The sequence below is a fragment of the Musca domestica genome, unplaced genomic scaffold (assembly GCF_030504385.1).
Source record: "Musca domestica strain aabys unplaced genomic scaffold, Musca_domestica.polishedcontigs.V.1.1 33, whole genome shotgun sequence".
NCBI classification, from domain to species: Eukaryota; Metazoa; Arthropoda; class Insecta; order Diptera; family Muscidae; genus Musca; species Musca domestica.
Window position 1 is genome coordinate 1 of NW_026712312.1, and position 144,179 is coordinate 144,179.

The 144,179-nt window shown below is 35.3% G+C and overlaps 1 protein-coding gene across 1 annotated transcript; it reads right to left on the reverse strand.

Moving 5' to 3' along the window:
- Window positions 1-88: 88 nt before the first annotated feature.
- Window positions 89-79,383, reverse strand: LOC101898336 (protein serrate; the record flags this gene model as incomplete). The annotated part of the gene is made up of 11 exons (XM_059125516.1): window positions 79,016-79,383; window positions 62,102-62,219; window positions 61,583-61,773; window positions 40,850-40,904; window positions 35,874-36,189; window positions 20,888-21,021; window positions 20,363-20,538; window positions 20,012-20,225; window positions 3,722-4,159; window positions 1,799-1,926; window positions 89-236 (listed from the first exon to the last, which is right to left on the reverse strand). Coding segments are annotated over exons 1-11 (2,140 nt in total), but the record flags the coding sequence as incomplete, so codon positions are not given.
- Window positions 79,384-144,179: the final 64,796 nt, after the last annotated feature.

Below are 144,179 nucleotides of genomic sequence, written 5' to 3' on the forward strand. Positions count from 1 at the left end.
ATATTGTAATTAATTATAATTTTTTATTTTTTTTACATTAATTTTATTTTAATAAATTTTATTAATGAAAGCAAACAGTGAGACTTACCATTACAAAGCGACTGATTGTAGTGAGGCAACATTTGCTCACAATGTTTTCCCGTTCGGCCTGGGGGACAGTGACAATAATAGCTGCCAGCAGTATTTATGCAGTGACCCACAAGGCAGGGTGAAGGCGAACAATAATCATTGGCCGTCTGGAAGTAAAAAAAGAAACAAACAATTAATTATTTGATTAAAATTAATAAAAACCAGTAAAGAAAGTCTTAAAGTCGGGTGGGGTCGACTTTATGATACCCTACACCACTTTGCTAATTTAGTAGAGCTCCACATAACAAATAAAAGTTTTTATGGAAGAATTCAATCATACACGCCATGATTATAATTATAATTTAAAGTTCAAAATACTAAATATGCCGAAGAATTTGTATCTTTTAAATTCGGACCATTTGATATACATGGGAGATATATCCAAATCTGAACCGATATTGAAAAAAATTTGGCACAGATATTTCTGAGTTGTATTTCATATATTTCCCTGAATATCGTTGTTACGGAGTGCATATTACGGCTGTGGGTAACAAAAATATAACAAATCGGACGAAGATATATGTGGGAGCTATAGCTATATCTGAACCGATTTCGATCAAATTTGGCATACTTCTTTTTAGGCCTAATTTGATTGTATGTGCAAAATTCCATATATTACACGTTTGGTGCACAATAATAGGCAAATCGGACGAAGATATATATGAGAGCTATATCTTAATTTTGACCGATTATCTCCAATTTCAATAGGTTTCGTCCTTGGGCCATACAAATGATTTGTGCAAAATTTCATGTGGTTCGGGTAATAAATGCGAACTGTACTTGGTTCACAAAAATACATGGACAGACGGACGGACGGAATAGAATTAGAGATTTGAATCGGAATAGGGAGAAAATAGGTGGGGGCAAATTCTCACACTTTTGGACATTTTCGGATAAAGATTCCTTGGAACATGTTGATTTTAGGAATATAGTATATTAGGCAATATTGCAGATTCAAATGCGAGGAATATTTTTGTCGAATATGTTAGTTCTCTGACTAAAATTGGATATTTGAATAGGAATAAAGAGAAAATTAAAAAAACGCCGAATTTTATATATTTCAATTCAATCCTACCTAAAATTACAATATAAAAGAGACCTACTATTATGAAACACTTTGAAATCTCTGCTAAATGACCACTGTTCATATGAGTACAATGTTTCGAGACCTTATGTCACTGGTAGACATTCTTGAGTTACTCCAGTTGGTTTTTATACGAACTCCACTAAATTGCTCAAATCCCAGCAGATTTCATAAGAAAAACCAAAATATATTATTGCGTTAATTATATTTTATTGTCAATGCATGGTCCTGAGAATACTAATGAGCTAAATACTGCAATTAAAATCATGAAATGATGTAATTAAAGTAATTAACAAGTGTTTTACGCTTGTCTGTCAATGAGAGAAACGCGTTCGTTTCTTAAGTCTTTTGTTTTTTTTGTAAACCAAGTCAAATGAAACATTTCAAATAAATCGCAAAGGAATTTCTATTACTAAATGCACATTTGACAATAAATTAAAGCGAACTAGTCGCGATCGAATTTCGCGATACAAGTCTATTTATACAAAACAAAATCAATGAAACAGCTAGAAAAACAAATTGTCGCAATGCTTAAATGTAGTCTTATGTTAAAAAAATAAATGAAACACACACACACACACTTACCTCACACAATGGCCCGGAATATCCCAGCGGACAAATGCAATTAAATTTACCAATCATATCGACACACTCGCCACCGTTGCGACACGGCGAATTGGCACACTCGTCGATATCGATTTCACAATGACGACCTGTTGAAGAGAGAGGGGGAGGGGAAGAGAGAGAAGGAAAAATATAAAAAATTAGTTGAAAATCTCAAAATATTTTTAAATTGTCATCATTGGTGGCTTTCTACAGAAGAAGGCCTCTCTCTATGGAAGAGGACAATTTGCTCTTCTATGGAAGAAGACAATTTGGTTTTCTATTGAAGAAGAAGATCATTTGGTCTTCTATTGTAGAAGACCAGTTGTTGGTCTTCTATATAGAAGAATAATTTTTGGTCTTCCATAGAAAAAGACCAACAATTGCTCTTCTATAAGAAGAAGACCAATTGTTTATCTTCTATAGAAGAAGACCAATTGTTGGTGTTCTATGAAAGTAGACCAATTGTTGGTCTTCTGTAGTAGAAGACATAATGTTGGTCTTCCGTCAGAGAAGACCATTAGGTCTTCCTATAGAGAAGACCATTTAGTCTTCTTTTAGAGAAAACCATTCGGTCTTCTATAGAACAAAGTAAAAAAGCTGTAAGTTCGGCCGGCCGAACTTTGAATACCTTCTCCATTTGATACAAATTTGGCAATTTTCAAAAAAAAAAAAAAAAAAATAAAATAAAAAATAAAATAAAATAAAAAAAAGACTAAAAATTCTGTTAAAATCTTAAAAACACCGAATGCAGCCGTATATCAGGGTCCATACGACGACGTGGCCTTGCCCATGCAACTTTGTCACAAGCTAATACAATATTCAAATGCGAAACTTGAATAAAATCTGTTTATAAGGTAGCTAAAATCATCAAAAAATAGGAGGTAGCATGTGAATTATAAAAAGTGGACCTGCACAGACAATTTGCTGGCATAGGTTGTAGTATCCATTAAGAATACCAAATTTGAAACAATTCCGGTTAATAATGTCGCTAAAATCATCAAAATACCGAATATCGGAAGGTACCGTTATATGGGAGCTATACGAAGACGTGGACCTACATGGCCCATTTTCTGTCTTTAGCCGAAGTATCTATTACGAACTTCAAATGCCAAAATTGAAACAATTCCGGTAAATAATGTCGCTAAAATCATGAAAATACCGAATATCGTGGGGTACCGTTATATGGGGGCTATACGAAGACGTGGACCTGTACAGACAATTTTTCGTCATAGGCTGTAGTATCCGTTACGAACTTATAATAACAAATTTGAAACAATTCCAGTAAATAATATCGCCAAAATCATCAAAATACCGAATATCGGGAGGTACCGTTATATGGGAGCTATACGAAGACGTGGACTTGCAAAGACAATTTTCTGTCTTAGGCTGTGAATTCCGGTGAATAATGTCGCCAAAATCATCAAAATACCGAATATCAGGAGGTACCGTTATATGGGGGATATACCAAAACGTGGACCTACATGACCCATTTTCAATGCCAAAAGTCCTGCAGACATAATACACATTCGAGCGAAATTTTGTCGATCTACTTCAATTCGTTCGGAAGCTAGAGTGTTTTCCACAGACGGATATCGGGAGGTACCGTTATATGGGGGCTATACCAAAACGTGGACCTACATGACCCATTTTCAATGCCAAAAGTCCTGCAGACATAGTATACATTTGAGCAAAATTTTGTCAATCTACTTCAATTTGTTCGGAAGCTAGAGTGAGTTCCACAGACGGACAGACATCCCTAAATCGTTATAGAATTTTATGCTGATCCAGAATATATATATACTTTGTGGTGTCTAAAATGTTTTACAAACAGAATGACAAATTTAATATATCCTCCATACTATGGTGGAGGGTATAAAAATATATTCCTTTATTCCAACTCACCTGTAAAACCCGTTGCGCATGCGCAATGGTAATCATTTACCAAATCCATGCATGTAGCACCGTTTTGACACTGACCCACGCAATCATCGAAATTTTGTGCACACGTTGGACCACCCCAGCCATCGAGGCAAATGCATTTGAATGAACCGGGCAGATTAATGCATTGGCGGGCATTTACACAGGCACCAATGGTGGTGGTGGTGGTGGCGGCCGTAACATTTGCCACACCGCTTGACGTTGAAGATGCTGCGGCAGCAATCAATGCTAACGAAGCTGATGTTGAAGTGGGCTGTGGTGGATATGGTATTTCGCATTCATTTACATCCGTTTGACATACATCGCCTGTCCACTGGGGTGGACATTCGCAACGGAAACCACCGATTAGATCTATACAAGTGCCGCCATGTTCACAAGGGCCACCGGCACATTCATCAATATCTGCAAAGAAAATAACAGAAAAAACACGAATGAGAACAATGAAGATAAGAAAGAGAACCCTCCTCCCCTTTTTCCACTCTCCCCCCTATCACCAAATGATAAACAGAGATTTAAAGTGCCTCTCAACGAAGAGGCTGAAGAAGAACAAAATCAACAAATAACATTGTATGAAATATGCAAAAGGATCCATTGGTCATCCAACCAGGCAACCCACCATCCATGCCATTCATGCCATCGCCCGCTTCCATTTGTATTCGGCTGTTTATCTTCTCAACATAATCAAGTGTCCATTATGGCCAAGAGATTTCTGTTTTTTTCTTCTTCTCCGGTTTCAAGTAGTGTGAGCTCGAATGGAATGGAGGGGGGGGGGGGGGCAAAGTTTAAACTTTTGATGACTTGAATGATGTGTTTCTTCTAAAGTGTAGACAGTTTTATCTAGTTTTTAGTAATCTAATGATTGTTGGCTTTCTTTCAGATGTCTTTTTGTTGTTCTTATTGTTGTTCTTCTCAAGTGACAGGCCATTTTCTCTAGTATTTGTTGCGTGATGTCTAAGACAAATAGCATTAGTTGTATGCCTGTTTGGTGCAAGGTGCATTTGAAAGATTTTTTTTTTTTCAGGAAAAAAAAACTCATTTTAATTTGTTTATGCCAGAATTGCAGACCACCTGCTGTTCTCTTTTATTTATTTGCCTTTCAACGATTTCTATATTTGCTGGCCATTTTTCGCAAGTCATGGCAAGACATAAATTTGCATGGGAGATTTAGGAGGTAGGACTAGGATGGTTGGAGGTTTTTAGTTTCTATCTTGTGAAAAAGTTGTAAAGGGAAGTGTGGGAGGGTGTTTAGAGGGGGAGGAAAAAATATAATTAGATTTTCTGTAATTGCTAATAAATTAAATTGCTTTATGTGTTCGATTTAATACGCCTACCTAAGAATAATGGAATTTGTGTGGTAAACCTACAAATCCGAAATTGACACTTATATTTTAACAAATGATCCGAAATTGACACTTATATTTTAACAAATGATACTGTGAGACAAAAATTTTTAATAATTACTGGAAAAATCCAGCAGTTTATGAAACCAGAGCTAAAAATAGAAGACACATATTTCGAAAGTTTATATCGTAAAATAACCTAAATAGAGGACAAGATCCCCCTTCTTCTACATTTTTTTTTTTTTTTGTTAAATTTTCGGAATTAGATTCCAAAGAAACCTTGCATTTGAGTTATGTGGCGTCTTTGGCAATTTTACTGAAAACAATACGAAGACGGTTTTGGTAAAAGATTTCAATTCCTAACTGGCCACCAAATGAGTCTTAAAGGTCCTTTTTCAAAATATGGTCCTTTTTCAAAATTGGGTAACAAATATAACAAATCGGATGAACAATATATATGGGAGCTATAGCTATATCTGGACCGATCTTCACCAAATTTTACATACTAGCTTCTAGACTCAATTCGGTCGTAAGTGCCAAATTTCATCCCATTTGGAAAAATATTAGACGTTTGGTGCACAAAACAAAGTAAATCGGATGAAGTTATATATGGGAGCTATATCTAAATCTGAACCGATCTCGATAAAATTTAGCAAATGTATTTCTGAGCTGTATTTGATATATTTCCCCAAATATTGTTGTTACAGAGTGCATATTACGGTTGCGGAGGACAAAAATAACAAATCGGATGAAAAATATATATAGGAGCTAAAGCTATATCTGAACCGATTTCGATCAAATTTGGCGTACTTATTTTCAGACCTAATTTGGTTGTATGTGCACAATTCCATACTATTCGGGCTGATATTACACGTTTGGTGCACAATAAAAGGCAAACCTGGTCGCCAAATGAGTTTTAAAGGTCCTTTTTCAAAATATGGTTACAAACTCCCTTTAAACGGCACAGAAAAAGAAAATTTTGTAAAATCTTACAAAAAATATGTAAAATCGGATATGACCCTTTTTCAAATCAATGATTCTTGAAATAATCCAAAACTGCCTACAAACACTCGATATGAAATGTAACGAAATATATCTCAAAATCTTAGAGCCCCTTTGTATATCAAGCTATTGGCTATATAAAAACCTTAAAAAAAAATGACCTAAGTACATTTTTGGTGTTTTGATCTGTACAACAAATACTATAAAATCCTCTTGGATTTTTCACAAGCCAGACTGGGTGTTTATTGAGAGATTATAAGAAAATTTCTAGCTAATTTTACCAACAATAATAAAAAAAATTAAAAAAGCTCATTTGATGATATTATTTTAATGGTAACTATTGAGTATTCAAATCTCTCTTGTTCAGAGACTTCCAATGAAATTTGATCTAGAATATTTCTTTCTTTGACACTATGCCCGAAAAGTGAAGTATTAATGGAGATTTTGAGACAGAACGGAAACATGTAAAATTAGCAGTAGAAAAGTAAATACATAATTTTCGCTTTTAGTACATACATTTTGGATGCAATTTTCACCAAAGACTATTGTGCCTAGATATATGGTTTATTCTGAGATATATAGTGAAATTTCATGTAGAATATATCCTCCTTTGATACTTGTTGCCTAAAGTGAAGTTTTATGTCACATTCTTGCATCAACTCAAAAAATGACAAAAAAATTGATCAAAAAAAAAAAAAAAAAAAAAAAAAAATCGGATTTTTTTTTGACAACATTGAGGCAATCTTTTTCCTGATATATACTGGATACAGAGATTTCTTTCCTTTGGTGGCTCATACTGAAATTCGATCAAGAATATTTCTTCCTTTGAGACTTTCCGCAAAAAGTGAAGTATTAATGGAGATTTTGACTCCGAATGGAAACGTGTTAAATTACCAGCAAAAAATGTAAAGACATAATTTTCACTTTTATACACGAATAGTTGAATTCAATTTTCTTAAAATCTATTAAGCCTAGATGTATGATTTTTTCTGAGCTATATAGCGAAATTTTGTGCTGATTATTTCTTCCTTTAGCACTTTTTGCCTAAAGTAAAGTTCCAAGCTACTTTCTTGCGTCAACTCGGAAATAGGGTGAGAATCAATGAGTAAATATTTTCTCGTGTTTTTTTTTTGGGCAACATTGATGCTAATATTTTATAGATATATAATGGATGCAGAGATTTCTTTTCTTTTGTGACTCATACTGAAATTCGATCAAGAATATTTCTTCCTTTGAGACTTTCCGCAAAAAGTGAAGTATTAATGGAGATTTTGACTCAGAACGGAAACATATTTAATTAGCAGTAAAAAACGTAAACAAATAATTTTCGCTTTTAATATTCGAATTAATGAATTCAATTTTCTTAAAATCTAGTAAGCTTAGAAATATGATTTATTCTGAGATATATAGTGAAATTTTGTTCTGAATATTTCTTCCTTTAACACTTTTTGCCTAAAATGAAGTTCCAAGTTACTGTCTTGCGTCAACTCGAAATTAGGCTAAGAAGCAATAAATAAATATCTTCTTTTTTTTTTGGCAACATTTTTGCTAATATTTTCTAGATATATAATGGATACAGAGATTTATTTTCTTTGGTGACTCATACTGAAATTTGATGAAGAATATTTTCCCCCTTGAAACTTTGCCCGGAAAGTGAAGTATAAATGGAGATTTTGATTCAGAACAGAAACATGTTTAATTAGCAGTATAAACCGTAAATACATTATTTTCACTTGTAGTACAATAATTTTGCATGTAAGTATTTTAAAAAAACTATTATACCTAGCTATATATTTTATTCTGATATTTATAGTGAAATGTTGCGCTGAATATTTCTTCCATTGTCACTTTTTGTCTAAATTGAAGTTTAATGTTACTTTCGGGCGTCAACTCGAAAAAAGTCCAAAAAAAAAATGAATCAAAAAATAAGTAAATGGTTTCTTCGTTGTTTTTTTTGGTAACGTTGATGCTAATAATTTCTTGATATATAAGCGATCTAGAGACTTCTTTTCTTTAGCGTCTTATAGTGAAATTTGATGATGAATAATTTTTGTTTTGACGACATCTTTCAAAAATGATGCCTTGTTGGAGATTTTTGAGCAAACTTACACAGAGTATGGCTTTAACCTTTAAATGTGTTTTTAATATAAAGGAATTCCTGCCGTTACAGAAGATTTAGACTCTTCACTCTTTCACCCATTACCGAATAATTTTTTTAAGGCCACAACTGTTCAGTTCATATACCACCTATTCTGTATGGTCATATTTGGCCTTATACTATCCTCTCAAATCTCTGTGAGACTTTTTTGCCATTTCTAACACACAATCGGAACTTTTAAATATTTATTTGTGTTTTTTCTTCTTTCTTTTTTTTAAACTTAAGACTTTCCACTTCTATGGCCATTTATTTGAGGATTATAGAAGAGAGAGAGAAAAAAAAACAACTGTCATTTGTTGGTAAATATTTTTACAATTCTGTAGTAACGTCTAAGTACGTGATTATTATTGAACAACAAACAAGTCGCCATTGTCTGTTGATGATAAATGGGCCCGTGTGACATGGGGACAAATTTGTTAAGAGGGATTTGCATATGAAAGTTGGTGTTTTTCTTAACAAAAATAGTATGGAGGTCTGGTCATACATGATGGAGACTCATGTGCGTGAGGATTTTAAAAATGTTGTTAACAAGAATTAAAGTTACAAGTAAAGGATGGAAAAAATACATAAACAGTTCTTAAAATTAAAATCGAAATCTAAAAATCTGATATCAACCATTAAAACTCTTATAATTATTTTTTTTTTAATAAACCAGTGAAGGAAGTCTTAAAGTCGGGCGGGGCAGACTTTAAGATAAAATACACCACTTTGCCAATTTAGTAGAGCTCCACATAACAATTAGAGTTTTTATGGGAGAATTCAATCATACACGCTATGATTATAATTATAATTTAAAGTTCAAAAGACAAAATATCCCCAAGCATTTGTATCTTTTAAATTCGGACTAGTATTGCCCATTTGAAATATATATGGGAGCTATATCCAAATCTGAACCAATCTCAAAGAAATTTGGCAAATGTATTTCTGAGCTGTATTTCATATATTTCCCTGAATATCGTTGTTACGGAGTGCATATTACGGCTGTGGGTAATAAATATAACAAATCGGATGAACAGTATATATGGGAGATATAGCTATATCTGAACCAATCTTCACCAAATTTGACATACTAGCTTCTAGACTCAATTCGGTCGTAAATGCCAAATTCCATCCCATTTGGACAAATATTGGACGTTTGGTTCACAATATATGGTAAATCGGACGAAGTTATACATGAGAGATATAGCCAAATCTAAACCGATCTCAAAGAAATTTGGCAAATGTATTTCTGAGCTGTAGTTGATATATTTTCCCAAATATTGTTGTTACAGAGTGCATATTACTGCTGCGGAGGACTAAAATAACAAATCGGATAAACAATATATATTGGAGCTATAGCTATATCTGAACCGATCTTCACCAAATTTGACATACTAGCTTCTAGACTCAATTCCGTCGTAAGTGCCAAATTTCATGCCAGTTGGGCAAATATTAGACGTTTGGTGCACAATAAAACGTAAATCGGACGAAGTTATATTTGGGAGATATATCCAAATCCGAACCGATCTCGATAATATTTAGCAAAGGTATTTCTGAGCTGTATTTGATATGTTTCCCCAAATATTGTTTTACAGAGTGCATATTACGGCTGCGGAGGACAAAAATAACAAATCGGATGAACAATATATATGGGATCTATAGCTATATCTGAACCGATCTTCACCAAATTTGGCGTACTTATTTTCAGGCCTAATTTGGTCGTATGTGCAAAATTCCATACTATTCGGGAGGATATTACACATTTGGTGCACAATAAAAGGCAAATCGGACGAAGATATATATGGTAGGTATATCGAAATTTTGACCGAATTTCTCCAGTTTCAATAGGGTTCGTTCTTGGGCCACACAAATGATTTGTGCAAAATTTCATCTGGATCGGGTAATAAATGCGAACTGTACTTTGTTTACAAAAATACATGGACAGAGGGACAGACGGACGAACGGACGCATAAATCGACTCAGAATGTGATTCTATGCAGATCATCAAAAGAAAATATGGGTCTATCTCGTTTCCTTTTACCTGTTACAAACAAATGCACAAAGACATAATACCCTGGCCATCTTGTGGTGTAGGGTATAAAAACCACTTAAATTGTATATGTACCTGATGGCTGCACATGCTCCATAACCAACATCCAACTCCTCTCATTTAAAAATTTCACTCTTCTAATTTCCAATAAAAAAAACAAACAATTATTTCTGTAGTTTTTTCGGGAAAAACTTTTATTGTTGTTTTGAAATCCCGCTGCGTTAGCGATAAAACCTTTCACTTGAAATTAAACAACTTTATGCCAAGGCATTCCTAAATGTGCACACCGCGCATGCGTTTAATCTGGTTTTAAAAACTGAAGTCTAAAGTCAACACAATGCAAGCTGCAACGATATTTTCCGTTTGATTTTTTTCCTCCAACTTTTCTTTTGACGGGTCTATTTCTCATAAAAAAAGAAAACAAAAACAAATCACTTCAAACCAAACTCATTTCGTGAAAACCGTTTAAACGTTTTGCTGGCATTTTATTAGCCGATGCTCTGCCATTGTTTATGGCTTTGCAATTGAAATTGGGGAAAATAAATACGAGATCTTGAACCGTTCATTGTTGTGCCGTTGTTTTGAGATAATTATTCAAAGATTCAATTTTGTTTTTACAATTTGTTACCAATTTTACAAAACATACACATACACACAATACAAGACATGTTTTGAACGACTGTCTGTGGATGGCTTATCTGGTGTTGCTTGTATGATGCATGTAAGAGCAAATCATACACTCCTTGGGACAAGTTGGATAGTTGGATTGGTTTGGGGAATAAAATTTGTAGTTTGCAACTTGCATTGGCTCCACTCTATTATCCTACGTTGTTATCTCCTAAAGAGAGGTGGTTTTGAAAAAGAGCGAAATATCGGTATATTTAAAAAAAAATGGAAAATATCTCCTTGAATGTAAGACCTTCGAAGTATTTTTTTTTTCTAAAGAAGAATCGATGAGAACTTCTTTAAAGAAAACCTCCTAATTTTTTAGAAAAAACTCTATTTTTCACTTAACCTAGAAGAGTTTTCTCTTTTTAGGAGACCAACGCGAAATATCCGTATATTTTAAAAAAGACAAAATATCTCCTGGAAGATAAGACCTTCGAAGTATTTTTTTTTTTTTTTGTTTTTTCGAAAGAAGAATTTCTGAGAACTTCTTTAAATGAAACTTCCTAATTTTTTAGAAAAAAAAACGCTATCTTTCACTTAACCCAGAAGACTTTTCTCTTTTTAAGAGATCAACTTATCCTCCTCTTCCTCTTGAGATAGAAGACTTTCGAATGATTAGTAAGAGAGAAGATCTTTATCTATGAAATGTTCTTCAAAGAGAATACATTCTAGCTCTATTTGTGAGAGAAGTCTTTTAGGAGCTCCTTTGAATAGTAAAAAATTTAATTATTCTTCAGAGGGTAGGTAAGGCCTTTCTTACCTTATTTTTCTTATTCTCTTGAGAGATGAAATTCTAAGGCCATTTATAAATGGAAGACCTTTCACAAGTCTTCTATAGATGGAGGACTGTGCACAATACGTCTATGGACACAATAGGTTTAACAGGCCGTGTACAGGATGAGATAAAAAAAACTGCAACAAAGTCAAAAGCCATAATTTTTACATTTTGTTGTAAATTTTATTGGATGAAAGCAAAAAATGTCGGAAGTGACATCAAATTTTAGAATACGTTTAGATTTGTTCGAATTGGGCACTTTTGGCACGAATTATGACCTTCAAACGGCCAATAAAACCGTAACACGCTGCCCGAATATTGCTCTGTGGTATTCTGAAGACAGAACACAATTTTCCAAATTTTTGTAGACAGAAGACATTTTTAGGTCTTTCATTTTCAGAACCTTCCTGATGCTTAGACAGATGACCTTTTTTATGACCCTCCACCATATATTAAGCTTGTCATTCCGTTTGTAACACCCCGAAATATACATTTTAGACCCCACAAAGAATATATATTCTTGATCAGCATAAAATTCTATGTCGATTATCAATGTCCGTCCGTTTGTTCGTCTGTGGAAATCACTCTAGCTTCCGAACGAAATGAAGTAGGTTGATAAGATTTTACTCAAATGTGTACTATATCTGCAGGATTCTGGTATTGAAAATGGGCCATGTAGGTCCACGTCTTCGTATAGCCCCCATATAACGGTACCTCCCGATATGCGGTATTTTGATGCGACATTTTTTACCGGAATTGTTTCAGAATTAATATTTAAAGTTCCTAATACATGCTACGGCTTAAGAAAGAAAATGGGCCACGTAGGTTCACGTCTTCGTATAACGATACACATAACGGTACGTCCCGATATTCGGTATTTTGATGATTTTAGCGACATTATTTACCGGAATGTTTCAAATTTGGTACTTAAAGTTTGTTATAGATATTACAGCATAATATCGCCCCATGTAACGGTACCCCCCGATATTCGGTATTTTGATGATTTTAGCGACATTATTTTCCGGAACTATTTTAAATTTGGTATTTGAAGTTCGTAATGAATACTATAGCCTAAGAGAGAAAACTTTCTGTGCAGGTGCACGTCTTCGTATAGCCCCTATATAACGGTACTCCCCGACATTCAGTATTTTGATGATTTTAGCGACATTATTTACAGGAAGTGTTTCAAATTATGTATTTGAAGTTCGTAATGAATGCTACAGCCTATGACAGAAAATTGTCTGTGTAGGTCCACGCCTTCGTATAGCCCGCATATAACGGTACCCCCCGATATTCGGTATTTTAATAATTTTAGCGACATTATTTACCGGAATTGTCTCAAATTTCGCATTTGAAGTTCATAATGGATATTACAGCCTATGACAGAAAATTGTCTGTGCAGATTCACGTTTTATAACCACCACGGTACCTCCCTATATTCGGTATTTTGATGATTTTAGCTACATTATAAACAGATTTTTTTCTTTCAAGTTTTGCATTTGAATATTGTAATAGCTTGTGACAAAAGTTGCCTATGCAGGTCCACGTCGTCGTATAGATTCTGATATCGGCTACATTAGGTATTTTCAAGATATTAACAGAATTTTTAACGGATTTTATTTTTTTGAAAATTGTTAAATTTGTACCAAATGATAGAGGGTATTCAAAGTCCGGCCCGAACGAACTTACAGCATTTTTACTTGTTTGGTTTTCTGTCTCCCCATATCTTTTCACATCTTCCATAGAAGAAACTAATTTTAAGGTCTTCTACAAGCAGGGTATAATTTAAGGCGCTCCAATAACAGAGACCCTCTTAAGGCCTACTATAAGCAGTAAGTCTGTTAGGTCTTCAATAGAGTGAATCCTCTTTGGAGATATGTTATATTAAGAAGATTGTTTGTATGATTTTAGATAATCTTTGGACTCATGACTTTACAGTTCTTCTAGAGACAGAATATTTCAGGAAGGTCTTCCATAGGCAGAAGTATTTTTTTAACTTCTACAGTGACATACTTCCTAATAATGTAGGGTATTCCCAATACCATTATGAACATGCTTTTGTCATACTACTTTTCCAGGACATTGTCTACTATGTTGTTTTTAATTTTGCATGACTCTAAAGATTGAGCTTTTCCGATTATGGCCCCAAAAAATATTGAAAATATACCTGTTCAAAAAATTGCACAAACATTGTTTGTTTACATTTTGATTTTTCGGTTTATGAAAATGTAATGTAAACGTTCGGCTATAATAAACCATATTTGTTAACATAAGCCATCAATTGTTGTTGTGGATAAAAAATAACATCAAAAATATAAATTTGCTTTTCCTTAATTTCATGGGACAAATATAACATTTATGGTAAATCAAATCAATATTTTTTGCTGTGGCATTACTAACATTATTGTTGTTGTTGTTTTTGTTGTCTGTAAATGTAATTTCAAAATAGCAAACATTAGTCCATAATGCAAACATCATTGCGAGTTTGCATTGCCGTCTGCTGGCCATTGCACTTTGCGTTTGTGTCTTAAGTCTTTCGTTTCGTTTTTGGCTCAATACATTTTGCATGCATAAACTGCAAATATTTAATACATTTTTTTTTTCATTTATTATTAACAATATTTGATTGCATTTTAAACAGAAATATCATTGATTGCATGTTCGCAGTTGAACGATTGAATGAATGTTGTATTGACCACTTCACATGCTCTAACATTGGCAATAACAAGGAAACCATTTTATGGCCATTCGAATGAAATACTTTTAATACCTTGCGATTTTTTGGTTTTGCTATAATTACCTAAACATGTAAATAGTTTTAAGAATATGTAGGTCAGGTGTGTGTGTGTGTGTGAGCTGGCAAAGTGATGGTGTAAGCATTAAGTATTAGAATTTAGTTTTGAAAAGAAACAATTTTAAATGACAGATGGATAAAACGTTTGTTGCTTAAGTCTTTTGTTTTGTATGGAAATATATTTTTTCTTTCTTTTTTAATTTAAAAATAAAATAAAAAACCATTAAACATTATCAGTTGTTGTTGTTGTAGCAGTAGTACATGTGTGTGTTTGTGTTCTGCTAATCTGGTTCCAGCTCCAGGTTTAGAAATTCGGCTACTTTAACAGGCTGTAGCCAGAGATCCTCTGGAGTGAGTTGGGTAGGTTTGACTGAGCAATTAAAAAGGTGTAGCGTATTGTGCGGGCCTGTATCACACGCCGGGCAGGCGTCACGCACATCTTCATCAATTCGTGCCCAATACGAATTGAGGCGACTACACCATCCTGAACGTAATTGCGCCAAAACTACCCTGGTTTGTCTAGGCAGCTGACGTTCTTCGGCTGCAATGGATGGGGGGTGGACTCCGAGGACGGCATTCACTTTGTAACTGCTAATAGCATCCGCGACTGCATCGGTGTGAATGCCACTCAGACCTGCCTGATAGGCTTCTTGATCTAGAGGCTCTCTCTTGTAGCGCTGGACCTCCCTCTCTAGATCATGTATGTCCTTCCTGACACGCCTGGGTGGGGGAGAGTTATCCACCATGTGATGGTTGGGATGGCTCTCACGGTAACACCCAAGCAGGTACTGCAACGAAAGCATATGATTATGCTGACGTAAGGGAAGGACTTTCGCCTCCTCATGTAGATGGTCCACTGGTGTCATGAGGAGGCACCCTGTCGCAGTTCTCAGGGCAGCGTTCTGGCAGGTCTGGATATTCTTCCACTGCGTAGCACTAGTATTCGCAGACCACACTGGAGCCGCATAGTTGACCACAGACCGACCTATCGCGTTATAAGAGGTTAACAAGGTTTCTTTGTCCGCACCCCAAGAGCTGCCGGCTAGCGCCTTGAGGACCTTGTTCCTACTTTTCATCTTGTCGCAGATAGCTGTGGCTTGCGCGGACGACTTGAACATGCTGTCGAACGTTACCCCAAGAATCTTGGGGTAGTTCGTGGTCGGTATTAAATTCCCCTCGACCTGAACATTCAGCTGTGTTCTCATCTCCGCAGACCATGTGGTAAAGAGTGTGGCCGTTGATTTCGTGGCGGATATTTTCATATTCCTCGCGTGGAAGTATGCGGCAAGCTCCGCGAGATAGGGGTTCAACCTTTCGCATATGTCATCGACCACTGGACCCGACGCCATGATCGTACAATCATCCGCATACGTTACGATCTCAATGCCGTCTGGAGGGCGAGGAATTCCGGAAAGGTAGAGGTTAAACAGTTCCGGAGATATCACCCCACCTTGGGGAACTCCCTGTTTCACTCTACGGGCTTTGGACTTCTTGTTCCGGAATTCCACGTACGACTGGCGTCCACACATATAGTTGATTATCCAACGTTTCAAACTTGGCCGGAGGGTAGTTCTCTGTACGTCCTCAAACAGTGTGGCATGATTGACCGTATCAAATGCCTTTGATAGGTCAAGGGCTACCAACACTGTTCTGTCACACGGCCTGTTCTGGTTTAGTCCTCTACTAATATGTGTGGAAATGGCGTGTAATGCTGTTGTGGTACTATGTTGTGGACGGAATCCATGCTGGTGGTTGGCAACTGCATAGCTTCCTCTAATGCTGGGGAGGAGTAAAGCCTCAAGAGTCTTTGCTACTGGCGACAAAAGCGAAATCGGCCTGTACGATTCGCCTTTACTGGCATCCTTGCCTGGCTTCAGTAGCGGGAACACCCGGCCCATTTTCCAGGTTTCGGGCACTATGTGGGTGGCTAGCGACAAATTGAGAACTTTTGTTAAGTACTCGACTCCCGGCGTATCCAGCTGCTTCAACATTACCATTGAGATTCCGTCCGGGCCCAACGCTTTGGATGACTTAGCGTTACGGATGACATTTGCAACATCACCCATCGTAAACTGTGGTGGTTCCTCCTCGGCGGGAAGAGATCTGATACGACGTAGTACTCTTCGCTTCGCCCTATCACTCTCGGGGTGCTCGACAAATTGTCGGTTAAAATATTCCGCGCACCTCTTCGGATCAGTCACCGTTACGTCGTTAAAAGTGACTGAGGTCCTATCATCCTTTTTTCCAGGGTTCGAGAGCGACTTAACCGTTACCCACAGCTTACTCATATCGGTTCCAATGTTGCAGCACTTCAGATGGTCTAGCCACTTTTTCCTCTTATGCTCCTGTACCAACCGGTTGACTTCCACTGTCAAATCACTGATTCTAGGATCAGTAGGGTTGGTACGACGGAGATCATCACGCTCGTTTGCTAATCCCGCTGCCTCTGCTGGGAAGTTTGGTCTTATCTCGGGTATTCGACCAGCAGGTATATAGCGAGCGGCTGCAGCTCTGATGATGTTTCAGAAAATCCTTTCTGCTACCCGAACATCAGAAGGGTTGGGCAGTTCTCTGAAGCGGCGGTTGGTGAATTCTCTGAACTCTGGCCAGTGAGCTTTCCCATGGTTAAGGAAAGTGAGGCGTTCAGAGGTTATGAAATCGGGCGACCTGCTTATGGAGACGATTATCGGGAGATGGTCTGAGCCAAGAGAAATGACGGGTTGCCAAGTCACGTCATTTATCAGACCGGGTGACACTATGGTTAAATCTGGCGAACTGTGACACTCTCCTCTTATTCGGGTGGGGGCATCCTCGTTAACCGTGCAGAATGTGGAGCAGTCAATCTGCTCTGCCAGCGCTGATCCCCTCTGGTCATTACCTAGGACGGAATGCCACAACTCATGGTGGGCATTAAAATCCCCTAGTACCAGGCGGTTATTGCCTACCAATAATGGGCTAATATCAGGCAAATAACGTGGTTCACAGCTATTAATCGGCGGGATATACACATTAAGCACCTCTACCTCGGCAGTTCCACACTTGACTGCTACCCCCATACATTCCATGTATGGGTCACTAGAGACTAGCTCAAGCGAGATAGGTCTGTACTGAACAGAATGGTGTAACAGGAACGCTAATCCCCCACCTCCACTTCTGGTGCGATCCTTCCTTAGTACGTTGTAACCATAACAACGTTGTAGGCTGCAATTTTCATTCAGCTTGGTTTCCTGCACCGCTGCGATCTTAATATTCCTCCGACTCATAAATTCCACTATCTCATCTATTTTGCCTCGAAGTCCGTTGCAATTGAATTGCAAGAATGATGCACAATCCGGAGTTGGAACAGCAACATGTGGCGTTAGGTGCTGCGGTGTTGGTTGCTGTTCTGGAGACTGCGGTGGAGTGCCATACTCCGACGACGTCTCTGACGAGAACGACGAAGAAGAGGACTCGCTGGGGACTACGTTACTGCAGCAAGTCGCAACATAGTCCCTTTCGCTGTAGTCTCGCAAACGCCTTAATCCGGAACAGTTCTTGAAGTGCACCCACTCTCTGCATCCATTACATCGCACCGAGACAGATCTGTGGTGGATGACATTCTGACAAACCGAGCAGAACCAAGGTCCGGGGTTTTCCTCAATCCCGGCACGGACCAATAAAATCCGGAGCAAGCATTCCGGGATATGCTGCTCCCAATGCAGAAAAATAAACAAACACATGTACATGTACAACATTATCAGTCGATTTTGCCGGTAGATGTATACCCTCAGTCAATGTTCGATAATTTAAATATGTTTTTACTTCTTTTATTATTATTTAAAATGTTGACCCTCAATTGAGTGGGTTCAGAAGGAATGGGCCAATATTGTCCATTTCTCAACGGACCTAAATAAATATGATGTAAATATTGCGACGTGCCAGGTTTGGACTATATTGGTTACTTTCTTCACTCATCTCAGGTTTCTGGCTGTGAACTATTTTAATGTGTGAAATTGGAAGAGAGTTGGGCGCCTATTTTGCTTTCTTTAAGCATTTTCTTTAGGGTTAAAATTTTGAACCCTATGTGGTCCGATCTCTGCCATCTTTATAAAAGGTCTTGTGTTGATGGAAATATTGTGAGGTAAAAATTCTGAATGGAATCTGATGTTAATTTTAGGTTTTGTGAGCTTCATTCATCGGATGTTATTTTTAGGTTTTGTGAGCTTCATGGATATTCAAAATTTTGACCCTTTGTGGGGGAGGTACCAGAAGGAGTGGACCGATATATCTCATCTTCGCAGCAGATCTTGTGTTAGTAGAAATAATGGAATGTGTGAAATATGAATAGAGCTGGATGCTCATTTCGGATTTTATAATCGTTTTGGCTATTCAAAACTTTGGCCCTTTGTGGGGGAGGTACCAGAAGGAATGGTCCGATCTCTATCATCTTCATAACAGATGTTGTGTTGATAGAAATATTAAGATGTACTAAGTCTGAATGGAATCAGATGTAAATTATGAGCCTCATAGACATTTAAAATGTTGGCCCTCTGTGAGGGAAGGTACCAGAAGGATAGGACCGATATATCACATATTCACACCAGACCTTGAGGTAGTGAAAAATAAGAATTCTGAGATATGAAGAGAAACGAATGCTTATTTCGGATCTTACAATCGTTTTGGTTGTTGACCTTTGTAAGGAGGTACCAAAAGAAATGGTCCGATCTCTGCCAACTTTATAACCGATCTTGTGTTGATGGAAATATTATGAGTCTCATGGATATTCAAAATTTTGACCCCTTGTGGGGGAGGTACCAGAAGCAGTGGACCGATAAGATCTATTTTTACACCACCCCTTGGGTTAATAAAAATATTGTGACGTGATTTATTTGAAGTCAATCGGACTCTTACATCACATTTTATAAGTGTTATAATAATTCAAAATTTTGACCCTTTGTGGGTGAGGTACTTGATGGAGTGCACCGATATTGTCCATTTTCGCACCTGACCTAGCACTGAAGGAAATATTAGGATTTGCAAAGTTGGAGCAAAATCGGATTGTCCTTTCTCTTTCTGTGCAGTAAAATATTTTTGTGAAAATTTCGTCCTATTGTTGGGGAGGTCCCAGAAGGAGTGGACCGATATTGCCCATCTCCGAACTCGATCTAAATTTGTTAATAATATTACGATGTACCACGTTTGGATCAAATCGGATATTCCCTTCGAGAGTTATCGTGCCCATCAGGCGGACAGACAGATATACAGACGGTCGGAAGGGGGATATCGCTAGATCGACTCCAAATATCCTGAAACGGATTTTGTCCAAAGGCACCTTTTGTCCGTATCGAATGATATTCTAGACCTCTCTGGCTGAGTGTATAATAATTTGAATCGCAGATAGATAAAAGGTTTGTTGCCTAAGTCTTTTGTTTTGTAGGAAAATATAAGAATTGAAATAGAATCTCCAATATAGCAAGTATTTGAGTTTATATCAAACAGTCTACTTACTTATCTCACATGTCGGCCCTGTCCAGCCCAAGGCACAGGCACATGTAAATTCCGATGCTGGCGTCAATTGTGGCAGGCTATTGGAAACCAATGTTGAAGAGTTGCCAGCCAACACAGGCATATTGCGCCGGTTCACCGGTTTTCCCATGGCCGAACTCATGCCGCGCATCACACGAAATGATGGCAAGGAGGAGCTGTTGCGAGCCGGAGATTCCTAAGAAGAAAGAATAATAATAAAAATTTATTAATTAAATGGATGGCATTGTCTAAGAGTTATCCAAATATCCTTAAAGGAATTTGGTCCTTACTACATATTTTAAAATTATTAAAAAAAGTCCTACATCAACTCACCTTAACTGTACACGACCCACCATTCTTGCACGGCTGGGTGGCACATGGATGTTCAATGATTTCACAACGTTCGCCCGACAAGCCCTCGGCGCATGTGCAGCGAAAACGATCAGGTGCTGTATTCTCACAAGTACCGCCATGCTTGCAGGGTTCATGGGTGCCGCAATAATTTAAATCTATGATGATGACCATGAAACGAAACGAGAAAAAAAGGAAAAGCAAAAAAAACAGGAAGAGAATATAAATTATTTAAAATGCCACAAAACATTCACAGCGATCTGGAAATCAAAGCAAAAACAGAACAGAAACCAAACGGGAGAATATTTCTTGGCCATGACAAAAAAAAACAAAAAAATAAAATATTGCCTGTGAAGAAAAACATTTTACAGTTCTCTTTCCAGTTTTTATTTCTTTTCTAGTCCATAATCTTAATGTGGATTTGATTACATGGAGGTAGATATATTTTATACCCCCTTTTGGTCTCTTTTTTTTAAGATTGTTGCCAAGGTTCATTGCCTTCCTTACCTTGATCACACAAGATACCGCCCCAATTAGTATCACATTTACATTTCCAGGCCTCACCATAACATGAGCCATGTTTGCACCCGGGATACACAACACATTCATTGCAAAGGGGTCCCTGCCAGCCAGGACGACAACTGAAAGAGAGAAATTTTTGGTAGATGATGAAATCAAGATTTTTAACAAAAAATCATAAATAAAATGAAAAAATAAATAAATATGGATTTAAATATTTCCTTGTAGAAAATTTACTAAAAACAGGTAAAAAAAAAACATTAAGTTCGGCCGGGCCAAACTTCTAATACCCTCCACCTTAGGGTAAAGGAGACATTAGAACCCATTGTGTCCCGCAAATACCAATTTTTAGACATATTCGTTGGAGAATGTCGCAATCTCATCAAAATATTGAATATCCGGAGGTACCGCTACATGGGGCTATACAAAAATGTGAACCTAGCTAGAACCCATTAGGAACAACAAATCCGAATATCGGAAGATACCGTCATATGGAGGCTATACCAAAACGTAGACCTATACATACAATATTTCGCTGCACGAACTAGGACCTATTATGACCTACAAATACCAATTTTCAGAGAAATCCGCGAAGAAATGTGGCAAAAATCATCAAAATACCGAATATCGGAAGATATCGTTATATGGAGGCTATACCAAAGCTTGGACCTATACATACAATTTTTCGCCACACGAACTAGGACCCATTATGATCTACAAATACCAATTTTTAGACAAATCCGCGAAGAAATGTGGCAAAAATCATCAAAATACCGAATATCGGGAGGTACCGTTATATGGAAGCTATACCAAAGCTTGGACCTATACATACAATTTTTCTCTACAAGAACTAGAATCCACTATGACCCACAAATACCAATTTTCAGACAAATCCGCGAAGAAATGTGGCAAAAATCATCAAAATACCGAATATCGGAAGGGAAGCGTTATATGGAGGCTATACCAAAGCTTAGACCTATACATACAATTTTTCGCCACACGAACTTGGACCCATTATGACCTACAACTAACAATTTTTAGATAAATCGGCGAAGAAATGTGGCAAAAATCATCAAAATACCGAATTTCGGGAGGTACCGTTATATGGAGGCTATACCAAATCGTAGACCTATAAATGCAATTTTTCGCCACACAAACTAGGACCCATTATGACCTACAAATACCAAATTTTAGAAAAATCCATGAAAAACTGGGCCGAAAATCATCTAAATACTGAATATCGGGAGGTACCGTTATATGGGGGCTATACTGAAGCGTGGGCCTATACATGCAATGTTTTGCCACCGAAGCTAGAACCCATTAGGACCAACAAATACCAATTTTTAGACAAATCCGAGAAGAAATGTGGCAAAAATCATCAAAATATCGAATATCGGAAGATACCGTTATATGGAGGCTATATCAAAGGTTGGACCTACATATACAATTTTTTGCCACACGAACTAGGACCCATTATAACCTACAAATACCTATTTTCAGACAAATCCATGAAAAAATGTGGCAATAATCATCAAAATACGGAATATCTGAAGGTACCGTTATATGGGAGCTATACCAAAGCTTAGACCTATACCTACAATTTTTCGCCACTAGAACTAGGACCCATTATTACCCACAATAACCAATTTTTAGGCAAATCCGTGCGAAAAATTGGCAAAAATAATCAAAATACCGAATATCGGAAGGTACCGTTATATGGGGATTATACCAAAACGTGGACCGATACATCTCATTTTCAATACCAACCATCCTAGACACAATACAAATTATTCTGCTAAATTGTGATGCTCTACGTCAAATAATGTGGGCTGTATCGTGATTTCAGCAGACAGACGGACATCGTTAAATCGACTTAGAATTTTATGCTGATTATGAATATATATACTTTATGGGGTTTACGACGAATTTTTAGAGATTTTACAAACCCTCCAAGGTGGAGGGTATAAAAATGAAAATTTTTTTATATAACTTTCTATAAATCCGTAATATTTGGTTGAGGTATATTTTCCCATGTTCACACCACAGCTTATCATTTTTTCTTGTTTCCATAAAACCACCTTCCTTCCTTCCTTCCACACCTCCTCCAGTCCCCTCTCCCACCTCGCAAAATAAAATATGCAAAAAAAACGCCCCAGACGAATCAATGTTTACAAATCATTTCGAATTTCGTGAGAATTGAACTTTAAGGCGACATGGTTGTTGTTGTATTGGATTTTAATGAAATTAAACTGTGTCACTTTATTTTCTTACAATTTACAATATTTCAACGCCATCGCTGACAATAGTAACACAAAACGTAACAAAGCTCACAGGAAAAAAAAAGCAAACTCCGAAACGAAAACCAAAAGCCATGGAACAACTCGAATTCATCATGTCATCCAAACGATGTTGCAATGGCTTTTAAATGAACCACCAACAACAGATCGTTTAAGACAGATACAATACAAATTCGAACGAAATGAAACGGAACGGAAAAAAAGACGTCACCAGTTAACCAAACAACAAACGGCCAATACTATTTTCAATTAAGCTTTTCAACACGCTCAAGTAATGTTTCTTTATTTTTTCCGTTGAGACTTTGTTCTTCATCTGCTCCTTGAAAAAAAAAACCGAGAGAGACAAGGAATCCATTCTGTGGCATGAACAAACCCATGATTTGTTTGTACTTCAAGAAGATTTTTTTTGTTTTCTCAACTTTTTGTTGAACTGAAGAATGCTATGCAAATTTCGTTAAAAACGCCCAGGTTTTCCTTTGTGCACAGAAAACGTAATGTATACTTTTGCATCCTTTTGAAGTTGTTCCAAAATCACAAAAGGACGCGCAGGCATAAAAATGAAACATGTTGCATGTTGTCTGTTGCTGGTCTCGTTCGTTCGTTCTTTTGTTCTGCAGTTTTTTTGTTCTTCTACAGTGCTGACTATAGTTCACTTTAAGTAATTTGATTAAATGTTTTTTGGGAACAAAAAACGAAAGCACTCATCACGAATGTGTAGATTTAGGTTTTGTAGGTTTTTTTTTTTTTTTTTTTTGTTAAGGGAAGTACACTTGGAAAAAGCTGAGAGGGATTTGTAGATCACTGTGACGAAGACTGCAAAATTTTCTCTTAGAAATTCTCACACCACAATATTTTCTCAACAAAACTCTTGCACCAAAATATTTTCTTAAAGGAACTCTCGCGAGGAAATAGTATTTTCACAAAACAAATATCCGCAACATGTTATCTGAGAAAATGTTGTATGGCCAAAAATGTTTCTGTAAACCTAATGTATCCGCAACATGTTCTGCGCGAAGTTTCTACATACACAATATTTTCTTGGCCAGACTTTTGTATCTGCAACATTTGCCATGCAACGTCGATATATATATATATATATACTTTATACGGAAAAATTTGCCTTCGAAAAATTCTTCGATCTTTGCAAATGTTCTTCTTGAAACAAATGTTCACTGCAAATTTTCCAGATCAGCAGCAATTTTTTGTGAACAGCAACATTTTCTCTACAAAACTTTTGTTCCTGCAACACTTTGTCAAAGAAAATTTTGAATCAGCAACATTTTCTCCATTAAAATATTACATTTACAAAATTTTCCAGCAAAACTGTCGTATACACAACAAGATGTTGTCAATTTACGTAAAATTCCCAAAAGTAATATTTTTAATTATTTCTGCAAACCTAATTTACCTGCAACCCTTTCTCTGTGAATTTTATGCATCCGCAACATTTTCTTTGCCTAATGTTTTGTATCTGCAACATTTTGCCTACAAAGCTGATGCATCTGTAATATTTGTTATCAAATATTTTGTATCCGCACATAATGTATCTGTAATTTTTTTCTAATTTTGAATTTTTTGAATCTGCAACATTTACATTTGTGTATCCGCCAAACTTTATAAAATAAACTGTTGAATCAACAATATTCTCTAAACAAAATGGTGTATCCGTAATATTGATAATTTCATCCCGGCGAAGAGAATGGTCTCCATACAACTGAATGTTGTCCATTTGGGTAAAATTTAACAAATATTATGTTAGAAGCCCCTTATGTCCATTTTGGAAGATTTCGCTTTTGAAATTATATTACGGAGCACTGCCCAGATATTAAAATTGGCATTTTGACCAGAGACATTTGCCCAATATTTACGCACTTTGTCGTGCTGTTACTTGTTGTGGTTCATTTTACAGCTAAATACAATCCAATGGTTATCCAAGATGCTAGATGTCTTCCCTGTCCTTAAGTCTCTTCTCAGGCGTGTCGATTGGCCTTAACTGTGTGAAAAGGATTTTTTTTCTGAGGAAGATTTTCCTGGAATGTTTCTAGAGAAAATAATGATTTTTGTTTGTCAAAATCTCTTAAAAGTTAGTGCTGAGTAAATAATAAAGACAAACTAATTGTTGAATCTGCAATATATTCTAACTGAAAATGTTGCTTCCGAAAAAGGGGAAAATTTTGCTTGCTCTTAAAAAAAAGCAAAATTATATACGCATGTTGTTTCCACAATATGTTCTCTATAAAAATTGTCTTGTTCCGCAACATGTTCTTCATGAAAATGTTGCCTTCGCAAAATATATTCTTTTAAAATATTGAATCCCCAACTTGCATTTTAACCGGTTATTGTTATTTTTTTTACAATTTTCTACTCTCGCACAAAAAAGGCTTTCACCCTTTCAAAACAACGTAATAAGTAATTCCTTCTAGAAAAAAGTACGAATAAAAAATTATTATTGTGTCCGCAACAAGTCCTCTATAAAATGTACCATCCTTAATATGTTTCCTGTGATAATATGTCATCCGCAACATGTTCTCCATGAAAATGTTGCATTAGAAATAAATCATTAAGATATCAACATGTGTCTTGGCAAGATATTCTTTTCTTCTTCTCTTTCAAAAAAGCAAAAATAAATTTTACTCTCTCTCTCTCTCTCTCAAAAAAAAAAAAATTATTGTGAGGTGGAAAAGTAAAAAAAAGCATACATACTGTTACATCTAAACAAGAACTCTAAAAATCTTCGTCAACATGTTTCCTATGAAATATATCATTCGTAACATCTCGTGTATGGGACATAAGGAAAATGTGGTTCTGGCAACATGTCATCTATGAATATTTCACATCCGCAACATGAGTCCTATCCCATTATTTCTTCCTCTCTCGAAAGAACTTTTATAAATAAATCTTGTTGGAAAAGTAAAAAACGTTCGTTTCTTGTCCTCTATACGAATGTTGCATCAGCATGTTCCCTTTGAAAATAATGAATCCGCAACATGTCTTCAATTGAACCTTTTATTCATAACATTTGTCTTGATCAGTTTTTCCTCTATTTCCATACGAAAGGTTAATCACTTTTACTCTCCCAAAAGAACTACTGGAGTAAATCTTACTGAAGTGGTAAAATGACACACATCTTCTCTATGTCAAAAGTTTTCAAAGAACAAAAGTTGAAAATTTCTCCGCAACATGTTTTCAAAAAAAAAAAAAAAAAAAAAAAAATGTTTCATCCACAACATATTATCAACATAAATGTTATTCCTGTTATAAAAACAAGTAAAAAAACTTTGAATACCCTCCACCATTTGACACAAATTTGGCAATTTTCAAAAAAATAAATTCCGTTAAAAATTTTGTTAAAATCTTAAATATACTGAATGTAGCCGTATATTAGGGTCTATAAGACGACGTATACCTGCATAGGCAACTTTTGTCACAAGCTATTATAATATTCAAATGCGAAACTTGAAAAAAATCTGTTTATAATGTAGCTAAAATCATCAAAATACCGAATATAGGGAGGTATAGGGAGGGGGTTATAAAACGCAGACCAGCACAGACAATTTTCTGTCATAGGCTGTAGTATCCATTAAGAACTTCAAATATAAAATTTGAAATAATTCCGGTAAATAATGTCGCTAAAATCATCAAAATACCGAATATCGGGTGGTACCGTTATATGGGGGCTATACTAAGACGTGGACCTACATGGCCCATTTTCAACACCAAAAGTCCTGCAGACATAACCTACTTCATTTCGTTCGGAAGCTAGAGTGATTTCCTCAGACGGATAGACGGACGGACATCGCTAAATCGACATAGAATTTTATGCTTATCAAGAAGATATATACTTTGTGGGGTCTAAAATGTATATTTCGAGGTGTTAGAAACGGAATGACAAACTTAATATACCCTCCATACTATGGTGGAGGGTATAAAAAGAGTTATTCTCAACATTTTCTCAAAAAAAATAAATAAATAAATAAATAAAATAAATAAATAAATAAATAAATAAATAAAATGAATGAAATAATTTTTATCAATCACTTTTAAACGATTTTTTTTCTGGCAACATTCCTCTACTAATGTTCTTTATTCGCAACATTTTTCATCCCACAATTTATTATATTATATTTTCTGTATAATTCTCTATAAAAATGTGTTATTTGCAACAATTTTGTATATGTCCCCTTTCAATGTAAAAATAACTTAATCCCTTACATTTTTATACTACAATGTTTTATATCCCATATTTCCTACAGGGTGTAAATATTTCTTCTGCGAAAATTCTTCCTTCTCCACTTTTCTCTTTCAAATTTTTTCTCTCAGTGTCCTGCCACAGAAAATATTCGCAACAACTGAATTTTATAACATTGTTGTGTAGTCCTAGTACCAAAAAACCCCCGTCTATTAAATTCAACAGACATTAGTTCATGTTTTTGTTGAAAGAAAACCATACTCCCAAGTCGTAGATGTCAACAGCATTGCATGTTTAACAACGGGTGGTACCTAATTAAACAGATGAACACAGCATTCACATATTGGCAAAGGAAGATGGAGAAGAAAAAAACCAAGTCCTTTTGGCCAGCAAAAAATAAAAGCACTCACACAGATGATAATAAAATGAACTGAAATGCCGCTATTTGCGACGACACAAAAAAACGAAATCGAAACACAAATGGTGTTGAAGTCATTGAATGATGGTGCAAATGATGACATGATCCTAGGGTTATACCAAACCAAACGAAGCAGCAACATCAAACTCAAAAACTCTTCTTCTTTAAGAAATCCCATGATTTGTTGGGTTGTTGTTTTTTTCTTGATTTCCTTCACAAAATTTCGTCATATAATTTCGTTTTGTTTCACAGCTTGTTAGCAGAAGTTATCTGCCTGTCGTTGTTGTTGTTGCTTATGCCATTTTTTTCTTTTTGCCTCAGCTTTCGTTCAAAGTGACTAATGAGCCAAACAAATGACAAATTTTTGCCCTTAAACTTTAGTTGCCGCTGCCGAGTTCCCTGGCCAAAATGTCTGTTGTGTTGATGACTTTTAGACTTTGCCATGATTTTATGGCCATGTTGAGTGAATTGAAAACACAAAACAAGCTGTTGTTTTACTTTGGGAAAATGTCGTTAGTTTATTTCTCGCTTACTTTTGGAAGCTCGAACAAATTTTTATGTTTGCCCCAAAAATTTGTTGGAAATCATGTTTAACGGTTTAACATTATGCAAATTACCAATTTTTCACTCGGTTACAAATCGAAATAACATCATTTGTTAAGCTTAAATTAAAAATAAGAAACTGAAAAAAAGTCGAATTTCAAGCAAACGTATTGCAGATTTATGATTCCTGTATGTTCCGAATTTGAATGGAAGGTTCCAAACTAGTTGGAAAATATGGACCAATTCGTATCTGACTTAAGACTGATAAAAATGCTACAACGTGCCAGATTTGGACTATATTGACTACTTCCTGCTTTATATGAGCTGTGTGCAAATTTTTGGAAAATGTGGAAAAATGCGTGAGGTTACAGATATATCCGACCGAAGTATTCTATTTCGAATTTACGCGAAATTATAAATGCCATATTCAACTCAGGTTTCTAGTTGAGAGAAGTATTTAAATATAGCAAGTTGTAAGGAATCGCTGACTTGTTACAACAGATAAAAATATTGAAAATTGTGACCCTTTGTGGATGAGGTATCAGAAGGAGTTCGCAGATATATATATCATCTTCACAAGAGATCTGGTGTTAGCAGAAATGATTGTTGTGTGAAATTTGAAGAGAGTTGAATGCTTATTTCGCTTTCTTTGAGCGTTTTGGTTTTCAAAATCTTGAACCCTATTGGGGGAGATACCAGAACAACCATCTTTATAACAGATTTTGTGTTGATGGAAATATTGAGATGTACCAAGTCTGAATAAAAAAATCGGATGTTAATTTCCCGTTTTATGAGCTTAATGGATGCTCAAAATTTTAGCCCTATGTGGAGGAGGTACTCCCAGGTGGAGGTCACAATCGGACTCTTACATCACATTTTATAAAAGTTAAAATTATTTAAAATATTGAACCTTTGTGGGGGAGGTACTGGATGGAATGGACCGATATTGACCATTTTCGCACCTGACCTAGCACTGATGCAAATATTAGGATTTGCAAAGTTTTCACTCTCTGTGCAGTAAAATAGTTTCTTTGAGAATTTCCTGCGGGAGGTACCAGAAAAAGTGGACCAATATTGCCCATCTCCGAACTCGACCTATGTTTGATAATAATATTACGTACCATGTACCATGTTTGGACCAAATCGGATACTCCTTTCGCGAGTTTTCATGCGTAACAGCCAGCCAAGCAGACAGACGGACAGACATCGCTAGATCGACTCCAGATGTCCTAAAACGGATTTGGGTCAAAGATAACAAGGGTCTAAAACCGTTATTTCGGCCACGTTTTGGCCGCATCAAATGATATATACCCTCTCTAACCATATGGCTAAGGGTATAAAAACGTCGAGTGACAAATATGACTAGAACCTTCAAGTACTTAAACCTTAGAAATATCGAATATCTGAACATACATAATGTTATATGGGGCTATACCAAATAGTGGAACTATATACATTGCATTTTTTTCGCCGGCAAAGTTTTTTTGGATTGGAAATTCGCCGGTAACTTTCAAATTACCTAAAATCGGAAGATACTTATTCAGGTGGCCAATACCAAAAATATTGGTCTTCTATTGGAGGGAGGGGGGGGGGGGGTGTTGAGTTGAAGTCTAATGGGGTTTTACATGATTCTCCTTTTGACGTCTTCAACCATGATGCACCCTTGTAACGAGATGCGTCAGCAAGTTCTCCTTTAGAATTACCCAATAGCTACCAGAAAAAATCAGCTATATGGGCTTCACTTCCCTCTTGGTTAAAGGTTAAGGGCTATCTTATAACTCTGCTGCTCTAGCCGAAGCTCTATCTGCTATTTGGGTATAAACCCACCGCGATACAAAAAAAAAAAAAAACAGGGGCCGCCCCGTAGTCTAGTTGGGGGCTCCTGACACCAAGAGGGGTCTTTAGGTAGGGGTTTCTATACATTACATTTCCAAATATAAAATTCAGCTCAAATTTGGAAACACTCATTCAAAATATACCCTTGTATGAGGTGAATGGACCAGCCACCTAGAAGTGATGTTAATACCTGAGCAAAGATTCTAAGCTATATCGTGGTCATTGAGGGCTTAACAGAAGAAAAGAGGGACATAGTGACAATTTATCCAGGTGTGAAAAACGAAAAGAAAAGCCAGTAAGGAAAAGTCAAAAGTCGGCCGGACCTGATTATATGATGCCCTACACCACTATGTATATTCAGTAGAGTTCCCGTAACAAAAGAATTTATATTTGGAACTTATTTGAAGTAGTTCATACCACCTATGAACATTTGGCTTTAGATCAGTTATAATTTTGTTTGAGATCGAATTAATCTATGGGAGGCATATCTAATTCTAAATCTATTTACGGAGACATTCTTATGTTTTATACCAAATAACTTTGCTGCAGAGTGCACGAAATCACTTCGAGAAGCATTATATTAATAAATATATATCGTAGTCGAGTTCCACCAAATGGAAACGTACGTCCCGAAATTCACTCCATTTGAGCCGATATTCGCCATTATTTGCACAGTAAACGTGAAATCGGTTTAAGGATATATATAGGAGATATATCCAAATCTGAACCGATTTCAATAAAATTTGGCAAAGGTATTTCTGGGCTGTATCCGATATCTGGTACCAAATATCATTCTTGTGGAGTGCATATTACGAATGTGAGAGACTTAAAGACCAAATCGTATGAAACATGTATATAGGAGCTACAGCTATATCTGAACCGATTTTTACCAAATTTGATGTACTTGTTTCTAGACTGAATTCAGATGTCGGATGTACTAAAATTCAGTTCATTTGGATTGATATTGGCCATTTGGTACACAATTAACCCGCAATCGGTTGAAAATATATGTGGGAGCTATATCCAAATCTGAACCGATCTCGATAGAATTTGGCAAAGGTATTTCTGGGCTGCATTTTTCATCTGGTACCAAATATCATATTCTTTTGGAGTGCGTATTACGAATGTGAGGGACTTAAACACCAAATTGGATAAAACGTGCATATGGGAGCTACAGCTATATCTGAACCGAATTTTACCAAATTTGATGTACTTGCATCCAAACTACATTCGGTCGGATGTACCAAAATTCATTTCATTTGGATTGATATTGGCCGTTTGGTACACAATTAACCAGCAATCGGTTGAAAATATAAGTGGGAGCTATATCCAAAGCTGAACCGACCTCGATAAAATTTGGCAGATGTATTTCTGGGCTGTATCTGATATCTGGTACCAAATACGATTCTTGTGGAGTGCATATTACGAATGTGAGAGACTAAAAGACCAAATCGGATGAAACATAGATATGATAGCTATAGTTATATCTGAACCGAGTTTTACCAAATTTAATGTATTTGCTTTTAGAATGAATTCGGTTGGATGTGATCAAATCTAGGTCATCTGGACTGATATATGGTGTAGCTATATCTAAATCTGAACCGATCTCGATAAAATTTGGCAAAGGTATTTCTGGCCTGTATCTGATATCTGGTACCAAATGTCATTCTTCTGGAGTAAGAAAAATTTTATTTAGAAAGGAATCTGTATAAGAAATTAAAAAAAAAAAACGATTGGGCGATTATTTTCAATTCAAAATTATTTAAACAAATATATATCTATAAATATTGAAAAAAAAAATTAAAAAAAAAACATTTCGCAATATTCCCATTTTCCAAATCCATCTCTTACTATGACCCAAATTTGACTCACTAAATTAGCAGTGACCTAAAAAAGCCATAGATAAATCACTTCCACTTAAAAGGGGTCAGCGATGATGAGATGAGCCGTCTGCAAAGTACTTTGTACAAAGATTTCCAAAATGAAAAGAGGAGATGATGGCTGATTATGGTACTTACTTTTTTAAAGGCATTTTACAAATTTGTTATACAAAAAGGTTTTTCCTTTAACTTTTGACACCCACATAAAAGAAACTAGCAAAAACAACAATAAAACACCATTGGTCATGATGGTAGCATCATGGAAGCTTCGTGTAGAAACAGTCAGACTCTCAGCGTATGATTGGAAGAAATAATAAAAAAAACTAACCCTAAAATAATAAAATACCTTTCAAAATGGCGTTTTTTGTTCGATTCAATGGCCAAACTCAAAGGTTCACAAAGAACTCAATTTTCCTAATACAACAACAATAATAACAAAGGTAGTAGCTTTGTTGCTTGAAATCTCATAGATCTTCATGTCGGTCAACGATTCTAGGTCGAATCTTAACTAATTGCAGTCTAAGAGATATAATCATAATTTATTATTAAATATAGTTTTGAGAGATCGACGGGACAGACCGGCAGCGAGACCGAACCAGACCCAAAATGGCTTGCCAATAACAGAACACAAAAAATTTAGAACACAAAAATATCAAAAGTAATTGCATTCAAAGTGGGTGGGAGGGAGGCAGAGAGTGAGAGGGGGGGTGACTTCAGTTTTCCATGGCCCAAGATCTCAACTCAAATCATAAACTATGTCTATGATGAGATTTTGCCTTTTGTTGTTATTTTCATGGACTCCGACGAGATGTCCATGTTCGAAGGAGATTTCACGAGGTTGTTGTTAGCCCAAAAAAACGTAACGAGAATTTTTTTGAGAGAGCACTTCACAATAAAAATCACGTATTCTGTGTTACACCATTTTCAATGTTCAACATTTTGTTGAGAAGAAGAAAATAAGAAAAACTACAACAACAAGTAGTAACAACAACAACCGAATCATATAAATGCTGGTTCGTGCATAACAACGAGAACGAGCAAAAATCTCCTCGAACGCAAAAGTTTGGAAATGGTAACACAACAACAATGAAAACAGATTTAGCGGACCTCCTCCCAGCCAACCTTAACTAAAGCAAGAAATGCTCAAATAATTGTTCATAAAATGCTGCAGCAAATAATAACAACAGCAACAACAACAAAAATATTAGGAAAGAAAATACGAGCAGATTTTTCGAACAACAATCGATGACTCCAAGACTTCCAATGACGTCGATTATGATGATGACGATGTGCTGAATGATGATGAAGCTACTCACTGTGGTAGCTGTTATCGTTGCTGCTGTTATTTGCAAAACTAGATCTGACAATATAATGGCCAAAGTAATTTAAATCGAAAACAGATTTTGGATTTTTTTTTGCTTTTGTTTTACTACAATAGTAACAACAATAAGGCAAAACTAGTTAAGTTAAAATCAGTAGCTGGGCAAAAACAAAACTTATTATATTTTTTGTCGGTCGGTCATGTTTTTCTCCATTTTTAATGGCATTTGGCTCCACCCACAAAACGGAGAGGGAGACAAGATAAAAAATCAAACAAACAAAGATACAAACCTTTTACTTAATAATATTTACAACAAAACCAACAAGGTTTTCAGTTTTGACTACTTTGAAGTAATTCTGCAATGATTGTGGCAGACATTTTTTAACCCTCAGATATATGGCTAGAGAGGGTATATATAATTTGATAGGGCTAAAACGTGCCTTATCGAAAAAACGGTTTTAGACCCTAGGTCTCTTTGGACCAAATCCGTTTCAGGACATTTGAAGTCGATTTAGCGATGTCCATCCGTCCCTCCGTATGTCTGTCAGTCGTGGTGCGCACGATAACTCTCGAAGGGATTATCGGTTTTGGTCCAAACGTGGTACCTCTCAATATTATTATACCCTCAGCCATATGGGTAGAGAGCATATATATATCACTTAATACGGCACTAGGTCTCTTGGGACCAAATCCGATTCAGAACATTTGGAGTCGATCTAGAAATGTCCGTCCATCCATCCGTCTGTCTGGTTGGTGCGCACGATTACTCCCGAAAGGAGTATCCGATTTGGTCCAAACTTGGTACACAGTAATATTATTGTCAAACTTAGATCGAGTTCAGAGATGGGGAATATCGGTCCACTCCTTCTGGTACATCCCCCATATAAGGTCAAAATTTTCAAAAAAAAAAAAATATATATATATTTTCCGATTGTGCTCCAAAAAAATCGACCATATTGACCCAGTCCACCAAGTACCTCCCCCACAAAAGGTCAAAACTTTTAATAATTATAACTCTTATAAAATGTGATGTAAGTGACCGATTGCCTTCAAATTACACATATCGCAATATTTTTACTAACCCAAGGTCTGGTGTGAATATGGAATATTTCGGTCCACTCCTTCCTGTACCTCCCCTCAAAGGGTAAAATTTTTGAATATTCATGAGGCTCATAAAACACAAAATTTACATCCGATTTCATTCGGACTTGCTACATCTTAATATTCCCATCAACACAGGAAATGTTATAAAGATGATATAAATCGGACCATTCCTTTTAGTATCTCCCCCACATAGGGTGAAATTTTTGAATATTCATGAAGCTCATAAAAGACGAAAATCACATCCGATTTCATTCAGACTTGGCACATCTCAATACTTCCATCAACACAAGATCTGTTATAAAGATGACATAAATCGAACCATTACTTCTGATACCTCCCCCCCAAAAGGGTCAACATGTTAAAAGACCAAAACGACCAAAAAATCCGAAATAAGCATCCGATTCTCTTCAAATTACAAACATCGCAATATTTTTATTATCCCAAGGTCTGGTGTGAAGATGGATAATATCAGAAATGCTGTGATCTGCTATGAAGATGGGATATATCGGTCCACTCCCTCTGGTACCTGCCCCACATAGGGTCAAATTTTTGAAAATCATGAAGCTCATAAAACACGAAATTAACATCCGATTCCATTCAGACGTGGCATATCTCAATATTTCCATCAACACGAACTCCGCTATAAAGATGGTGGAGATCGGATCATTCCTTCTGATACCTCCCCTACAGCGGGTCAAAATTTTGAATGACCAAAACGATAAAAAAAAAATCTGAAATAAGCATCCGGTTCCCTTCAAATTACACAAATAACAATATTTCTATTAACCCTAGGTCTGGTGTGAAGATGGGATATATCGGTCCACTCCTTCTGGTACCTCCCCCACAAAGGATAAATAGTTTGAATAACAATGGCTCTCATAAAACTCGAACGGAACATCCGATTCCATCCAGACTTGTTACATCTTAATATTTCTATCAACACAAGATCTGTTAAAAAGATGGTGGAGATCGGACCATTTCTTCTGGTACCTCCCTCACATAGGGTTCAAGATTTTGAAAAACAAAACGCTCAAGGAAACGGAGTTAGGGTCTAACTCTCTTTAAACCCACACTTTCAAGTATTTTTGCTAGCAAAAATGAAGATGAAATATATCTTAGAAGCCCTTTTGGTACCTCACCCACAAGGGGCTATCTGTCATAACTTGGGAAACAATTTAGCGATTCTTTACAACTTGCTATATCTAAACATTTCTCTCAACCAGAAATCGGCTTATTTTTTTTCAATTATTTTTTTTTTTTTAGTTATAGACGACACAGATCGAAATGGTGATAAAATATGTGGGCATATAGGTGGAAACACATGCGGAAGGCTTTATATACTCTTTTCACTTAAAATATCAATTACGAAAAAAAAGATCTACTTACACACATTCCCCCGGCTTGTCGCATCTGCCGTGCACCGGATCACAGCCCAACTTGCAGACAGCCTTCTCGCAATTATCACCCATCCAGCCATTCAAGCATATCTTTTCACCCTGCGGCCCACAAGTGTAATGGCCAAATTGATCGTTGCGCGGACGACAGAACGTCGTACAGGTGGTATTGTAATAGGTGGCCGCACACTGAACTCTGACACGATAGGTAATGCGGGCGTTGCGTCCAATGTGATCCAATGTCTTCCATTCGGGTGAGGGTAGAATCACGCTGGCAAAAGATGTTTCCTCAATTAACCTTTCCGAATCTGAAATTGGGGGGAAGAAGCAAATGAGTCTAGTTAGAAATGTAAAGGAAATTCATGGCATCCCATCCCATCTATGGAGGATGTTGATGGTGATGAGAAGACTGTGTCTTTTTCGTTTAACAACTAACATCAAATGGGTGGTGATGATGTTGTGTTTTTGTTTCTCTTCGAGAAAATGAAAATTGTTGTGCAAACACTGGCGACAGTTTGAAATGAATTTCAAGTTGACAACATTAGCCGTTTGTCTGTTTTTTTTTTTTCTGTGTTCTGTGTTAGAGGCGTTGTTTTCGGCCCCCCAAACCAAAAAGGAAGCAAAACAAAACTAATGTTAAATTTAAATAAATGTTTCTTGCAGCTGGGTGTTGTTGTTGTTGCTGCTGCTATGTAGTTAGGAAAAACGATCATGGTGGCAATTGTTAACGTAAATGTAGATTTGTTAAATAAAACAACAACGGCATGTTGTCAGCATTTGTTTTTAACTAAATTCAAAGCAACCTCGACTTAACGAACCAACTTTACATTAACGACAAGTTCATATACAGAGGTCTCTGTCTCGCTTTTTCGAGAATTGCAGAAAGAAGTTGAATAACATAGGGAAATATGTTTCAAATTAACAAAAGTGGAAAGGAAAAGCCAAATTGATTTGGGTATTTATGGGGTTTTTGGGGAGAGCACGAGTTTAAATTTAAAGTTTATAAAATTAACTGTTATTGCTGTGATATTTTCCAAATTGTTTTCTAAATAAAAAAAAAAATAATTATTAAAAGATGTGTGAAACTTCAAAATATTGGATTTTCTTTGCCAAGAGGCAGTATGTAACCAAAAAATGTAGACATCTATAAAAATATAAATTTCATGGAAATAAAAATTGTGAAATTATACCTACTACTTCCTCTACAATATATCTCATATGCTACTACTACTTCCTCCACTATATATCTTATATAAAGTGGAGGAAGTAGTGAATATAGTCCAAACCTGATAATTCGTTCTTCGTTTGTCGTTTGAACATCGAGTTTGTTGCCTAAGTCTTTCGTTTTGCAAAAAAAAATAGCAAAACCGATTGTTGTCGAGGACAATTTTAAGAAATTATTTGTGTTGATTCTTATATTTCTTTTAATTGAACATATTTATCTTCCCGTCCGGAAATGGTTACAAAATGCATTTCTGGGAACATTATTGGTTTGCTAAAAACAGAGTTTGTTTCCTAAGTCTTTTGTTTAAGAATGACTTTATTTTCAAAAATTCCGCTTGTCTGCTATAGCAAAGTATGTTGATTCGATATTATTGGACAAATTGGTGATTAAATCCTACGTAAATATATTAGCATTCCTATTAAAAATTTTGAAACATATGCTTCTAATTGTAAAACCTCAAAATACAATTGAATGAATGTTCATTTCTTAAGTCTTTTGTTTTATTAGGAGCGATTTTTCAAAAAAAATAAAGAGAATATTTAATATATGTTGCGATTCTGTTGCCCAAAACTATTTTATGGTTTTGATTGAATTTTCCACAGACAAGAGTGGCCAATGGGAAAGTGAACTCATAAGAAATATGCAACGAATTCGGAAAAGTACTAAAGTGTAAGATGAAAATACTGCAACCAAACTCAGACTGCTGTCATTTCTAAGCCACTCGTCCGATAGCTGTTAAAATTATTCCAATGACAACTCATTATATTGTTTACAAACGTACAAAAGCATTTTAGTGAGAATTTTCCGCGAAACCCGCGTGGCCCAAAAATGGCTCGTTAGTTGAACATATCGCAATATTCCTTTCGGAAATATTGAAAAATGAGCTCAAGGTAAAGTTATTGATATTCCAAAAAGCGCAAGAACTTACACCGCAACAGAAAGAAAATAGACTTAAAAGAGCTAAAGAGTTGTTTCCTTGGCCGAAAGTGGTGAAATGCTGAATTTTGGTTTTCTCCGATGAGAAAACTTTCGTTGTCCACCAGTTTGTAAAAATGAAAATGATCGTTTGTATTTGCAAAAGAGCTCAGCTGAAAATATGTTCGGTTGGCCACCAGAACTCAAGCGCCAGCCATGTTGTTGAGGGCCACCATAACAGCCGATGGTCGTTCTCCGCTCGTATTAATCGACCGTGGCATCAGAATAAATGCCGAAAGTTATCGCGAAAATATTCTGGAGGGTGTATTAAAACCTTGGACACACAAACATTCCAGACCTTGAACATTCCACCATTACTCAGCAGTTTTACACTCAGCACGCGCCACTCAAGAATGGTTAGAAAATGAGGTTCCTCGCTTCATTTTAATATCTCCGGATACCAATTCGTTGCACTATTGTGTCTGGAGTATTTAGGAAGATCCGGTTGGCACTAAAAAATACCAAAGTGAGGTTCACCTCAAGCAAGAGCTTCACAGGCATGGGGCAAAATACCGCAGAGCAACATTCGGCCAACTTGTGACGCTTTCATTGGCCGTTTAAAGGCCAAAATTCGAGTCAAAGTTTACCAATTCGAACAAATCTCAACTTAGTCTAAAATTTGACACCATTTCCGACATATTTTCCTTTCATTCAAAAAAAAAAAAAATATAAATAAATAAATAAATAAATAAAGAAAACAAATGTAAAAATTTGTTACAGTCTTTTTTCATGTCACCCTGTACATTTTTTCCCGATTTCAAGTTTATTGCGGTTTATTGGTTAATAAAGATCCGAATTGATTGGATTTCGGCACATACAGAGAAATTTAGCTCGGACAAAAGTGTATCAAATGTGGTGAAAATCGGTTAAGATGTACCTATACGTCACGTATATATGTTTCATCCGATTTTGTATTTAAGGCCCTCACACCTGTAAAATCCTCTTCACAACAATGATATTTGCTTCCAGTTATAAGATACGACTTAGAATGACCTCTCATGAATTTTAAAGAGATCAGTTCAGATTTGTATATAGCTCCAATATATAACTCCATCAGATTTCACGTCTTTGCCCGCCTGACTTTGGGCCTTTCTCTACTGTTTATACCCTACCGAGATAGACCCATTGTTCCTTTTGATGACCTGCATAGAATCACATTCTGAGTCGATTTATGCATGCCCGTCCGTCGGTCCATGTATTTTTGTGAACAAAGTTCAATTTGCATTTATTACCCGATCATTTGTTATTTTGCACAAATCATTTGTTTGGCCCAAGGACGAGCCATTTGAAATTGGAGATAATCGGTAAAAATTTAGATATAGCTCCCATATATATTTTCGTCCGATTTTCCTTTTCTTGTGCACCAAACGTGTAATATCATCCCGAATAGTATGGAATTTTGCACATGCCACCAAATTAGGCCTGAACATAAGTATGCCAAATTTGATCGAAATCGGTTCAGATATAGCTATAGCTCCAATATATATTGTTCATCCGATTTATTATTTTTGTCCTCCGCAGCCGTAATATGCATTCTGTAACAACAATATTTGGAGAAATATGTCAAATACAGCTCAGAAATACCTTTGCTAAATTTTATCGAGATCGGTTCGGATTTGGATATATCTCCCATATATAACTTCGTCCGATTTACTTTTAATTGTGCACCAAACGTCTAATATTTGCCCAAATGGGACGCCCAATTTAGTACTTACGGCCGAATTGAGTCCAGAAGCTAGTATGTCAAATTTTGTGAAGATCGGTTCAGATATAGCTATAGCTCCCATATATATTGTTCATCCGATTTGTTAAATTTGTTACCAACAGCCTTAATATGCACTCCGTAATAACGATATTCAGGGAAATATATGAAATACAGCTCAGAAATATCTTGGCCAAATTTTATCAAGATCGGTTCAGATTTGGATATAGCTCCCATATATAACTTCGCCAGATTTACCTTTTATTGTGCACCAAACATCTAATATTTGCCCAAATGGGATGGAATTTGGCACATACAACCGAATTGATTCTAGAAGGTAGTATGCCAAAATTTGGCAAAGATCGGTTCAGATATAGCTATAGCTATAGCTCCCATATATATTGTTCATCCGATTTGTTGTATTTGCTACGCACAGCCGTAATATGCACTCCGTAACAACGATATTCAGGGAAATATATGAAATACAGCTCAGAAATATCTTTTCCAAATTTTATTGAGATCGGTTCAGATTTGGATATATCTCCCATATAAATCAAATGGCATAGAACAAACTTCAAATCTTAAGAAACAAATTAAATTAATTTACTTGGACTTTTTTGGGATATGTGTACGAGCATTACAATCTTGCGGACTAGGATTTATTTTTTAACATTTTTAGAGAAATTGTATTGTATTTTTCTGGGTGAAATTGTATCATTGGCATAGGGACAAAGACGAACTTTTTAAAATTGTTTCCTGAGAATTGGATAAAAAATATATTTGCTTTTGTTCTTTTCCAGAATGTAAAAGTTATTCGAAAAAAAAAAAAATGAAAAACTGGTAGATTTTTGTAGATTCTGGAACAGAACATTTATAATGTTTTTAATTGATATAACTTCCCTTTATAATTTTTTTCTTGAATTCCGTTTTTATATAGTTTTATTTTTCATCTTAAAAAACGATTTTTAATTGTTAAAAATTTCACCAAATTTTTAAACACTCCTCTTTTTCAAAAAAAAAAAAAAAAAAAAAAAAATCTACAAAAAATTTCTAGGGTGTAGTTTACCTGGATACGATGTGTTGTACATATCCAATGCCTGGAGTATCAAAGTAAATGATTTCTGCAAAGAGAACACCAAAAAAGAGACAAACAAACGGTTAGTACATTCACAGAAAGGGTATTGTATGCAAAAATTGTTGACAAGAAACACAAATAAAAAGGCGGGCTAATTTTCAAAAAAAAAAAAAAAACAAAAACTTTTCACCATTCGCTGGCACAAGGTTACGCTAAGGTTAAATTATTTTGTCAATTTGTTACGGTGTTTTCTTCACAAAAAGACATTTACATGGTGGAACATTTCAACAGTAGCTTGTTTTCATTTCAGACTTCTTAATGGACACATTTCCAAAGCTTAGCTTCGCTTTTCTTGTTGTTGCTGTTGGTGGCTGTTTATTTTAAATTAGCAACATAACAACAAACAAGCACCACCACCATCATTAGCTGTAACATTAGGAAAAGGTTAAGTGGGGTATTTGAAATAGAATAGAAAGACAATCTAATTGAATTGAAAGTTGAGATTTTTTTTGGATTTTCGAAGAAGAAAAAGGCTTATCTTCGTGAAGTTGGTGTTAAAATGTAATTGTATTGGATTCTTCCTCCTCCTCCTCCCCCACCAAGAAGGTATTGAGTTGCAAATTAAAATGGAGATTGCAACAAATTTGTTTGGAAACAAGAAACGTGAGTTTTTCAAATAATTCTGAAACAAATAACAAAAGAAAAATTCTTTCCGAAAATATTAGAAAATTTGAAGATATTTTCCCTCTGCCAACAAGGCGCTTAAAAATAACTTCAACAGCAAATGGTAGCCTCCATGGAAACCCAAATTCCACCACCATCACCATTTATAATGTGCCAGGTACTCTTCTTTTTTTTTTTTTTTCTTGCTGTGGCTCATGAAAGTTTCCTGGCTTCCAGCTGGGTAACGTCGTTCAAACTTTAATTGCTTGGCCGCAATGATTATTTACAAGGCACGAGATATGGCCCCAAACTGGCCATGAGCACCAGCACCAGCAGCAGCCAAGCGAATAAGAAATGAGATTTAAACTATTTCAAAGTCACACACACACAAAAAAAGCTCGGCAGGAAAAATGCAAGCGGGTGTACAGATAGGGCTGCCAATCGCCCGCCATCCATTGAGGAAGCCCATAACGAAAAAAGAAAACAACAACCGCTGCGATTTATCATAACGTGTTTGGTGAATCATGTTTCCACACCATCATGGATGGTCATAAATCTATTGTCTATCTTTGGAAAACTTATAGTTGTAACGATAGAGAAGCAAAAAAACGAAAACTGAAGTAGATGATGAAGAAAAGGAGAGATGGCCAGGCCAAAGTAATGAAAAGCTGTAGTTAAGGCAGGTCTTTAAGTGAAGGCAAGGAAATTCGAAAACGAAAAACAAAATTTAATGATGTTTAAGAGGAAAGTGTGGATGCCCTACCACTTCTTCTCTGGGAAGACAATCAGGTCTTTTTTGAGAAGACGAATAGGTCTTCTCTGACAAGACGAACAGGTCTTCTCTGAGAAGACGAAAATATCTTGTCTGAAAAGACGAACAGGTCTTCTCTGAGAAGACGAAAATATCTAGTCTAACAAAACGAACAGGCCTTCTCTGAGAAGATGAACAGGTCTTCTCTAAGAAGACGACTAAAATTTCTCTGAGAGGAAATTTTCTTTTAGACTTCCAAGAGATGACTTTCTTTCGAACTCCAAGACCTTCTTCTGGTCTTCTATGGAGAAGACCTTCTTCTGGTCTTCTATGGAGAAGACCTTCTTCTGGTCTTCTATGGAGAAGACCTTCTTCTGGTCTTCTATGGAGAAGACCTTCTTCTGGTCTTCTATGGAGAAGACCTTCTTCTGGTCTTCTATGGAGAAGACCTTCTTCTGGTCTTCTATGGAGAAGACCTTCTCCTGGTCGTCTATCGGAGAAGACCTTCTTCTGGTCTTCTATGGAGAAGACCTTCTTCTGGTCTTCTATGAAGAAGACCTTCTTTTGGTCTTCTATGGAGAAGACCTTCTTTTGGTCTTCTATGAGAAGACCTTCTCCTTGTCGCCTATCGGAGAAGACCTTTTCGTCTATCGGAGAAGACCTTCTCCTTTTCGTCTATGGGAGAAGACCTTTCCTTGTCGTCTATGGGAGTAGACCTTCTCCTTGTCGTCTATAGGAAAGACCTTCTCCTTGTCGTCTATAGGAGAAGACCATCTCCTGGTCGTCAATCGGAGAAGACCTTCTCCTGATCGTCTATGGGAGAAGACCTTCTTATGGCCTTCTATGTAAAGACCATCTTCTGGTCCTCTATCAGCAGACCTTCTTCTGGTCTTCTCTGAAAAGAATTTCTAGTCTTCTTTGAAAAGACCCTCTGGTTTTCTATTAAAAGACTTTCTTATGAACTTCTATCAGAAGATCTTCTTCTGGTCTACTATGAGAAGACCTTCCTTCGGTCTTCTATGAGAAAACCTTCTGCTCTTCTCTGAAAAGACCTCCGTCTCTTCTCTAAGTAGACCCTTTGCTCTTCTATGAGGAGACCGTCCAGCTCTTCTCTGAGAAGATCTCCGGTTCTTCTCTGAGAATACCTCCAGCTCTTCTCTGAGAAGATCTCCGGTTCTTCTCTGAGAAGACCTCCAGCCCTTCTCTGAGAAGAACTCCGGTTCTTCTCTGAGAAGACCTGCGACCCTTCTTTGAGAAGACCTCCGGCTCTATTTTGAGATGACTTTCCGCTCTTCTCTGAGAGGACATTTAACATTTCTCGAAGAAGAAGTTCTGCTTTTCTCGGAGAAGACCTCCAGCCCTTCTCTGAGAAGAACTCCGGTTCTTCTCTGAGAAGACCTCCGACCCTTCTCTGAGAACACCTCCGGCTCTTTTTTGAGATGACTTTCCGCTCTTCTCTGAGAGGACATTTAACTTTTCTCGAAGAAGAAGTTCTGCTTTTCACGGAGAAGACCTTCTGCTCTTCTCTGATAGGACCTTTAGCTCTTCTCTGAGAAGACTTTCCTTGTTCCTTGTTCCTTTCCTTTCCCTTTCCTTTTTCTCTGTGGAAACATTGTGCTCTTGTTTGCTCTCCTGAGGTAAAGTTTTTTCTCTTCTCCGAGGCTTAATTTTTACCTTGCGTGATTGGATGTTTTTAAATACCAAGTGTAGCGCCTCCAAAAATTAATATGAATTTATTTTTTCCCCATTTTCTTGCTTTCCTTCAAATACCTCAGCCATGTTAACTGCATGATGCACCGCCGTTCGTTTGTTGCATGCCTCATGGTTACGGATATTTGTGAGATTAGATTAGATTCTATGGCAAGAAAATTTAATTGGAAAAAACCTTAGGAAAGCGGGCAAATCATTCAATAGAGAGCATAGGAATGGGATTTATTTTCTTCTCTTTACATTTTTCGATGGTCGACTGGCTAGTTGGAGGGTTTTGTTGTTGTTGTTATTATTGTTGTGGTTTGTTGTGTTACAACATGTTTAATGAAAATTGATAAGGCATAAAATTGCAAACTAAAACTGACATTTAAATTAAAACTTAAAAAAATATCAGCTTTTGTTGGTGGGGTGCATTGGGTGAGGGGGGGTTTATCTTTGGCGAAATGATGTACCGTAATGGGATAAAGAACATTTTAATTGGTTAATGTTTGAAATGGTTTGGGATCCAATTGGAGTTAATGGGATGTTTGTAATGAGAAAAAGTTGGACGTTTGAGAAATTAGATTAAAGAGATGAGACTTTCTCACATCTTTTGATTCTGGGGTTTGATTTTGACGTTAGAGCTAATTTCGAAAAAGGAAAAAAATTCAAGATAATCCTTTTTTTCTTTTAATTGAAAATAAATGCGAAAACACTTATGCTATGTGTATTTTTAAAATTTTAATTAATTAATTTTCAAAAAAATTAAAAATTTGAAAATCAGACTTTTTTCGCATTTCCATTTATTCAGTATTTTCTTATACCCTCCACCATACATAGTATGGAGGGTATATTAAGTTCGTAATTTCGTTTGTAACTCATCGAAATTATAATTTTAGACTCAACAAAGTATATATATTCTTGATCAGCATAAAATTCTATGTCGATTTAGATGTCCGACTGTCTGTCCGTCGGTGGAAATCACTCAAGCTTCCGAATGAAATGAATTAAGTTGATAAAAATTTACTCAAATGTGTATTATGTCTGCAGGACTTTTGGTATTGTAAATGTGCCATGTAGGCCCACGTTTTGGTATAGTCCGCATAACCCTATTTTCGGAATTTTGGTGATTTTAAATCTTCGAATAGCCCTCCCGATATTCGGTATTTTGTTGATTTTAGCGACAATATTCACCGGAATTGTTTCAAATTTGGTATTTAAAGTTCGTATCAGATACTTCAGTTCAATACAGAAAATTGTGTGTGCAGGTCCAGCTCTTCATATAGCCCCCGTATATCGTTACCTACCGATATTCGGTATTTTAATGATTTTGTGGATATTTCTTCACTAGAATTGTTTCAAATTTAGTATTTGAAGTTCGTAATGGATACTTCAGCCCATGACAGAAAATTGTATGTGCAGGTCCACGTCTTCGTATAGCCCCCATACAACGGTACCTCCCGATTATTCAGTATTTTGATGATTTTACCGAATTTATTCACCGGAACTGTTTCAAATTTTGTATTTGAAGTTCGTAATGGATACTAAAGCCCAATGACAGAAATGAGCCGTGTAGGTCCACGTCTTCGTAGAGCCCCCATACAACGATATCCACCGATATTCGGTATTTTGATAATTTTAGCGACATTATTCACCTGAATTGTTTAAAATTTGATATTTGAAGTTCATATCAGATACTTCAGTTCAATACAGAAAATTGTGTGTGCAGGTCCACGTCTTCGTATAGCCCCCGTATATCGGTACCTACCGATATTCGGTATTTTAATGATTTTATAGACATTTTTTCACTAGAATTGTTTCAAATTTGGTATTTTAAGTTCGTAATGGACACTACAGCCTAAGACAGAAAGTTGTCTTTGCAGGTCCAGGTCTTCCTATAGGCCCCATATATCAATACCTCCCTATATTCGGCAATTTGACGATTTTAGGTACAATACCCACCGAAATTGTTTGAGATGTCGTAGTTGAAGCTCGTAATGGATGCTACGGCCTATGACAGAAAATTGTCTATGCTGGTCCAGGTCTTCGCAAAGCTCCGATATAACGGTACCTCCCTATATAAGATATTTTGATGAATTTAGCTACATTATTAATCGGTTATTTCAAGTTTCGAATTTGAATATGGTAATGGCTCGTATAGACCCCAACGGCTATATTCGGTATTTTTAAAATTTAAACAGAATTTTTTTAAGGATTTTATTTTTTGAAAATTTCCAAATTCGTTCCAAATGGTGGAGGGTATTAAAAGTTCGGCCCGGCCGAACTTACTGCTTTTTTACTTGTTTTATTTAATTTTTTTTTTTGACCTGATATATTGCCCCACATCCACACCTATTTATTGCTTTGTTAATTTGTCATCAGATTACATTTTAACTATCTGTTTTATTTCACAAATATCGATGATATAAGACAAACGGCAATGCCGTTATATCCATCGCCATACCTAAACCTAAATAAAATCATTAAATTATTTTCCCATCATTATCATAAAATCGACAACTGTAAATGCGCGATCGACGAATACCACACACACAAAACAGACAAAGAAATAAAAATCATCGAAACAATCATAAACACTTCAAATCCTACGCATTTGAACTACATTTTATGATTATTAATGACATTCAAGAAAGAAGAAAAAACAACGACTGAGACTACGACGAAGAAGCAGAAGAAGTGGTACGAGAAACAACGTCCAAAACAAATGTTCAGACATATTGTCGTCCCCTTCACATTTGCTGTCATCTCTAAGCTTTAAGCTTGAAAAAGCAATTGGAAGTGGTCGCTTGCCATCGGAGAATCAATAGAAATTCCCATGGCAAAAATTGAAACAAAAAAAAAAAACGGTTTGTGTGTAGGTAGGAAGCTGTCATGGCAAAGTAAACAAGAGGGGGTTTTGAATTATAAGAAAAAAATTAAAACAAGTAAAAAAGCTGTAAGTTCGGCCGGGCCGAACTTTGAATACAATCCACCATTTGGTACAAATTTGGCATTTTTCAAAAAATTACAATCCATTAAAAATTTTGTTAAAATCTTAAAAATACCGAATGTAGCCCTATATTAGGGTCTTTACGACGACGTGGATCTGCATAGGTAACTTTTGTCATAAGCCTGCACAGACAATTTTCTGGCATAGGCGAACTTCAAATACACAATTTGAAATAGCTTCGGTAAATAATGTCTCTAAAATCATCAAAATACCGAAAATCGGGCTACACGAAGACGTGGACCTGCACAGACAATTTTCTGTCATAGGCTGTAGTATTCCTTACGAACTTCAAATACTAAATTTGGAATAGTTCCGGTAAATAATGTCGCTTAAATTATTAAAATACCGAATATCGAACTTCGAGTGCCGAATTTGAAAAAATTCCGGTAAATAATTTCCCTAAAATCATAAAAATACCGAATATCGGGAGGTACCCTTATATGGGGGCTATATGAAGACGTGGACCTACATGGTCCATTTTCTGTTTTAGGCTGTAGTATCCATTTTGAACTTTAAATACCAAATTTAAAATAATTTCGGCGAATAGTGTCGCTAAAATCATCAAAATACCGAATATCGGGAGGTACTGTTATATGGGGCCTATAACAAAACCATACAAGACCCATTTTCAATATCAAAAGTCCTGCAGACATAATATTGATTTGAGTAAAATTTTATCAACCTGCTTCATTTCGTTCGGAAGCTAGAGTGATTTCCACAGATGGATAGACGAACGGACATCGCTAAATCGACATAGAATTTTATGCTGATCAAGAATATATATATACTGTGTGGGGTATAAAATGAATATTTCAAGGTGTTACAAACGGAATGAAAACTTTATATACCCTCCATACTATGGTGTAGGGTATAAAAGAATTTAAAAAATTAACTTTGCTGATTGGAAGATTTGTCGCTCGTGTTATTTTTTAAAGAAGGTAAGAAAAATATTAAAAAAATATTTTAGTTTTTATATAATTATCCTATTATTATTAAAACCAGACCTCCATACAAAACAAAAGTTTTTTTGTTTTGATTAAAAAAAATAAAAAAAAAATTATAATTACAATATCAAATATCTATTTATTATCTTTGAATAACCATATTTTGCTTTTATTGTTTAAAATCGTTTTTTTTTTTTGTAAAAGATTTAAATCAAGATCCAAGATAAATCCACACGCTAAGCATCATCACACCTAATTTGAAATCATTGAAATCGAAATTTAATTAGCATAATTTAACGAATTGATAAATAGAATTGTAAATTTTCTGTTGACAAAACATTCAACAATTTATGTGTTTTTTTTTCTGAAATAAAATCGGCCCAGATGTCCAGTAGATTTATCACATTTGATATTTTCATGTATTATGTTAATTTTTTATTGGATAATTGCCGATAATCTATAAATCGTCTTTGTATAGATGCCGTCGCTGATTGGCGAGTTTAATTTATGTTGTCAAATTAACATTTTACAAAATTTTTAATGGGGCGACTATTTTATGGCCCTGTTTTGTTGGGAAGAGACGCAGCTTTAAATAATGTCAATATTTTCTATCTGGTTGACAGTAGTACATGCCATTTTAATTATTTGAAAATTATGACTTTTTTATTGTGTGTTTTTTTGTTTTTTGAGGACAATTTTACGCTTGATTTTCTTAATTAAAATATTCAATTAAGACACTTGTCTATGATACACATGGATGTGTCTTTTATTCGATTTAAAATTTATGACATAATAAAATAAAGCACAATTGGTGCTTGGAGCGAGTTGGAGCAGAATGTTGGCCAAGATATTAGGGTGGCGGTGAAAAAAAAGAGGAACACAAGTAGAGCTTGGTGCCGCTAAATCCGTGTAGAAATTAAAAAATAAAAAAGAAAAAATAAATAACTTAATTATTCTCTGTAAACTTCTGAGACCAGCAGTTATATGTTGAAGGACAATAATAGGAAGAAAGACCAAAAATGTATTTAAGTTCCAAATCCAACCTATGTGGTAAACTTCCTTCATCCCAAATAGGGCTTCGACGACATATCAACATGATCATAAAATTAGCCAAATAAGCAAAGGCTACACCCGGGCTTTCGACATATTCAGAGTAGAAAACTTCAAGACTTGACCAAAGAACGGCTACATTAAATGGCATTAAAAATTAGAAAAACTTTATAGGACATACCAAGAGGAAAAAATCTCAAGACTAGGTAAAAGCCGGTCATTTGAAAGGAGTATCAAATTTAGAAAAACTTTAGTTCGCGTAGCCGTTGTTGGCTACACACAGAAGAGAAAAAGTCAAGCCTGGGCCAAGCAAATTTAGAAAAAATTTGGTTTACGAAGTCGATATTGGACATATCCAGGAGGGAAAACCTCAAGCCCCGGCGAAAATTTAGATATAACTCACAAATCGATTTAAACTGCCATAATGTGGTGGCCACTTGGTTGGATAGTTATTTTTAAATGATTCCTTTTAAATGACTCCTATACTGTCAATATCGGCCTTCCTCTAAAAATATTACTTTCCCGAAATCAGGGTACAAACACCTACCTCTGGATACAACAGCCTAAGGCAGAAAATTGTCTGTGCGGGTCAATGTCTTCGTATAGCCCCCATATAACGGTACCTCCCAATGTTCGGTATTTTAATGATTATATCGACATTATTCACCGGAAATGTTTCAAATTTTGGTATTTAAAGTTCGTAATGGATACTACAGCCTATGACAGGAGATTGTCTGTGCAGGTCCACGTCTTCGTATAGCCCCCATATGACGGTACCTCCTGATATTCTGTATTTTGATGATTTTAGTCACATTATTCACCGGAATTGTTTCAAATTTGGTATTTAAAGTTCGTAATGGATACTGCAGCCTTAGGCAGAAAATTGTCTATGCAGGTCCAGGTCTTCGTATAGGCCCCATATATCAGTACCTCCCTATATTCGGTATTTTGATGAGTTTAGGTACAATACCCACCAAAATTGTTTGAGATGTCGTATTTGAAGTTCGTAATGGATGCTATAGTCTGTGACAGAAAATTGTCTATGCAGGTCCAGGTCTTCGTATAGCTCCGATATAACGGTACCTCCCTATATACGGTATTTTGATGATTTTAGCTACATTATTCACCGATTTTTTTCAAGTTTCGCATTTGAATATTGTAATGGCTTATGACAAAAGTTGCCTATGCAGGTCCACGTCGTCGTTTAGACCCTAATATGACGGCTACATTTGGTATATTTTAAGATTTTAACAGATTTTTTAACGGATTTTATTTTTTTGAAAATTGCCAAATTCTTTCCAAAAGGTGGAGGGTATTCAAAGTTCAAAGTATTATTTAAAAAAAAAAATTCCTATTCTTTTTTACCACCCCCTCGTAACTTGATATAATGCCTCTTAATAAAGCCGCCGTCTTAAAAAAATGTTTAATTTGGCATTTGTTGTTATTGTTTCCCATTCTCGTACGCTTTAATTTCTTGTGACGAAATCGCCGGGACCAAAGTGTACTCATTTTGCTGTTGTTGTTTTGGTTACCCCTCATTTTTCACATTGAGTGCTTATTTCGTTAATTTTTTTTTACCTCTTCTTCTTGAACGTGTTTTTTTTTTTTTTTTTGATTTTTCTGCTTGTCGGATTTGTTTGCTTACAGTGGTCGGTCAGTCTCATTTCTGGATAACTTGTTGTCCAGCCGACTCTTAAGTGTTGTCCGCTTGTCTGTTTTTATTTTGATCATTAACTGAAGAATTCTTTATTTTGGTGTTGGGTGAGTAGGGGGTTTATATGGGGAACAGGGGAGAAAAATTCCGAAAAAACGATGTTTGGTTTTCGTCTCGGCCGGTAGGTGTTACCAATAAAATGACTTTGTAAAAAAACACATTTTCAGTGGTTAATTCCACCAATTGTTGTGTTGTTTTTGGTCTTTCATTTTTTTTGGGTTTTTGTTTTTTTTCTTGTTCCTCTTTTTTACAGTAGGCTACAGCAGCCGCTTATGTTCTGATTGTTGTTACATACCATTCAAGTGCATCATGTTCTCTGCCTTTGTGTGTTTTTTGGTTTGAAGTGCGTTCTGTTACTGGCACTGGCCTGCCAGCCTGGTGGTATTTTAATCAAGATCGAAACTGAAGATTAAGCTTTTGGGCTTAAATGCAATTATGCTCATGTCTTGCCATTGCTTACCAAACTCCAAGAAATTGTTTACAAGGATTATTTTTAAGTTGCGTTTTATCTTTTGCTCTTCGACATTCTTTCAGAAAATGTTTATCAGTTTTTCTTTAGAGTTCCAAGAAAGTAATTTGAATTAATTTCTCTTGGCCATTGGAAGCCTGGGAATTAAAATTGAAAAATTAAAAAAAAAAAAACAAGCAGACAACTCAAATGTGTCTGGCCCAACACCTACGTGTTGTGTGCAGTTTGACAATGGTTTGAAGTGTTTTGTTGTAACCAACTTGTAAATACATGATAATTATAATCTATGAACTTGTTTTCCCATACATAATTTACATTATTGATAAACGCAATAAATTTCATTGCAAAAATATTCAATGTGATCGTATTCGAATTAATTCACATGGACACTCCTTGTCTTAGTTCTGTCATTCTGCGATGTTTTGAATTACTTTTTTTTTTTTTTTTGAAAAGTTGTCGTATCCACTATGACAGCAAAGTCTGAGGAGGCTTCAAATGTAGTTTCTAATAAAAACGTGTTCAATATTATTATGATTTTGTAATTAAAGTGTCAATAATGAAATTATTCTTATAGTCGTGAGAATGGCCGGTGGGGTTTTCTATCTCTAATAGAGCTCTAAGAGGCCGGCTTCTTCAATAGGGAAAAATAACTGAAACAGAAAACTAATCAAGCCTCCAAAGCCTTTAAAATTTCAAAGCTTAATTAAAAACAATATTCTGCCTAGGAAGATGAATGGAGCTTAAAATGGGCTATATTGTTATGGGGGTATAAAAATAAAAAAATATATTTTTTTATAGTATTCGATTTTTGATCTGAAAAATACCACAGCCTGACTGCCTGCCTGTCGGTTGAAATCTGAATTAGGGCCATATTTTTTCACTATAGAAGAGGCAAAATAAAAATATTTTTTTTTCTAAATTTCTTACCTCCTTAAGCAGATACCCCATTTTTAGCACCATTTATGCTCGAAAAAAATTGAAAAAGAATTATAGAAAATGACTGTATTTTTATGGGATATAGACATTTGGTAAAAAATTTGTTTATTTTCATTTAGGCAAAATATTTTTTTTTTTACCAAATTTCTATAAACCTATAAAAATATAGCCCATTTTTTACATCTTTTTCGAGTTTATGGATGAAAGTAGTATGAAATTTCGTTTTGTAGAATAATTTGAGTTGCTACGATGCCGTTGAAAGAGATTTTCTACCTTTTTTATTTATTATTATTACTTTATTTTTTTTTTTTTGTTTGAAAAAGGACCTGAACGACCCTCTGGATTGCTTGTTGACATTTCTTACTAAAATATCCTTCGTATTGTTATCTGCAACATTGCTATATGCATAAAATTAAAAGATCTAAAGGGATTTGAAACCGAAAATTTCACAAAAAAAAAGTCAAAAAAGCAGCTAAGTTCGGCCGGTCCGAGCTTTTAATATCCTCCGCCACTTTGAATGATGTTGAACAATTTCAAAAAAAAAAAAAAAATAAAAATCCGCTGAAAAATACCGTTTAAATGAAAATCGTTATATGGGGGATATGAGAGGACATTGACCGGCATAAGTAATTTTTTTGTCATAGGATGAAGTTTCGATTCCGAACCTAAAATACGAAATTTGAAACAATTCCGGTGAATAATGTCGCTAAATTCATAAAAATACCGAATATCGGGAGGTACCGTTATATGAGGGCTATACGAAGACGTGGACCTGCACAGGCAATTTTCTGTCATAGGCTGTAATATCTATTACGAACTTCAAATACCAAGTTTGGAACAATTTCGGTGAATAATGTCGCTAATATCATTAAAATACCGAATATCGGGAGGTACCGTTATATGAGAGCTATACGAAGACGTGGACCTGCACAGACAATTTTCTGTCATAGCCTGTAGTATCCATTACGAACTTCAAATACCAAATTTGGAACAATTTTGGTGAATAAAGAGGTACCGTTATATGAGGGCTATACGATATCGTGGACCTATGTAGACAATTCTCTTACAGGGGGAAAATACTTTAAAGGATCTCCTCCGTTGGATTTTCAGACAATTTCATTGCAAATTGTGGCTAAAATCATGAAAATACCGAATATAGGGAGGTAGATATAGACAATTCTCTTCCAGGGGGTAAAGTATTCAGAAGGAACTCCTTGTGTGGCTTTTCCGACAATTTCATTGAAAAATGCGACAAATATCACGAAAATACCAAATATAGGGAGATACCGTTATATGGGGGCTATACGAAATCGTGGATATATAGAGAAAATTCACTTTAGTTCCTAAATGTTCCTAAAATCAATACAATAACGAATATCGGGGCGGGGGTCTACCGTTATGTGGGGGCCATACGATATCGTGAACCGATATAGCACATCTTTGAACTTGACTTGCCTGCCCACAAAAGACTGGCTGCACACAAAGATCTTTGCAAAATTTTAGCTTCCTATACTAGTACGTTTTGACTCTAGCGTGATTACAACAGACGGACGGACGCACATGCCTAAATCGTCTTAAAATTTTACGCCGATTAAAAAAATATATATACTTTGTTAGGGCTGAAATTTTTATTTCGATAAGTTACAAACGGAATGACGAACTTAATATACCCTTCATACTTTGTATGGTGGAGGGTATAAATATAATTAGAAGAGGGGAGGACTTAACCCTTATCCTTAGGTTATTTTGCGATGTAAACTTTCAAAAGCTCCAGGGTCATCTATTTTAGCTCTACTTTCATAATCTGCTGGATTTTTCCTGTAATTAGTTTTGTGTGTCGCCCAGTGTTACTCTGTACAAAAATTGTTAAAGCAGTTTTATAAAACTCCTAGAGAGAATTATTTACAAATAGGGCCTCCTAATTCCCCTAGGCACTACAAAATATAAACTGAATTGAAATTGTTGTCAAAACAACAGTTCTAGATCTCAAACAAATAAAGCAAAACTCTATCAAATTTCGCCTAAAAGCAAATACTTCTTAAGCCTTTTTGGAATGCGAATGGCAGTTGTATGTGATTTCATTATTTATTTATGTGTGTGTGTTGCAAATAATTTGGCTAGTTCTTAAAAATGTACATGGAAACAGTTCTGGCTTTTAAGGCAAACAGGGGCGTTACAGAAGTTAACAATAATATTTGAAAAAAAAATCTCCAAAAACCAAATACCTTTGCCAAATATAAAAAGTTTTTTAGACACCAATAATATAACCCCACAAATTGTTCTCAACATTTAAGGCCCCCGGTTGTAGACGTCCCTGCCTACCAACCAAATACCTTGGCTTATGGAGTTTATGTTGGCCAAAGTGAGTTTTATTCGACAAGGCAATGTTCCCACGAAACAGGTTGGTGTTGTTGTTAATGCTGTCGCTGCTGCATGCCGTTGCCTTTAACGTTTGCTTTACTCACATTCAATGACTGGCGAACAAACTGACGAACGACTGACTGACTGACTGACTGTCCAAGACAAAACACCAACTAACTGTGGACTGGATATGCTACTGCTTAAGCAGTTGTTGTTGTTCGTTTTTTTATTGTTGGTGCTGGAATACTGCATTTAAAAATGCTACACTCTCCACTCCTTGATCGCAGCACTCACTGTTAGCCAGCAACGCGTTTTATTATTTCGTTTTATATTTTTTTCTTCTCCTTAGTTTTGTAAGTTTATGCTGTTCAGTTTTTTTTTTCTTGCCACACAACGGCCACAAACACCGGTCAGACTAATGTCCATTACTGTTTTTTTTTGCTTTACAACTTTAAACGTTTTACAAAACAACAACAAAAAACCAAGAAAAATATCGAACGTGTCTGAAAATGTAACTGACTTAAACGTTTCGTATTCTTGTATTCTGCTGTTCTTCAGTGTTTTTTTTTGCATTCCTTGGAAATTCGTTGTTAATGAAAAGTTTGATTGCTGTAAATAATATGCAATTGATCGATATTGCCAAGAAGAAGACGGGTCTAGAAAATTATCTAGCAAACAAATCTAAAAAAGAAAAACTGTAGCTTTGATAGTTCTGTGGAAGCCGTATGGCCGTTGGAATAAATATTAATGTTCAGGGAAGTCATCAAAAATTCTGGGATGGCATAAAAAGTTATTTTGGACCCCAGGATAGCAGTTCTTTGCGATGTAATATTATAATTGTAGAATTAATATGTTCATAATAGATGTGAAATGAAGGATGTACGGGGTGAAAATCAAAAGACTTAGAACACAAACTTGATAACTGACAGTGGTCCAGTTAAATTTCAAGAATATAGCAACAATTATACATTCTTATACTCTCAGCCATATGATTATACAGGGTGAGATAAAAAACTGCAACAAGGTAATAACTTTTACATTTTTTTTTTAATTTTATTGAATGAAAGCAAAAAATGTCGGAAATAGCATCAAATTTTAGAATAAGTTTAGATTTGTTCGAATCGGTCACGTTTGGCACTCAGCGCGTGCTGAGTCCTGTTGGAATGTCCAAAGCCTGCGGCCAAAATGTTTGCGTGCCCAAGGCTTTAATACACCCTCCAGAATATTTTCGCGATAATATTCGGCATTCATTCTGATGGCACGGTCGATTAATACGAGCGGAGAGCCGATGGTCTGTTATGGTAGCCCACACCATCACCATGGCCGGCACTTGAGCTCTGGTGGCCAACCGAAGGTGCACATTTTCAGCCGTCCTCTTTGGCATGTAAACACGATCATGCTGATTGTTTACAAACTGCTGGAAAAGGAATGTTTTCTCATCGGAGAATACGAAATTCGGCAGTTCACCACTTTCGGCCAAGCGAAACAACTCTTTAGCTCTTTTGAGTCTAATTTCTTTCTGTTGCGGTGTAAGTTCTTGAACTTTTTGGAATTTCAATGGCTTTACCCCGAGCTCATTTTTCAATGTTTGCCGAATGGAATATTACGATATATTAAGCTCACGAGCCATTTTTCGCCCACTGCGATTCGGGTTTCGATGAAGTCGCTTATTTACTTTTCGAACCATTTCTGCTGATGTTGCTGTTTAAAAAAAATTTTGGAAAATTCCTCCCCCACAAAGGGTCAAAATTTTGAATACCCATGAAACTAATAAAAAGGAGAAATTAACATCCGATTCCATTCAGACTTGGCACACCTCAATATTCCCATCAACACAAGTTCTGTTATGAAGATGGTAGAAACGGACCATTTCTTCTTGTACCTCCCCCACAAAGGGTCAACGTCCTGAATTTGGTTATTCAGGACGTTGACGATTTTAAGATCCTTAATAAGCAATCGGTTCCCTTCATATTTCACACTTCGCATTATTTCTACTAACACTAGGTCTGATGTGAAGATGGGATATATCGGTCTACTGGTACCTCCCCCACAAAGGATCAAAATTTTGAATATCCATGAAGCTCATAAAACGCGAAATTAACATCCGATTCCATTCAGACTTGGTACACCTCAATATTCCCATCAACACAAGATTTGTTATGAAGATGGTAGAGATTGGACCATTTCTTCTGGTACCACCCCCGACCAAAGGTCAAAGTTTTGAATAACCAAAACGGTTATAAAATCTGAAATAAGCATCCGGATTTCTTCATATTTCACACGTCCCATTATTTCTACTAACAGTAGATCAGATGTAAAGATCAGATATAACGTGGGCCGTCCTTCTAGATCTTTTAGACGAAGTATGAAAATAGAATACTTCGGTCGACCTACTCCATAGAGGGTCAACAATTTGACTGAGGGTATACATCTGTCGCCAAAACCGACTGATACTTTTTAACTAGTTTAGCAATATTTTTCATTTTTTTGCCTAAGAAGATCTTACAAACATTTCGGAACACAAAATTTCTTAAAAAAAATGTATGAGTATTGATGACCTCCAAATAGCTTTTTATCAATATATGAAAGCTTCAAAATGTTCCGAAGCACCAATATTTTTTATACAGACACAGCGAACAGCGCTAGATCGGCTTTAAATGTCCTAAAACGGGTTTATCCAAAAGAATCCTAAGGTATAAATTGATGGGACACATTTTTGCCGCATCAAATGATTTTTTTAAAATATATCGTATTTGTATGTGGTTTCAAAAAAATCGAAAGATCACCCTGATGAGGTTGTAAATTTCAAAAATAATAACCATCTGTTTCAGGAGATCCTAAAATGCCCTAAAACATTTTCAAATCTTTTGTAAAAGGAAACTATATTTTAAGATCTTCTATATTTAGAAAATCTAAAAAAGTTTTCGATCCTAAAGAAGATCTTGAAAATTCAACTTTAGAAGGCATAAAGAGGTGTTCCTTCTGTAAAAGACCTTCCAAGTCTTCTCGAAGGGGCCATCTACATATTTTTAGGAGATCTTAAAAAAATCTCTTCGATGAACTCAACATTCAAAAGTCCTTCTTTCGGCATAAAATACCCGAAAATGGCATTATGCTTAGCATATTCCAACATCAGGCAATTTTGTTGACATGTATAGACTCTGATGATACCGTAGGCTGATATCCGTTTATTAAAATGTATTTTGACTTGCGAATTTGTGGGAGGGGAGGGGGTGAAGGAGCGGGGCGATATTGTCATCTAAGTTTGTTGAAAATATTACGATGAACCAAGTTTTTTTTAAACAGACACACGGAGAGCGCTAGATCGACTTTAAATATTCTGAACATGGTTTCTCCAAAAGAAACCTAAGGTCTAAAATTGGGAACATTTTTGCCGTAACAAATCTTATATACCCTCTGTGGCCATATGACTGAGGGTATACAAAGATTATCTATCTGGATCTTTTCTTTATCGGCTGAAAACCTTAACAATTAGTTCTATATGTATTAAAGACCTGATATACTCTATAGGACTCTGCAAAAATGTCTTTAATCTATAGAGTAAGCCAAATTAGTCTTCTACATGGTATTCTATTTCTGTTGGGCCTCAGAAAGGTCGTCGGTCTGTCGAAGGTCGGAAAAAATCATAATCAAATCCTTCAAAAGGTTTTTTATCTTTCATATCGATCTCAGTGTGGAAAAGCTCAAAAAGGTATGCAATATTTGGAGATCTTGTAAGTCTTCTGTATATAAACCTCTTTGGTGGCTCTTTTTTATTTGGACGCGAGTCTGCTTTGAATTCAAAAATTTATACCTTCCCATAGAGTTACGTCTTGATTTTGAAATGAAATATTTTATTGCCCGGCAATAGACCATAAAATCTTCAACTTTTTTCTCATTTTTGTATAGCCAAATATAATCAACAGACTACCCCACAAGAATTTTTTTCAAACATCATTAATTTTAATATTCCCAAAAAGAAAGAAGAAGAAGAACATAAAACAAAAACAACATTTAGGGATTATAATCCGAAAAATGTTGGTTGAATATTTTTTTTCACGGCATATCAAGAATGAAACACCCATGACAAAAGGAAGCGAACGTTCAACCAAGTGTGGCAAGAAGTGGTGGCAAAAACAACAAACATTTACAACTCAAAGTGATGGCCTGAAAATACGTTAGATGTGATCTTGTTAAATGGCCGAAAAAAAAGAGATTGACTTTGGCTAAGCCAGGAAATGTTCCGAAGATGCGTGTGGCCGGAATGAATGGCTTAGCCAAAAAATTTAAAAAAAAATGTTGATTTTAATTGCCTTTTTTTTGCCCCGCCACAAGAAAACCAAAAATTAAAAGGTTAAACTGTAAGAAGAAGCCCACAATTAAAGCGTAACGCAGGGTTGTTCGGACAAGCTGTGAAGCATGAATAACACCAGGGCAACAATAACAACAACAAAAACTGAAATTTTGAGGGCGAAACCTAATTTCAATATTTTAAGGAACATTAACGAAAAATGTTTAAATTAGTTTGTTGTACAACATTTGTTTTAAAACGGAACAACAACAACGAAAAACAACTGAGTCATGATTGAGTACTAAAATCCATTTTATTTTTTTTTTTTTCTAATCCTGAACTCACAAATTTAAATTATGAATTAATTAGTAAGCAAGATTTGAAATAAAGTTGATTTTTTCTTCGTTCTGTTTGCATTTTAAATGAACCCACCAATGTTAGCCATGCCTCATTTACCCCCCATCTCGGTTAGATTTTCCACGTCCATCACACACAGTTCACAGTTTGAAAACGGCCAAAATGATAAATATGTTTGGAACGCCAAACGCCAAAATAACACCTTCAAAACAATACTTCATTCCATTTGTTTTTGGTTTTCTGGTTTCAACTCTCGTCCGATTGAGCGAACGAACGAACAATGGAATGCCGGTTGCTTCTCAATGTGTGATTGCGCAGGCGCGCACATGCTTAGCGTTCATTTGGCTGTTGTTGTTGTTGTTGTTAATTACAATTATAGAAGAAACAATGTTGTTGGTGGTGTTGTAGTTTTTTAAAAACTATTTAGAAAACAAAGTTAAGTACTTTGAAATCGGTTGTTTTGGAATGTCAGTACCCTTCGCCACATGATTTTTTTTTTAAGCGGGTCGAGTTGTTTTTTTTTTTTTTGGCAGTGATAACCCACAGTTTTCATAGAATTAACATCATTAGTTATAAATAATAGTAAATTTCAGGCTTATAAATGTTAAATAAATTGTTTGAACAAATTGTGAAGAGGAAGATGGCGAACAAATTCTTTTGACCCAAGGGGTGAGACAAAACCAATATTTTTTTGAGGTAATTTAAAGAGGCATTAATTTTTTCTGCTATTTTTTGAAGCCAAATTAAATGGTGAAATTGTTGAGATTTTTTGAAAATGGGCATCCTTTGATAACTCTTATAGTATTTTATCTATTTTTATATAATCAGACTATTAAAAACTGTCCTCTGTCCTCTTATTCTTTAAATAATATACCTCTTTTAGGAATTCGTGGGGAAATCTCCCCAAAAAAAAAATTGTCTACATTCTGTTCTTATATAGAAGGAGTATCTTCTTTTGCAGAAATTCGTCTATTGATAAAATAACTTATTCAGACCTACTTTGACTTTTTTGGAGTATTTTAAAGATTTTTATATCCTCCACTATAGTATGGAGGGTATATTATGTTTGTCATTCCGTTTGTAACACCTCGAAATATACATTTTAGACCCAACAAAGAATATATATTTTTGATCAGCATAAAATTCTATGTCGATTTAGCGATTTTCGTCTGTCTGTCCGTCAGTGGAAATCACTCTAGCTTCCGAACGAAATAAAGTAGGTTGATAAAATTTTACTCAAATGTGAATTATGTCTGCAGGACTTTTGGTATTGAAAATCGGCTATGTTGGTCCACGGCTTCGTATAGCCCCATATAACGGTACCTTCCGATATGCGGTATTTTGATGATTTTAGCGACATTATTTACCGGAATTTTTTCAAAATTAATATTTGGAGCTCATAATAGATACTACGGCTTAAGACAAAAAAAAAAAATGGACCATGTAGGTCCACGTCTTCGCATAGCCCCCCATATAACGGTACCCCAATATTCGGTATTTTGACGATTTTAGCGACATTATTTACCGGAATCGCTTCAAATTTGGTATTTGAAGTTCGTAATGGATTCTACATCCTAAGACAGAAAATGGGCCATGTAGGTTCACGTCTTCGTATGGCCCCCATATAACGTTACCCACCGATATTGGTATTTTGATTATTTTAGCGACATTTTTTACCCGAACTATTTCAAATTTAGTATTTGAAGTTCGCAATGAATACTACAGCCTATGACAGAAAATTGTCTGTGCAGGTCCACGTCTTGCTATAGCCCCCATATAACGGTACCCCCTGATATTCGGATGATTTTAGCGACATTATTTACCGGAATTGTTTCAAATTTCGCATTTGAAGTTCGTAATGGATACTACAGCCTATGACAGAAAAATGTCTGTTCTGGTCCACGTTTTATAACCCCCTTGGTATCTGCCTGTATTCGGTATTTTTATGATTTTAGCTACATTATAAACAGATTTTTTTTTTCAAGTTTCGCATTTGAATTTTGCAGGTCCACGTCGTCGTATAGACCTTAACAGAATTTTTAACGGATTTTATTTCTTTAAAAATGGCCACATTTGTACCAAATAGTGGAGGGTATTCAAAATTCATTAGTACATTGGGTCTTCTCCCTAAAAATTCTCTACATTCATTTCTTATTTAGCAGGAGTAGCTTCTTGTGCAGAAATTCGTCTATTGATAAAATAACTTATTCAGACCTACTTTGGCGTTTTTGAAGTATTTTATAGATTTTTTTTTGGAAAAAAAAAATCGTCTGTTTTTTGTAAATACTGACCTCAAGCCAAACAATATATATTGATATATTGATCAAAGGTCAACAATAACTATACAAAAAAAAAAAAAAAAAAAGTTGTATACGTCATGGACTTAACATAGCGCCCTCTGAGATCTTTAATTTAATATTAATTTAAAATTAAGGTAGCTCCTATTTTAGCATTTGTGTTTTTTAATTCTATTTCTTTCTTGTACTCACCGTCCATCTAAAGGTAAAAGGCAATATCATGGCTCCTCGGCCAGGATCACTAAGAACGAAACTGGATCCACCCAAAATGCCAGTGGTTGTGTTGCCAAATGAACATCCGGTTGATATGCTGGGGATGCCCTGCTCCGCGGCTGAATATTCTTTCAGACACAGACGGAAGGCCGTTGAACATGGCGGACAACCTGGGGAAAGAAAAAAACAACAACAAAAATGTTAATATAAATGAAAGTAATAATTATAATGATAATAATAATAATAATAATAATAATAATAATAATAATAATAATAATAATAATAATAATAATAATAATAATAATAAAAATAATATGAAAATAATTTTAAAACCGACCAAAATCTCTTCCGGATATTTAATAAATATAACGATATTTTGTATATTCAATTAATTTCATTTTTATAATTTCGATATAAATCTGGTTTTTACAGGCCTAGAAGACTTCACGAACAAAAAAAAAGGATCCTTGAGTTTAAATTAAGGACATGTCCACTTACCCGTTGTTTTTGTTCTTCTTAAGGCTAAAGGAACTCCACAGCAATAACCCGACAATAAATGGTTATTTGTGTTTGAAATTTCTAATATTTCTAATTCAAAGTTACCAATGGCAGATATCTGGAAATAAAAGGGAAACATATTGATTAATTAAAAAATACAAGGTAAAAAAGCTGTTAGTTCGGCCGGGTCGAATTTTGAATACCCTCCACAAAATGGAACATATTTTGTTATTTAAAAAAAAATAAAATAAAATCCGTTACAAATTCCGTTAAAATCTTAAAAAATACTGAATGTAGCCGTATATAAGGGTCTATACGAGGACGTGGACCTGCATAGGCAAATTTTGGCATAAGCTACTACAATATTCTAATGCGAAACTTGAAAAAAAATATGTGTTTATAATACAGCTAAAATCATCAAAATACCGAATGTAGGGAGGTACCATGGGAGTTATAAAACGTGGACCTGTACAGACAATTTTCTGTCATAGGCTGTAGTATTCATTACGAATTTCAAAACCCAACTTTTAAACAATTCCGGTAAATAATGCCGTTAAAATCATCAAAATACCGAATATCGGGAGGTATCGTTATATGGGGGCTATACGAAGACGTTGACCTGCACGGACAATTTTCTGTCATAGGCTGTAGTATCCATTACGAACTATAAATACCAAATTTGAAATAGTTCCGGTAAATAATGTCGCTAAAATCATCAAAATACGGAATATCGGGGGGTACCGTTATATAGGGGCTACAGGAAGACGTGGACCTACATGGCCCTTTTTTAATACCAAAAGTTCTGCAGATATAATAGAAATTTGAGTAACATTTTATTAACTTACTTCATTTCGTTCGGAAGCTAGGGTGATTTTCGCAGACGGGTAGACGGACAGACAGACGGACATCGCTAAATCGACATAGAATTTTATGCTGATCAAGAATATATATTTGGTTCTAAAGTGTATATTTCGAGGTGTTACAAACGGAATGATAAACTTAATATACTCTCCATACTATGGGGGAGGGTATAAAAAATAATTATAAATTAAAAGTGGACAAATTATTCTTCAGAAAATGAAGTGGAAATTCAGTGGCTCAATTCAGGATTATTGTTCCATGAAAAAATTAATTGATAAATATTTTTTTATAATTTTTTTTTTAATTTTGACTTCCTTTTTTTAAACGTATTTATTTATTTTTATATTTATATATTCTATTTATTTATTAATTTTATTTTTGAAGGATGCAAAATATATACCTTTCTAAGGATAAAAGTCAAAATGAAAGAAAAGAATTCGTTTAAAATATCCACCGAACATTAATTTGGCTCTGGGAACACCTAATATCGTCGAATTCCGCAGGTAAATAATACAAAAATCGTTTGTTTATTTTTTTCTGATTTCAAACATTTTGTTAATTTCCAAAAAAATACATAAATCACCCACAAAATGCAACACTCAATACTTATAATTACTCTCGAAGAAATCATAAATCGTTCAAAAAATTAAATCAAAAAAATGAACAAAATTTTAAATCTGCCAACAACACATTAATCTTTGTCATCCAGTTGCCATAAAAATATACTTTGTTGTGAGAGTCAAACACTATCAGACCACTAGATGGCCAGTAAGTCAGATGGCCGGCCAGGCAGTCATTCAGTGAGCAACTCAAAATGATGTGCCATCAAAAGAATTAGAGAAGGCGCTAAACATGAACCAGTTTGGATTTTAGTTTTTACACACCAGCCGAAGGTTTTTTTCCTTATAAATTTCTAATGAATACCCCGCACCCCTCTACCCGCCTGCAATGAAAACATAAATACTTAATATTCCTTAATAAGTAGTAGTAGTAAAGCTTGTTAAATGTTTTAAATGCCTGTTAATTTTTTATGACAATTCTTTGGCTGATTTCAACAATGGAACTTGGCGATTATAGAAATTCTCGCTTGTCTCGGCTTGGATGTGATGTTGTTCATAGCATAGGGCTTAATGGCGACAGGAAGATGGATTGATGGAATGTTGAAGTTATGCGACTTGTTATACAACAAAGTAGGATTTTTTTTGCCGGAGGAATAGTTGAAGGGAAAAAAGGTTACACAGGAAGTTCTTTGAGAGAGAGAACAACATTGGGAATAGCCAACTAATTGGAAAAATTGAAATTCCTTGGAGTACTAAATATGTTACCGGAGGAAAAAAGGGAAGGGTAGGGCAATAGAATGAAAAAAGTTAGAACAGAAAAGTGGAAGGAAAGTTGAATAAAGGAAATATTGAAATATGTATATGATACCAAATTCGTGTGGGATAAATTTTAATCAGAGGGATATGCCTCCTATTTTTATTTTTATAACCTCGGTCATATGACTATAGAGGGTATATATTATAAACCACCAAAACGTGCCTTATCGAAATAATGATTTTAGACCCCAGTTCTCTTTGGACCAAATCCGTTTCAGGACATTTGGAGACGATCTAGGGGCCATCCATCCGTCTGACTGGCGATAAGTCTCGAAAGGAGTATCCGATTTGGCCCAAACTTGGTACATCGTAATATTATTACCAAACTAAGATCGAGTTCCAATTCCAAATATTTTTTATCACTGCTAAGTCAGGTTCGAAAATGGACACTATCGGCCAACTCCATCAAGTACCTCACTCACAAGGGGTCATTTGATACGGCCAAAACGTGCCTTATCGAAATAATGATTTTACTGGGGTCTAAAATCATTAGACCCCAATCATCTTTGGACCAAATCCGTTTCAGGACATTTGGAGACGATCTAGGGGCCATCCATCCGTCTGACTGGCGATAAGTCTCGAAAGAAGTATCCGATTTCGCCTAAATTTGGTACATCGTAATATTATTAACAAACTAAGATCGAGTTCCAATTCCAAATATTTTTATCACTTCTAAGTCAGGTTCGAAAATGGACACTATCGGCCAACTCCATCAAGTTCCTCCCCCTTAGATGGTCAATATTTTGAATAATTATAGCTCTCATAAAATATAAAATATGAGAATCCAATTTTCTTAATATTTCGACAAGCAAAAGATCTACTACGAAGAACGATGGGTTCTGACCAATACTTCTGGTACCTTCCCCCCCACAAAGGGTTCAAATTTTTGAATAACTAAAACGCTCATAGAAGGCGAAGTGACCTTCCGATTAATTTGAAATTTGGCAAATCGAAATATTTCTATCAACACGAGATCTGGTGTGAAGATCGACCCACCCCTTTCGGTACAACCCACGCAACGGGTCAAAATTTTAAATAATCAAAAAGTTCATGAAATGCAAAATTAGCATCCGATTTCTTTCAATTTATATTCATTCCAATATGTTTGCCAACACGAGATCTGGTGTGAAAATGGAATATATCGGTCCACTTTTTCTGGTACCTCCCCCACATTTATATACATTTTGAATAATCAAAACACTTATTAAACGCGAAATAAGCATCCGATTTTCTTCAAATTTTATTCTTCCCAATATTTTTATCATTACAAGATCTGGTGTGATTATAGAATATATCGACCCTCTCCTTCAGGTACCACCCCCCACAAAGGGTAAAAATTCTGATTGATCATGAAGATGAAATATATCGGTCCATTCCCCCTGGTACCTCCCTTACAGAGGGGTACAAATATTAAATAACCATGAAGCGCATAAAATGCGAAGAAGGCTTCCGATCTTTTCACAAAAATTTCACACAAACTAATATTTCTATCAACGCAATAGCTGGTGTGAAGATGGGATACATCGGTCTGCTAGTTCTGTACCACCCCCACAATGGGTCAAAATTTGGAATAATCAAGAAGCCTATAAAATGCGAAATAATCATCCGATTCTCTTCAAATTTTACTCGTCCCAATATTTTTATCAGTACAATATAACGACCCTCTCATTCAGGTACGTCCCTCACAGTACGTAGAAGGTTTCCGATTTTTTCACAAAACTTTCACACAAACTAATATTTCTATCAACGCAATAGCTGGTGTGAAGATGGGATACATCGGTCTACTCCTTCTGGTACCTCCCCCACAAAGGATCAAAATTTTGAATGTCCATGAAGCTCATAAAATACGAAATGAACATCCGATTCCATTCAGACTTAGTACATCTCAATATTTGCAACAACACAAGATCTGTTATAAAGATGGTAGAGATCCGATCATTTATTCTTGTACCTCTCCCACAAAGAGTCAAAGTTTTGAATAACCAAAACGATTATAAAATCCTAAATAAGCATCCGGTTCTCTTCATATTTCACAATTCGCTATATTTCTACTAACACTAGGTGTGATGTGAAGATGGGATATATCGATGTATCCTTCTGGTACCTCCCCACAAAGGGTCAAAATTTTGAATGTCCATGAAGCTCATAAAATGCGAAATTAACATCCGATTCCATTCAGACTTTGTATATCTCAATATTTCCATTGATAGAAGACGTGTTATAAAGATCGTAGAGATCGAACCATTTCTTGTGGTACCTCCCTCACATAGGGTTCACGATTTTGAAAACCAAAACGCTCACGGAAAACGGATATACACCCACTCTCTTCAAATTTCACACATACAAACATTTTTGATAACACAAGATCTGTTGTAAAGGTGATATTTATCTGCGAAGGGGTTCTGGTCGATATAGTCCAAAACTGGCAGGTCGCAATATTTGCGCCATATTTATTTAAAGAAAAATCCCAGCAGCTGTTTAATACTTCACCCATCCCATACAAGACTGGCCCTTACAACTTCTCTCCCTCTCTCTCTCCCTCCAACTCATGCCACACCAAAACAGTGGTCAATGGAGATGACAGAAAAACAAACAACATTGAGAAATCTAAAGATTGATCTGTGAAAACTTGCGTTTTTTTTTCATCTCCTTCTTCTTCTCATACCGCTGGTCATAGCTTCTTCTCGTGCCTTTTGAGATCAATCTGTAATGAAGAGAATTTATAAGAAACAACAGCAATAATAAAAAGAAAGGAATAGCAAAGCAACCAATAGCCCATGCATGCGAACATATATTCATGACGTCAATGGGAATTGATGCTGTTGCTGCCGCGGCTGTTGATATACATCACAGGTGGGTTTTTCGAAAAAATATATGCAGAGATTGTGGACCGAGGCAAAAGCAACAATGAAGATGACGCTGATGATGTTGTGGCATACAACAAACAAGATCATCATCCGAACATTACGGCCATCATCAGCATCATCATCAAACTCTCAATCCAACAACAATGTTAATAGCATTGCACACAAAAAGAGAACTCTGATGAAAGATAAGGCAGAAAAAAAATCAAATAAAATACCAGAATAAGAGGATAAACAAGAGCATAGAATGAAAAAGAAAAAATATACAACCTAGATGATGACGAAGTCAAAAAAAAAGGAGGCAAAAGAAGAAGAAGATGCCATAACATCATTGGGACACATTGATCAATGCTCGTGAGGAAAAATAAAGGCGATTATATGGCATGACTTGGCATCTATAATTCTATGAGTCTATATGTGGCAATGGTGTGGTACGTGTAATGGTAGCCCCGGTATTGAATTGACTCCATGATGATGATGATGTCCACTGCGATTTTGATGTGCTGAGCTGGGCCTTTTTTCTGCCAAATCAAAGCCAGAGCTAGACATAAAATGGTGTTGATATTGCTGCTGCCATGATGCTGATGTGTCATGTGATTTTTATCATATGGTTTTCGAAGGTGGTGGGAAGGGGAGAAGTTTGGGGGAAAAAGTGCATTGCCACCGTTTTTTGAAACAAATGATATCCCAGTAATATGGGATTGATCCAGAATATTTGGAAGTGCCGAGTAAGTAAGTAAGTAATCGGATGTAATTTTTTCGCATTTTATGAGCTTGACCCCCTTATGGAGGAGGTACCAGAAGGAGTGGGCCGAAAAATTCCATATTCACACCATATTTGGCGTTGATGGAAATATTTGGTTGTGCCGAGTTTGAAAGTAATCGTATGCTAATTTCGCGTTTTAAGGGCGTTATAATTTTATTCGAAATTTTACCCTTTTGTGGGGGAGGAACCAGAAGGGGTAGGTCAATATCAATCATCTTTACACCAGATCTTGTATTAAAACAAGTATAGGAATGTATGAAGTTTAGAAAGAATCAAATGCTTATTTCCCATTTTACGAGAATTTTGGTTATTAAAACTTTTGACCGCTTTTGTGGAGGAGTTACCAGAAGGAATGGAGGAGGTACCAGAAGGAGTGGGCCGATCAATTCCATATTCACACCATATTTGGCGTTGATGGAAATATTTGGTTGTGTCGAGTTTGAAAGTAATCGGATGCTAATTTCACGTTTTAAGAGCGTTATAATTTTATTCAAAAATTTAACCCTTTTTGGGGGGAGGTACCAGAAGGAGTAGGTCAATATCAATCATCTTTACACCAGATCTTGTATTAAACCAGGTATAGGAATGTATGAAGTTTAGAAAGAATCAAATGCTTATTTCCCATTTTACGAGAATTTTGGTTATTCTAAATTTTGACCCCTTTGTGGGGGAGGTATCAAAAGGAAGCGGCCAATGAATTCCATTTTTACGCCAGATCTTGTGATAGCAGAAATATTGGAATGTGCGAATTTTAGAAAAAATCGGCAGCTTATTTCGCCTTTTTATAAGCATTTCGGTTATTTAAAATGTAAACCCCTTTATGGGGGAGGTAGCAGAAGGAATGGGCCAATATTTTCCATCCTTATACCAGATCTTGTGTTGGTACAAATATTGGAATGTACGAAGTTTAGAAAAAAATCAGATACTTATTTCGCATTTTATGAGCATTTAGGTTATTCAACATTTTGCCCCCTTTTTTTGTGGGGGAGGTACCAGAAGGAGTAGGTCAATATATCCCATCTTCACACCAGATCTTGTGTTGATGGAAATATTGGGATGAGTAAAGTTTGAAGAGAATTGGACACTTATTCCGCAATTTATGAGTATGTTGGTTATTCAAAATGTAGACCCCTTTATGGGAGAGCAGAAGGAATGGGCCAATATTTTCCATCCTTACACCGGACCTTTTGTAGGTACAAATATTGGAATGTACGAAGTTTAGAAAAAAATCAGATACTTATTTCGCATTTTATGAGCATTTAGGTTATTCAACATTTTAACCCCATTTTTGTGGGGAGGTACCAGAAGGAGTGGATCGATATATTCCATCTCCACACCATATCTTGTGTTGATGGAAATATTGGGATGAGTAAAGTTGAAGAGAATCGGACGCTAATTCCGCATTTTATGAGCATGTTGCTTATTCAAAATGTTGACCTCCTTTGTGGGGGAGGTAGCAGGAGTAGGTCGATATATCCCATCTTCACACCAGATCTTGTGTTGATGGAAATATTGGGATGAGTAAAGTTTGAAGAGAATCGGACGCTGATTCCGCATTTTATGAGCATGTTGCTTATTCAAAATGTTGACCCCTTTGTGGGGGAGGTAGCAAAAGGAATGGGCCTATATTTCCCGATATTCGGTATTTTATTATTAACCAGAACGGTTTCAAATTTGGTATTTGAAGTTCGAAATGGATACTAGAGCCTATGACAGAAAATTATCTGTGCAGGCCCACGTCTTCGTATAGCCCCCATATAACGGTACCTCCCGATATTCGATATTTTGATAATTTTAGCGACATCATTCACCGGAATTTTGTTCAAATTTTGGTATTTGAAGTTCGAAATGGATACTACAGCCTATGACAGAAAATTGTCTAGGCTGGTCCAGGTCTTCGTATAGCCCCCTATATAACGGTACCTCCATATATTCGGTATTTTGATAATTTTAGCGACATCATTCACCGGAATTTTTTTCAAATTTGCTATTTGAAGTTCGAAATGTATACTACAGCCTATGGCAGAAAATTGTCTGTGCAGGTCCACGTCTTCGTATAGTCCCCATATAACGGTACCTCCCGATATTCGGTATTTGATGATTTTAGCGACATTATTTACCGGAATTGTTTAAAATTTCGCATTTGAAGTTAGTAATAGATACTACAGCCTATGTCAGAAATTGTCTATGCAGGTCAAGGTCTTCGTATAGGCCCCATATATCAGTACCTCTCTATATTCGGTAGTTTGACGAGTTTAGGTACAAAAGCCACTGAAACTGTTTGAGATGTCGTATTTGAAGTTCGTAACGGATGCTACAGCCTGTGTTGGTTCAGGTCTCCGCACAGCTCCGATATAACGGTGCCTCCCTATATACCATATTTTGATGATTTTAGCTACATTATTCACCGGTTATTTCAAGTTTCGAATTTGAATATGGTAATGGCTTATGACAAACAATGCCTATGAAGGTCCACGTAGTCGTTTAGACCCCAATATAAGGGCTATATTCGGTATTTTTAAAATGTTAACAAAATTTTTTAAGGATTTTATTTTTTGAAAATTTTCAAATTCGTTGCAAATGGTGGAGTGTATTCAAAGTTCGGCCCGGCCGAACTTACTGCTTTTTTACTTGTTACTCCTTTACCCTTCTAATATTTTCTTAGAAAAAGAATATATTTCTAATTCTTACTCCAATAAAAAAGTCGCAAAAATTATTCTCAAATTCTACAGGAGGGTTTTTTTCCTGCAGACCCTAAGAGCCATTTGTACTATTTTAGACTTGTTATGTTTGCTTGGAGGAAGTATGAATTTGCATTTTTCCTCAAATTAAATATATTTGAAAAAAAAAATAATTCTACAGAAAAATATCAATTTCTAATTTTGAAGGTGACTCTCAATGAAACACTTGCTATAGGCCTCCTAATAAAAATCAGAAAAATAAATAAAAAAATCTCATAGCTCCCCCACAGTAATAAAAAAGAGCTATTTGACAGCTGGAATTTTATTTTCTATGAAATTGAGAGAAAAAAAACAAACAAACATAAAATTACCATGACCCATAATAGAGCCTAGGCGACAACCTGCCCAAGATCATCAAAATCATGGGCAACATTAACTTATCTCTCACCAAATTATTCACGAAATTCATTTAAGGCCATAAAATGCTGCTGCTACACACACACCATACCCTTTTAATTAATTACAAAGTAATAAAACATGTAGGCCTTTTTTTCTCACCAATCGAATACACCTTCAGTGCTGCTACTCTCAACCAAAACTGAAGAATTTGAACATGGCCTAACAGACAGTCAAACAAGAAGTTGGAATAAATAAAAAAACGTTCTTTAATTGTGCCATGATTAATTGTTGAAGATTATTTTTAATGTTTTCTTAAAGAGGCATTATTTTGTTATCCACAAATGTTTTCGGAACGAAAAATAAAAAACATAAAAAATTGAAGGCAGTTGTCAATCTGCGTCAGTGGAGAATAGATGATAAAAAATCTCTTAAAAATTGATTACATTTATGGGCAAATTACAAAAGATTTAACTATGTTTTAATCATGTTTCTATTTATGTGGAGATAAGTTTACATTTTGTGTCCTATTGCAGAGAGTGGTAGGGGGCTTAAAAGTGAAATTCTTAGCCATAAATCTGAGCCTAAAAAGAAATGGAAAATAAATCACTCATTTAGAAAATGACGGTATCAAAATGAGAGATTTGCTTTCAATTTGCCGCTCATATTGAAAATGTACTAACTTCAGTATCGAAACTGTTATGCGATACTCAATGGCTGTTCAATAAAATAAAAATAATTTTTTATGAATGTTTCGAATACCTGTAAACCCTCTCTTTTCCATGCTCTATACAAAAAATTCATAATCATTTCATAGTTCAATGATCATCGAAATAATTGTCTGGGGAATTAAAATGTATGGAATTCTTAATTAAAACTCCGCGGGCTACCGTTGTTAGGCGTTCACCTCTCTCCCCTCTCTCCCAACCTTCCAACCTCTCCCATTTTTCTTTTAAATTTCTTTTTTTTTAGCTGTAAAAATTTTTAAAGTCAATGGAAATTGTGAATTGAAGACAGAAATACACAATTTCCAATTTCTTTTGGCATCCCCCTTATCCACTGAAATTTTTGCAAACCAAAGAAATGAGTTCCAAAAATTTAGTTATTCAAAGTTGTTTTTTTTTTTTTGCCTCCGCAGAGTGTGGGAAAATTTCGTCTTACTTTCATAAATTTTAAACGAATTGCATGTGATTATCGATTTGATTAATGAGGAACGTTTAAGTTTTGATGTTTAAATTAAAGAATGAAAATAAAAAACTAATTAAGATGAATATTCATTCAGTAAATTAAAGTTGAAAACGTTGTGAATGAATGAGAATGTAGTAACATTGAGTTGTAGTAAAATAAAGAAAGGAATTAATAAAGAAGCGGAAAAATATATTTTTTTAAAACTTCTGAAAAAAATCATGTCAATATCCCCTTAGGTGGTCTCCACGTGTCTTGTTTCTTTTGGCCTAGGAAATATTCTTTAAAAAGTCCAGGTTCTATTCTCCTCAGGGTAGACAAACTTTTCAAAAACATTTTTTTAAGCCCGAAAAGAGAGATTAAGAAGGGCTCATTAAATAAAATGTATTAAATTAAATTAAATTTTGTAAAAAAATTTTCAGACCTAAAGACCAAAGATTTTAGTTTTATTTAATTCTTTGGTTCCTCTTCTATTGAGCTTACGATCTCCTCACATGGGTAAAAATGTTCTCTGGGGAGAATATCCCAGATAAAAAACAAGGGAACTGATGAGGATTGGTGGCTCTTTCCGAAACCTAGGTATTCCCTGCCTTACCCCCTGTTAAACATTACCATTGTTCTCCACTAATAAACAAACGTTGTATTTATATAAAAAAAACAATAAAGGGATAAAGCCTGACCATTTTGTAACAACAAAATACTTCGGTATCCCGAACAAACAGGCCAACACTGTTCTGTACAACAAAATTTTTTTTAAGAGGTCTGATTTTTTTTACAAAATTGAATTTAAAAATTAATTTTATTTTAGAAGCTCATCCTAGTCTTCCTTTTGGGGCTTGAAAAACATTGCTGAGCACCTTACTCATTTCCCTAAAAAATCAAAATTCCCGGATCTTATTATCTTGGGTCTTGAAAATATTTCCACATTATTGAATCTCTTTGGGTATTTGGTTTGGCCTGATATTAGCTGGGCCTACAAGCATTTCCTTAGGAAAATTATGCCCGAAAGAGCTTTTTTAAAAATCAAGGATCCTCGTCCTCATTTGGCCTTTAAACATTTCCTTTCTCAACACATGCCTTGCCCTCCACTTACCTTAGCTCTTTGAGCCTACAAAAGTTAGTGACTACATCGAACCGACATAAATCAAATCCTTGGAAAAATCCAAATCTAAAAACCTTTTCTTAAAAAAATCCGAATCCTATTGCTTCTTTGGCCTTCAAACATTTCCTTTCACAGCGCATGCCTTGCCATCCTACAAATCTAGAAACCTACAAACAATTTCTAAAGAAAAATCATATCTACATCCCTTTTCTAAAAAAATGAGGACCCTCGTCCTTCTTTGCCCTTGAAACATTTCCTTTCACATCATATACCATGCCCTCCAAGTTCCTGACCCTATTTTGGGGAGCCTGCACACTTTTTTTGAATACCCCGCTGCCCTAGCCTACCGAAGTTTTTGATCCCCATTGAGCCCGCTAGCTTTTTCTAAAAACCCAAGGTTCATTTTCTCTTTGGGTCTACAAAATCTATCTATTTTGGAAACATAAGCATTTTCTTAAAAAATCTAGGGTTCTTGCTCTCAATTTTTTTATCTGCCTTCTGTCGATTTGTTGATCTTAAAAATCTACTTCGGAGATGTAAAATTGTTCAGCTAATTACTATTCCTTAGGCCTGAAATCGTTTTCTTTTGATCCTCTTCCATTTTCAACTTTCCTGACCTTTTTGGAGCCACAGGCATTCCTTCAAAAATCCAGAAATGAAGCCACTACCCGGTTACCTATATTTGTTTAGAAAAGAAAATTCAAATTTAAAAAGCATTTCCTTAAAACCGTTTAAAGCCCTCCCAATTCCCAACAAAATGGCTTCTACAAATTCATGTTGAAAGCCCTCGAAGGCCCGAAAGAAATTTCCTCATTAAAACCCCTCCTAGTGATCCATAAATTTTTTTTAAAGACTATGCTTTCTAAAGACCTCACAAGAAACATCCTAAACATCTTAAATCCTTCTTTGCGCCCACAAATTTTCCTTCAATCCCCTCCTATCACAAAGCTCTCCTTCATCCTCCCCCTCCCTCCCACAAAAAAGCCCACGTTTGAAAGACCCTACAAGAGGCGTCCTTTAAACTCATGCAAGAGCACTAAACAAAAATGTCCTTTAAAATTCCATGTTTAAGCTCTCTAAACACCGTCCTTAAATCCTGCCTATTACAAAGTCCTTCTTCTTCCCGCAAATATTCCCATATCGAATCCATCTTCATGGCCCTTCTAAAGTCCTCAAATAATCTTACAAATTATTTACAAAAATTGGGATTTACAGGCCCTCCAAGGTCATTTTATGGCCCAGAAAATATTGGAGACTCCTTTTAAGGGCATTTAAGGGTCCTAGGCATCTTTGAAAAAATACAAAAAAAAATTCTTTTTAGTTCCATGTTTAAATCTCGCAAGTATTTCCTTACAAAATCCACAGTATGGTGCTCCACTAAATATTCTTAGAAATTCACGTTTAAATCCCTTGGCATGTCCCACAAGAGACGTCTCTGAGGGCACTCTTTAACATCTCATATAAGGCCCTCCAAAATAACCCCATAAGTCATATCCTTTTAAAGTCTTTCCCACAAATATCACCCTTCATAGTCCTCATTCAAAAATCACCATTTGTGGACCTTCCAACGTCCTTCTATGGCCTATCAAAATTCTTCTGTAAAATTCGATGTTCCTTCTAAGGTCATTCTGGAGCCTTTCTTTACAAAATTCCGTCTTTTCTCCCATTCTAAATATATGTTCCTAAAAATATACTCTACAAATAATATAGGTCCCAATAAAATTTCTTTAAAAATTAGCCTTTGGTTCATACCAAACTTCTTTTAAAAATTCTTCTATATTGCTTCTAAGGCCTACCAATATTATTTTAAAAATCCCCCTAAATACCGCAAATATTACCCTATAAAATCGAAATTTATAACCTTTCTTAAATACTTCAAGGCCATTTAAATTTCCTACAAAAACCAACCTTTATGATCCTGCCCGGTTCATTCCCAAGCCAAATTCATTAGTGTCTTCAAGGTCTTCCTTCCAAATTTCTTTACAAAAATCCACATTAAAGGAGCTTATTAGTCTTACGTTTATAATCCTTTGTTTGAAGACCTTTCAATATCCTTCTCTGGCGTATCCATATTCTGTATGAAATTCGATTTTTGACTTCTCTTAAGGCCTTACATAATACCTATCAAGATTCACACTTAAAGGTCTTTCCATGGCCTTCCTTGGGCCTAACAAAACTTTTTGCAAAAATCTACATCAAACAACCTTCCTAAGTTCCATGTTTTTAATCCTTCAAAATATTTTTGTAATTTTCTAAAAAGGACGTATCCTACTTTTGCAGGACCCAATAAAATTCCATATTTGGTTTATCCAAAATTCTTTTAAAAGTCACTTGTTAGCGTTTTTAATGACTCCAAAATAAGCGTTTTTTTTTTTTGACGAATTTAGGTCTACAAAAATTCCTTGCAAAAATCCTAAGGCTTATAAAATATCTGAAAAATGCCATATATATGTATGACTGATCGAAGGCTTACCAAATCTTATTGAGAAAATACCTTCTGAAATATACGAATTTTTAGCGCCTTAATTAAAATATTAAAGTTTGTCAACCAATTACGAATATTGCTGGTTGCCGAAGAATCTGCCTTTCATAGGTCTATAAAAATATATTAAAAATCTCCATATATTTTCCTGCAATGCCAACATAAATCCTTTCAAAACAGGAGTTATTACAGTACATATTTTAAGGGTCACCTAAGAATTACCAGCCTTCGTCCGCTATTCCGACTTTTTTTTTAAATCCCTCTAAAGTTCCCTTGAGAATTGTCATCATTAAAACAAATAAACACGATTAGAACAAAATATCTCCTTAACAGGAAAAAAAATCAAAAATCCCTTTGCCAAAAAACTCCGCATTAAACTGTCAAAAAACGACATCTTTCAACAAAACCGATAAATGAACAAAAACAAAAGAAGGGAAGAGAACAGCAAAAAAAAAAAACAAATCAAACTCAATCTGTCGAAATGTCGAATAAAGCAATGTTCCAATTAAGAAAACTTTCAAACGGCAACGGAGCACACATAACAGCTAAACAAATACGAAAATGCTTTAACTTTTCGAAAAATCAAACACTTGAGAAGCCAAGCAACAAAAAAAAAAAAAAAAGAAACCCAAAAAAATCAAAAGACTTAAGACACAAGCGCACATTAAAAGCAATGCGTACTTCACGTCTCCTCCACCACCACCGCCACGAGAAAAGGTATTTAGGGAAGAATTCGATTTTTTCTCACACACACCGTTTTTTTTTTTATTCTGCCAATAACCCAAAGATTTGTATCGTTTGGATATTTGTTTTTGTTGATTTTCGTTAGTAAACTTCAAAATATTGAAAGCAAACAAATAACTTTCAATAGAATGAAGTCTGGCGGTATGTACCGGCCAGTCTGTCGGCTGGTCTTACTTGACTGCCTCACGGGGTTCGGGTTTGTGCGTCAAACAAAAGATAGCCAGAATTATTAATGCCCCAACACAATGATCAATGAAGCAGACGAACAACAACAGTAGTTTGTTATTGTTTGTGTTTTGTTGCTGTTGTTGTTGTTGTGTGTTTGTTGCTGTAGGATATTTAAACATTGGGTCAAGATTAAACTAATGATGATAATTTATTACAAGATGCCGTTTAATTAAGCGCCCAGATAAGGTCACCGAATAGAATGCTGTTTTTTGAAATGATGAGAAGAGAATATATAAAAGAGAGGATATTCTAAATGGTTGGAGAGAAGGGAGAAAATGAGAAGAATTCATAGGAACACATTTCACAGGTCTCTTATAATCAGTAGACCTGTAAATTGAAAAAAGGTTTCCTGTTTTCTGTCTATGGAAGACCTTAGAGAACTTTTTTGACTATAGAAATGTAAAATGTTTATTGGCTATGGAGGACCTGTTATTGGACATATGCCTACTAAAGACTAGTAAAAGGTCTTCTAGCCAAAAAAGACGTGTAAAGGGTTATGAGGCATGAGAAGACTTGAAAATGTCTTTCAGCTAAAAATGGACGGTAGAAGGTCCTCCATGTATAAGAGGCCCCTGTATTTAGATGGACCATAAATGGTCTTCTCCCTCTAGAAGATCAGTAAAATGGTTTCTGCCTTCGAAAGTTCTGTCAAATGTCGTTTGTTTCTCCAAACCAGTTATCGGTTTTTAGTATCTAACCCAAAGAGACTTTTGAAAAATATTATGTCTCTGGGAGACATTTAAAAAGACCTCTGGATTAAGAAAATTAAAGGAAAAAGGTGGCTAGACAAAACCAATCCTAGAAAATTTAGTCTTTAAAAATCCTTGAAAAAAGCGTTGGGCTTTGGAAAATTATTTTTTAAAACCCACGCTTATTGGTCTGTTGGTCCTGAAAAATATTCTTTAAATATCCACGCAAAAAATGTTAAAAATCCAACCCCATTGGTCCTGGAAAGGAGTCTTAAAAAAATCCGCAATTTGTTTTTAAATCCACGCCTCTTGGTCTGTGGGTCCTTGAAAAAAGTCTTTGAAAATCGCAAAAAAATGTTTAAAAAATCCGCGCCTCTTAGCGTCTCCTTAAAAAAAGGAGTCTTTAAAAATCCTTGAAAAGAAGTCATTAAAAACACTAAAATATTTAAACAAATATTTAAAAATTCTTGAAAAAAACGTTGGTCTTTGGAAAAGTATTTTTTAAAACCCACGCTTGTTTGCTGTGGTGGTCCTTGAAAAAATATTCTTAAAAATCCACGCTTATTGGTCTGTTAGTCCTTGAAAAGTTATTTTTAAAAATCCACGTCTATTGAAGTTCTTGAAAAGTTATAGTTTAAAAATCCACGATTTATGGCCTGTTGGTCCTTGAACAAATATGTTTAAAAAATCCGCGCTAATTTGTCTTTTGGTCCATGAAAAAAATATTTTTTTAAAAATCCAAGCTTATTGGTCTGTAGTCCTTGGAAAAATATGTTTACGAAATCCACGCTTATTGGTATGTTGGTCCTTAATCTTATTGATATGATGGTCCTTGAAAAAATATTCTTTAAAAATCCCCGATTATTTATCTGCTGGTCCTTGAAAATATATATTTAAAAAATCCATGCTTATTGGTCTGTTGGTCTTATAAAAGTATATTTTTAAAATCAATGTTTAACAGCCTGTTGGTCCTTGAAAAAATATGCTTTAAAAATTAACCTTTAATAGTCTGTTGGTCCTTGAAAAAATATGTTAAAAAAATGCACGCTTGGTTCACGCCTGGTGGTCCTTGGAAAACTATTCTTTAAAAAATCCACGCTTGTTGGTCTAGTGGTCCTTAGAAAGATATTCTTTAAAATTACACTTTTAATAGTCTGTTGGTCCTTGAAAAAATATCCTTTATAAATCCAAGTTTAAAAATAAATCCTTCGATAAATATTCTTTAAAAATCCAAGTTTAACAGTCTGTTGGTCCTTTAAAAAATATGCTTTAAAAATTCATGTCTAATAGTCCCTCAAAAAATATTATTTAAAAATCCGAGCTTAATAGTCTGTTGATCCTTGAAAAAATAAAATAAAAATCAACGGTCATTGGTCTATCGGTCCTTGAAAAATATGTTAAAAATCCATGCATTTTGGCCCTTATTATAATATTAAACATTTAAAGTCCCTTTGAATTCCTCAAAAAAAAAAAAATGATTTCTGAATATTGTAAAAAATATATATGTATGTGTATGTATGTCTGTTTTTCATCCACTTACCTTATTTACTGATACACTTAACAAAATAAAAATAATTATTAAACTGGACATTGTTGTTAGCCGTGGGCTATGTGTAAAGCTGCTGTTGCTTTGCTCCAGCTGCTGCTGCTGTTGATAATCCATGGATTTTCGTCGAAAATGTTTTGTAAACATTTTATTTTGTTGTGGTAGCAGCGGCAGGGCGATTAATGATGTTACATTCGACGATGAAGATTCGGACATTTTCGAGTGTTTTGTTGTGTTATTTTTTTTCTTAATTTTATTTCGATTGCTTTTAAATGCTTAGCACTTGTCACGAGTTAAAAAAGTGAAGATGTTTTTTTCTGTTGGGTTTTTATTGAGGTTCCATAATTTAATGTTTGAGAATTTTTTTTAAGTTCGATAATTTTAAGTTTTTATTTCATTCACAATTCTTCTGGTTTAGTTTCTGAATAACTATATGCGGAGAAAAAATTATAATTATTGTTATTATTATTTTTATTATTTTATTATTATTATTTCTATTATTATTATTATTATTATTATTATTATTATTATTATTATTATTATTATTATTATTATTATTATTATTATTATTATTATTATGATTATGATTATTATTATTATTATTATTATTATTATTATTATTATTATTATTATTATTATTATTATTATTATTATTATATTATTATTATTATTATTATTATTATTATTATTATTATTATTATTATTATTAATATTATTATTATTATTATTATAATTATCATCATCTTTTTTTAACATTATTTGTAGTCTATAGATACTTTTACTTTTCCGTTGTGTGTTTTTTTTTTTGTTTTTCATTTGCTCTTTAATTTCTATTTACATATTTTACATTTATTGGAACGTTCGTTCATTCATTCATGCGTTCCACTTCCAACCGGCAAAATCATGTGTAAACGTTCAACCAAACAAACAACACAGAAAAAAAAAAACAGCAACACCAAGCACTGTTGCATGCCACCATATAATGCAAATGCAATTCAATTTAAACTAATTTAAAATTCACAATTTTTATTTCTTCATTCTTTCGGCTGCAGTTGGCAACAGGCCATTCGCCGTCCAAGTTGTAAATAAGCAAACAAGTGTGGCCACGAATTATTAACTCTCTATGGAGTTTTAAATAAAGCAGCTATGGAGCTCCTTACACCCTACTCTGATGATTATCAAACTTATATGAAATGTATCGGTACCTCCCCCACAAAAGGTCAAATTTTTCTAAGAAAATACTTTACTGCACAGAAAAACATCATCATCCGATTTGTGCCGAATTTACAAACCCTAATATTGGAATCCATGCTTAGTTAGGTGGGAAAATAGGTAATATCATTGCTCATAAAACACAGAAATTAATATCAGATTCCATTAAAACCAAGCAGATTTCATAATTTCTATCAGCACAAGATCTGCTGTGATGATGAAATATATCGGCAAACTTCTTCTGGTACCTCTACCACAAGGAGTCAATAAGCATCCGGTTCTCTTCAAATTTCTCATATCCCATTTTTGTTTTTTTTTTTTTCTCATTGGATTCCAGATACTCTCGTCTCTTAATATCCAAAAAAAAATTTCCCCGTTTTTAACTAAGTTGCCGGTTTTCCCTCATTAAATTTCGTGGCCGCTTTCCCTCATCCCTTGGTCATCAAAAAAAAAAAGAAAAAAATATATTTCACGAAATTTTCCCATCGAAAATATTTCCCACTTCAAAGACATAAAATACCTACTCTATGATGTCTCATCGGCCAACATCCAATTAGTTTCAACACTGGCACATTAATAAAAAGTAAAAACAAACAGAGAGACAGACAGTCAGACAAACAGACATCTCATGGGATCTATAAAATCACAAGATCGATCGGCTAGCCATCGCTAAATAAAAGTAAAAGGAATGCAAAAACTCAAAGTCATGGAATGGTCTTTTGGCTTCCAACTATCTCAGCATTTGGATGCCTTTTGTGACTCACTCTATGGTCAGCTCTCGGTCGTATGCAAATTGCATTTCTCCCATTAGCCAGTTTATTTGCCCGACTAATTGTTTTTGATTTCTTATTGTTTATTTTCTTTTTCACTTCTCTCGTCCTCTCCTCACATTTTTTTTCTCTACGAATTACATTAAACATTTTCTTTTCCCACTTCATGGTGGGTTGTTGTCCATTGGGCCTCCGTCTTGCAACATGTGGTGTTAATTACTCTTTAAATACATTAATTAATTTGCATTACAACAACTACGTCATGGCAATTATAAAAAAAAAATAAATAATGATAGTCATTCTCGGTTGCACTTGCCCATTACTCTTGTTGACATACGATAGATGGGTATGAGTGAGAAGGCAGAGACAAGAAGTGTATGTGAGAAGATAACCATTATTCATATTTTGGAGAGAGAGCAACAACTCATAACTCTCACCGGGTAACATTCGTGTGTGTTTGTCGGGTTTTGTCTCATAAAACGGAAGTCGTTGACTCGTACTTGTAGTAAAATCACTCACAGAACACACACGACACATATACATACAAGCAAATTGGATGATAGAGCATCCATGTAAGCAGATGACTAAAAATAATGCAATTGCTTTAACATCAACTGCATTGAAGTTCAATGAGCATTTGTTTTGAGTGTGTGTTTATTTGTTTTACAAAAACAAAACAAAACGCAATTTTTCTCATGTGAGAGGGTTATATTCTGTGCTCATTGATGATGATGCTGCTGCTGGAGCAAAGTTTATTTAAAGAGTGACCGGAAGTTAAATGGCATTCTTGTGTTTTATATATATGCATGTTTTATTGTTGGATTGCAAATGAATTATGGGTTCATAGTTTATAATTGGAGCATTTGCAAAGGCAAAAAAAAAGAAAAGAATAATAAAAATACAGGGAAATTAAAAATAAAATTATATAAGTAATGAAGAGTAAATAAAATCGAATTATAGTTTTACTGTAAATGTATATTTTATGATAACTATATTTATTTATTTTTTTTTTAATTTATTAAAAAAAAATATTTCTAAAAAAAAGAGGAAAAACGTGGAGGAAAAATAGAAAATAAGAAATGGAAAAATAAAAAAGTTGTAGTCATTATACAATTATTTTTAAGTTGGAAAACCAAAAAATTAAAAAAAAATCAAAAATTCTGTTTTAATTGAATTATAAATTTAACAGCATTTGGGTCGAATAAAGTTTTGCCTTAAAGAGAAGCAAACAAATATTATATTTCCTCTTTCCCATTGAACAACTCTATTCAAGTTTTCTATTCTCATTTTTTTCTATTAGAAATCCTAAACAACTGTTGAAAACCCACACTAACTACATTCCAAAAATAATAAGAAAATCCCCCAACATTTTCTTCTCAACACATCAAATAAAGTCATTAACCACAATTCCTGGAAATTCTACCGAAATCTATTTCTCATCAACAGCAACAATCACTAATACCCAATGGACTAATTCTTTGACCATTTAATTAATGTAGATCCAACGAAATACCTTATTTTATTAGGGATGGCTGGGAGGGGACATTAACGTCATGTACTGCATATAAATTTTGGGAAACAATAAAATCAAAATAAAGATAAACACAAATAAATAAAAAAAAACGATTCCAACACAAGTCAAAGTAGAGATAATGAAATCATAAAAAATTGGGAGCTGGGAACTTTATCAAAAAGTCGTAAAAATAATGAAGCCAAATGTAGGGGAAAAGAAAGAAAGAAGTTCTCATTGTGGTCAAGGTGTTGAAAGATTAAAAATATAAATAAAATAGAACACAATAGAGTAAAACGGAGGGTTAAGAATGGCAACTTAAATGGTAGCACTTCCGATGATAAGATTTGATTTTATAACAAGTAAAAAAGTTCGGTCCGGCCGAGCTTCGAATACCCTCCACCATTTAGAATGAATTTGAACATTTTTGAAAAAGATAACATTCGCCAAAAATTCTGTTAATATTTTAACAATACAGAATATAGCCGTTATAATAGGACCTACGCGACGTGCACCTACTATATACGAAGACCTGGACCTGCATAGGCAATTTTCTGTCACAGACTGTAGTTCCCATTACGAAAACTAAATACGTAATTTGAAACGATTCCGGTGAATAATGACGCTAAAATCATCAAAATACCGAATATTGGGAGGAACCGTTACATGGGGGCTATGCGAAGACTTGGTTCATTTTCTGACTTAGGACGTAGTATCTCAAAAATATTCTGATCTTTAAAAGTTTGATAAGAGCCGTCGGCAAAAAAATCGATGTTCCTTTGAATTTAAATCGATTCAAGGAGAATCCGATTTGGTCCAAATTTGGTATATCGTAATATTTTTGCCAAACATAGATCGAATTCGGAAATGGGAAATATCGGCCAACACCTTGTGGTTCCTCCGCCACAAAAGGTTAACATTTTTACGGAAAATAATTTGCCTAATAGACCAAAAAGAATTGATCATTTTTCTGCAATCTTTGTAAATTCTAATATTATATTATGATACATAAAATTTTGAATAATAATAGCACTTAAAAAATGCGAAATGGAGTCCGTTGGCCTCCAAATAAAGATCATCCAATTTCATTTAAACGTTCAATATCCTAATATTTGTATCAGTGCTAGGTCCGGTGTGAAAATGGAAAACTGTTTCTGATACTTAAAATTTTGAATAATAGTAGCACTTATAAAATATGAAATGGAGTCCGTTTGCCTCCAAATTACGCATATCCTATATTTCTATGAAAATAGGATAGAACTGACATCTGCTTCAGATATCTCCCTCCCCCACAACCGGTTTGAATTTTTGAATAATTAAAACTCTCATAAAATGCGAAATTAATTTCTGACTCTTCTCAAATTTCATACACCCTACTATTTCAATTTACACAAAATGTGGGGTGGAGATGAAATATATTGACCCGCTCCTTCTGGTACCTACCCAGCTTCTGATACTTAAAATTTTGAATAATAATAGCACTTATAAAATGTGAAATGGAGTCCGTTTGCCTCCGAATTTGGCATATCCAAATATTTCTATTAAATCTAGGTCTGGTATGAAAATAGGATTGAACTGACATCTGTCTCTGATACCTCCCCCGCAATCGGTATGAATTTTTTTCTGACTCTTCTCAAATATCATACACCCTACCATTTCAACTTACACCAAATATGAGGTGGAGATGGAACATACTGGCCCGCACCTTCTGGTACCTTCCCAGCAAAGGGGTTATAATTTTGAATAAATTTAACTCTCATAACACGCAATCCATTTCAACGTTATTCTTCATACATTGTATATCTCAATATTATTACCAAACATAAACATAATTTTAAATTGGGGTATATACATGTTCATTTTTTCTGGTACCTCTCCTCAAAGAGTCAAAATCTCGATGTTGTTTTTCGGTTTATTTACACATGATTTTCGAGTTTGGTTTGAACATAATTTCTTCCGGAGAGTCTTAAAAGTTCACTTAAATCTCTATAGATAGTTAAAATCTTACAATTTTTTCGATTGTCCCCATGAAAAAATAACTTTTTATGAGATACTCCTTATAACGATTCCAGCAAAAAATCCAATCAGGTTTTATGTGCACGGTATTCCACTTCTGATTTTTTAAATATTTTTTTTTCCTAAATTGATAATTTTACATAGAATATTCAGTCAACATACACACATTTTTCTGTTCAATGCATTCAATAATTTTTCAATATTTTTTTTTTTAATTAATTTAGTTTATTTAAAAATTACACCATTGACACACATTTTTCAGTTCAATGCATTCAGTATTTTTTCATATTTTTTTTTTTTTTTAATTAATTTAGTTTATTTAAAAATAACACCATATATATTGTCGATTAAGTTTTATTATTGTTCGGAAAATTTAAAAAATAGTACGATTTTAAATAAAAAAGAATTTTTACTTATTACATTTTCATCATTTTTTCTTTATATGAAGTTTTCCTTCTGTTTATTATGCTTTTCTCATTATTCACACCTGTTTTTAATTATTTCAAAATTTTTCGGTTTTATTCATTCTATAACAGTCCATTAACCGGCAAACAATCCAAATTCTGAAATTTATTACTCCGACATGAAAAAACAAAATTTTACTCCACATTGCATTGCACTTTGTTTTTGTGTAGCATTTAAAACAGTTTTTGCACCGCCGCTTTATTACAAATCACGATCTTTATTTGATTTTTGCATTGATTCGAATGTTTGCAAACAACTCCCATTAAAAATAACAAACACGTTCATTCTCATTCGTTTTATTTTAAATAATAATAATAACAACAACAATTATTTATGATTTGCTCGTATCATATCTACCTCACTCACAGAAGCACACATACACTCCCAACTTAACTAAGTACTCGGAGTGTGTGTGTGTGCAACAGTTATTGCGCTGATTTACAATATTTTAAACACTTCGCGTTTTGTTGATGTCGGCATCAACAATCGTTTGAGAAGAAGCAGAAGGCTTTTTCCAGCGATCTTCGTTTTATTTTGTTTTTTTTTTCTTTTTTAAACACACTCGTACCCACAGTACTCTGGTTTAATACGAAAGCGCGCAAACGCACACACCAACACCGCCAGTCCAATAGCCAGCCTCACACTCATATATTTAGTTCAAACTATCAAACGCTTTTAATTTCCGACCGTTGTTGCTTACAGCTCCACGTTTGACACTCAACTGAATTGGTACAAGTCCTGCGGCAAACAAGACCTTGCGGCAAGCATGCTCACAACTACCACATCAACAGCCAGAGACGGGCACAGACACACACAGAGGGCTACGAAGAACACCTTACTCTTATTAGTGGTGGTTTTTGTGGTCAACTCACCAGAGTTCATATTGGATTCTCTTATTTGGTTGGTTGGGATTTGTGTGGTGTTAATGCCGTTAAATGAGCGTTTGTTTGTCTCTTCCATGATAAATAAATAGATCACCATTCACATGCATGTGTGGCTCTGTGTGCGTGCGTGAGTAGTGAGAAATCCAAGTTAAAGTGTGTGTGTGTGTTTCCATTGAAATCAAATAAGAAAACAAGAGTAACTGCCATGAAGAGCACACAACGACCACAAATAAATCTCTCTTCTCTTTAACGGTAGCCAGTAATGAACACATTCATATGTTTTCAAATGCATGTACGTCTGTATGTATGTTCGTGATTTTTACTCTACTAAATTATTAGTGGGGGTGGTTATGATTTGGTTTTCGGTTAGGTTAGGAGAGCACTGTTATTACCAAAAATGTGATTTGTTGCCGTTGTTGTTATTGTTTGGTAGTGGTTGTGGTTGTTGTCATCCCACCCCCTTTCATTGGTTGCGCCCGCTGGTGTTCGGCTAATTAATATTCGGTCATAAAACACAATCAACTGATCAGTTATTATTGTTATGCTTAACATATGTTCCCAAATGTGTATGTTAATCATATTTGACAGTTCGATACATGTTCGATAATTAGGAAGTCAATATGTTTGAGGTGGTACTAACGGTTTTTGTGTGTCGTTGTAGTGGAGAAAGTGTAAATTGGCCATCTTCAATTATTTGCAATGAATGAAGATGAAATATTTCAAATCACATATAACGGTCAATTCAGAAGAGATGATGAACTATTGTACGTTTTTTAATGTCCTCTAATATAAGATGGAAAAGATAAATCTGTATTCAGGGTAAGTCTGTATTCGCTAAAAGCACATAGAAATCAGAAACAATTTAAGAGCTACATTAACCGAATATCCCATTACAAGGTAAAAGTAAAACAAGTAAAAAAACATTAAGTTCGGCCGGGCCAAACTTTTAATACCCTCCACCTTAGAGTAAAGGAAACATTAGAAGAAATGTGGCAAAAACCATTAAAATGCCGAATATCGGGAGGTACCGTTATATGGGGGCTCTACCAAATCGTGGACCTACACATACAAGGTTCCGCCAACGGAGCTAGAACCATTATGACCAACAAATACCAATTTTCAGACAAATACATGAAAAAAAGGGGCAAAAATCATCAAATTACCGAATATCGGGAGGTACCGTTATATGGGGGCTATACCAAAACGTGGACCTATAATTACAATGACTCGCCACACGAACTGGGATCCATTATGATCTACAACTACCAAATTTTCAGTGAAATTCGTGAAAAAATCAGTCAAAAATCATCAAAATACCGAATATTGGGAGCTACCGTTATATGGGGACTATACCAAAACGTGGACCTATACATACAATGTTTCGCCACACGAACTAGGACCCATTATGACTCACAAATACCAATTTTTACACAAATCAGTGAAAAAATGTTGCAAAAACCATCAAAATACCGAATATCGGGAGGTACCGTTATATGGGGGCTATACCAAATCATGGACCCATACATGCAATGTTTCGCCACCGGAGCTGGAACTCATTATGACCAACAAATACCAATTTTTAGACAAATCCGTTAAAAACTGTGGCAAAAATAATCAAAATATCGAATATCGGGAGGTACCATTATATGAAGGCTATACCAAACGTGGACCTATACATGCAAAGTTTCGGCGCACCAGCTAGGACTCATTATGACCTACAAATACCAATTTTCAGACAAATCCGTGAAAAATGTGGTAAAAATCATCAAAATAGCGAATGTCGGGAGGTAATTTTATATGGGGGCTATACCAAAGCGTGGACCTATACATGCTATGTTTTGCCACACATACAGGGACCCGTTATGACCTACAAATACCAATATTCAGAAAAATCCGTTAAATAATGTGGCATAAATCATCAAAATACCGAATATCGGGAGGTACCGTTATATGGGGACTATGCCAGAACGTGGACCTATATATCTCATTTTCAATACCAACCATCCTAGACACAATACCAATTGCTCTGCTAAATTTTGGCGCTCTACGTCAAATAATGTGGGCTGTATCGTGATTTCAACAGACAGACAGACGGACAGACAGACAGACATCGTTAAATCGACTTAGAATTTTATGCTGATTATGAATATATATACTTTATGGGGTCTACGACGAATATTTAAGGATGTTACAAACGGAATAACAAAGTTAATATACCCTCCTTTCCAAGGTGGAGGGTATAAAAAACTATCTCTTAAATTATACCTTTAAATCAGTTCCTTCTATAGAAGATGTGAGAAAAGCATGGGGCACCAAGAAAAGCAAAAAAAAGTCCTTTGTCCGTCGAGGATATAAAAATATTATCTGTCAAAGAAATTGGAAGGTTCTGAAAATGAAAGACCTGAAAATGTCTTCTGTCTAGAAAAATGGAAAAATATGTTGTGTCTTCAGGAGTCTGGAAAAGACACCTAAAGAAGACGTGTAAAAGGTTTCCTGCCTTGAGAATACCTCTTGAAGGCATTTGATCTAAGGGGTCCTGTAAAAGGATCTCCGATCTTTTGAAGATTTATAAGTGGTTTCAGGTCTACAGAAGGCATGTAAAAGGTTAACTCACCACCGAAGAGTGTAAAACTTTCATAATTACAGGGTGAGATGAAAAAACTGCAACCAACTTCAGACTGCTGTCATATCTAAGTCACTCGTCGTTTATAAAGCATTTTGGTGAGAATTTTCCAGAAAAAAAAGTTATTCGTGATGGAATTCAGGCGTGATAGTGTGATCTCTTTATATATTTGCCTGGAAAACCACAAGTGGCTATCGTTAGAGCACTCCAGCATTTAAATGTGAATAAATCTTTTTTTCGTACCATTGCTCGTTACCGTGATTCTGGTTGCTTAGCCCGACGTCAAGTAAGTTTACGGAAGAAAATAGCAACTTCAGCAGAAATGGTTCGAAAAGTAAAGAAGCGACTTGATCGGAACCCTCGTCACAGTGGCTGAAAAATGGCTCGTGAGCTGAACATATCGCAATAATCCATTCGGCAAATATTGAAAATTGAGCTCGTCGTAAGGCCATTGAAATTCCAAAAATTGCAAGAACTTACACCGCAACAGAAAGAAAATAGACTCAAAAGAGCTAAAGTGTTGCTTCGCTTGGCCGAAAGTGGTGAACTGCCGAATTTGGATTTCTCTAATGGGAAAACATTCGTTTTCCTGCACCTTCGGTTGGCCACCAGAACTCAAGCGCCAGCCATGGTGATGGCTCTGAATAGCTCTCCATCCGTTTTAATCGAAAAACGAATTTGGTCTTCTCTGATGGGGAAAACATTCGTTGTCCAGCACCTTCGGTTGGCCACCAGAACTCAAGCGCCGGCCATGGTAATGGTGCGGGTCGCCATAACAGCCGATGTTGGCTCTCCGCTCTTATTAATCGACTGTGAGATCAGAATAAATGCCGAATATTATCGCGAAAATATTCACGGGAGTGTATTAAAGCCTTAGGCACGCAAACATTTTGGCTGCAGACCTTGGGCATTCCAACAGGACTCAGTATCATCTTACTCAACACGCGCCACCCAAGAAAATGAGGTTCCTGTCTTCATTTCCAGCGCACAGTGGCCACCAAAATCTCCGGATACCAATCCATTGGACTATTGTGTTCGGAGTATTTTGGAAAGCAAGGTTGGCACTTAATAATACCAAAGTGTCGATCACCTCAAGCAAGCGCTTCGTCGGGAATGAGCCAAAATACCGCAGAGCAATATTCGGGCAGCGTGTGACGGTTTCATTGTCCGTTTGAAGGACATAATTCGTGCCAAAGATGACCAGTTCGAATAAATCTAAATTTGTGCTGAAATTTGATGTAATTTCCGAAAAAATAAAGTTGTTCGTGTTTTGAATATTCACGAAGCTCATAAAATGCGAAAAAAACTAAAATTAAAAAAAATAAAATTCGATTCCATTCGGACATGGAACATCTCAATATTTCCATCAACACAAAATCTGTTATAAAGATGGTAGGGAATGGATCTTTACTTCTGGTGCCTCTCCCACATAGGGTTCATGAGCATCCAACTCTCTTCAAATTTCACACACACAAACATTTTTGCTAACACAAGATCTGTTGTGAAGATAATGTATATCTGCGAAGGGGTTCTGGTACGTCATCCACAAATATCCACAATTTTCAATACTTTTATTTGTCATAACTTGCGAAACAAGTCACCTATTCTTTACAACGTGCTATACCTAAATATTTCTCTTAACCAGAAACCTGAGATGAATGTTGAAGTTACGATTTCACATAAAATTCGATATAAATGTTTGATTTTCTTGTAATTTAGCCAATACCAATATTTTCATCTGTGTTAGATGAAGTAGGAAAATGGATTACTTCGGTCGTCTATGGCTGGTAACTCATGCACATTTTAACATTTTCTAAAAATTCACATCAAATATCTCATATAAAGTGAAGGAAGTAGTCGATATAGGCAGAACCTGCCACGTCGCAATATTTTTAGCATATTTATTTAGGTCCGATACGAAATGGGCAATATTGGGCCATTTCTTCGGAACCTTGTCCATAGAGGGCCAATAATTTAAATAATCATTACAGAAGTCAAAATATATTTAAATAATCGAACATTTGTTAAGGGTATATATCGGTCGGCAAAACCGACTTTTTAATTTCTTTTATTAAATTTTAAAAAATTCGATCAATTCTAATTATCTGCCTCTCACTGCCAAACACTAGGCCTCATTGAACTCAAAATATTCTATTTCTTTGTTCATATTTTCCCATCCAACCCCCATTCGTTCTATTACATTCCGGGTGTTAATCTGCCACACTTTATTTCTTCATTTTACATGAAACGAAGTGTTAAAACATTCTAGCCTTAGGGGTTGTGCTACTGTTTTTCGGAGGCTTGCTTGCGTGATTGCTCCTCTTATTCACCTCGCCTGGCTTTGTACTTTTGTTTTAAATGATGGTCTTTAGTCTCTCTCCCTCTTCATTTTCTTTATAAACACCTCGCATTTAATTGGATTGTTGTTGCCGGCCACGCTCAGGTATTCGTGATTGTATCACCAAAAGAAGCAGCAGCACTGCCACCAATAGGACCACATTTCCAATTTGTGTTAGGAGAATTGTTGTGATGTCTCTGGTCTGGTTTGTTGTTGTCGTTCTCGAGGCGTATGGTGTGGTCTTGTGTGTGAGAAAATTGCTTAAAGACCCCATAATTAAAAGCGAAAGAAATAACAAAATATTATCATCATCCTATTCTTGTTGCCAACGACAACAACAACTACAACAAATTAGAGTGTAAACGGCCTTTTAATAGCAATTATTGTTGCTCCGATTTAAAAAAACACGAGTTGTTGAGAATTGCTTTGGGTCACTTCAATTTGTTGGGTGTTGTAGTTCGAATTGTAGAACAATGGCATGAGAAGTTTAGAGGCAACACAAGTTGTGTTTTGGTTCTTGAAAAAATATATTTAAAAATCCACGCTTATTTTGGTTCTTGAAAAAATATATTTAAAAATCCACGCTTATTTTGGTTCTTGAAAAAATATATTTAAAAATCCACGCTTATTTTGGTTCTTGAAAAAATATATTTAAAAATCCACGCTTATTTTGGTTCTTGAAAAATATATTTAAAAATCCACGCTTATTTTGGTTCTTGAAAAAATATATTTAAAATCCACGCTTATTTTGGTTCTTGAAAAAATATATTTAAAAATCCACGCTTATTTTGGTTCTTGAAAAAATATATTTAAAAATCCACGCTTATTTTGGTTCTTGAAAAATATATTTAAAAATCCACGCTTATTTTGGTTCTTGAAAAAATATATTTAAAAATCCACGCTTATTTTGGTTCTTGAAAAAATATATTTAAAAATCCCACGCTTATTTTGGTTCTTGAAAAAATATATTTAAAAATCCACGCTTATTTTGGTTCTTGAAAAAATATATTTAAAAATCCACGCTTATTTTGGTTCTTGAAAAAATATATTTAAAAATCCACGCTTATTTTGGTTCTTGAAAAAATATATTTAAAAATCCACGCTTATTTTGGTTCTTGAAAAAATATATTTAAAAATCCACGCTTATTTTGGTTCTTGAAAAAATATTTAAAAAATCCACGCTTATTTTGGTTCTTGAAAAAAATATTAAAAATCCACGCTTATTTGGTTCTTGAAAAATATATTTAAAAATCCACGCTTATTTGGTTCTTGAAAAAATATATTTAAAAATCCACGCTTATTTGGTTCTTGAAAAATATATTTAAAATCCACGCTTATTTTGGTTCTTGAAAAAATATATTTAAAATCCACGCTTATTTTGGTTCTTGAAAAATATATTTAAAAATCCACGCTTATTTTGGTTCTTGAAAAATATATTTAAAAATCCACGCTTATTTTGGTTCTTGAAAAAATATATTTAAAAATCCACGCTTATTTTGGTTCTTGAAAAAATATATTTAAAATCCACGCTTATTTTGGTTCTTGAAAAAATATATTTAAAAATCCACGCTTATTTTGGTTCTTGAAAAAATATATTTAAAAATCCACGCTTATTTTGGTTCTTGAAAAAATATTTAAAAATCCACGCTTATTTTGGTTCTTGAAAAAATATATTTAAAAATCCACGCTTATTTTGGTTCTTGAAAAAATATATTTAAAAATCCACGCTTATTTTGGTTCTTGAAAAATATATTTAAAAATCCACGCTTATTTTGGTTCTTGAAAAAATATATTTAAAAATCCACGCTTATTTTGGTTCTTGAAAAAATATATTTAAAATCCACGCTTATTTTGGTTCTTGAAAAAATATATTTAAAAAATCCACGCTTATTTTGGTTCTTGAAAAAATATATTTAAAAATCCACGCTTATTTTGGTTCTTGAAAAAATATATTTAAAAATCCACGCTTATTTTGGTTCTTGAAAAAATATATTTAAAAATCCACGCTTATTTTGGTTCTTGAAAAAATATATTTAAAAATCCACGCTTATTTTGGTTCTTGAAAAAATATATTTAAAAATCCACGCTTATTTTGGTTCTTGAAAAAATATATTTAAAAATCCACGCTTATTTGGTTCTTGAAAAAATATATTTAAAAATCCACGCTTATTTTGGTTCTTGAAAAAATATATTTAAAAATCCACGCTTATTTTGGTTCTTGAAAAAATATATTTAAAAAATCCACGCTTATTTTGGTTCTTGAAAAAATATATTTAAAAATCCACGCTTATTTTGGTTCTTGAAAAAATATATTTAAAAATCCACGCTTATTTTGGTCCTTGAAAAAATATTCTTAAAAATCCCAGCTTATTTTGGTCCTTGAAAAAATATTCTTAAAAAATCCCAGCTTTTATTGGTCCTTGATAAAATATTCTTAACAAATCCCAGCTTTTATTGGTCCTTGATAAAATATTCTTAACAAATCCCAGCTTTTATTGGTCCTTGATAAATATTCTTTAAAAATCCTCGCTTATTTTGGTCCTTGAAAAAATATTCTTTAAAAATCCACGCTTATTGGTCTCTTGGTCCTTGAAAAAATACTCTTTAAAAATCTACGCTTATTTTGGTCCTTGAAAAAATATTCTTACAAAATCTCAGATTTTATTGGTCTTTAATAAAATATTCTTAAAAAATCACAGCTTTTATTGGTCCTTGATAAAATATTCTTAAAAAATCCCAGCTTTTATTGGTCCTTGATAAAATATTCTTAAAAAATCCCAGCTTTTATTGATCCTTGATAAAATATTCTTTAAAAATCCACGCTTATTTTGGTCCTTGAAAAAATATTCTTTTAAAATCCAACTTTATTTTGGTCCTTGAAAAATATTCTTTAAAAATCTACCTTTATTTTGGTCCTTCAAAAAATTTTCTTTAACAATCTACCTTTATTTTGGTCCTTGAAAAAATATCCGCGCTTATTGGTCTCTTGGTCCTTGAAAAAATGTTCTTTAACAATCTACCTTTATTTTGGTCCTTGAAAAAATATCCGCGCTTATTGGTCTCTTGGTCCTTGAAAAAATGTTCTTTAAAAATCCACGCTTATTTTTCATGTGGTCCTTGAAAAAATGTTGTATAAATGAAATCCACAGTTACAACTCAAATGGGCCTTGAAAAATATTTTTTAAAATTCCACGATTCTGGTCCGTGAAACAATATTCTTTAAAAATCCAAGCTTTTTGTTCTTGAAAAAATATTCTTGAAAAAGTCACGCTTATTGTTCAGATGGTCTTTGAAAATAATCTTCTTTAAAAATCCGCGCTTAGTTTTGTGGTGGTCCTAGAAAAAAATATTCTTTAGAAAATCGTTTATTATTTTACATTTTTTCTCCCGATCAAGCATCTGTTTCTATGACCTCTCTTTAAATACGGGCATAGGCTTGGTCCATGAATACCAAATACGTATTTGATGACATTGCATTCTACTTTTCCTCATTTGTGGAACGTTTTTCCTTGCCCACCCATCGCAAATATGGCTCGGAATATTTTATCATCATGGCCCCAAAATGGAATTGAAACTTTTTCCTTTAGAACAAATGAGAGTGATGTGCTTCGGAAAAAACCCCCTCCCCCACCTCTTCTGAATACTCCTCCAACAAATGAATATTTTATGAAAACGTCGTACCAATTCTGTGAATCTTCATCTTCGAACCCCCATAATATTTGGTTGGATGTTGTGGTGTGACCAAGTATGTAACACCAAAAATGGTTGGTTAAGGCTTGCCAAGATTTGTACATCAAAGTTTTGTTGTTGGTTTTTGCTGCCTCCCGACATTTGTGGCCAAATAAGTCGGCAGTGGTTTATTTATTTGAGATATTTTCTTCTTTCATCAATTTTGAAATGACAGCAAAAGAAACTAAAAACGGTGAATGGATGGATGGACGGATGGATATATCCTTAACTGATTGACAAAAACGATAATAAACACTTTTCTCTCTCTCTGGTTAAGCCATGCCAAGCCCCTCAAATGGGCGACAATGTGTGCGTGTGTGTGTGTGCGTCTGTGTGACCACATTACAAATCCCCACCGAAAACATCTGCAATGGCCCAACTGGCCAAACCATAACTGGCCGCCGCTGGCCTGGCTGTCTGGTATGGTGCTCTACATCTGTTTCCGATTGTCTTGGGAATTCTTCCATGTGATATGTGCTCTGGAAATATTTTTGTGAAACTTGTTGGATATCTGTAAATGAGGTGCTTCACTTCGGAACCTTAATAAGGCATAATAATGAATGGCGTTTAAAAAAGTTATGAAAAACCGCGAAACGAAAGAAACCATCGCCAGTTGGTTGGTTGGCCGGTCACGTTGGCCCCATCAATAATGCGGCGACTGTGGCCATTCAAGGTATGGATAACCGCTATCCGCTATCTAATGGCAAATGCATATATAGAGCTCATGTATGAGCACATTCGTTATGATTAGGAAGCACGTCCGAGCCTGGATACAGTCAATCGAAATTCACGACTACAACATTTACCAATTTAATTAGCCACCTTTGGAGATAACAGCCGGTGTTGGTATTGATGTTTCTACTTTTCTCGTAGCCCAGTTTTTGCTACTCCTGATATTGCCCATATTGCCGGCAGCGTAAAAGTGCCGAGCGTCTGTTGCCGATGCCGGAGGTGTGAAAATATTTTTGCACTGGAATCTTGTAACAGCAATTATAATTAAATTAGATTTATCCATTTTTGGGGCAGTTGCTGGAGCAACGCACTGGCGATGGTAGCCCCTTCTCCAGCAATACATGTAGGTATGCATGTGAGTGTGTCTTCTGGTTTTCCTTCTTTGATTTAAGTGGCCGCTTTGGTAGTTGCTGCAATTTAATACTCTCGGCACGGTTGCATGAAGTTGCCATTCAGTTTAAGTGGCAATTAATTACTTAATTTGGTTACAAGTTTTGCGAGGAGCTGGGACAACAAATTAGATTGTTAGTTTTTTTTACTCTGGACTTTATTCACCTGTGAGAAATGTAGTCCTGGTTACCACTAACTTAATAAATGCCTTCACATACTTTAAAAGGAAATATAAAATAAACAAAATAAGCGTGGATTGCTAAAGAATATTTTTTCAACGACCTCCTGAACAATAAGCGTGGATTTTTAAAGAATATTTTTTCAAGGACCAAAATAAGCGTGGATTTTTAAATAATATTTTTTCAATGGCCAAAATAAGCGAGGATTTTTAAAGAATATTTTTTCAAGAACCAAAATAAGCGTGGATTTTTAAAAAATATTTTTTCAATGGCCAAAATAAGCGTGGATTTTAAAGAATATTTTTTCAAGGACCAAGAGGATAATAAGCGTGGATTTTTAAAAAATATTTTTTCAATGGCCAAAATAAGCGTGGATTTTAAAAGAATATTTTTTCAAGGACCAAGAGGATAATAAGCGTGGATTTTTAAAAAATATTTTTTCAATGGCCAAAATAAGCGTGGATTTTAAAAGAATATTTTTCAAGGACCAAGAGGATAATAAGCGTGGATTTTTAAAGAATATTTTTTCAAGGACGAAGAGGATAATAAGAGTGGATTTTTAAAAAATATTTTTTCAATGGCCAAAATAAGCGTGGATTTTTAAAGAATATTTTTCAAGGACCAAGAGGATAATAAGCGTGGATTTTTAAAGAATATTTTTTCAAGGACGAAGAGGATAATAAGAGTGGATTTTTAAAGAATATTTTTTCAAGGACCAAGAGGATAATTAGCGTGGATTTTTAAAGAATATTTTTTCAAGGACCAAGGGGAATAAGCGTGGATTTTTAAAGAATATTTTTTCAAGGACCAAGGGGAATAAGCGTGGATTTTTAAAGAATATTGTTTCAAAGACCAAGAGGAATAAACGTTGATTTTTAAACAATATTTTTTCAAGGACCAAGGGGAATAAGCGTGCATTATTTAAGAATATTTTTTCAAGGACCAAGGGGAATAAGCATGGATTATTAAAGAATATTTTTTCAAGGACAAAGGGGAATAAGCGTGGATTATTAAAGAATATTTTTTCAAGGACCAAGGGGAATAAGCGGGGATTTTTAAATAATATTTTTTCAAGGACCAAGGGGAATAAGCGTGGATTATTAAAGAATATTTTTTCAAGGACCAAGGGGAATAAGCGTGGATTATTAAAGAATATTTTTTCAAGGACCAAGGGGAATAAGCGTGGATTATTAAAGAATATTTTTTCAAGGACCAAGGGGAACAAGCGTGGATTTTTAAATAATATTTTTTCAAGAACCTCCTGAACAATAAGCGTGGACTTTTAAAGAATATTTTTTCAAGGACTTCCTGAACAAAAAACATGAATTTTTAAAGAATACTTTTTAAGGACCTCCTGAACAATAAGCGTGGACTTTTAATGAAAATTTTTTCAAGGACCTCCTGAACAATAAGCGTGGACTTTTAAAGAATATTTTTTCAAGGACTTCCTGAACAAAAAACATGAATTTTTAAAGAATACTTTTTAAGGACCTCCTGAACAATAAGCGTGGACTTTTAAAAAATATTTTTTCAAGGACCTCCTGAACAATAAGCGTGGACTTTTAAAGAATATATTTTTATAGGATATTTTTATAAAATATTTTTTCAAGGACCACCAGATCAATGGGGTGGATTTTTATAGAATATTTTTCCACGAACAACCGGGATATTTTTCCAAAGACCCCCAGACCAATGGGCGTGGATTTTAAAGAATATTTTTCAAAGGACAACTATAATATTTTTCCAAGGACAACCAGAATATTTTTCCAAGGACCACCAGACCAATTGGTGTAGACTTTTAAAGAACTTAAAGTTAAAATTATTTTCCCAATGGCAACTACAATATTTTTCCAAGGACTAACAGACCAATGGGCGTGGATTTTTTAAGGAAAATTTTCCAACTATAACCAGAATATTTTTCCAAGGAATGTCAGACCAATGGGCGTGGATTTTATAAGAATATTTTTTCAAGGACAAACATAATAATTTTCCAAGAACCACCAGACCAATTGGTGTAGACGTTTAAAGAATATTTTTCTAAGGACCACCAAATCAATAGGCGTGGATTTTTTAAAGAATATGTGTTTTCAAGATTTCTTTTTTTTAATTTGCTTCCTGTCATCCTAAGAAATTGTAACGTATTTCCAAAAAATGCAGTCATGTCAATTAATAAAATTTATAAAATATTTGCAGAAAAACACGATACCTCTCAAATATTACAATCTGTTTCAAAAATATCATCCCTTCAGCACTTCAAAACCATATATCATATGACAAGTGACAGCGACAAGGTTAGGCCCATTTCATTGTCGGCAAAATATTTATTTTTGGTGGTTGTTGTGGTTTTGTAAAATACACCCATCCACCACTACCACCCTCTTATGACCCTCATTGTTTTGTTGACAAACTGGCTGTTTGCCCAAGAACACTTGGCTTGGCTGGCTGGCCGACCATTCAGTAAATAATAAAAAAAACTTTGCACTTGCACGCTTCCTATGAAAATATTTAGCCGCATTTTCAAGTGTTCTTGCTGCTGCCACGAAACGTCCTTGTCAGATTAGATTTGGCGATTCGCATGGTTTTGTGTGTTCGATTTGATTACTCAATATGTTTGATTTAACGATAATAACTTGCTGCGGACAAAAAGTTTGTGTTTGCTGGCGTTGTTGCCAACTGTCTGGCTATTTAACAAGCTGAGGCTGCCGGCAGCTCTTGCCGTTTTGGGGTAGATTCATTGTGGCCGTGTAGAAAAGATTTCCAAAAGATTATCGAAAGACTGGCAGAAAGGAATACAGACTGCATTGCAGTTGGTATTAAATGTTACAGTGGTTGGTAGTAAATGTTGTTGTTATTGTTTGTGTGTTGTTCCGTAGGCACGCATATGTTGCGCCTCTAGTCGAACTCTAGTGCGTGCCAAAAGGATTTGCTTGTTTGCCCAATGCAACATCAATGCAGCCAGCCAGCACTCACACACACACACACACACACACTCTCTCTTGTCCAGATGTCAATTACTCAAGGATTTATTTGGTTTTGTGCTAAATTGTAATATCTTTGCTCAACACTAAGCGTTTTAAGACTCTTAAATTGGCTTTCATTTCGAAAATAGCATTTGGCAACAATTCCCGATGGGGAGAGAGAGATAGAGTGGAAGGAGAGGCAGGGTAAATGCTAAGTATCATTGAGTATATTCATTTACTGCAATTAGATTAAAACGAAAGAAATGGCCACAGATTTTATTGACATAATCTCTGACACATCAACTATTTAGCAGATTTAAAATTATGTGCTCATAACTTCCAATCTCCCAAGGCAAGGACCAGTTTTTTTTGGATTTTACTTCTCTTTTTCCTTGTTCACTGCTTCATCAGCTGCTGCTCTGAGTTACTCACTTGCTGTTTAGTGGCCACTTGATTTATGATGCAGTTTTTAATGTTGTTCCGTTTTGCTGGTAAGTAAAAATAAGCAATTCCCGCATGGAGATGAGATGTGTAACTGATATCGACGGAACATAATTCAGTTATTTGTTGCATTTTATTTTTGAATTGCCCACCATTAATAATATCCTGGCGAATTTAGATCGTGGATAAGTGAGACAAAATGGAATGTGTTTAATTCAATTATGCAAAATAGGAAGAAAGGGGTAAGGATGTAAACTTTTACTTTAACCCATTTACGCCGGCTCCCTTATTAGTGGGAGAAAAATGTTGAAACTTGGTGGAGGGTGCCATAATGTCACTCATATTCCGCGCACAAAAATTCAGCCTCCTACCTCAACCCCTTGCTCGTGCAGGGGTCGAGTGAGTCGATTTATGCATGTCCGTCCGTCTGTCTATGTATTTTTGTAAACAATATGCAGGTCACATTTATTATTCGATTGAGATGAAATTTTCTAAATAACATTTGTTTGGCTCAAGGACGAACCCTATTGAAATTAGTGAAAATCGGTCCAAATTTTAGATATAGCTCCCATATAAATCTTCATACGATTTAAGTTTCTTGTGCACCAAATGGCTAATATCAGTCCAAATGGTGTGCATTTTGCTGCATTTGACCGAATTTAGCCTACAAACATGTGCTTCAAATTTGATGAAAATCGGTTCAGATATAGCTATAGCTTCTATATATATGTTTCTTCCGATTTTGGTGTTTAAGTCCCTTACATTCGTTATATGCACTCCATAAGACTGATATTTGGCACCAGATATCAGATACGGCTTTGCAATTAATAGATCAAATTTTATCAAGATCGGTTCAGATTTGGATATAGCATCCATATATATCTTCATCCGATTTTAGGTTAATTTCAGCCCAAACTGAGTGAAATGTTGCACTTCCAAGCGAATTCATTCAAGAAGTTAATACTTTAAAATTGGTGAAAATCGCTTCAGATATAGCTATAGCTCTCATATATATGTTTCATCCGATTTTGGTCTTTAAGACCCTCACATTCGCAATATACACCTCATAAAAATGATATTTGGTACCAGATAATAGATTCAGACTAGCAATACATGATTCAAATTTTATCAAGATCGGATCAGATTTGGATATAGCTTCGCTATATATCTTCGTCCGATTTTATGTTTTTTGTGAACCAAATGGCCAAATAAATTTTCGCACTTCAGCCGAATTTAGCATAAGAGCAAGAATTTCAAATTTGCTCCCATACATAAGTTTCATCCGATTGGGTATTTAAATCTCCAACTTTCGGAATATGCACTCTACCATAATCATATTTTGTACCAGATATCTCATAGAGCTCAGAAATGCCCAATATAAATCTTTATTTTACGAGAGCTGTACTAAATATGCATAGTGGTGTAGGGTATCATATAGTCGGCACCGCCCGTCTTTGATCTTTCCTTACTGTTTTATTTTTTTTAAAGACCATTTTGCTCGTATTTTTAAAGGTCATTTTTAATTTCTAGGAACAATTAATAAATAGTCATTGGATTTTTCAGAATATTTTACAAGGACCAACAGAACAATTAATTTTCGATTTTTAAGGATATTTTAGGGATTTTTAAAGAGTATTTTTTCAAAGAATCGTGGATTTTTTGGAATATTTTTTCAGGAGACATCAAACCAATGATCGTGGATTTTTTAAGGAATATTTTTTCAAAGACCAACATACCAATGATCGTGGATTTTTTAAGGAACATTTTTTCAGGAGCCATCAAACAAATGACTCGTTGATTTTTTAAGGATTTTTTTTTGGGATTTTAAAGGTTTTTTTTTTTGGTTTTTTTAAGAATATTTTTTTAAGAACCGTAAGAACCATTTTTAACAATATTTTTTTTTTTAACATGGATTTTTAAAGAATGTCTTTTCAAGTACTAACAAAACAATGAACGTTGATTTTTCAGGATATTTTTTCTGGGATTTTTAATGGATTTTTAAAGAATTTTTTTTAAAGAACACCAGGCCAGTAATCATGCATTTTAAATAATATTTTTAAGGACCAATAATCACGTTTTTTTTTTATATTTTTTATATTTTTTTTCCAGACCCATCAGATCAATGATCGTAGAGTCTTAGCGAATATTTTTTGGAGAACCAACAATCCATTGATGAATTTTTAATGAATATTTTTTTTAAAGAAACAAATAAAACAAAAATAATCGTTTTTTAGACTTTTAAATAATATTTTTTCAAGGACCAACGGACCAAAATAGGGATGTATTTAAAAATATTTAATAATTAAAAATATTGAATTAAAAAATTTAAGACCAAAAAATGTGGTTTTTGAGAAAAATATTCAAGGATCAACTGACAAATATTTGTGATATTTTTAAAAATATATTTTTTTAGACCAACAATCGCGGATTTTTAAATATTTTTTTGGAGGACTAACGAAGCAATAATCGTGGATTTTTAAATAATTTTTTGGAGGACCAACGAAGCAATAATCGTGAATTTTTAAAGAACATTTTTTGAAGAGCCGACACAACAATCGTGGATTTTAAAATAATATTCTTAATCAAGGACTAATAGACCAACAACCTTGGATTTTAAAGAAAACTTTCTCAAGCACCAACAATATATTTAAAGCAGCAACAGACCTTTAGTCGGTAATTTTCAAAGACTGTTTTTCAAGTGGATTTTAATGAGTATGGTCTTCGTTCAATAAAATACAATGAAAATATCTTCGTTCAGAAAGAGTTCTCGGTCTATAGAAATCCTTGAAAGGGCGTTTTTTTAATAAAATGTTGCTATAGAAGAGAGAAAAACCAGAATTGTCATTATTTGGAGAATCTAGAAAGGGTCTTTAGTATATAGATTCGGTCAAAAGAATTTCAATCAGATCAGATTTTCTTTCCACAGAAAATCTCAAAACCGAGAAGATCTTCGCTCAATAGAAGACCATAAAATCCTCTGAGGACAAAAAATATAATAAAATCTTCATAGTTCAATAAAAGACCCATTAAACGCACTTTGGTCTATGAAAGAGCTCGACATAAGTTAGGGTCTTTAATCTTTGATATAAAGGAGTCCTCGAATAGATCCTCATATTACAGGTTTTTAGACTACAAAAGGTTCTTGATAAGTTCTTTGGTCTTTAAAAGTACTGTAAAGGATTTACCAACAAATTCTCCGGTTTATAGATATTATATATCTTGGAATGGTCTGAGGCCTATATAAGACCTTGAAGGGGTCCTCACAACCACCGAACGAGTGTATAAAAGAACTTCAAATGATCTTCTTTCCGTAGAAACTTTGAAATGGTTTTCGGTCGATTGATGTCCACGAAGGATATTCGTTTTATCGAGTGTCATGAAAATATGTACATAAAATAGAAGATTTCGAAAGATCCTTCAGTCTATGGGAAACCCATTCCAAATATTCTATAACTCGAATACCTCAAAGTCTCTTCTTCTTTCAAGACCTCAAAAGTATCTCTTAATATATAGGCTGATAGGTTCTTTGAAAAATCTTGGTCCATTAAAGAGGTTTTTAAATGTTTGTTTCAGCTAGAACAAATACCTTAGGTCCACTGAAGATTATCGTTGTCCACAGAAGACCCTGTGATTGATAGACATTCAAGAGGTCTTTTGTCCATTTAAGATCCTCGATAGATCTCCTGTCCATAGATTGCATAGTCCTTCAAAGTCCTTCTGTCTGTAGAAGTTTTTCAAAGCGCCTTTAGTACATTTACGAATGTTATTCTGTTTTTCTGGTCGCATGAGATCTTAGAAGGTCCTTTGCCTGAAAAAACGACCTTCGCAAGGTCTTTATCTTGCGAAGTCCTCAAAGTCTCTTCTTCTTTCAAGACCTCAAAAGTCTCTTCGATGTAATATATGAGCCGATAGGTCTTTCGAAAATTCTTGGTCCATTAAAGAAGTTTTTTAAAGCTTTGTTTCTGCTAGAACAAAGACCTTAGGTCCATTGAAGATTCTTGTTGTCCACAGAAGACCCTGTGATTGAAAGACCTTTAAGAGGTCTTTTGTCCATTAAAGATCCTCGATAGATCTCCTGTCCATAGATTGCATAAAAAATCTTTCAGTCTTTTTTTCCATAGATGACTTTCAAAAGACCTTTGGTACATTTAGGAATGTTATTCTGTTTTTCTGGTCACATGAGATCTTCAAAAGGTCCTTTGGCTGAAAAAAAGACCTTCGAAAGGTCTTCATCTTGAAAACTTCTGTGGTCTATGGATCATCTTCAGGAAGTCTTCTGTGTACAGAAAACCTGGAATGTGGTTCCCTAGAAATCCTTAGACATTTAAAACCCTTTAAAAAGGACATACAAGGCCTTTTACAGCTCCTATGTTCATAGAGGACCAGTGTAGGGTCTTCGGTTTATTTTAACTTTTAAATGATGTTTTTCGAAGATCTTTGAAATTTATTTTTATAATTAAAGCTCAAAGGGCCTGACAAACTTATCGTATACTTTATACAAGTATGGAGAATATTAAAATATGGGTTAAACAGCTTCATTGCCGTCACTTTAATTGACCCCTTATCCCCATTTTAAAATATTGTAATCAACGAAATGTCACCGATTCAATTCAATTCTCAACAAATTGTCATTTCGTTCTTCATAACTGTCCAATTACATTGTTGCTGCTGCAAATGTCTGTATCTCCATTTAATTTACCCCCCCTTCCCCAACTTTGTTTCCAAATATAAAAATATCGAATTTCTTTTAAACTACAACAGAATACAAGTCATTAAAATAGTGTTTTTTTCTTGTCCTTCTTCCTTCCTCCTCTTTGCGGCTTAGTTTGTCAGGGCAACAAAACATTATCGAAATGGTCCTCTTGTTAGCGTTGCTCCTCTCTCGAGATGTGTTTTTTTTCTTCTTTGTACTTTGGCTTGTTAAGATTTATCTTTTTATGCTTTTGTCAACTTTACCGCTTATTGACAAGTGTTGTGATTCTCCTTTTACAGCACCAATTTTCCACCCACATGCTGTGAAAATTCCTATCGATATTGTTGCTTGGCTGTGGCGATGTGCGCTTTCACAAGCCTCGGCAGCCATCGAGGCATCCCAATAACTGAACCAACCGCGGGAGGCAGACAGACAGACAGGCAATTGGGAAAAGTGGACAGGGTTGCCATGAGGGGGATTTTTGGGAAAAAATTTCCGTATGGTAAATTTTTCTAAAATACATAAATTATAAAACCATGGTAAAATTAAGAAGGCAAAGTTATTTCAAATAACCATATCCATGTCTGCATTTTCTGAAATTTACGTTGCTAATTTTTTCTGCATAGAGAACAGGTTCCAATCTCTGATTCGTGTATACACAATCTGTATATATATACAATCTGACTTAAGTATTCATCAACGCCCAAGCGAAGCGGCTGAAGCTACAATCTTGAAATTTTTGGGTGAGGGCTATTCTTGGTCCGAAGGGGTCAGATGGAGTTGGGTGTTTGGAAATTCGTACTAGAACAGTACGAAAAGTACTAAAATGTATAACATTTGGTGATTTTGGTGATTTAGAAAGAACGATACTCATGGAGTGTATGAAAGCGGAAATTCGGACTATAAGTGTACGAAAAGTACTAAAATGTATTACATTTGTTACCATTTCGTATTATGTGATCATAAAATTTGGAATGGGAATCAAGGTGGTGGAGCGTGAACTTATGTATACGAAAAGTACTAAACGGTACTAAATTTAATACAATTTGAATTTGGGGGAAGGTTTGTAGCTGGAATTCTGAAATTTGAAATTAACATTACTTCCAAGGTGTATGATTGGTCTATGGAGAAAATTTTCGAAATTTGTACTTATGTGCACGTACAACTTTGACAAATTTTATTTGGATGAGCCGATAGCTCTGGATTTCTGAAATTTAGAAATAAAATTGCTATTGCATTCTTGGATGTAGGTAGGTTTGGTAAATTTATTTAATTTTGAGAGAACAAATAGAGTTAAAATCCTGAAATTTGGAAATAAGGTAGTTTTGGAAATATGCACATATGCGTACTAAATGGTACTTAATTTGGTACAATTTAAATTTTGGGTGAACCTGTTGAGTTGGGATCCTGAAATTTGTACCTATATGTACTAAAATGTACTAAAGAAAGTACAATTTGTGTTTGGGCTAACCAATAGGTTTGGAATCCTAAAATTTGGAATTGTGATTACAGTGAGAGTTTCAATTTAGGAAATGTTCTAAAATGTTACAAATGGTACCATTTGGTATTATGAAAACTGGTAAAGCTAAAATTTGATAATTTTTATTTGAGAATTATGGTTGGAAAGTAAGTTTGATATTCGGAAATATGTATTACGAGTGCACGAAATTACTAAAAGTACTATATTTGGTACAATTTAGTATTGGGTGAAAAGAAAGTGCTGGAAATCTAAAATTTGGTATTAGGGTCGCTGTTCATATGTATCCTCAGCTCAGGTGGTTTCGGAAAAGTGTACTATAATTGTACGAAAATTACTGAATGGTACTATATTTGGTACTGTGCGAAGTGTTAGAGATACAATTCAGAAATTTGATATTTAAATAACTGATGTTATTTGTGTTTGAGATTTTTCGGTGGATTTGTACGAAAAGTACTAGACGGTACTTAATTTCGTATTGGCTGAATGGATTGGGCTGGAATCCCCGAATTTGATATTAAGGTCTCTGTTGATATCTGGAATTGGTATATGGAAGTCGTTTTTGAAGTGTGTACTATAGTTGTACGAAAAGTACTAAATTTGTTATTGTCTGAAGGAATTAAGCTTACATCCTCAATTTTGAATTAGATGTCACTATATGTGTCTGTGGTTAAGATATAAAAATGGTACGGAAAATGTGTACTAAAAATGTTTTAAAAATACTAAATTGGGTATACAAACAGAATCTCGAAATTTGATATTAAGGTCTATCTTGGTATCTGCTATTGAGTTATAATGGTGGCTTTGCAAATGTATACCATAATTTTACGAAGAGTACTAAATAGTATTCAATTTTGTATTGTGTGAAGGAATTGAGCTGAAATCCTGAAATTTGGAATGGATGTCACTTTTGCCATCCCATTTTTGTACGAAAAATACTAAATGGTACTAGGTTTTGGCTTGCGTCAAAGGACAGGGATGGAATCCTCAAATTTGATATTAAGGTCTCTGCTGGTATCCGAAATTGAGATATGGATTTTTTTTTTGAAAATGTGTGCTCTAATTGTACGAAAAGAAACTGAAAGGTGCTACATTTGGTATTGAGTGAATCTTTAAAAATTTGATATTTAGGTATCTCTCTTGGAATCTGATGTTGAGATGTGGAGCTGGTTTTGAAAATATTTATTACAGTTCCACTAAACGTTACTAAAATGATACTATATTTGAAAATTCAATCCTGAAATTAGGAAATTAGGTCACTGTTGGTATATTGGGATGTAATTCCGAAATTTGATATTGTGGTATGGTTGTATCTCTGGTTTTGGAAATATGTGCTATAGTTGTTCTAAACAAATTACACAGCTGAAATCTTGAAATTAGTTATTTAGGTCACTATTGGTATCTGAGGTTGAGATATGAGATAATTGTCCGAAAAGTAAAAAAATTGGTATTGTTTAAAGGGATAGCGTTGGAATCCTCAAATTTGATACTGATCTCTCTGTTGGTAACTGAGATTGAGATATGGAGGTGGTTGTGGAAATATTAACTATAATTGCACGAAAAGTATTAAATTGTACTTAATTTGCTATTGTGTGAAGGAATAGAATTGAATTCTGAAATTTCGTATAGATGTCACTACTAGGCTCTGTGGTTCAGATATGGAAATGGGCTTGGAAATGCATGCTATAATTGTTCGAAAAGTACTACATTGAACTAAATTTGGTAATGAGAGTAGTTAAAGAGCTGAAATCTCAAAGTTTAAAATGGATATCACTGTTGGTGTCTGTGGTTTAGAGGGATTGAGATAAAGATCTGGTAAGAAGATAAAGTCATCTCAGCTTTTTATACCCTACACCACAAGGTGGTCAGGGTATTATGTCTTTGTGCATTTGTTTGTAACAGGCAAAAGGAAACGAGATAGACCCATAGTTACTTTTGATGATCTGCATAGAAACAAATTCTGAGTCGATTTATTTATGTCCGTCCGTCCGTCTGTCCATGTATTTTTGTAAACAAAGTACAGTTCGCATTTATTACCCGATCCAGATGAAATTTTGCACAAATCATTTGCTTGCCCATAGGACGATCCCTATTGAGATAATCGGTCCAAATTTAGATATAGCTCCCATATATATCTTCGTCCGATTTGCCTTTTATTGTGCACCATACGTGTTATATCAGCCCGAATAGTATGGAATTTTGCACATACAACCACATTAGGCCTGAAAATAAGTATGCCAAATTTGATCGAAATCGGTTCAGGTATATCCAATATATATTGTTCTTCCGATTTGTTATATTTGTTACCCACAGCCGTAATATGCACTCTGTAACAACAATATTTGGGGAAATATATCAAATACAGCTCAGAAATGTCTTTGCTAAATTTGATCGAGATCGGTTCGGATTTGTATATATGTCTCCCATATATAAATACGTCCGATTTACCTTTTATTATGCACCAAACGTCTAATATTTGCCCAAATTGGATGAAATTTGGCACCTCAGACCGAATTGAGTATAGAAGCTAGTATGTCAAATTTGGTCAAGATCGGTTCAGATATAGCTATAGCTCCCATATATATTGTTCATCCGATTTGTTATTTTTGTTACCCACAGCCGTAATATGCACTCCGTAACAACGATATTCAGGGGAAATATATCAAATACAGCTAAGAAATATTTTTGCCAAATTTTATCGAGATCGGTTCAGATTTGGATATAGCTCCCATATATATCTTTATCCGATTTCAAATTAATTGTGCACCAAATGGGCAATACAAGTCCGAATTTTAAATACTGCAGCATATTTAGTCTTTCGAATTTTAAATTATAATTATAATCGTAGCGTGAATGATTTAATTCTCCCATAAAAACTTTTAATTGTTATTTGGAGCTCTACTAAATTGGCAAGTGGTGTAAGGTATCATAAAGTCGGTTTTCTCTGATTTACCTTTGTAAAATTTCTATGCCGGATTTTATTCAATATTATTTTTTCTTGGGCAAAAAAACTATTTCAAATTATTTATTTTTTTAAATAGCTAAATATGGCAACCCTGCCCTTTGAATTGTGGAAAATGGCTTATTTTCTTACAAGAAAACACTTTATTAAAAAAGGATCATTATTATTACTCTCGTACAACAACAGCATCACCTAACCATTTCATGGTTGGAGGAAGGGGAGATTTGGTGTAGTAGGAGGGGGCTTTGGTGTAGGACAATTCATTTTTATTGCGGTTGTTGCGGTTTGTAATGCATTTTAATAACATTTATGGTTATTTCATTTTGTTTGTTGATATTTTCCACACCAGTCAATTTGTGGCTTTTGTAAGCCAAGAGATGTAAAGTGTGTGTGTGGGGGTTTGTGCGAGTATTTTGTATTTCCTTGCACTGCACACGATGCGCATGCGCACCATTGCCTTAGCATTACCATTTATGCTGCCTCTCTCATTCATGTTGTTTGGCATTGTCATCTGGCTATTCCTTGCGGCTTTATTGCCTGCCTGGCGGCTGGCTGTGTTGTCGCCGTGGCCATATCTTGAAGCTTGTCATAAGCCAAGAAATATGATGCCCACTCTGCTCTACTCTGCTTTGCCGTATTCTGCCACATTTGCTCTATTGCATCGGCTTCTTCAGTGCAATCTTTTGTGTTGGTCTTCGAAGTTAAGTTGTAGGGTTTTTTGTTTACAGTTAGTAATACAAATTGCCAATGTTTTTTCCGTTTTTTTTTTGGTTGGCTGTGTGTGACATCGAACCATTTAAGTGGGTCGTTCGTTGTCGGAGGGATTTTGCCACACACAACTAGGTATTAGTGGCCTGTTGTGGTTGTGGGTGATAATCATCCATGTTGACAGGTTTTAAATTGAAGCGTTGAAGCCTCTTTTGTTCATTTGCTTAGTATGGGGGGGGGGGGGGGGGGCTCATTTTTGAGGAAAAATGCATCATTAATTTAGTCGCATTAGTTTTTATTGTGACAATATTCCCTGCTATTAAAAATAAATGTCAAATAGTTGTGAGATGTCAATAACACTGTTCAACATAAAAAAAAAAAACAAGTAAAAAAGTTGTAAGTTCGGCCAGGCCGAACTTTGAGTAACCTCCACCATTTGGAACGAATTTGGCAAATCTCACAAACAATAAAATCCGTTAAAACTTCTGTCAAAATCTTAATAATACCGAATGTGGCTATTATATTAGGGTCTATACGACGACATGAACCTGCGTAGGTAACATTTGTCATAAGCCATTACAATATTCAAATGCGCAACTTTAAAAACAAAAATCGGTTATAATGTCGATAAAATGAAAATACCGAATATCGGGAGGTACCGCTATATGGCGGCTATATGAAGACGTGGACCTGCCTAGACAATTTTCTGTCGTAGGCTGTAGTATCTATTACGAACATAAAATATCAAATTTGAAACAATTCTGGTGAAAAATGTCCCTAAAATCATTAAAATACCGAATATCGGGAGATACCGTTATATGGGGGCTTTAAGAAGAGGTGGACCTGCACAGACAATTTTCTGTCTTAGGCTTTAAGTAGCAAATTTGAAACAATTCCGGTGAATAAATTCGCTAAAATCATCAAAATACCGAATATCGGGGGGTTATATGGGGGCTATACGAAGACGTGGACCTACATGACCCATTTTCAATACCAAAAGTCCAGCAGACATAACATACATTTGTGCAAAATTTTATCAATCTACTTCAATTCGTTTGGAAGCTAAAGTGATTTCCACAGACGGACAGACGGGCGGACATCGCTAAATCGACAAAGAATTTTATGCGGAACACGCAAACATTTTGGCCGCAGACCTTGAATGGTAACATCCCCGAATGGTTACAAAATGAGGTTGCTCCCTTCATTTCCGACATCTCAAACAATTTCGGTGAGTATTGTACCTACAATCGTCAAAATACCGGATAAAAGGAGGTACTGATATATGGGCCTATACGGGACCTGGACCTGCATAGACGATTTTCTGTCACAGAATGTAGTTCCCATTGCGAACCCTAAATACGTAATTTGAAAGAATTTCGGTGAATAATGTAGCTAAAATCATCAAAATACAGAATATTAGGAGGTACCGTTATATGGGGGCTATACGAAGACGTGGACCTGTATAGACAATTTTCTGCCTTAGGCTGTAGTATCCATTTCAAACTTTAAGCACCAAATTTAAAAAAATTCCGGTGAATAATGTCACAAAAGTCAGCAAAATACCGAATATCGGGAGGTACCGTTATATGGGGGCTATACGAAGACGTGCACCTGCACAGACTATTTTCTGTCTAAGGGTGTAGTATCCATTTCGAACTTCAAGCAATAAATTTGAAATAATTCCGGTGAATAATGTCCTTTATATAATAATATATAATGTCTTAGGCTGTAGTATTCATTACTGACTTCAAATACCAAATTTGAAACAATTCCGATGAATAATGTCGCTAAAATCATCAAAATACCGAAAATCGGGAGTAACCGTTATATGGGTGCTATATGAAAACGTGGACCTACATGTCCCATTTACGAACTTAACCTGCCTACTGGAAAAATAAACATGTGTGCAAAATTTAGCCTTCTATCTCAATTCGTTCGAAAGATAGCATGATTACAACAGACAGACAGACGGACATGGCTAAATCGTCTTAGAATTTTACGCTGATCAAGAATATATACACTTTGTTGGGTCTAAGATCATTATTTCGATGAGTTACAAACGGAATGGCAAAGTTAATATACCCTCCATACTATGGTGGAGGGTATAAAAAAAGTAAAAATTATGGCGTTTGACTTCGTTGCAGTTTTTATCTCACCCTGTATGTTCTAGATTAAGTATTACAAACTTCTGGGCTATGACCAAATTATAATACCCCACCAACAGACTGATGTAGAATATACTTGTTATCCCCCATATATACTCAATGTATATATATATCCTATTTTCTGCGCCGCGTCCGACTATGGCCTCATCAAAAGTCTTCTTTTGAATATTTTATGAACCAGTATTACCCAATCAGAAAAATCGGAGACAAGTGTAAGTGCACTAACTTCAAATTGTTCTCCTTGCTCTAATTGTGGAAGCAAAGTACTCGAATATGTTGTTTTTTTTTTCAACATTCATAAATCTGTATCATTCTCTTCGGTACTTTCAACAACCCTTATTTTCAATTGTATACCTTTAATTAATCCAATTGTTATTTTGCCGCACAAAATCGTTTAGCCAATCTGAACGCAAGCGCAGTTTAGGGGTTGAAATTGTCCATTTCGTGCGCACACGTAAATACCCATTATTTTTGGGGATGATTGTGATTAACCACAATCCTAAAATCTTCAAAATTTGATTATGAAGGCGTTACTCATTAGTTATTGTCGGGGATGATGAATGATAATTTGGATTTTAATTCGATTTGAAAATACGCCTTGATTTTAAGATAATGACATTTAAAATTAATTTGTTATCTTCTGAATAAATGGAACATGTGACAATTTCACATGGAATTTCATTTAATGTAACATGTGTTCTTATGACGATAATTTCACAGGTAAAACATAGGGTTACAAACAAGCTCAGAAGATATACTTTGATGGTGATTCATCACTTCGATGCCATGAAACTTTTTTACTCAATTGGGACTACTTAAAAATCATTCGAAATAAGAGGATTCGATTGGTAGGGTTTTATGAGAAATGTATTAATTTTTCAATTTAAAAGAATGTGCGGTGATTGTTAAGTGCTCCTTTCAAATAATGCTTACTGGATCTGGAACCAATATTTTCGAAAAATCTATTACCTCTTTTTATATAAAAGTTATAGTCTATTTCACCCGCCTAATTTTATTCTATGACCATTCAAATTGGTATGCTTCAGCCCAGATCCAAACTCTAGCCTTATACTAACCAGTAAAGAAAGTCTTAAAATCGGGCGGGGCCGACTTTATGATTTTGCATATTTAGTAGAGCTTCACATAACAATTAAAAGCTATGATTATAATTATGATTTAAGTTCAAAGGACTAAAATTTGCCGAAGAAATTATATCTTTTCAATTGGGGCTTAGATTGCCCATTTGGTGCAAAATTAATTTGAAATCGGATAAAGATATAAATACGGGAGCTATAGCTATATCTGAACCGATCTTCACGAAATTTGACGTACTAGCTTCTAGAGAAAATTCGGTCGTAAGTGCCAAATTCCATCCCGTTTGGTGCACAATAAAATGTAAATCGTACGAAGTTATATATGGAAGCTATATCCAAATCTGATCTCTAATTTCAATAGGGTTCGTCCTTGGGCCAAACAAATGACTTGTGCTAAATTTTATCTCAATTGAATAATAAATGCGATCTGCATTTCTTTTAACAAAAATACATGGACAGACGGACGGACATGCATAAATCGACTCAGAATGTGATTCTATGCAGATCATCAAAAGGAACTATGGGTCTATCTCTTTTCCTTCTCCATGTTTAGCCTACAAAAACCTAAAAATTTTGACGTGTAGATCAACTGTAAAATTAGGCATTTTTTCCGGTTTCGGTCCACTTCAACCTCTAAATTTGGCTTCTACTCTGACCACAAGCTCCATGCCAAATTTCTTCATTATTGCTCAGATCGGTGATATGGGAAGATCCATATATATTTTCCTATGTGCATTTTTGGCCCAATCAATCTTATTACATCCCCAACACATAGTGTTGCACAGGGTGAAATAGAAAAACTGCAACAAAGTTAAATACCATAATTTTTTTTATATTTTATTGAATGAAAGCAAAAAATGTCGCAAATAGCATCAAATTTTAAAATAAGTTTAGTTTTGTTCGAATTCGTTACTTTCGTTACAAATTTTAGTCTTCAAAGGGCCAATGAAACCGTCACACGATGCCCGAATGTTGCTCTGCTGTATTTTGGCCCATTGACACTTTAGTATTTTTTTTTTTAGTGCCAGCCTTGCTTTCCAAAATACTCCAGACACAATAGCCCATCGAATTGGTATCCGGAGATATTGCTGGCCATTGTGTGCTGGAAATGAAGCGAGGATCCTCATTTTGTAATCATTCTTTGTTGGCGCGAGCTGAGTGTGATGGTACTGACGCCAAAATGTGTGCGTGCCCAAGGCTTTAATACAACCTCCAGAATATTTTCGCGATAATATTTGGCATTTAGTCTGATGCCACGGTCGATTAATACGAGTGAAGAGCTAACATCGGCTGTTATGGCGGCACACTTCATAACCATGGTCGGCGCTTGAGTTCTGTTGGCCAACCAAAGGTGCACATTTTCAGCTGACCTCTTTGGCAAGTAAAAACGATCAGTTTGTTTGCTTACAAACTTCTGCAAGACGATGTTTTCTCGTCGGAGAAAACCTAATTCGACAGTCCACCACTTTCGGTCAAGCGATGCAACTTTTTAGCTCTTTTGAGTCTATTTTCTTTGTTGCGGTGTAAGTTCTTGCACTTTTTGGAATGTCAATGGCTTTACCCCGAACTAATTTTTCAATATTTACAAAAGAGAATATTGCGATATGTTCAGCTCACGAGCCATTTTTCGGTCACTGCGACGCGGATTTCGATCAAGTCGCTTATTTACTTTTCGAACGATTTCTGCTGATGTTGTTGTTTTCTTCCGTCCACTTCCTTGACGTCGGGCTACGCTACCAGTATCACGGTAACGACCGAGACAAACATATAAGATTTATTCACATTTAAATGCTGGAGTGCTCTCACGATAGCCACTTGTGGTTTTCCAGCCAAATATAAAGAAATCACACTATCACGCTTCAATTCCATCACGAATAATTGTTTTTCTGGAAAATTCTCACCAAAATGCTTCTGTACGCTTGTAAACAATATAATGAGCTGTCAGTGGAATAATTTTAACAGCTATCGGACGAGTGGCTTAGAAATGACAGCAGTCTGAAGTTAGTTGCAGTTTTTTCATCTCACCCTGTGTATCTGAACCGAATTTGAAATAATTGCTCCCAGGCTAAATTTGATCGCATATGTCAAATTTTATCCCAATTAGGCTAATTTTACACATTTGATCGACAATAAAACATCCATAAATTGACTCCGAAATTGATTCTATGAAGATCAAAGACATAATACCCTGACCACAGTGTGGTGTAGAGTGCAAAAAAAAGCTTTCCTTCGATGTATAAAATTAGCCATTACAAGGTGGTGTAAGCAAGCTTCCTCTAGCATAACCAATAGATAACGTATTATTACGTAAAAATTAAAACAAGTGAAAAAGCTCTAAGTTCGACCGGGCCGAACTGTGAATACCCTCCACTCCACATTTGTAACGAATTTGGCAATTTTCAAAAAAAAAGAAACATCCGTTAACAATTCTGTTCAAATCTTAAACATACCGAATGTAGCCGTTATATTAGGGTCCATATGACGACATGGACCTGCACAGGCAACTTTTGTCATAAGCCATTACAATACTCAAATGCGAAACTTGAATAATGTAGCTGAAATCATCAAAATACCGAATATAGGGAGGTGCCGTTATAAGGGCGGCTATACGGAGACGTGGACCTGCGCAGACAATTTTCTGTCATAGGTTGTAGTATCCATTGCGAACTTCAAATAACAAATTTGAAATAATTCCGTTGAATAATGTCGCTTAAATCATCAAAATACCGAATACCGGGGGGTACCGTTATATGGGGGCTATACGAAGACGTGGACCTGGACAGACAATTTTCTGTCTTAGGATGTAGTATCCATTACGAACTTCAAATACCAAATTTGAAACAATTCCGGTAAATAATGTCGCTAAAATCATCAAAATACCGAATATCGGGGGTTCCGATATATGGGGGCTATACGAAGACGTGGACCTGCGCAGACAATTTTCTGTCATAGGTCGTAGTATCCATTACGAACTTCAAATACCAAATTTGAAACAATTCCGGTAAATAATGTCGCTTAAATCATCAAAATACCGAAAATCGGTCTGTGGACCTGCGCAGACAATTTTCCGTCTTAGACTGTAGTATCCATTACGAACTTCAAACAACAAATTTGAAACAATTCCGTTGAATAATGTAGCTAAAATCATCAGAATACCGAAAATCGGGAGGTACCGTTATATGGGGGCTTTACAAAAACGTGAACCTGCAAAGACAATTTGCTGTTGTAGGATGCAGTTCAAATACCAAATCTGAAATAATTCCAGTAAATAATATAGTAAAAATCTGGAGGTACTATATGGGGGCTATACCAAAACGTGGACAGGCGGACGGATGGACGGACATCGCTGTAGAATTTTATGCTGATCAAGAATATATATATATATATATATATATATATATATATATATATATATATATATATATATATATATATATATATATATATATATATATATATACTTTGTGAGGCCTAAAATTTATATTTCGAGGTGTTACAAACGGAATAACAATCTTAATATACCTCCATATTATGGTGGAGGGTATAAAAAGCTAAAAAAAACATTTTCCTCTTTCTCGAGAAATGAGTCGGCCTAAAGTATGTGTGTCCGATTACAAGCCCTAAGATTATGAGATCCGGATGGGAAAGTCCTTATTTATTGGAGGATCTATGTAGGTGCCACAAGGGTTCCTAAAGCTGTGAAAGTCTTCGTGGTTTGTATTAAATCCACCAAACACCAAGTTCTTGATAATAAAAGAAAGTGAGAACATCTAGTTCATGAAAGGAGGTGTGAGAAAAGGGGCTGCCAGCCTTACCCATGATAGTCCGGATGGGAAAGTCCTTATTTATTGGGGGATCCATGGAGGTGTCACAAGAGTCCCTAAAACTGTGAAAGTCTTCGTGGTTTGCATCCTCCATAATAAAAGGAGTGAAAGCATCTAGTCCATTATTAAAGGAGGTGTGAAAAAAATGTTTCCAGTCTTACCCATGATAGTCTGCAGGTGGGACAAAAATAGTGTTGATGTATATTCTCTATAATCTAGCTCATAGCCGAACTGTGTTACCCAAGGTTTTCATAATTTTACCGGAATGCGGAGTGGGATTCTATATCACATGTTCCTTGAGACCTTTCTTGTGGTCCATTCAAGGCAACATGGGTATATAGATATTGGATCCCTATTTTCGATACCAAGTACCAACTTATCTTGGGTCCCGAATAATTCCAACCGGTTCACTACTACTTCTCTTTCCTTCCTCTACAAAATTCCAATTTTATTCGTTGCATTTTTTTGCCCCCTTCCTCTTCTTTCTCGAGGTCTTTCAAGTATTTCCTTTGTCGGGTAGTTTTTATGATGAACATGAAAAGACTCCTGCTGCTACAGGTATCTCTTTGAACACATCTATGGGAGTTTGATTGCATGTATGATGGGTTTGTTTGACTGGTGAATATTGTTGTTGTTGTGCGGTTGAGTTGCATGTGCTTTTTTTCCAGTTCAATCCAATGGCCCATATTGTGAAGATTAAAGGTCAAAGTGAATGGTTTATTTAGAAAGTGGGAACTCATTTCTTTTCTAAACTCTATCAGAAGTAGATGAAATGATATGAGAAATAATGGTAATATGAGTGTGTGTGTGTGTGTGTGTGTGGATATGCATTATGACATGTGGAGATGTAAAAATATTTGTGTGTAGTAGAAAATGGTTAAGTAGATTTAAAATAGCCAAGCCAATGGCATGGGTATCTTGACCACCACAGGTTACATCTCAAGAGAACTGCCCGGAGATTACTCATAACCAGCATCAACTTTAATCGTCCATACGCACTTTTCAACTTTAGCCAATTTGGCAAACTGTGTGCGCGCTCGCAAGTTTAAAGACCTGCAGGAATTTTAATTAGAAACCAAACATTGCCAAAGAGAATGTGGCCAAAAGGTAACAACACACAACAGAGACTGTCTGAACAACAACGAGAACCTAATCAAAACGCCAAACATTGTGGAACCCTTTTCAAGATGCCACAAAAAAGCCGAACACACACACACATACCCAGAAAGGAATACCAAAAGGCAAAGAACACCGCCAGCCAACTAATCGACCATCGGACCAACTAACCCAACTACCAATCCAACTCACAAATATTTTTGAGACCAACTCCTTGCTTGGGTTCGCACACATGGCCGCCAGACTGATGGGTCCCACAATGTTGAGTGCAGCCAGCATTTGTTAATAAATTGAAAATTCCTTTGATTTATTTTCAGAATTCGATTCGAGAAAGATATTTTTGCTTAATTAGCAACTGAAAAATACAAAATAACTTTGAAATATCCAAAAGCGTATGAGAGAGAAAAAAAAAAAAAACAGACAACAATCTCCTTTGATTAGGGTTTTAATTTAGTTTTGGTGACCGCCCAGATCTCTCTCTCTCTCTGTGTTTGAGCGAGTAATCACTCGACTCCTTTATCACCACAACAATCACACACGAAATTCTCACAGAAGTAGAAGAGGTAGTGACGCACTCACTCACTGCCAGTGAGCTACCAAACGATTAATTAGGATAGTAAAGACATTTTCTTCATTTTATGTTTTTCATTTTCAGATTCTGATTTCTCTGAACTACGTTGGTGATCCAGTCGAAGGATTTACAGCAAACAAATACGACCAGAATTGTAATAAATTAATAATGAAATGTCTTTGTTAGTTATTCAAATATTCTTTAATTGAAGTTAATGACTCGGATTAATCAATGGCAAAGTATTTTTAATTATTGAGTTTTGGAAGTTAAAAGTCTTACATAAAATCGTCCAAAACACAGTTGACCATTGTTAAATTATGGCAGAATGTATTATTCAAAAAGGCCCGACTTGCGTACATAAATGAGGACGGCAATCGAATAAGATATTAATAATTAAAAAGTATTGGTCGGTTTTGCCGACAGATATATGTTCGGTTAGCCAATGTTCGGTTATTTTAAAATATTTTGACTTCTGTTATGAATTTTCAAACTCTTGACCCTCTATGGAGTGGGTTTGGAACGAATGGGTATTTTCCATTTCGTATCGGACCTAAGTATATTTAGATATAGCAAGTTGTAAAGAATCGCTGAGTTGTTTCGCAATTTATGAGAGTATTGAAAATTCTGTCCCTTTGTGGGTGAGGTACCAGAAGCGGTTCGCAGATATATAGCATCTTCACAACAGATCTTGTGTTAGCAAAAATGTTTGTATGTGTGAATTTCACATGAAGAGAGTTGGATGATTGTTTCGTTTTCTTTGAGCGTTATGTTTTTCAAAATGTTGAACCCTATGTGGGGCAGGTAGCAAAAGCAATGGTCCGTCTCTACTAGATCTTGTGTTGATGGAAATATAGAGATGTGCCATGTCTGGAATGGAATCGGATGTTGACTTCGCTTTTTATGAACTTCATGGATATTCAAAAATTTGAGCCTTTGTGGGGGAGGTATCAGATGGAGTGGACCAATATATTCCGTCTTCTTGTCAGTTTTTGGGTTCATAAAAATAGTAGGATGTGTGAAATTTGAAGACAATCGGACTCTTACATCACATTTTATGAGAGTTGTAATTATTCCAAATGTTGACCATTGATGGAGTGGACCGATATTGTCCATTTTCACACCTGATCTATCACTGACGCAAATACTAGGATTTGCAAAGTTGGAGCAAAATCGGGTTATCCTTTCTCTTTCTGTACAGAAAATTTTTTTTTTTCGCAAATTTCGACCATTGTGGAGGAGTGGACCGGTTTTGCCTATCTCAACACCAGACCGTGGGTTAATATAAATATTGGGATGTGTGAAATTTTGAAGACTTTCGGACTCTTATATCACATTTTATGAGAGTTGTAATTATTCAAATTTTGACCATTTCTCGGAGAGGTACTTGATGGAGTTGACCGATATTGTTCATTTTCCCATCCAAAGTTGGAGCAAAATTGGATAATCCTTTCTCTACTGTGCAAAAATATATATTTTTTGAAAATTTCGACCTTTTGTGGGAGAGGTGCCAAAAGGAGTGGACCGATATTGTCCATCATAACACCATTGGGATGTGTGAAATTTAAAGACTTTCGGACTCTTATATCACATTTTATGAGAGTTGTAATTATTCAAAATTTTGACCGTTTCGACCTTTTGTGGGGGAGGTACCAGAAGAAGTGGACCGATATTGGCCATATCCGAACTCGATCTAAGTTTGACAAAAATATTACGATATACCGAGTTTAGACCAAATCGGATACTCCCTTCCAAGGTTATCGTGCGCACCAGCCAGCCAGACAGACGGACGGACGGACATCGCTAGATCGACGCCAAATTTTCTGAAACGGATTTGGTCCAAAGAGACCTAGTGTCTAAAGCCATTATTTCGACTAGACACGTTATGACCGTATCAAACTATAGTGATTTTGAACGTTTCAAATCCTCAGTGTCCATAATATCAATCGTATCGTTGCAATTATAATTATCATACATTACGTTCCATATAGCGTAGTTCAGCCTTATTTCTAACTTGACCCCCGAACATTAGTAATATGCCGTTTATTTAAAAAAAAAAATTGCAAAAAAATAAAATAAAGTTAACAGCTAAAAAGTATCAGTCTGTTATGGTCTCTGTCTCAACTTAGGTCCATTTTTAGTCTTATAAAATTATTGAGACGTGACAGGTTGGAACGCCTTATATGAGAAGTGTGTTAATATTTTTTTGAAAAATGTTGAACCTGTGTGGGGACGTACCAGAAAAAGTCGACCGATGCATTCCATATTTGTACCGCATATAATACTGACTAACATATTGGTATTGGCAATAGTTCCTTTTCGTTTTGTGTTTTATGCGATTAGATTTATACCCTCCTCCTCCTCAAAATACTAATGTCAGTGAGATGAAAAAACTGCAATAAAATTCAGACTGCTGTCATGTCTAAGCCACTCGTCCGACAGCTGACAGCTTAAAATAATTCCAGCGACAAAAATATTTTAGTGAGAATTTTCCAGAAAAAAAGTTATTCGTGATGGAATTCAAGCATGATAGTGTGATTTCCTTATAATGGGCTGGGAAATCCACAATTGGCTATCGTTAGAGCACTCCAGCATTTAAATCTGAATAAATCTTTTGTGTCTCGAACCATCGCTCGTTAACGCTACCAGTTTCACGGTAGCGTAGCCCGACGTGGACGGAATGAAGCAGCAACATCAGAAAAGAAAAGGTTCGAAAAGTAAAAATGCGACTTGTTCGAAACCCGCGTCGCAGTAGCCGAAAAAATGGCTCCATTTGGCAAATATTGAAAAATGAAATTACCCGAGCTCATTGAAATTCCAAAAAATTCAAGAACTTACACCGCAACAGAAAGAAAAGAGTTGCTTCGCTTGGCCGAAAGTGGTGAAAGCGCCGGCCATGGTGATGGTGTGGGCCGCCATAACAGCCGATGGTCGCTCTCCGCTCGTATTAATCAACCGTGGCAATAAGTGCCGAATATTATCGCTAAAATATTCTGGAAGGTGTATTAAAGCCTTGGGCACGCAAACATTTTGGCCGCAGACCCTGGACATTCCAACAGGACTCAGCACCATTGCACTCACCCAAGAATGGTTACAAAATTAGGTTCCTCACTTCATTTCCAGCGCACAATGGCCATCAAAATCTCCGGATATCAATCCGTTGGACTATTGTGTCTGGAGTATTTTGGAATGAAAGGTTGGCACTAAAAAATACAAAAGTGTCAATCACCTCAAGCAAGGGGCTTCGCCAGGAATGGACCATAATACCGTAGAGCAATATTCGGGCAGGGTGTGACGGTTTCATGGGTAATTTGAAGGTCATAATTCGTGCCAAAGATGACCAATTCGAACAAATGTAAATATATTCTACAATTTGGTGCTATTTTCGACATTTTTGCTTTCATTCATTGAAATAAAAAAAAAAAAAAATTATGGAATTTGGCTTTGTGCAGTTTTTTTTTACTTCTCCCTGTATGTGGATGTGCGAACTTTGAAAAGTGTCGAGTTTTGGTTATTCAAAATGTTTACCCTTTTTGAAATTTAACAACAGTTGGACTCTTTTTTTACGGACGGACTCCGAATATCCTGAAAACGGTTAGGTTCAAAGATATATACCCTCTCTAGCCATATGGCTGAGGATGAGGAAAAACGATTTTAAACCACTGTGTTATGTTTGTTGATTGGGTCCTTGAAAGGCATGAGAATAATTCGAAATATTATGAAGCGAATTATTTTGTAAGATTTCCCCATTTTAACCCAAGTGACATCTTCAAGAAGCAAAATTGTCGCACTTGAGGCTCCAACATCGCAAGAGCTACTGTTGAGAAGCCTTAAATGGTTTATTTTCCGAAAGTGACATCACACCTATTTTTTCGAAGATGAGGTTACAGTGAATGTATTGTGCTATGATGTGAAAAGGCTTTTCGTTATTTGTATATTTTCCCCCATAATAACAAGGCTTTATACTCTTCTCTATTTTTGTCCGGTAAAAGCATAACCTTTCCGATATTAGAGGAATTGCATGATTGGCAACACCAATTATTACATTTTTATGTGATAATGCTTTTCAATACTGTAAATTGTATATTATTTACTTTTTTTATTTTAAACCCGTCTTTCCAAATATGTATTTCCAATGGCGACCTTATTATTGCTTTTTTGTCGAGTTCGTTCTTAAGTCTTTTGATTATCGCTGTAGCGCTTTGCATGTGAAATAATTTATATTTTAGCATTTCGTAATATTCTGGTTATTTGAAAACAAATTTTTGTTTGAAAATGCATAGCATGTTTGCCAAAAAAAATATGCGCTCTAGGCAATTGACCAATAACAACAACAACAACAGTAACTGCCTCAAATAGGCAGACACATGCTATGGGTGGCGGAAAATTTTGGCAATTGCAATTAAAACTAGTTTTACATCACACAGAAGAAAAAAAATCAAAACAAATATTAAAGTTACAAATTGGGTTTGTAATTCAAATCAAGAAAAAAATAATATGCAGAGCTGGTTTTTAGAAGATAATGATTTATTGAAGTTTCTGGTAATTAAACAAAAATTTACATTAAATTGAAATTTTATATATTTTTTTTCAATTTTATTCCACTTTGTATTTTCATGAATTTCCCACTGCATTCCAGTTGTTGTTGCCAAAGGATTTGCAAATTTAATGATCTTAACAAATTCTTGGCTATCTTGACTGCACAAAAAGTGACAAGCGCTCGGCTGTCGCCGTCAATGGCAATTTTCTGTTAAGAAAAACACTAAACTGGACAGAAATCCAAAAAATAGGAAAAAAAAACAACAACAGCTACAACAAAAATAAAAATAAAAAATGTGCACCAACTATTGAAGCCTATTTACATTGTTGGCTTTTTTATTTGATTGTTAAAAAGTCGTGGTTGTTAAAGTGACTTTAATGATGACAATGTGACCATAACCAAAACCGAGCTAAAGAATTAAAACCCCAAATAAATAAAAAAAAGAGTCAGGCAAATGTTGTTGCTTTGCGGGAGAAAACATTGAAATGTTCCATGGAAAACCACCAACACCACGACGAAGTGGCAGTGCAAGAAGAAGTGGAAGTGGAAGAAAAAAACGCTCAAGTCTTTGGTGAAATACCAGTTGAATTGAATTAAAATCAAACACGTTTAGAAAATTGTTCAAACAAGTGACACAGTTTGTTTCAAATAATTATGTAAACAGACAAGAACAGCAACAACAACAACTAAATGTTATTGTTGTTGTTCGTGCCTTTCTTCCGGGTGGAGTGAAAAGTTTCGAAATTTGCATAAAGAAAGACCATCAGAAGACGTGAATGTCGAAGAATATCAAATTAGTGAAAAGTCAGTTTTTTTTATTTTGTAAATTTAAGTTCTGTTTTTTTGTTGAACTTGTTTTTTGCTTTGCCACGGAGTATCACAAAAACGTGGTCAGTTTTTGTGTATTCAAAAAAAACAAAAAAAATGTGCAGAATTAATGTTTTAACGAGAACTACACTTCGAATTCGAAATAAAGTAATTTCTCTAATCGAAATCAAATCGTTTAGAATGAAAACACTGTATGGTATTGGATTTGTCTTATATTGAGCGAAAGGGGAGGGTTCCAAGATTAACACTCAAAAAAACAAAAAAAAAAAAAAAACAGCTATAGTCCTGCGGCGCCGACCATATAATACCATACAACACAATAATACATGGTGAAATGCCACCAAAATACCGAATGGACCAAAATACCGCAGAGCAACATTCGGGCAGCGTGTACCGGTTTCATTGGCCCTTTTAAGGACATAATTCGTGCCAAAGTTGACCAATTTGAACAAATCTAAACTTATTCTAAAAGTTGATGCTATTTTCGACATTTTTGCTTAAAATTAAAAAAGTAAAAATTATGTCGTTTGACTTTGTTGCAGTTTTTGCTTAATTTTTACATCAAAAATTTTCCAAATTCTATTATTTTGAAGTTTACGGAGGAGGATATTAGTAAGACCATTATACAGGGAAACAACATCCAATTTTTCTGTGCAAAACTATTTCAACGTCTCCATTCGTAAAACCTCGAAAGCAACAGTGACGTCAATATCAATACCGAATTTAGACTATTTAGTACCTTTCCTTAATTTTAGTACTCATTTACGAATTTGAGGATTCCAGTCCTATCCCTTCAACCAATATGAAATATAGTACCACTTAGTACTTTTCGTACAATTATAATACACACCTCCACCTCCATATGTCCAGGCTACACATGAAAAGCGACCCTATTACCAAATTTCAGATTTAAATCAATTTGGTACTATTTGGTACTTTTTGTGCACTTGTCGTATACATTCCCAAAATCAGCTCCATATCTTAGCAACACACACCAACAATGACGTCTATATCAAATTTTAGTATTCACCCACTACCAAATATAGTACCTTTTAGTACTTTTCGTACAAATGTAACACAAATTTCCAAAACTACCTCCTTATCTCAATTGTAGAGACCTCATTATCAAATGCGAGGATTTCAGCTCCATTCTTTCACCCACTACCAAATTTAGTACAAATTAATACTTCTCTCCGTATCTTTACCTGTGACATCTAAACCCAGCTTCAAATCTCAACCTTAGATACAAACAATTATTTAAATATCAAATTTCAGAATTGTATCTCCCTTCATCCAATACCGAATTAAGTACCACTTAGTGCTTTTCGAAAAATTATAGTTCACATTTCTAAAATCACTTCGATATCCCAATTCCACATGCCAAGAGAGAAAGTCAAATTTCAAATTTTCAGTACCATTTTTTTACTTTTTTACCTTTTTGGCACGTCTTTCCAAATCCCCCTTCCATGTATCAACCTAACCAAATTTCTAAAACAACCTTCATATTCCAATCCTACACTCCGACAGTAATCTTATTTTCAAATTTAAGGATACTAGCCTTACTAGTTCCATCAAATCCAAATTGTACCAAATTTAGTACATATAAATACAAATTTCCAAAATTATTTACCAGGATACCAGCTCTATTGGTATATTCAAAACCAAATTTAGTACATACAATGTAATACAAATTTACACATACCTCAGATCTACAATGCAATAATAACCTAATGTTCGAAGATCATCCTTCATTCCGCCAATAATGTTAATTTCAAATTTAAGGATTCCAGCCTCGTTCATTTCTCTAAATTTGAATTGTACCAAATACAGAACTGTTTAGTTTACATGAGTTCACACGCCCAAAACATCTAACCTTTCACGTGATACGAAATGGTACTAAAAGTAGTACATTTTAGTATTTTTTAATACACTTGCAGGGTGAGATGCAGAAACTGCAACAAAGTCAAACGCCATAATTTCGGAATGTTGGAAATAGCATCAAATTTTAGAATAAGTTTAGATTTGTTCGAGTTGGTCACGTTGGGAAGGATAATGGCTTTCAAACGGCTAATGAAACCATCACTCGCTGCCCGAATGTTGTTCTGCGTTATTTTGGCTCATTTCCGGCGAAGCACTTGCTTGAGGTCATCTACACTTTGGTATTTTAGTGCCGAACTTGCTTTCCAAAATACTCCAGATACAATAGTCAAACGGATTGGTATTCAGAGATTTTGGTGGCCATTGTGCGCTGAAAATGAAGCGTTGGACCTCATTTTGTAACCATTCTTGGGTGGCGCGTGCTGAGTCCTGTTGGAATGTCCAAGGTCTGCGGCCAAAATATTTGCGTGCCCAAGGCCTTAATACACCCTCCAGAATATTTTCGCGATAATATTCGGCATTTATTCTGATGCCACGGTCGATTAATACGAGCGGCGAACGACCATCGGATATTATGGCGGCCCACACCATCACCATGGCCGGCGCTTGAGTTCTGGTGGCCAACCGAAGGTGCACATTTTCAGTTGACCTCTTTGGCAAGTAAACACGATCATTTTGTTTCTTTACAAACTGCTGGACAACGAATGTTTTCTCATCGGAGAAAACCAAATTCGACAGTTCACCACTTCCGGCCAAGCGAAGCAACTCTTTAGCTCTTTTGAGTCTATTTTCTTACTTTTGCGGTGTAAGTTCTTGCACTTTTTGGAACTTCAATGGCTTTAACCCTAGCTAATTTTTCAATATCTGCCGAATAGAATATTGCGATATGTTCAGCTCACGAGCCATTTTTCGGGTACTGCGACGCGGGTTTCGATCAAGTAGCTTCTTTCCTTTTCGAACAATTACTGCTGATGTTGCTGCTTTCTTCCGTCCACTTCCTTGACGTCGGGCTACGATACCAGTATCATTTTTTTTTTTGACTGTCACTGGAATAATTTTAACACCTGTCGGACGAAATTCAAATATGGATTTGGACATAAGGGTGCTTCTAACATATTGTAGTGTTGTAGAGTATTACATAGTTGGCCCCGCACGACTATATCCTTTGCTTACTTGTTTTTATCTCACCATCTATAGTGTAAATTTTCAAATACCCCTTGGTACATCTATAATACACTCCATCAGTGACCCATAGTTCAAATTTAAGATTTCCAGCTCTACTACTTCCTGGAATACAAAGGGTACCATATTTAGTACGTTTTTATACTTTTCCTACCTTCCGTTTCAGTACGAATTTTCCCAGCCTTATCTAATTCCGGTAAATAATGTCGCTACAATCATCAAAATACCGCATATCGGGAGGTACCGTTATATGGGGGCTATACCAAAAGTCCTGCAGACATAATACACATATAATACACATATATACATATATATATATATATATATATATATATATATATATATATGTATATATATATATGTATATGTAAAATTTTTAAAAATATCACAATATATTACAGGAGAAGTTTACCAGCATCTTATCAAAAGGCCTTTCTGAATTGTTGAGATTTATTAAAACCCGCCCAGTTGTTCTTCAGTTATAAGCGGTCTAGCTAACATCACCTCTTTTGATATATGAGATTTTACATATTTTGCTTTATATGTGATATCTTGAATATCAGCATACAAGCAGCGATAAAAAGGAACCTTTTCATATATATTTTTTTTAAATGACCAGCCAAATCTAGAGACTTCTGTCCTGACTCAAACTCTTTCCCCATGTATATACCACGTCGATTAGTCTAGTTATTAGTGGCCCGTAAAGCAAATGCAAAATTAGTAGTCTATCTGTTTTTTGACCATTTCAACCCTTCAATACTTTACGACCATCTCCAAAATAAAAGGCTTCTATTCGGGCCCCAAATCCAACTCCATGCTAAATTTCGTGATGATCAGACCACAATTGCGACTTGCATCGTGATTAAAATTTACTATAGACAGAGGGACTCACATAGCCAGATCGACTCGGCGAGATAGGAATGACCCATGTATATCATCATGGGTCTAGGGCCAATATTTCGAGGTGTTGCAAAACTTTTTGGTGCATTCAAACTTATGATACCCCCCAAAAATAGTGTTGTAGGGTGTAAATAGATCCGACAATTCCGTATTGTTTTATTTATCCAAATTTTTTTGTAAATATTTAAGCGTCTATTCATACTTTCAATTATTCATTGCATCCCAGTTCGAACAGAAACTTATTTAAATCTTTCGTTCCTGTCCATTCATGGCACAGAATGATTAGCAGTTGTGTGTTAAAATCTATTAACTCCATTGGCAACTGACAACCGCCATCCTCCGATACAATGGAGGTGTGTGAAATCTTGTAAAGAAGCGTTAAAATATGTATTTGTTAAATATTCATAGCTATTTTTTTAGAAGTTAATGAGCGGGACCACACAATGAGTTGGACTAAGGAGAAAGAACACGTATGTATGTGTAAATAAAATACTAAGAAGGTTTACTTAAGTTAGACAGTAATTATTTTGGTCAATATGTAAGCATGTGCTTATTGTGTGGTGTCAGTTGTCGACAGATGTATACCCTCAGCTTATGTACGATTATTTAAATATATTTTGACTTTTGTTATGATTATTCATTCTTATTTTTCACTATAAAGTAGGTTCCGAAGGAACAGGCCAATAATTTTCATTTCCAATCAGACTTAAATAAATATGATATAAATATTGCGACGTGGCGGTTTGGGACTATATCGACCACTTCCTTCACTTTATATGAAATACAGGGTGAGATGAAAAAACTGCAACCAACTTCAGACTGCTGTTATTTCTAAGCCACTTGTCCGATAGCTGTTAAAATAATTCCAGTGACAGCTCATTATATTGTTTACAGGCATAAAAAAGCATTTTGGTGAGAATTTTCCAGAAAACATGTTATTCGTGATGGAATTCAAGCGTGATAGTGTGACTTCTTTATTTTTGGCTGGAAAACCACAAGTGGCTATCGTTAGGGCACTCCAGCATTTAAAAGTGAATAAATATTTTGTGTCTCGTACCATCGCTCGTTACCGTGATACTAATATCCTACGACGTCAAGTAAGTGGACGGAAGAAAACAGCAACATCAGCAGAAATGATTCGAAAAGCAAAGAAGCGACTTGATCAAAACCCGCGTCGGAGTGGCCGAAAAAAGGCACGTGAGATGAACTTATCGCAATATTCCATTCGGCAAATATTGAAAAATGAGCTCGGGGTAAAGCCATTGCAATTCCGAAAAGTGCAAAAACTTTCTCCGGTGAGAAAACATTCGTTGTCCAGCAGTTTGTAAACAAACAAAATTATCGTGTTTACTTGCCAAAGAGGTCAGCTGAAAATGTGCACCTTCGGTTGGCCACCAGAACCCAAGCGCTGGCCATGGTGATGGTATGGGCCACCATAACAGCCTATGGTCGCTCTCCGCTTATATTAATCGACCGTGACATTAGAATAAATGACGAATATTATTGCGAAAATATTCTGGAGGATGTATTAAAGCCTTGGGAATGCAAACATTTTGGCCGCAGACCTTGGACATTTCAAAAGGACTCAGCATCATCGCACTCAGCACGCGCCACCCAAGAATGGTTACAAAATGAGATTCCTCGCTTCATTTCCAGCGCACAATGGCCAACAAAATCTCCGGATACCATTCCGTTGTACTATTGTGTCTGGAGTATTTTGGAAAGCAAGGTTGGCACTAAAAAATACCAAAGTGTCGATCACCTCAAGCAAGCGCTTCGCCGGGAATGGGCCAAAATACCGCAGAGCAACATTCGGGCAGAGTGTGACGATTTCATTGGCCGTTTGAAGACCATAATTCATGCCAAAGTGACCGATTCGCTGTATTTGAGAGTTTTGTGTTTCAAAATCTTGAACTCTATGTGAGGGAGTTTCCAGAATAAATGGTTCGTTCTCTACCATCTTTATAGCAGATCTTGTGTTGATAAAAATATTGAGATGTACCAAGTATGAAAGGTATCGGATGTTAATTCTTATGAGCTTCCTGGATATTCAAAATTTTGAACCTTTGTGGGGGAGGTACCAGATGGAGCGGACTGATATATTCCATCTTCACAGCAGATCTTGTGTTAGCAGAAATAATGGCATGCGTAAAATATGAAGAGACCAGGATGCTTATTTGGGATTTTCGTTATTCAAAACTTCGACCTTCAGTGGGGGAGGTACCAGAAGGAATGGTCCGATTTTTACCCTCTTTATAAGACATCATGTGCTGATGGAAATATTGAGATGTACCAAGACTGACTGGAATCGGACGTTATTGTCGCGTTTTTTGAGCCTCATGGATGCTCAGAACATTGACCCTTTATGGGGGAGGTATCAGAAGGAGTAGACCGATATATCCCATATTCACACCATACCTTGGGATAGTTAAAATATTGTGCTCATTTCAGATTTTATAATCGTTTTCGTTATTCAAAACTTTGACCTTCTGTGGGGGAGGTACCAGAAGGAATGGTCCTATTTTTACCCTGTTATAAGACATCATGTGTTGAAAAAAATATTGAGATGTGGCAGGTTTGACCCTTTGTGTGGGAGGTACCAGAAGCAACGCGCCGATATATCTTATCTTTACAGCAGACATTGGGTTTTAAAAAATATTCTGATGTGTGTTATTTGAAGACAATCGGACTCTTATATCAAATTTTATAAGAGCTATAGTTATTTAGAATTTTGACCCTTTCTGGGGGCTGGGGGGTGCGTACTTGCCCATCATCGCACCTGACCTAGCACTAATGTAAATATTAAGATTAAGACAGTTGGACAAAAATCGGATTATGCTTTATATTTCTATCCAGTAAAATATTTTTTGAAAATTTCCAACTTTGGTGGGGGAGGTAGCAGAGGGAGTGCACATGTCCGAACTCTATTTAAATTTAATAATAATACTACGGTGTACCAAGTTTGTACCAATTTTATACTCACTTCGAGAGTTATCGTGCCTCATCGAAAAAACTGTTTTAGACCCTAGGTCTCTTTGGATCAAATCCGCTGCAGGACATTTGGAGTCGATCTAGAGATGTCCGTCTGGCCGTCTGGCTGGTGCGTAGAGAGCATGCGATTTTCCAAGCTTGGTACATCGTAATATTATGGTCAAACTTAGATCGAATTCGGTGATGGACACTCCTTCTGGTACCTTCTTCGAAAAAGGCCAAAATTATTCAAAGAAAATAATTAACCTCATAGAAAGAAGAAGATTCATTCGATTTTGTATAAACATTTTGTACATTCCAATATTTTTGCCTGTGCTATGTTAGGTACTAAAATGGACAATATCGGCCCACTCGATCAAGTACCTCCAGCACACAGGGCCGAAATTTCGAATAATTTTAAATCTCATAAAATATGAAATAAGAGTCCTATTGTCTTCAAATTTCATACATCCCAATATTTTTGTTAACAAAAGATCTGGTGTGAAGATGGGATATATCCGTATAATCCTTTAGGTACCTCCCCCACAGGGGGTATATACAGATATATCCCATCTTCACACCAGATCTTTTGTTAACAAAAATATATATATTTCAAAATGCACAGATCCCAATACTACTACATAGGCGAGATCGGGTGTGAAGAGGGTAGATATCGAACTACCCCTTCTGGTACCTCTTTCAGAAAGGGTCAACATTTTGAATAAGTTTAACTTTTATAAAATTTGAACTAAGGGTTCGATTATCATCAAATTTCGCACATTTCAATTTTTGCCACTAACACAAGGTCTGGTATGAAGAACGGATTGAAAGGATCAGGCCTTCTAGTACTTCCTCCACAACAGGTCAAAATTTGCAATGCGAAATGGACATCCGATTACGTTCAAACTCTGCACATTGCAATACTTCTATCAACACAAGATCTCACTTGTTTACCTTCTGGTACCTCCCCACAAAAATTGAAATAATTATAGCTCTCATAAAATGCAAAAATATCTAAAAATGATCGGCCCACTCCTTTGGAACCCCTCCTATGAAGCGTCAAGAGTTTGAATAATCATAACGTCAAAATATATTTAAATAACCGAACATTGGCTGAAGGTATGTTGCTGTCGGCAATACCGACTGATTCTATTTCATAATTTTTATCTCCAACTGAAAATCTCCATTCACTTCATGAACCAAATACTTTCAAATCTCATCAAAAACCAAATGAAAATTTCAAATAATAAAAATCCGCAATAATATTCCATAGATATTTCAAAAATTGCCATTCATTAACGCAACGCTAAGAAATATTCAGGTGCCGCCGATTAATTGAAAAAAAAAGCAACGGAAACAGTTTAGCTTAATTCGCCTTTGAAATTTTGCTGCCAATGGTAAAAGCAACTGTCAATTTTGTCAATATTCACTTAACAAATAGCAGCCATATTCACAATCGCCACAAGAAGAGGAGAGCAAAATATGTCCCGATTGTTGTCTCTGCTGTTTAATCGTGACATGTAAATAGAAGAATTATTGTCTGTCCATAAATTTCATGAGGCATTTTCCATTCCATTTCAGTCAGTCAGTTGGGAGAGACGCACAATCTGCGAACATCTGCGTGTGGCCGTCATTGATAGAATGATTGGTGGCGTTTTAAAGAAGCCTAGCAAATGGAAAATGGTCGCCAAGAGTTGGAGAATACTTTATGTGAGAAGAAGCAAAAGAAGAGATGCCAGCCACTATTGGGAGCAGTTTTTTTTTATTTGCAACAAATAGAAGTCCAATTATAAACAACAAACAATTTAGAAAGCTAATATGGGGGATCTGAAGACACCCTACAACATGGAAGTCATGGAGATAAGAAATAGTTTTTTTCTTTTTTTTTTGAATTGGAATTGAGTCCAATTTTTATTTCAATGCTGCTGGTGAAGGGCTTAGGTATGCAATAACTAGTTTGGAAATATTTTTTCGCTTTTGAATAAATAAAAACAATTTTTATGATCACTACTTCACTGCTGTCGATTTGTGTTTTTCTCCTACGAATGCTTAGAAAGTTGCAATTCTTTTCCATAGAATGGTATGACAATTTGGGTAAATTTTTACTGTGTGAAGTGAATTAATTGACCGACTGACCTAACGATTCATCAACGCCCAGACGAAATGGCTGAAGCTAGAATCTTGAAATTTTGGCTGAAGGTCACCCTTGGTCCGAAAGCATCAGATAAAGCTGGGTATTTGGAAAATCGTTCTAAAACGGTACGAAAAGTACAAAAATATGATAAATGTAGCGAAAATTTTTTGCGCTATAAGTGTACGAAAAATACTAAAATATATTATATTTGGTACCAAATTTCATTTCACGGTTGGAGCTAAAACTTTAAATTTGGAATGGGAAATGAGGTTGATAAGTAGGGTCGATATAAGGAGGAATTTGGAGGAACGGATGGAGCTAGAATCTTGAAATTTTAATTTAACAATACTGGCGCAGTGTAGGATTTGGAAATGGATAGTTTGTATTAGGGGTATTATAAGTTTGGTTGGACCAAAAATTATGTAACACCTCGAAACATTGGTTTCCCACATGGGAAGGTACATATGGATCTTCCTATCTCGCCGAGCTGAGTCGATCTAGCTATGTATGTCCGTCTGTCCGACTGTCTATGTTAATTTGTAATCACTCTACAGGTCGCAATTATATAATTTAGAATAGAGGTGGGGTTAAGGCCGAAATAGAAGCCCATTGCTTTTGGAGATGATCGCATTATATTTAGGGGTTAAAATGGACCAGTTGCTCTACAGGTTGCAATTATAGACCAATCGACGCGGAAGTTAGCACGGAGCTAGAACTTAGGGCTGGGCAGAAGTCTTCCAATTTTGATGGTCATCGTCATCTGATTTTGCAGCCGTTATAAAGGTCACAAAGGACAAGAAACCTCGCATGAAGTTATAACAGCAGGTTGAATGGACCACAACTTTTGTGTGAAAAAATGCCAACATTTCCATTCTACCGAAACGCTGAAAATACATTACGGACGATATCCAAAATACACCAAATGGCGAACTTCTGGCTTTTTATACCCTACAACACTATATGTTGGGGGTATTATAAGTTTGATTGGGCCAGAATTTATGTAACACCTCGAAATATTGGTTTCCCATATAGGAAAGTATATATGGATCTTCCTAGCTCGCCGAGCTGAGTCGATCTAGCTATGTATGTCCGTCCGTCCGTCTGTCCGTCTGTCCATGTTAATTTGTAATCACTCTACAGGTCGCAATTATGGCCCGATCTTCACGAAATTTAAAATGTAGGTGGGGTTAATGTCAGAATAGAACCCTATTTCTTTTGGAGATGATCGCCAAATGTTTAGGGGTTGAAATGGACCAAATACTGAAAAAAATGTCGGATTTTGCAGTACCTATACAGGTCGCAATTATAGACCAATCGACGCGGAATTTCGCATGTAGCTAGAGTTTAGGGCGGGGAAGAAGCCTACCAATTTTGGTGGTCATCGGATAATATTTAGCGTGTAAAATAGACCATATATTTTTTGTTGAAAAAATTCAAAATTTTTCATTAAACCGCGAATATTTTAAGTCCCGGCGAAATCACAAAGCCATAACATGGTTACTTCTGATCTTTACATTGATGTTAAGATCCAACAAATCGAATATATAGCAAAATATGTGCGATATATATGTCTATCAAAGAAGATATGCTTGAAAGATCTCATATATGTCGAGAACGGCTGAACTGATTTCGACAGTTCTCATTAATTCAGAATGGCCTCTTGGCAGGAAGGAAAAAACGTCTAAAAAATCGCATAAAAATATCTCTCTGAAGATGAAAATATTGATTTTGTAAAATTTTTCCCTATTTTTTCAATTTTGTCCTATTTTTGGCATATTTTCATTTTGAATTAAACATTTGGTAATATTTCTACAGCTAACAAAACTAAGTAGTTAGGATATCAGAATATCATATACAGATCGCATTTATGGCCCGATCCTTACGAAATTTTGCATGGGGATAAGATGAGGGTCAGAATAGAAGCCTACTCTTTTGGAGATGATCGCCCTATATTTAGGGGTTGAAATGGACCAAAAACTGCAAAATTGTCAGCAGGTCGTAATTATCGCCCGATCCTCACGCACATTTGAATGGGGATTACCGGACATTGCAAAAGCCAAGCAGTTTTGGATGGCCATCCAAAAATATTCAATGTGTGAAGGAGTTTGCCAACTTTGTAGACAAAATACGAAAATGTCCATTCCAGTGACTTTTTGGAGAATTCACTTCTGACTATTTCGTTAACTCTGATTTCGTTGAAGAATATAGTCAAATGTCTGTATCTCATATAGATGCGTTTCAGTCAAAACCCAATAATAAATGTTAATCTTTGCCACTTCTGAGAGATTATAGGTCTTTGGGAAATATTGGTTCCAGATCTAGGAAGACCATTTACGTGCAACATCTACCAATAAATTGGAAATGAGAAAATTAGTTTAAGTTGCTATTAATCGAAAATTAGAGAACGAACCTGATGGTTTTCTTTTATTATTTGTCACAATATCTTGTGGAAATCTTTCGAGTATCTCGCCTATATAAACTGTATCATTTATTATAGTGTTGTAGGGTATTCAACGGTCGGCCCCGCTCGACTGTAGCCTTTGCTTACTTGTTTAAACTGATTTCGTTGACGAATATAGCCTAATACCGTAGGCAAGCAAATCATATATATGAGTCTAAATTTGGGGATACAGAGGGGCATTTTGCTTTTGGAGATGTTCGCAAAAACAATTTTTCTGATCACTCAATTGAAGCCAATCGACACGCCTCAGAAGAGAGTTAGGGACAGGGAAGAATTCTAGTATTTTGGATGACCATGGGATTATATTTAGCTATAAAATGGACCACAACAACTAACAGCACGACGGAGTGCGTAAATATTGGGCAAATGTCCCTTGTCAATTTGCTAAGGGCAATATCTGGGCAGTGCTCGGTGATATAGTTTTAAAAGCGAAATCTTCCAAAATGAATTTGGACATAAAGGGGATTATAACTTACTGTAGTCTTGGAGGATATCACATGGTCGCCCCGCACGACTATAGCTTTTGCTTACTTGTTATATATGTGAACGGAAAGTACTAAAATTGGTATAATTCCGATGGAATGTTGAAACGATTACTATCCTAGAATCCTGAAATTTGGAAGAGAGATAACTGTTGTATTCTTAGATTGGAGTATATCGGACATTTTGAAAATTCGTAAATTTGGTACAATTTAAATTTTGCAAGAACCGGTAGAGATGGAATCCTGAAATTTGCAAATAAGATTTTTATTGGATTGTATGATACAGGTTGTTACGGAATTGTGTACTTATGTGTACTAAATGGTACAAAATTTAATACAGTTTGAATTTGAAGGAACTTCATCCATTATGGTAATTTAAAATTTGGAAATAAGATTACTGTCGGAGTGTGAAATTGGGATATGGAGGTAGTTTTGGAAATTTGTACTATGATGTACTAAATTTGATACAATGGGTGGAGCGATAGAGTTGGATTTTTGAAACTTGGAAACAAGATTTCTATGGGAACGGATGATTGAGGAATGGAGGAAGTTTTGGATATTTAGAGTGTAGGATTGGGGTATGTATGAATTTTGGGAAATTCGAATTTGATAGTACTAAATTTGGTAAAATTTCGATAAACTACAAGATATTACTAAATTTGGTATTGGGTGAAAGAATGTAGCTAAAATCATGAAATTTTATGCTTAGGTCACTCTTGGCATATCTGTGGTTCAGATATGAAGGTTTTGGAAATTTGTACTGTAATTGTTCGGAAAGTACCTAAATGGCACCAAATCGGGAATTGTGTAACATAAACAAGTAAAAAAGCTGGTCCGAACTTTGAATACCCTCCATCATTTGGAACGAATTTTGCACTTCTCAAAAACAATAAAATCTGTTAAAAATTCTGTTAAAATCTTAAATATACCGAATGTAGCTGTTATATTAGGGTCTATACGACGACATGGACCTGCATAAGTAAATTTTGTCATAAGCATTAGAATATTCAAATGCAAAACAACAAAAAAATCGGTAAATAATGTAGCTAAAATCATCAAAATACCGAATATCGGGAATCACCGTTATATGGGGGCTATACGAAGACATGGACTTGCACAGACAATTCTCTGTCTTAGGCTGTAGTATCCATTTCGAACTTCAAATACCAAAATTGAAAGAATTCCGGTGAATAATACATTTTAATGTCGCTAAAATCATCAATCATGGAGGGTATAATAAAGGAGGCAACTTATTTTATACCCTCTACCATGGTATGCAGGGTATATTAAGCTTGTTATTCCGTTTGTAACACCTTGAAATATACATTTTAGACCCCGAATTTAATCAGCATAAAATTCTATGTCGATTTAGCGATGTCTGTCCGTCGGTCCTTCTATCCGTCTGTCCGTCTATGGAAATCACTCTAGCTTCCGGACGAAATGAAGTAGGTTGATAACATGTTACCCAAATGTATTTTATGTCTGCAGTACTTTTGGTATTGAAAACGGGCCATATAGGTCCACGTTTTGGTAAAGCCCCCATATAGCGGTACCTGATATTCAGTATTTTGGTTATTTAAGCGACATCATTCACCGGAAATATTTCAAATTTGGTATTTGAGGTTCGTAACGGATACTACAGCCTAAGACAGAAAATTATCTGTGCAGGTGCACGTCTTCGTATAGCCCCCATATAACGGTATCTCCCGATATTCAGTATTTTCATGATTTTAGTGACATTATCCGCCGGAATTGCTTAAAACCGGAATTGCTTAAATGAAGTTCGTAATGGATACTACAGACTATTACAGAAAATTGTCTGTGCATGTCCACGTCTTCGTATAGCCCCATATAATGGTACCTCCCGATATTCTGTATTTTGATGATTTTAGCGACATTATTCACCGGAATTGTTTAAAATTTGTTTTATTAAGTTCATAATGGAAACTACAGCCTATGACAGAAAATTGTCTGTGAAGGTCCACATTTGTGTATAACCTCCATATAATGGTACCTCCCAATATTCGATATTTTGATGGATTTAGCGACATTGTTCACCGTAATTGTTTCAAATTTGGTATTTGAAATTCGTAATGGATACTACGGCCAAAGACAGAAGGTTGTCTGTGCAGGTCCACGTTTTCATATAGCCCCATATAACGGTACCTCCTGATAATCGGTATTTTGATGATTTTAGCGACATTATTTACCGGAATTGTTTCAAATTTGGTATTTGAAGCTCGTAATCTGTACTACAGCCTATGACAGGAAATTGTCTATAGCCCCCATATAGCGGTACCTCCCTATATTCGGTATTTATTACATTATTCACGAATTTTTATTCTCAAGCTTTGCATTTGAATATTCTAATGGCTTAAGCCAAAACTTGCCTATGCAGGTCTACGTCGTCGTATAGACCCTAAAATAAAGGCAAAATTCGGTAATTTTAAGATCTTTAAATGATTTTTTTTTTTTTTTTTTTTGAAAATTGTCAAATTTGTTCCAAATGGTGGAGAGAATTCAAAGTTCGGCCCGGTCGAACTTTCAGTTTTTTACTTATTTTATTTATTTATTTTTGAAATATTTTCGTACTAAGATTCCTTGGTATATAGTGTCTTACATAATATTCAATTCACCTGTCTTTTATTAGCTCCACTTTCATAGTCTGCAGGATTTTTCCTTTAATTATTAAATAAAATGGAATATTATCACTCAGTGGTATAGAGAGGCTAAACCAAATTCTGTCCTACACTGAAGTGTTTTTGCTTCGATATTCCACCTTTTGGATACCTTAAATGTCAAATTACAGCTCATTTCCCTTGGACATTTTGATTGAAAACTTCAAAATGCCAGAAATCAGAAGGTGTCCTTATTTGAGAACCAAATGTAAAGTTAGACCTGTATATATAAACCCTCTGTAACCATAAGCATTTTGCATGTAGATGCCTGACTCTAGTTGGGCTACCCCTACAATGACTTCCCAAACCTACCTCCTACCACTACGCACCATCATTGCATACCACTGTTGTAATTTCATAGATTTAACAACATGGCATGCCACTGATTTCGTCTGCCGATAAACATTTTCTGTTTTAATGAAATCATAAATTATACTGTGGCGGTTTAACTATCCTCATTCTGCGTGCCGTTTTTTTCTCGGTTTATTTATCTTCTTTCCCTGCTCCTCCTCCTCGTACCATGAAACATCAAAAGTCTTGGCTATCAAGGAATAGCTCTCTCGCATTAAAAAAATAAAAGACCAGCATCTGTGAAGGAGATGAAGGTGTGCGAAAACAGAAAATCCCTGGATGGATTCGTAAATATAACAGCTAAAGTTTTTTTTTTTTCAGAATTGCACTCCTTTGGAGGTTGCAGCCGGACAATGGTGGAAGTGCCATATAACAGCCAGGTTTTTGCCACTCACAATGTCAGTGGAAACAAGGCAAAGAAGAAAATGCAACAGAAGGCAAAGAAAATCCAAAGACTGATGCCTTCTCTTGTGATACAGGTATGGTTTACGGTGAAGCGATGGATTCTATCAGAAAAACGTCAACGAACATTTCAATAGACAACAAAGGACGTTCGGCTGAGAAGCTGACTTCTCATGAGATGAAGAGCAAACGGGATTAACTTACGTCTGGGGTTTGAGGAATTTTGTTTTATATTTTCACATTAAATTGAAAATCGATTTTTGTAACTTAGTCCATTTGCCATTTTTGTTGTGGCCTTGTTTATTTACGTAAATCTATTTAGGTCCTGCTTTTTTGTTTGACTTTGAATATTTTAATAAATTTATCTTCTTATCTGTGGAAATTGTTTTCAGTTGCTTCATCATCTTCTCGATGCTTCAGTTTTTGTTTGTCCAAGAATATAAAATTGCGGAATTTGTCGATGCTGCTGCATGATCTAAAAATGGTACTTTAATGCGATTTCTATTAAGTCAGCAACGTTTTTTTTAAGATTTTGAAAAAAAAAACTGAAAATTAAGATTTGCTTTATTTTGTTCACTAAATAATATAAACAAGTAAAAAAGCTGTAAGTTCGGCCAGGCCGAACTTTGAATATACTCCACCAATTGGTACAAATTTGACAATTTTCAAAAAAATAAAATCCATTAAAAATTTTGTTAAAAACTTAAAAATACGGAGGTAGCCATATATTAGGGTCTATACGACGACGTGGACCTGCATAGGCAACTTTTGTCATAAACTATTACAATATTCAAATGCGAAACTTGGAGAAAAATCTGCTTATAATGTAGCTAAAATCATCAAAATAACGAATATAGGGAGTTACCATGAGGGTTATAAAACGTGGATCTGCACAGACAATTTTTCTGCCATAGGCTGTAGTATCCATTACGAACTTCAAATACAAATTTGAAATAATTCCGGTAAATAATGTCGCTTAAATCATCAAAATACCGGATATCAGGGGCTACCGTTTTATGGGGGCTATAAGAAGACGTGGACCTACATGGCCCATTTTCTGTCTTATGCTGTAGTATCCATTACGAACTTCAAATACAAAATTTGAAATAATTCCGGTAAATAATGTCGCTTAAATCATCAAAAAACCGAATATCGGGGCGTACCGTTATATGGTGCTATACGAAGACGTAGACCGGCACAGACACTTTTCTGTCATAGGCTGTAGTATCCGTTACGAGCTTCAAATACAAAATTTGAAACAATTCCGGTAAATAATGTCGCTAAAATCATCAAAATACCGAATATCGGGAGGTACCGTTATATTGGTGCTATACGAAGACGTGGCACTCCATAGACAATTTTCTGTCATAGGCTGTAGTATTCATTACGATCATCAAATACAAAATTTGCAACAATTCCCGTAAATAATGTCGCTAAAATCATCAAAATAACGAATATAGGGAGGTACCATGGGGGTTATAAAACGTGGACCTGAACAGACAGTTTCTGCCATATGCTGTAGTATCCATTACGAACTTCAAATATAAAATTTGAAATAATTCCGGTACATAATGTCTCTAAAATCATCAAAATACCGAATATCGGGAGGTACCGTTATATGGGGGCTATACCTGGACGTAGACTTACATGGCCCATTTTCAATACCAAAAGTCCTGTAGACATAATACACATTTGAGCAAATTTTTATCAACTTACTTCATTTCGTTCGGAAACTAGAGTGATTTCCACAGCCGGAAATTTCGAAATAAGATTACTATTGTATTCTGAGGCTAAGGAATGTTGGTAGTTTTGAAAATTCAAACTTATGTGAGACTACAGTTATGAAAATTTGTTGTTAAGTGTATTAAATGGTACTAAATTTGGTACAAATAGAATATGGGTGAACCGATAGAGCTGAAATACTAAAATCGGAAATTAGATTACCGTCGTAGTGTGGGATTGGGAAATGTAGGCAGTTTTGAAAATTTTTACTTATGTGTCTTAAAATGTACTAAATAAAGAACAATTTGTATTTGGCCGAACCAGCAGGGGTGGAATCCTCAAATTTGAAGTTGGGATTACTGTGGGGTGAAGGAAGTTTTGGAGATTCGTACTTATCTGTACCATAATTTGGAATTGGGATTACTGTGAAAGTGTAGGTTTGGGATATGTAGGAAGTTTTGGAGATTCGAACTTATCTGTACTATATGGTACTAAATTTGGTACAAATTGAAATTGCGATGAATCAATACAAATGGTATTCTAAAATTTGGAATGAGAGACATTGTTGGAGTACAGGATAAATGCACCAAAGGGTTATTGAAAATTCGAACTTTAATTGAGGAAATGTACTAAAATATTACTAAATTTCTAAAGTGGTACCATTTGATGTTATGTGAGGGGATACTGCTTAAAACTTGAAATTTGTTATGAGAATGAAGGTTGGAAAGTAAGTTTGAGGTTTTGATAATGTGCTCTAGTTGAGGGAACTGTATTAAAAGGTACCAAATTTGGAAGAGTTTGGTTTAGGGTGAACGGATAAAGCTGAAATTTTGTATTGGGGTTCCTGTTGATAGTAGGGTAGTAATAAAGTGGTGGTTTTAGAAATGTGTACTACAAGTGCAAGTGGTTGAACAGATAGAGCTTGAAGTCTGAAATTAGGCATTAGGGTCGATGTTCATGTGTAGCCTGGACATATGGAAGTGATTGCGGAAAAGTGTACTTTAATTCAGAAAATTTATATATAGTCGGTGGCTTAGAAATTCGTCCTAAATTTGTACAAAAAATACTGAATGGTCCTGAATTCGCCATTGTTTGAATGGAAATGGCTGAAAACTCGCAATTAGATTTTGAAGTCTGTGTTCGTATTTGGGATTTGGGAAATGTGTACTATAATTTACAAAAAGTACTAAATGGTACTAAATTTGGTATTGGGTGAAAGGATAGGGCTGGAAATCCTCAAAGTTAATATTGAGGTCTCTGTTGGCATCTGGAATTTAGATATGCAGGTGATTGTAGAAATATGTGCTATTATGATACGCAATGTACTGAATGGTGCTATATTTGGTACTGAATGAATCTACAGAGCTGGAATCCCAAAATTAGCTATTGAGGTATCTCTCTTGGTATCTGGTGTTGAGATATGGAACTAGTTTTGTAAATATGTACTAAAGTTGTATAAAAAGTATAAAATGTGATATTCGGTGAAGGGATAGGACTGGAATCCCGGAATTTGATATTAAGGTCTTTGTTGCTATATGAGATTGAGATATGCAGGTGGTTGTGGAAATATAACTGTAATTGTACCAAAAGTACTAAATTGTACTTAATTTCGTATTGTGTGATTGAATAGAGCTAAACTTCTGGTATTAGATATGGATGTCACTATTGTCTATGTCTGTGGTTCAGATATGGAGGTGAGTTTGAAAATGCGTACTACAGTTGTTCCGAAAGTACTAAATTATACTAAATTTTGGTAGTGAGGGAAGTTAAAAACTAATATCCTGAAGTTTGAAATTGGTGTCACTGTTGGAGAGAGACTGAGATATAGAGGTGGTTTTTGGAAATGTGTACATAAATTATACGAGAAATACTAAATGGTACTAATTTTGGATGACTGCTGGTGTCATGTTAAAAATTCTGGACCTACATAGACCTTGTTTGTCATAAGCCATTACCATATTTAAATTCGAAACTTGAAATAAACGGTGAATAATGTTGGTAAAATCGTCAAAATATCGTAAATAGCGAATTACCGTTATATCGGAGCCTCCCGAAGACCTGGACCAGAAAAGAAAATTTTCTGTCACAGGCTATAGCATCCATTACGAACGTCAAATACGACATCTCAAAAAATTTCTGTGGGTATTGTGCCTACCGAATATAGGGAGGTACTGATATATAAGGCCTATACGAAGACCTGGACCTGCATAGACAATTTTCTGTCACAGACTGTAGTTTCCATTATGAACTCTTAATACATAATTTGAAACAATTCCGTTGAATAATGTCGCTAAAATCATCAAAATACCGAATATCGGGAGGTACTTATATATGGGGACTATATGAAGACGTGGACCTGCACAGATAGTTTTCTGTCATAGGCTGTAGTATCCATTTCGAACTTCAAATACCAAGCTTGAAACAATTCCGGTGAAAAATGTCGCTAAAATCATCAAAATACCGAATATCGGGAGATACTTATATATGGGGGCTATATGAGAACGTGGACCTTCATGGCCCATTTACGAACATGCCTACTGGAACATGCCTACTGGAAAAATAAACACGTGTGCAAAATTTTAGCCTTCTCTCTCAATTCGTTCGAAAGATAGCGTGATTACAACAGACAGACAGACTGACGGACAGACGGACAGACAGACAGACAGACGGACATGGCTAAATCGACTTAGAGTTTTACGCTGATCAAGAATATATATACTTTGTTGGGTCTGACATGAGTATTTCGAGGAGTTACAAACGGAATGACAAAGTTGATATACTCTCCATAGTATGGTGGAGGGTATAAAAAATTTAATAATATAGAAAACCTTGAAAGTCCGAAAATTAAGTACGAAAAGCAAATAAAATTCTACATTTTGTATTCTAAAAAGGCCCAACACTAACTCTTGGATCGAATCTAAATTTAAAGGTGAGGCACTTGTTAGTATTTAAATAAAATTGTTTTATCGCCTTCGACCAAGAATGGGAAGTAAAACCTTACTTTCCCACATTTTTTCACCACCTCAAAATTTTTATTTTTCTTTTTTTTCTAACCATGAAAAGCACACCCGAAATTGCTCCACATAAAATATTTAACTACAATGTCTACATTACAATCATCAATCCATTCATTTGATTTATCATTGCAATATGTCTAACCCAACCAGCCAGCTAGCCATCCAAGCAAACGGCTGGCCGGTCCATCAGTGTAAGAAGCAATTAAATTAGTTACGATTGCAATCATGTCATGTCACAAGTTTTCTATTGCAAATGAAATGGCTTTTGGATTTTTTTAGTTTGGATTTTTTGCTCTGAGCCAGTGGCGCTGGCCAGTTTCCAAGCCCAACTGTGATTCTGAATACAAAACTTGAGGTTCGGGTTTAATGCAAACCATGTTGTGGTTGTCATCATCATCTTTCTCCTACAGTTTAAGCACTCGGTTATTTTTTTTTTGAAAGCGTAATAAATCAAGCACTTGTCTAAAGTGCCTGTCCGTCTGTCGGTCTGTTCGTCTTTCCGTCCACTTTCATACTTATTTGCCTACATTTACGTGCGTCCATCTGTTTGGCTGTTCCTTTTCCCCTACTTTGTTTGTCCATCTATGAAAAATGTTTGAAGTCTCTTCTTATGGAGATAAGTATGAAGAGATGTGTTGTTTTTGGTTCGCCTAATGTGTCTGTGTGTTCCCATAACTTGTCGTCCGTCGTGTCATCGTGTCCCGTTGCCTTAGATGTCTTAGGGAAAATTTTAGTCAATTCGTTGGCCACTTTTTGT